The sequence below is a fragment of the Juglans regia genome, chromosome 14, assembly GCF_001411555.2.
Source record: "Juglans regia cultivar Chandler chromosome 14, Walnut 2.0, whole genome shotgun sequence".
In the NCBI taxonomy this organism is placed as follows: Eukaryota; Viridiplantae; Streptophyta; class Magnoliopsida; order Fagales; family Juglandaceae; genus Juglans; species Juglans regia.
Genome location: NC_049914.1, coordinates 24123677 through 24264366, shown reverse-complemented (window position 1 = coordinate 24264366; position 140690 = coordinate 24123677). Strand labels below are relative to the sequence as shown.

The window sequence follows — 140690 nt, the reverse complement described above, 5'->3', positions numbered from 1 at the left end:
AACTCATCAAAATTTGTCAACTTGTAATTATAGTTCTAGAAAATTTAGAAGACAAATCAATTTTCATGATTGTGGAATGAGTAGTGCTACATACAGATTTCTCGTGCAATTCTATATAATAAAAAATAAAAAATAAAAATAAAAATCTCAACATAAGAATTAGATTTTCTCAATTTCAAAAGTTTTGTACGCTCCAAATCATTTCAAAGATGTGTTGAATATGTCCAAAAAAATATATATTTTTAATATAATTTGCAATATCGGAATAGAAGTACGACCCTAGGAAAAGGATAATAAAGAAAAAGAAAACATGCATGCCACGTGGTTTCTCAAGAGTCACGCCGGGTTTAGGAAAAGAACATGGGAATGCATAAAATCCAAATTAGCGCTGTGGTGTGTGGCCTTGGTTACCACAAGAGAGGGTGTGGTTGACAGTCCATTATCACTTTATCCTTCACACTGCTTTCCCAACCTCAAACCTCCAATTCCCTTTAAACTACTTAAAATGTTTTCATATTGTTTCTCTCTCTGTTTAAATTATATGACGCCCCTCTATTTTCCTTATCTCCATACCCATTTACTTCCACTAGTCCTTAACTCCATACAATTAATACCCCCATCCATTAAGGAGGAGGAAAAGGCCTTGATTATGCACTGTAATGCTTATTTTCCCCTAAAGAAAAATGTGTTTAGAATAATCTACAACTCCTTTTTTTTAAAAAAATTTGTTTACTACTAATTATCACATTCAGTAATTAGTTAAGAGTGAGGATAGACACTTTTCATACTCTGATATAACAAAGTTTGATTTGTAAAAATATATTTTTAAATCTTATATAAAATGTGAGAACCAGTTTGCAAATATAATTTTTCATTTCTAATACAACCATCTCCATGGATGATGGTATATAATAGAGAGAAAAGAAAATATATATGGAAGTTGTGGGTTCATTTATAATATATCATCTCTTTTTTGTCAGGTTCCTTTGTCTTGTGCATATAAGAGCTAAAAGAAAATAAATGAAATTAATGGGAAATTCTTGAAAAGACAAAAAAGGAGTGAAGTAAAATTATGAGGTGCAAATCCCATGCAGACTCGAGGGTCTGTATGTCACTCGCAGGATCTTAGCCGCAAGATGGGGTCATTCGGGGTGCTCTTATCTGCCACGCAGAAGCAAGTAGGGTCCACGGACAGTGTTGATTGGCTCTCCCGCGCTATTATAAGAACAAAATTTCTCTTTGACGCTTGCCTTATTGTAAGGTTCAGAGTATCCCTCTTAGCCTTTTCTGCAAAACTTAGATAGAGTGAGTCTGAGAGAGGGAGAGAAAGAAAGCAGGCATACGGATTTGGTGCAATCTTACAGGTAATCCCACTTGTTCTTCTACACAAAGTATATTTGTCTGATATATGGGTTTTGTTATATATGTATATATGTTTCTGTTCTTACATGTTCATGTGTATATGTGTATTACGGTCTTAGTTTTTTTATAGTTTTTGGGATCAACAATATTTATAAGTACCTACCTGGGAGTCTCTGTGTGTCTTTCCTCTGTCCGTCTGAAATTTAATGGTTCTACTGACCCCAAAATATGTCTAAGAGAAAAGGAAACAAAGAAAAACTTTGTTACGTTTTTCCCACCTTTTGTCTTATTGAGGAAGTTGGGGGAGCATCAAATAGAGGGCCGGCAAAACATGTTTCTGAGGAAATTGGACATTTTTAATTTCATCAGGGTTTTTCCAATAAAAAGCTGTTTTTTACTCTTTTTTTCTTTGGTATATTGAAATGGAGAAGTTAAGAGCAGATTAAGGGCTGGTGAATTTTGAACTGTGGTCCTTCAGTTAATTTTTTTAACGATCATCTATTTTGGTTTTTAGTTCTATCTATTCGTTTATGATTATCGATTATCTTGAAGTGGATTTTTTGGAGGTTTCAGTTGAAAGGCTGTGAAACTAAACAAAGAGTTCCGTTAATACTTTCCATTTATTCTATTCAATGGAAACCACTTTCATAAAATGGCTTGCCCTTACTACGTATATTGCTACAAAACTAATGTCTTTCCGAAGTCTATAAAATTATCCTTTTTTTCTTATTAAGTAAACAATAAAATTATCTTTACTAAAATCCTATTATTTTTTCCATTTTTTTGTTACCATTAACCACTAACCAGCTTTGAATGCTGGACGTAGATACAATCCTTATTTTACAAGTGTAATATTATGGCAATTATCGTCTCTTCATATTGGTTGAATCTAATATCTTTTAAGGGGGAACGTTAAATTGGTTGTAAAGATTGGTGATAAGTGATCCTATAATATTTAGAGATATTTAGTTTTTAATCTCCCACTGCAGTCTTGAATTCAAATAGCTTAATTAATAAGAGGTGATGAAGGAAAACTAAAGAGGCCTCTGTAATGCTACAATTATACTCTTTTGTGTGTGTATGTGCCTGCGTGCGTGCATGTGTCTCACTTGTGTATTTTTGGTACTGCCTACGTACTCCTTTGACCATTCAGGAATAAAAGGTCTATTGTCACCATGTTTCAAGTCCAGGGTTATTTTTGTAGGAACACTGTTATGTTGGAGTTTTATTAGCTTGTTTGGATATGAAGATTTCTTGAGATTTTTGTAATTGTTGAGTAAACAAAAATTCACGACTATAATTAACTTTTTGTCTCCATGTGTTTTTTTCCCCCAAGTAAGCAAAAAGTCAGGCAGCTGTCCTACATCTGGGTCACCAAATGTATATTTTTCCAGATGCTTAGGAAAGAGTAATCAACTTCTCTTCTACTTCAAGATTTTTCAGTCTTTCTTCAAATAGTCACAAAGACTCAAAAGAGTCCTACATCTGATATTGATTTACCATTTCATCCCCCTACTTGTATCCTAATATTATGAGGTTTGTGCCTTTCTTCTTCTTAAATCCGTATATTACTCCTGACACCAATTATAATTCCATAACTATGAATAACAAGGACCATTTCGATTCTTAACATTACTTATTCACAACTAATTCAACAATTGAATAGACCATTTTCATTTCCTTCAGTTGAGTTTTACATAGATGAGGTATTTGGCATAAAAAATTCCTATTCATGTAATTGATTGCATGTTTTGGGACTTCAGGAAAAGGCATAATGGAAGGCTATATAAGATTAATTTGTTAGGTTGGTTTTTGCAGTTGAAGTGTTTTGGCGCTGGAAAGCGTGAGGAATTTTTGAGATCTCAATACCACATTGAAGTTTCAGGAGGGGAAAGATGGACTATGTGTATGGACCAGGGAGGAACCATCTCTTTGTTCCGGGGCCAGTCAATATTCCGGAACCCGTCATTAGGGCCATGAATAGAAATAATGAGGATTACCGCTCTCCAGCTGTCCCTGCATTGACAAAAACTCTGCTTGAGGATGTGAAGAAAATTTTCAAGACTACTAGTGGGACTCCATTTCTTATCCCCACCACAGGTAATGTGTTCATTGACGTCCTTAAAGATTTTATTTTTTCATGCACAGGGTTTTCTTGCAAAGATTTCATGTTCATTGAAGTGCATTCCTTAATCAGCATGAAGATTGAGTTTCTATTTTCAGATTGGCTTACTTTTCTAATGCATTAAACATGACCATATCTCAAAAGAAGGAAACGTGTATCATTTCATTTGATTTAAATTCATTTTGAGTGACGACAGGTTTGCAATTATAAAATTGGCTATCTTGATTGTTTACATCATTCCTAGAGGTAACCTAATTCTTAAAATAACTTGTTTAATTTCCTCACATTCTATTTGTTCTGGTTTCAAGGATGAAAGGTACTGTCTATGTGCTTTTCTAAAATACCAAATCCATACTTTTAATTCTGTAATATTCCCAGAAAATTGTCGGTGGTGATTTCAAGCTCACTCAATTCATGCCAGGGTTGGAATACTAGTCGCAATTTTATGAGTTTTGATTACTGTGTGTCTGTATATAAGTGTAAATAATGATGCTGTTTTTTGTTCAGGTACTGGTGCATGGGAGAGTGCACTTACTAACACGTTATCTCCAGGAGATCGAATTGTATCTTTCCTCATTGGTCAATTCAGTCTGCTGTGGATAGATCAGCAGCAGCGCCTTAACTTCAATGTTGATGTCATAGAAAGTGACTGGGGCCAAGGAGCCAACCTTGATATTCTGGCATCAAAACTTGCAGCAGATACTGCACACACCATAAAGGCAATTTGCATTGTTCACAATGAGACAGCAACGGGAGTTACTAATAACTTGGCAAAAGTGAGGAAAATCCTTGGTAAGTGTATCATCTAATGAATTTTTTGTGATAAAGATTATTTGTAAAGATTGCTGCCTTTGCATATGGAGTTATGAACACGTGAACCTGCTTAATCAGCCAAACTGAAAGCATCATTGTGTGATAATTTTGTTTTGGCATGGTATCATTCATTGTTCAAACCCAAACCAAAATGAATATTTTAGAAAGGTTAAATAACCTATATTCTGTTGGAACACTTTTGGTGACTGATAAGCGTTTTCTTCTGTCAAGTATGCAAACTCTTTTAGTGGATACTTGCTTGAGAAGAGTAGACATATTTTGATGCATTATGTTTTTTTAAGATCATTCAATCATCAGGTAATTTTGTTCGCATGGATGTTTCTCTGTGTGGGTGTGTCTGGCTGCACATTTCATGGACGATAGGAGCATATTAACCAGAGCCCTTTCCTTATCATAAACTAGCCATGAGGTTGCACGTTTGTCCAAATTCTAGGGTATAGAATTGCCTGTATGTCCAGATCCCTTCCTACAATCTGTACGCAAAGTATAAATACTTAATTGGGTTGCATCACCTTTTCAATTAAATCTTTATATAGAGATATTTCATACAATTTACTTGTCACTTTACAACTTTAATACCTTAATCCCTTATCTCCTGATTTTCTCCTTTATAAGATGGTTCTTATGTTCTCTGTGGAACTCTCAGATGACTACAGGCATCCGGCCCTCTTCCTTGTTGATGGAGTGTCTTCAATAGGTGCTCTCGATTACCGAATGGATGAATGGGGTATAGATGTTTCATTAACTGGATCTCAGAAAGCTCTCTCTCTTCCCACTGGGATTGGTTTTGTGTGTGCAAGCCCCAAAGCTCTAGAGGCATCTAAAACTGCAAAATCAGTTAGAGTTTTCTTTGACTGGAAGGACTACTTGAAGTTCTACAACATGGGAACATTTTGGCCATACACCCCTTCAATCCAGCTGTTGTATGGACTCAGAGCAGCTCTAGATCTCATATTTGAGGAAGGACTTGACAATGTGATTGCAAGGCATAGCCGTCTGGGCAAAGCAACAAGGTGAGGCATATTTTGAATCTTTATCAGTTCTGCAACTAAGTGATAATTTGAGAATCTCACTTCCTATGTGATGGTTGACTTGCAAGGAAAACATTGTGATGTATATCTTCCATATGTTTTTTTTAATATGAATTCTGATTGGTCCTTCTAAACTAAAAATGCAGACTTGCTGTGGAGGCTTGGGGCTTGAAGAACTGCACCCAAAAGGAGGAATGGTTCAGTGACACAGTGACTGCAGTTGTAGTTCCTCCCTATATTGATAGTTCGGAAATTGTTAGAAGGGGATGGAAGAGATACAATTTAAGCTTAGGTCTGGGCCTGAACAAAGTAGCTGGGAAGGTTTTTAGAATAGGGCATCTTGGAAATCTGAATGAGGTATTTTAATTTTCTAATCTTGTTGTTTTCACAGCCCTAATCTCAGTTTCTTTCTGTCTCTAAATATTTTTCTTTTTTGGAAAAGTTCCATCCTAAATAATCAGAAATTACATTTCATAACACATATTTGCTTCATGAATTTCCCTGGCTTTATCTGGTGCTCTTTTTCCATTTTTTCAGTTGCAATTATTGGGTTGTCTTGCTGGTGTGGAGATGATACTCAAGGATGTGGGCTACCCGGTTAAGCTAGGTAGTGGAGTAGCTGCAGCTTGTGCATACTTGCAGAACAACATCCCACTCATCCCTTCCAGGATTTGAGTCCAAATAATCACTTCTTCTTCCGTGGCTTCCTTCAGCTGATCTCCTTGTATAAAATGTATAATTTCCTCTACTTGCACTCTTTTGAGGCTCACCACGTTCCCTATTTAATGCACAATGCATCTTGCATTGTCCTGTATTTGGACACATCTTTAAGTTCAATCATGTTTTCTACTTTTATGTTCCGAACATGAGATTCATTATAAACTCACTTGGCTAAAAATATAACGTTTATCAAGCCTGCTAAAAGATTAGAAAATGTCTTTCAAGGATATTGATACAAACTAAACAGCTAAATATTAAAAAAAATGATATTTACAGTTTTAGAATATATACTCCCTTAAAAAAAAAAAAGTGGGTACATCTGGAACTCACTTGAAAAAATAATTTATTAATTTATTAAAGTAGGAGTAAAAATTAAGGCACTGCTTAAACAAGATCTACCACTCATTAAATTTCTGCAATATGGCTTTACCAGCTGCTGAGAGTAAATGATGAATCACTTCATGCTAACATCAATACAATGATTCCTGTGCAGAAAATCTAATCATCGCTTGTGCTAGTTTTTCTTTTTATCTCCTTCAAATCACAGCTTCCAAGAATTCAAGAAGTAAAAAGGCAAGATGGATGTATTTTACATAACCTTTAAAAGGAAATAGAGCTTTGTTTCATAGAAAAGTTACAACTCTTCCACGGGGATTACAAGGAAACTTCAATAAAGTTCGGCAGAAAAAAAGATAGATACCATACAAATATAGAGTTGGGTTTTTTTTCCCAAAGTTATGTCACTCTGATTTTACTTCCATCATATATTGTTCATCAACCATTCATTAGATCCTATACTTTAGCAAATATACAAAAGTAAATTCACAAAATGACATGGTTTGATGAGGTATATCAGATTATAAAATTACTTTTATCGTAAAATAGATCTAACTGATCATATGAAGTCACGTCACTTTGTGAGTTTACTTTTGTATAATCTATTTATTTTCGTAGCACTTCTCTTTTTTAAATAATGAATAAAATGATTGATGATCAATAAGGTTTAACTCTGGTGGATATCAGACACAATTAACGAATATAATATCCAGTAGAGCACCTAATTTGGGGGCATGCCACTGATCATTATCCACCTTCTAATTTGGCATCCTAGGATGAGCATGCCACGCAACACATCCACTAAATTAATTTACTTTTAGCTGCACCATAGTTTGTTGTTGCCTCGTTTTCTTTACTTCTATTTTTTCTCTTTCCCCAAAACTAGAATCGGATAAGGTTGTTTCCTTCCACAACATCCTCTATATATAGAAGAAATAATACTGCAAGTGTTTTCAATGGAAATTTTCCCACATCAGTTTCATTTCTCAAGAGCAATGTTTATAGAAGACTACAATTCTATCTAAGGAAAATATACAGACTTAATGGCTAAGATATACAATGGTTACAAAAATCAATTATAGAAAGTGTATGCATGATTTACGGGTAGGCTCTAAATACAGAAAATATCTACAAAGATTTCGGCTAGCTGAGATGTCCATAATCTGTGTCACCTTCCTTAATACTATCAACATAGAAGCTTGGTCCTACTAAAACCGTGTTCTAGTACCATGGACTTTGTTCTAACAGACAAGAGTCTCCTCTCTCTCTTACAAAAGCCACCAAACTGTTTGCACCCTTTATATATAACTTTTCCCACTCTTTTGATCTTTTCTGCCTCTCCCTCATAACCCAAGTCAATGGATTCCAACCAAGAAGATCATTTTGATCGTCTTCCAGATGCAATTCTCCTCCTCATCTGCAATAAACTCCTTGACGCCAAGACTCTAATCAGATGCCTCTCAGTCTCGAAGCGTTTTGCTTCTCTTATTCCTCAAATTGACACTGTTTTTCTTCCCCTCCCTCGTGTTGTGCCTGATCCAAAACCCAGGGGGGGCTTACCCAAAAAAGTTTTCAAGGTTTTTGGGCAGAATTTGGTCACAAAACTCGTTCGATTTCTTCACCATATCATTTCTGCTAGACACGCTACAAACTTCAAGCCTAACCATTTCTTATACCATTCCCCTTTTGGAGTTTTGAAAAACTTCAATGGGGTAAAGGCTTTGCATTTAGAGCTACCTTGTATTGGCTGTGACATGGAATTTGACGGTGGTGAACATTCATTAAGATTGCTCAAGTGGAAAGCTGAATTTGGTGAGGAGCTCAAGAGTTGCGTAATCCTTGGGGCAACATCTTTTGAAAGGAAGAAACTTTCATCAACAAACAGTACTGGAAACGAAGTACGTGATCAAGAAGAACAAGAACAAGAATGTTTTCAACCATATTTAGGCGAAGAAGTGCTAAAGTCACGAATAATGTCGACAATATCTTGCTTGGTATCTGCGTCCGTGAGGCACTACTTGTTGAAAGAGATTGTTGCAAAGTGCCGCACGCTTCAAAGCGTTGTTGTTACGGATGCAAGTAAGCAAGGGAAGCTTTGTATGGCGAAAGAACAGATCGTTGAGCTGAGGAATATTATTACTATGAACTCGATGGGGACGTCGTCGGAGAGGACTCCAATACCAAATTCGTGCATGAAGCTATGGTACGAGCCTGTAATGGAGTTTCCGGCATCGGGGATTGTCATGAAAGGAGTGACAGTTGCGCTGATCAGGCCTGTTAATGGAGGGGTGACTAGGGGAGAAGGAAAAAGTGATGGTGATTTGTTGGTGGGTGATTTGGATGGAGAGGAGGATCATGAAGATAAGGCTGTTTTTGGTGAAGCTGTGGGAGAGATGGTGAAGAGGAAGACCAAGTTTGTAATGGAATTGAGTTCCTTTTGAGTTGTAAATGCAGGAGTTTTGTGGCCATACGCACTACGCAGCCCTTTCATTCCACTTTATTCTCATGTTGCATTACTTATCATCAATTATTAGGTTAACTTTTTGCTTTTCCATAGCGAGAAAAACACTTTGATAAATAGTATTTCTAGTTTTCATAAATTCAGCATATGAACTCTTCAAGAACTCTGGTTTATATCCAATGGCCATAATTTAAACATATGTATATATCGTGTCCTACCTTCTTGCTATTAAAATAAATGTACTACTAATTCTTTTACTAACACCTCATTTGTACCCAATCTAAGTTGTTTTAATATCATTTCAAACCAACGCATGCTTTTAAGCTGTTTTAGCAACAGATGTCCTGAAAAAATAAACTCACAGACTAACATTGTTTGATGTGGTATATTAGATTGCAAAATTACTTTTATTGTCGGAAAGTAAATCCATATATCATATGAAATTATGAGTTTGTGAGTTTACTTTTGTAGGCTGTAACAATTCTCGATAATTAAACTTCAACCAATAATCACTTAAATTCCACCAAATGTGTATAATAACAGGTATGGTGGACTGAACTTTCAGTGGCATTAATCATCTCAAGAAACGAAACTACGGTGTCTCTACTACATACATTCGCCAATATACACAACTTAAAGGAGAAATTTGCACAATACACGGGGAAAAAAAAAAGCTTCAAAGAAAAGATTGCAAAGATGAGAAAATAAAAATAAAAGTTGGAAGTTTATGAAACTCCTTGGAAGGAAAGTCTGTCACGAAGCGTATCGAAAATTGATGAAGCGGCTGCATTCTGTGCCAAGGTCAATTTCAATCTACCAAGCAATTCACCATCTTTCGCCTGCGATGCAGCATCAGCAGCTTCCTTGGCCATGCCAATCCGAGCATAAGACTGTTTCATATTAAACAAGAGCTTAAGGTAAGAGTGTTGTGTGCAAAACAGAGAGTGAGCAATAATTGGTTTGGCCAGAGGTATATCACTACATTATTGAATTCATTGCAGGTTTATTTACCTCAGCTCTTTCTCGAGGATCTGTGAGTTTGGGGATATATTTTAGAGCTTCGCCTTTTTCATCTGCCTCAATGCAGGCCTCCACAAATGGACGGTAGCCTGTTTGCAGCGAAGAACAATTAGGTAATTGATTCATGAAGTATGTCATGAAAGAACATACAAAAGATCTACACCTACTTTTCATCTTTTAAATGGAAAATAAATATGCTTTTGAATTCTGTTTTTGGCAATTTGTGTCTATAAAACATTTTCAATGCCCCATTTCTACCAAAAAAAAAAAATTACAAAAGCTCAAGACCAAGAAATAATATGTATATGATGTGAAAACAATCTGAATCCATTAGATTTCATAATATGAAAACAATATTGGGATATAGTGGGTTCTCTCCCACTAAAATTTGCACGTGACCATGGATGGTAGATCATTTATTGTTGGACCATGATACTGTGCCGCCCAGCACTTACCGCTGGGCGTGACCTCTGGGAGTTCTGCCTTTTTTTAAAAAAAAAAAGAAAATTAAACATTCCTTAAAAATTAAAAAAATACACAAATTCATTATACTAACTTTTTTAAACATTTAAAAAAATGCACAAACGGTCAAACCCAGAGAGCAAACTAGCATTTTCCTTTATTTATTACAGTAGCAGACATTTAATAAGACTCAAACTGATTTTAAATAGTAAATATTTAAAGTTGTCCGATGTTTTGTTGATTGTTTGAGTTGAGCTATCAGATACAAACATTCAGATACTCCCGAATCAGAATAACACATAATTGGAAGCAAAACTTAATAATTGTTGCCATCTACACCAAAATATTCTTTGAATGTAAACGACAATATAAATCTACAACGTAATCATTATAAAGGCAGCAAGACTTTAAATGTGTTTTCTTCTTCTTTTTTTTATAAGTACACGAAATGTGTTTTCCTCTTTACCTTGCTTTCCTTTTTTTTTTATAACAGTATTGTTGTTTACCTTGCTTTCTAAAACTAAATTAGGAGTTGGAAACCTTACCAATTGGCGGTCTCTTCTCCTTTGAGAACTTTTCCAGTGCATCCCAATCTCTGATCGTGGCCAAAGCAAAGATCTTAAGCCAATACCATCTCTTCTCAGAAACCTGAGACAAGTAACAACATCAGTAACGTTCAAAATTTTTTTTTTTTTTATAAGTAATCGATATTATATAAATAGAGATAGGCAATAACCCAAGTACACAAGATGATATAACATCAGTAACGTTCAAATTGCATCTAGTACACCACATAGATGGCATGTAAACAACTAAAAATGTTGACAATTGCTTGATCTCGTCGCACCCAATATCTCAGCTTCATTGCTTTAGAAAAACATGGAATTAGGCATAAGAGAAACACTTTTTCGCTTTTACCCTAGGAGGCATTAGAGGAACTTTACAGACCTTGAATTCTGTTTTCACTTTCATTGCAGCTCGATGATTTCCCAATACAATACACGTGCGAATTGTGTCACTAATGCTTGAATCAACAAAAATGGCCTGCTTTGTAGTCACCTCCAACTCATGTTGTATTCTAGAAAAATAGGAAGTAATCAGAATTAAGAATAATTTCATTTTGCATAATAGTTTTTTCATACATCAAGTAGTGGTGTAAAATGTAAATAACCAAGTCTAAACCCCAAGTGATTATTTGCATACATTTATTGTAGTATGACCTCATAAAGAACTATAGCATGCTTTGTCTTAAAGCCTGATACAACCAAGGGCAGGTTTACAGTAATAATTATTTTATGCATCTAGTGGTGCGAATAAAAAATGTTATTCTTTTCTCACCTTAACAATTTTGCATGCTCTTCAGCAGCCTTTGACTCAAAGGTATGTTCCTTCGTTTCTGAGAAAAGATTGTGGGCCTTCTCAGTAAGTTTTATGCGTGGACCATGGAGTGGAGATCCTTTGCTAGCCATGGGATTCTTTCCTAGTTCCCATGATTCTTTCCATATCAGAAAAGCAACCTCCTTCGAAACCAGAAAACATTATAATCAAAATTAATGTTCCAACAAACAGAGATTACCATCAGAAAATTTAGGCACCGTTTGGATACAGAAACGGTTTCATCACATCTTATCATTACAACTTTTCCAAATTTCCACACAAAATATAATAAACAATTCAACTTTTTCAAATCCCAAAAAAATAATAATATTAAAAAATAATATTCTAAAAATATTTTATTCAACTTTTAACTTTCATCTAAAACCATCTAATCTCATCTCACTATCCAAACGGAGCCTTAATATGTTAAGTCAAATACTAAATAAAACTAAGAAATCAAATGGATGGAAGGAAGGAAGCGAAAATAACGTGATCTCAAGTAAAACCAGGAGGTATATGACAATGACGGCTACATAGAGCATTCCTCCCATTTTTTTTTTTTTTTTTTTCTGATGGCACACTCATCCTGTCATACCTATTAATATATTTTAGAATTTTGTAACGGGAAGACCTAAATCCAATACTCAAAGCCATTTCTGACACCAAACTCTGTTTTTATGGTAATCACAAAAAGAGGATACAATAACTGACCTAAGGATTCCAACTCTCTACACGACCTTTCAAATACAGATATACTCTCTAAAGAACTTAATACATATGTGTGTCTGTGTAGATCAAATATCAATCACCAATCTCAAAGAATTTAAGCATACTTGGAGTTGTCCAGTTGATAGGAAGAAGTCCTTCAGGAATTCATGCTTATAACACCTGAAACAATGAACATTGTGAGCATTCATGCACAAGCACAAAACACCACATTCAATGATGTAACACAAGCAAAAGAAAAGAGAAGAACACGTCTCTTTAAATCCTTGAACACACAATGAAAAAGAGCACAGAAGAAAACTCCTTTTACTAAAACCATCTCAATTATTCAGTGATTCAATGATGAAATTTGTTTCACTATATGCCATCAATCTCAATCTTATGGTAAAAGACCAAAATCCTTGAGTTCTTAGAAAAACTGAAAACACACGAAACTAAAGTCACGAGGAAAACCAAAAAATTAAGAAATACTTATCCTGCATCAGAAACATGTGCACAAAACAGACAACATGCAACGAGATCCCTTGAAAGCAAACAATTTATTTTGACTACGGTAAAAGTGCATATTAAAAAATCCATACTAAGTTGCAGCCCACATGCCTCACACCACATCAGGAGAGGCCATGCACTCAACTACCCTAGACGACACATCTGCACATACTTTTAGTAATTTTCAGGGCACAACAGTAAGCGCACTCTTAAGCTAAAATCTGCTTATTCTTCCACCACATGCGTATTCTGCAAAATCAGCGATTAACTAACTCATGCTGTAAGGTTTACGGAACACACATGTTTGTATTCTCTGATTGAACAAAAGATGAACAAAGCATAATTCCAATATTTTCATTTCGTTTCACCTTTTTTTAAATATGGTATTTTGCATCGTATTCATTGTCATCTTCTCCCCCTCCCTTTCTAGTCAATATTAATGTCCTTATTGCCCCCCCTCCTCCCCCCCATTAGTAAAAATATTTTCTTTTTTTCCATCAGCTCAAAAACCTGTCGCCAATCTTTTCTACTGAACTAAAAAGTCCAATTTCTTGAAAGTGGTTAATGATAATATCCTTGAATAAGTAAGACTAACATAATTTTCTATTTTAACGTTTGAGTTCAAAGGCAAATTAATTCATAAAGATCAAATATAAAGTTCTGCAATGCCTTAAAATACCCCGCCCCCCAACGCCAGTGCTGAGGGGTGTCTTCTCTCTATGGTGGTCTTTGTTAACAATCCTGTTACCATATGCAGCTCAACTGTTTCCTACAGTTGAGACTTGAGAATTTAAATCTAAAAGCAGGTATAAACGTTCTCTTAAATCAAAAAGCCACATAAAAACTCGTTGCATGTTATATCTTCATTTTTCCACAAATATATTTTAAGAATTCATTTTCTCTGAAAAGTGTTTTAGACCCCCCACGATGGCCTTTCTTCGTGTGCATTTCCAAGAATTTATGTCACTAGATCATGTGCATTACTTTTCCAAGATGTGTTCAGAAAGTTCACCCTGCATGCAGCTCTAGGCAACCTTTAATGCCTAATGTGTCAAGACTCTAATAACCATAATCTTTTCACTCACATTTGCAAACTAAAGTACCTAGAAAAGACAACTTCCAAGGAAGAAATCAGAGCTAGTACCAGTCGGTAATGTTAGTATCACTCGGCATTTGGCCAGCACACTTGGGTGTAAGGTTGCTTCTCTTCCTATGTCATATTTGGGATTGCCATTGAGGGCTGCCTCTTAGGCTTTATCTGTTTGGGACTCTGTTATTGAAAAGATAGAATGAAGATTGGCAAGATGGAAGAAAGTGTACTTGTCAAAAGGAGGCCGGGTGACTCTTATTAAGAGTATTCTTTCTAACTTACCAACTTATTTTGTCTTTATTTCCAGCAAACGTGGCGGCACGGATTGAAAAACTCTATCGAGACTTTTTATGGAGTGGGATGGGGGATGAATTCAAGTTTCATTTAGTCAGCTGGGATAAGGTGTGTAGGCCAATTCCCTCTGGTGGTTTGGGGATAAAAAACTTGGGAACGTTTAATCGGGCCTTACTCAGAAAATGGCTTTGGAGATATAACATTGAACAGGAAGCTCTTTGGAAAATGGTGGTTGATTGCAAACATGGTAGTGGTTGGGGGGGTTGGTGTACTAAAAAGGGGAATGGGAGCTATGGTGTGGGGGTTTAAAAGCATATAAGAAGAGGGTGAGGGTTGTTCTCTCGCCATACTAAACTGGTGATGGGGGAGGGTGCTCACATAAAATTTTGGCGAGATATTTAGTGCGGGGAGGAGGCCCTAATGGATTCTTTCCCATCCATATTCTGAGTGGCATGCGACCGAGAAGCTTTAATGGCGGATCTTATAGTTCGATCAGGGAACCAAGTCCAATGGAATGTCACTTTTAATTAAGGCAGCTCAAGATTGGGAACTAGACAGTTTTGAGACTTTTTTCAGACTCGTTTATTCTGTGAGACTGAATGGACTGTGAGCTGACAAACTATGGTGGAAACCTGCGGGTAAGGGCGTTTTCTCGGTTAGTTCCTTCTATAAGGCCCTTACTGCTCTTCCAAATAAGCATTTCCCTTGGAGAAGATTGTGGAGGAAAGACACCCCCCAAAGCTCTCTTCTTCACTTGGACAGTGGCTTTGGGTAAGATATTGACAATTGATAATCTGCGAAAGCGCAGGGTAATTATTTCAGATTGGTGTTATATGTGCAAGAAAGCTGGCGAGATAGTGAATCATCCTTTGTTACACTGTAAGACAGCGAGAGCCATGTGAGTGAAGTGTTCAGTCGATTAGAGTTAAGCTGGGTGATGCCGTTTTCAGTGGCAGAGTTATTGGCCAGCTGGACTGGTGCTCCATAAATCAAAGCCGTATGGAAGATGGTACCTATATGCATTATGTGGTGCCTATGGTGTGAACGTAATGAGCGGACTTTCGAAGATAAGGAGCGGACGCTAGAGGAGCTTAAATCTTTATTTTTCCGTACCTTATTTCTTTAGGCTCTAGCTGTTGATTTTAATGGCCTAAATTTTCAGGATTTTCTTGTTTCCACTGTAACGACCTAGATAGGCCTAATCCTTTGTATACCATCTTGTGTACTTGGGCTTTGCCTATCCTTTATTAATACTATTGTTTACTAATCAAAAAATATATATAACTTTTGATAACTAAAATAAAAATATACACTAAATCAGAAAATAGTTTATACATACCGTGCATAAATTATAAATAAATCCCGTGCCAAGGTTTTGGCCTGTATCATTCCAAAAAACTCCAATGGTTGCCTCTGCATCAAATAGAAGAGCCCATCAATAGCATCTAGTATATGACTACAAATAGAACTTTTTGTTTCTGTTGAAGTGTTACCTTTTGCAAGATATGGAACAGAACAAGATAAACTAGGTCAGTATCACCACTTTCAGTTGCCTTAATCAAAGCTGTATCTTCTTCTCCTATGCTTAAAAGAAGAGGGACCTGAAGTGAAAAAATCATACTAAGAAACTTCCATAAAATGCCGCAGCACTTTTTCCTTTCTTTTTTTTTCCTTTGTTGGGGGAGGGGGTATTCAAAACATAGCAGATTTTTTAGTCAATGAGAGAGGGAGATCTTTCCCCACAAGTGCACTTCAATCAAATGAAAGAAAAGGAAAGAGAATAAAAACCTGTTTTGAGGAACGTGGTTCATGTTCAACAAGCATAGCAGCTAATTTCCGGCGGCCATTCTTATCAGCATGGGCAGCAACTGCAGCATAGGATATTCCTTTGCATAATTTCAACTGCAACTCAAAAGGACATGATATAAGATGTTTACATGGAATGAAATGAACATAAATCACATAAAGTTTTGGAGTAATTGACAACCTTATCCAGTAAGATTTCGAGGAGAGTGGCATCAGGGATTGCTAATGAAGCAGTTATCTTTGAACATGCCCAGTGCATTATCACCACCTCCTACAACAAACCAAATTAGGAAAAAAAGGATTTAACACATACATGGACTTATGCCTTTTCAATTCTCAGATATAAGGCAGCAACCATATGGAGGTTAAAAAATCAATAGCTGACAAAATAATAATGGGACACCAGCAAATATGACAGTCAATAGTCAGGAACAGATCCAACAAAGCATCAAGAACATGGACATATACAAATATATTCAAATGCTATCTCATTATATACATTGGCACTGCATAGAAAAGATTATCATTTTCAGGCATATGAATCAGGATATGAACATCCAATCAGTAACCTCAATATTTCATCTCGTGAATATTTTGTCAGATTTTTTTTTCTTGGTTTTCAGAAAGAGCTTTTGTAGTTAAAGGTGGCAGATGAGTTTAAAAAGATGGAACAGACATTTTAAGCTCGTGCTGTTAATTCAGTAGCTTCGTCTGGATATAGTACAGTTCTTGTCACAGCCTGCTGAATGTTCCAAAGAATAAAAGAAAGAGGTTAATCTCAGAAGTTTTTTTCCTTAGAACATCTTCAATATCACTACCTCAAGTACCTTCTTTTCCCCTAAAAATTTGTCTCGGCTACTTTACTGATCTCAAAGTAGAACTTCGTTCAAGTAAAGTACAACTTTAGAATAAAACATATTTTTTATAAAATTCTGTAAAGAAGTGTATAGTTAACACTAGAAGCTTATCAATAACTGTCCAAACCAAAACTCCTGTGCAAATTTACAAACAATTTACTTAGATATTTATTTAGGTCTCCACTGCTTTCAAACTACACTTTTATGACCACGGTAGATGGACATCAATTTCAGCAGAGAAATCAATGGTTAAAAGGTATTCTCTTGTATGCTTGTGTACTTGAGTTTCTTCTCATAGCAATAAAATTACATATTATTTATCAAAAATTAAAAAAGAGTATTCAATGGTTAAAAGTATGGACTTAAAGGTTCAACAATAATTCCACAGATTCATGTCTCTAAGTTGTTAATTAACTGTCATAGTTCTTAATACATATTCACAATCAGCCCATCTCTCTTACATCTGACTTCATCTTACATCCGTGCCCATGTCACTCTTTGTAACGCCCCAATGGAAGGCTCAAACCAAACCACATGACCTATACTCCAAAAGGACTAGTTAATGATGCAACTGGAGTCCCATTGGAACCTTATAAAGAACAAGAACTTCTCCTTCCCAAGCAATGTGGGATCTCATAAATCACCTACTCTTATCCATATCATATGGGGTATCACAATCTACCCCCCTTAAATTCCCAACATCCACGTCAGGTCTGTCCATTGTAGGTGGTACGGCTCAAGTCCCACATTTCTTGTTGGGATAGACTCTGATACCATTTGTAATGCCCCAATGGAAGGTCCAAGACACATGACCTATACTCCAAAAGGATTAGTCAATGATGCAATTGGAGCCCCATTGGAACCTTATAAAGAGCAAGAACTTCTTCTTCCCAAGCAATGTGGGATCTCATACATCACCTACCATTATCCATATCATATGGAATATCACACTCTTCATCTCTCAAAGAGCATCTTCACCCGCTAGCAAGCACTACTGCCCACGCCCCTCCCCAACAAAAATTAAAAAAATAAAATTTGCTCTTCACCATGATTAGTAAAAGAATAAGTTAAGATCTTTGATTCACTACTTTTCAGATGGATCTTATAGAATTGCTAATAATTTCATGCTTCAATTTGACATTACCACAATTTCACAAGTTTCCAGTGCACTACATCATATCATACAGATCTTAATATATAAAAGCAACAGTGCAAATTTATCATATTTATAAAGTCTATTTGAATATATTAACTTACTTGATTCATTCCAAGGTAATCTGATATCCTCAGGGCAAGAAGGTGTTGGTGTGCATTAATCAAACGACCAATCAGAACAGACGGTGTAAGTAGCTGGGGCAGCAAATTATTCAGTGTTAAAATCAACAAAATGGCATAAAAGTTCAATGCTGAAATTGTAAACAAAAATCAGTAAATTTTGAAAACCTTATATTGCTGGATACTGAGAGGAATGCCAATCTCAGGGCTGCGCACAGCATTTAAGACTCGCAAAGTTTTACACATTTCTTGAATACGGTCACGGTGAAAATTGCTGCCAAAGCCAACTGGATATCATTACCGAGAGCAAAAAAATCAGAAAAAAATATGTTTGTTCTTTCAAGACTTTAAAAACATGCCATTAACAGAGTAAGAATTACTTTTTAATAGGTAAAAGGAATTATTTCATCTTAATTGCATAAAATACAGGCAACCGAGACCATGATATGCTCAAAACTAGTAAAATATCACCAAATACGGACTTCACACATCCGTTTCTAATAAAATTACTTCTTACTTATAAAACAAAAATACAGACTTCACAGAGAATAAACTCAGGCAACAACATTAAGTATGTGAGAAGCCATTCAAAAGACCATGTGTTCGCATGCTACCTAGGTCACCTCCACGTTAAGAACCACAAACTCAACAAAGCCATAAATCCCAACTACTTGGAGGAACAAGAAGGGAAAATATGACAAAATCTCTCTATTTCATCTCCTATGGATATATATATATATGCACACACATCCACCCCCGACCCCCCAAGAAAAGAAATGTAACGGAATCCACGTAAACCAGTTGAGACAGAATTCTGTATGAAACTTGGTTTGTATCTACCAGCCTTCCGCTACTCCATAAACCAGTTGAAACACAGCACTCACATGAATCCAAATATATAAAAAGAATCCGTGTAAACCAGTTTAGACAGGAGTCTGTACAAAACATAGTCTTATATGTCCCAGCCTTCAGATACTCACTTCTTGACTTCCTCTTCCCCCCAATATTTTCTCACCCCAATTGTGCAGTAAATTTGGATCACTGAAACTGTTTGTTTCAATGTTGACTGAGATGCAAAATGAGAGCAAGAGTGCAAGAGAAGAACTTTACATTTCCATATGACCCAACGACAATGAGGCCAAAAAAAATACCGTGAAGCAATTAATGTTGATCTTTTTTTTTTTTGATAAGTAATAAATTATTTCATTGATAAAGAAAGTAGGCATAGCCCAGGTACACTGGAAGTATATATGTGAATACACCTATTTAAGAACTAGAAACAGTTATTAATGTTGATCTTAAACTTTGTACTTAAGAATGACAATGGAGAGGTCTGAGACAGGCATGCATTTCCAACCAAACTGTCGCATGGTTAGAAATCACACAGCTGAACCTGCCCCAAACGTGATTTTAGTTTTAGCTATATCCTGAGGACCTGATCTGATCCCACAATTTTTTTTTTTTTTTTTATAAGTTCTGATGCCACAAATATATATATTTATATATATATCCCCATCCAGCCATGTCTAAGCATGGATTCCCCAATAACTAAAGCTGAAACATATGTATTCTGTAACAAGATACAATAGTATGAGCAAGGTAGTCAACTAATGATGTCCAGTGCTAACATCTAAAACTGTTCTCATTTGGAATGCCACTGCATCAGCAAACCAAACACACCTGCAAAAGGCTTGGCCATAGCTGGCAGCTCTTAGCAGTGTCCTTTGTCGTGAAACATCAAATTCGTGACCAGCTGCATCAACACATGCTTCAACAGCCTCTGACAAGGAGGATCTTATCAATCTCAAGTTTTCATCTGCCTGGCAAACAATACTTTGTTAGACACACCAAAATATAATAAACCCCTACGTGCTTATGTGGTTCTACTTACAAAAAAAAAGTGCTTGTCTAGTTCTTTTTCTACACTGTTTTACAAGACCAATAAAAATAAAAAGGACAAAAGAATGAGTAAAACTTCGGTGCATGAATGTTAAATACTCAATCAATTGACACATTGCTTTTGTAAATTACATATGTAGTAGGTTTGAAAGAGGCACCAACAGGTAAACCATTCATAACAGTGTCCAACAGCAAGCAATTAAGAAAAATTGGTCTAACTTGGTATATTTAAAAATCTCATATTTTATTGATACGAATGAAGTAGGCGAAGCCCATATACACAGGAAGTATACAAAAGAGCACCTAAATACATTCCAGGAACCATAAATTAAAAACAGAAAGTCATGAACACTAGTTCCATTAAGCATAATGGCTGCTGAAATTTTTTCTTACATATAGCAGCAATATTATGTCCAACAGCCCATCTTTTTGGTATTGACAAATTATATGTGATCCATTTCATTTTCTTTATTTATTTATTTATTTATTATAAGTAAAAATTTTATTCATCAAATGCAATAGGAAAAGTCCATGTACACATGATGTATCCAAAGAAATGCCTAAATACATTCTAATACTAGAAAAACGAGGACAAAAACTCAAAGACAGCCCCTCCATTAAGTACAATAGCTGAACCAACTAAACAAGAAACACATAAAAAATTTCCAGAGTTCTTCTACATTGCATTCCCTATTATTAAAACACCTCACATTCATTTCCAACTAAATGCACCACATAATGCACAAAGGAATCATCTTCCATGCAGCTGCCACTTGGGAGCAAGTATGAATTCTAGTCCAACATGCAAGTAAATCTACCACTGATTTTGGCATAACCCAGGTCAGTCCGGATCTTCTAAACACACCATCCCATAACACTTTAGTCACATCACAATGTAGAAGTAGATGATCCACTGATTCTGCAGCTTTCTTGCACATGAAGCACCACTCCATAACAATCATTCCACGCTTTCTTTTATTTTTTGACAACTTTTTTTTTTTATCAGTGTATTTTTTGACAACTCAAAAATAAAAGGAAGACCTTAGATGTTTATTTTTCCATTCCTTATGTCTTGGGGCCATGCTATTGTTTTCAATGGGGCCAATTTTCATGATTTCCTTGTATTCATCTCTTGTTCTTCTTTGATGTATACTTCCTATGTGCATGGACGTTTCCTAGTTTTAGCCTTACTAAAACTTTATTTTACTTATCAAAAAATAAAAGGAAGACAAATCTTTGCTTTCGAATGAAGAGGCGAATGAATAAAGAAACATAGTAACCAAGCAAATGAAATCACACAAAATAAATGTAAAATGAAGTTAGCCATTATGTTTGCCTATTGAAAACGTTGGGGAGAGAGAGAGAGAGAGAGAGAAGCCTGCCTTGGCACTGCGCCTGTCAAAATGATCCAAAGCATCATACAGTAAAGCAGCAGGCGATGTACTCCCAATCTTAAAGATGGATACAGTGGAATTAGGCACCAGTTGTAGAAATTCTATACTTGAGTTAGACAATATCCTCACTCCATCACACTCGGGGATAAGAACTATTGGTTCATCATACAGGTAGCGCACCGGTTCGTCAGAAGGACCCACCATCAGAAGCATATCATCCCAATACAGTAGCACACTGTCTAAACCACACCATGCTAGCTGCTCAGGAGGAAGAGCTGACTGTACCCACGAAAACAAGATAAATAAAGATTTCAAATAAGCTACACAATCGTTGTTTAAAAGATGACGCCACGAACCTCGCATTCGTATTCAAAGATCTTCTCGAACCTCGTAGAGTACACCGCCATTCGGCCATCGTGCGTAAATGACGCGACGAACCTCCCGTCCCCTGAGACCACCATCTTCTGAAGCGGTCCATCGCCGGGTGGCAATGGCAACGGCTGTACCTCGTCCTCCTCCACCATCACCACCCCATCGCCAATCGCCAAAAGAACCTCTACGTTCCCGGACATGGTGTACTGGGGCTCGATCACGGCGACGCAATGCGGCAGCTCCTCGATCCCCTCCGGTGCCGGGTCCGCAAGCCTCAATGGCCTCGGGCTTTTGCTCTTAAAATCAGCAATGGAAAAGACCTTGCAAGCGTCCGTCACGCAGACGACACCGTTTCCCCAGAAAACGCACTCGACCACGTTCTCGTCCAGGTACTCTTGCCCTAGGATCGAGAAGTTGGGCTCAAGGGGCTCAGCGTGGGCGGTGTAGCGGTAAACGGTGCCGTCTTGGACGATGCAGACGAGGGTTTGGTCGTCGGTCCAAGAGAGGCCGATCAGTCGGCCTCCGGGGTTCTTCCAGATGGTGTCGGAGAGTGGGACACCGGCGGAGTTGAAGATGCGGAGCTTGCGGAGGGCAGACTCGGCGTAGAGCTGGACGATCTTGGAGTCGTCCCGGATGAGGGCGATGGGCCCTCCGAAGGGAGCGCAGGCGACCTTATTACGACTAAGGTCGATGTGCTTCCACCGCAACGGGTGGTAGAGATCAGGTTTGCGGTAATAGCGATCGCCGAGGAGCTGCCACTCAGCGGCCACCGAGACGTTCGCCATTTGTAGGAAAGGAAAGGGGGATCGAAAATATTAGGGTGAAGGCTTGATGGGAGAGCTTCGATTCATGGATTGGGTTTCTCAGTTCTCTGGCTTCCTTCTTCCTTCTTTTTGAGGTGTTTTAACCTTTAGAGAGGTGAAATTCAGTTCGGACTGGACTTCTGATCATATTTGGAATCGAAAAATTGAGCCGAGAAAAAAATAATAATAATTTTTTAATAATACATTTTGGGTACTGCTACATCTCCGGGAGATGGAGCCCGAAAGTGTCCCGAATAGGTAAAAAAAAAAAATTAATTTTTTATTTCTTTTATTTTAAATATTTTTTTAATCATTATAAATATTTTTAAAAAAATTAAAAAATTTACAATATAATTAAAAATATTTTTTAATCATTCTAAAAATAAAAAAAAATCTCATTCGAGACATGTTTTGGGTTTCGAATTTGAAACCCAAAGTATTTCTCATACATTTTACTCTTTTTTTAAATAATTGTACAGCATTTATGCCGACTGTATTATTAATGAGACGTCGTCCACCGCTTCCAGCTGAGCTACCGATACGTAAATTGAGTTTTTATATATTATATATATATATTTTTAATATTTTTAAATATTTAAAAAATAAATAAAGATATTATAATATTATTAAAAAATATTTTTTTAATTATTAAATAAAAAATAGCTGTAAAATAGAATGATGAGAATAACATTTTCCATTATTAATTTATTAATATACAATAGTTCTGTCTTGTTTTGTTTTGTATTTTACCCTGTCCCCTAGTTTATATTATCATTTTATCCAGAGAGTTTTCATCAGTTAATTGCAAGGAAATAATGATACACAACTATCACGTAATTTTTTTATAATTTTTAAAGAGAAATTTTATTCATCAATTACTATTCATTCCTACATTCTATTCTTACAATTCTTTCATAGAATCTGAAAATATTTTTTATAAAAAGTAGAGTGTAAAATAATAAATAGTGACGGATAAAAAAACTTTATTTTTTAATATCCCGTGTATATAATGCCTCTATATTCTTATAAAATGTGATTTGAAAGTTATTTTCATTGTATTTGAAAGTTATCTTCAGTGTTATTCTTATATAATTTTTTCTTCGTTAATAAAGTAATACTAAAAACACTGAATATTTTAGTTCAAATAATTAAGTAAAATGGATTAGTTATCTCAGACTCGAGATAAAATTATTCCAGACTTAGTTAGATTTCTTGGACATACTATTTACCAAGGAACCATCACACCCACTAGTAGAACTATAAAATTTGCTAATAAGTTTCTTAATGAAAATAAAGATAAACAATAATTACAAAGATTTATAGAAAACCTTAATTATGTATATGATTTTTACTAATATTTTAGACCATTATATAAACCATTATTTCAAAGATTAAAAACAAATCTACCTCTTTAGAAAGAAAAGCATACAAATATTATAAAAATAAACTGCGTTGTTTAGGGACTGTCTTCTTCTTATGTTTAATGGGGGAATTTTAAGGTTTGGTTTGGTTTTACATATCAAACTATCACGTTTAATCTCATCTTGTATGATTATTACAATTTTTTCAAACTTTTGCATAAAATATAATAAACAAATTAATTTTTTTTAAATCTCAAAACAAAATTATATTAAAATATCATATTATAACAATATTTTATTCAACTTTCAACTTTTATCTCATCTTATATGTGTGAAATCATTCAATTTTAGCAGAATGTTGGAATCATGCTCAAAAGAATTACAACACTATTAAAAAAAGAAATTCTAGCCATTTTATTGTGCATTTATAAATTTCAAAATGATTTATTAAATCAAAAGATGTACTTTGAATTGATTTATTTGCTAGATGACAAGTTGTATTAAGTATTTTCGATTTTGATATTGAATATATTAAAGGATAACCTAATTCTCTTTCTAATTTTCTCTTTTGAGAATCTTTACAAGGAAAATAATATTGTCTTCGAAACTACAAGTAAAATCTAAATATTCATATGTTATACCATCATCTCCCGCTATCCTTTGTCATGTTTTTCTGCAACTCTAAGACCTTATACAATATTATGATCATTGCCATCAGTATGACCCTTATAATCAATTCTCATCATTATCCTCTACAAATCCTTCTTCTAAATTATATACATATTCTAAGGAAGTTTCTCCTTCCTCGACCTCTTCTCAAATATGAGTATCGGGACATATAATAATATATAGAATAATAAGTATAGAGATATAAAGATAAATGATGGTAAAAAGGAAAGGTGCATAGCAAATAAGATAATAAATTGTAAACAAAATCATTATTAAACTAAACATATTTACAATGAGTTTAATCCTTTAGAGTACTACCAATGAAAGACGTGGGGAAGAAGATATTACAAAGAGTAATCCTACGTATAGTCTTTATTTTAAAGACTACATTGTAAGTCTAGTTAACTTTATCTTTAAATTTTTTTAAAATTATAATAATATATTTATCAAAATGATATTTTTTCTATTTAATAAAGGGTTTGCACATGTAATCCTCATTTAGGGACTGTAAATAGAAATTCTCAATTCAAAATGTCCAGATCAAATAAGTCTTGAGCATCTAGGAGTAATTTATTTATCAAAGAGGAGAAGCTTGTGAAGGGGAGGCTTGATGGGCGAGAGAGACCTGTTGAGCTAGAGATAATTGGGTTTGGTGATAATGGCTTGATGACAGACTTTCTTCATCAATACTATAAAAAACTGGTGATATAGCTTCTATAATTTCTTTAATTCCAATTTTGCATGTTATTGAAATTAATTTGGTTTCAAAGCCAAGTTTATTAAGAATATTATATTATATTATCTCTTTTATTGATTCCATATATTATCTTTTCATACTGATTCGTTGCCATCTTATTGTTATCATGGACCCCTTCGATCTGCATAGGTTATCCCGCCTATATATATGTTTAAAGGAGATTATTTCTAATATAGGAGAACAAATAATTTAAATCAAGAATGATAATCTTTAAAATAATATTATTACTTTTGAGGTTAAAGAGATCAAAATCAATTTATTCATGAGATAAGCTTAAAAAAATAATAATATTTTACTAAATAAGTAAAATAGATGTTCACAACTTGGATAATAATCATGTCAATATAATTCTCTATGGAGTATATGTTTTGATCTAGGTGTGCTATGATGAAGTTTAGAAAAGTATATGCTGTGAAGAAACATAAATCTTATTGCAATCGTAGAAAAAATCTTACACACATATTACAGACTCTTAGAAGGAAATATATACAAGAATAGAGAAAGCTATTCTAGAAAAATTGCTGAAAATATGCTAAGACTGTTACAAGAATTTTGGCCGTGATTTGCACAGCTGTTACAGAGTATTTACAGCATAAATATTTCCTAAATCAAAGTGCATGATCTTGTGCTTGATTTGCTTGATTTTGATCTTGTGCTTGATTTGAGTAGTCCTCCTTTATATGCTACATAACCAACACCCCAAAGAAGAGGGATCATAATGTTTTGGAAAGGATGAGATTCCCATAAATCAATCCAAAACAATAAAACGAGTTTTGCTATTCATCATCTCTACACGCCACACGTCACACTTAATTTTATTTTATTTAGTTTTATTATTCTTAAACTAATTTAATTCTTCTACTCATCATCCATACACCATATATTTGATAAGAAAAAAAAATTGTGGTGTATGGTCAGGATGATGAATAGAATTCTAACAATATTTTAGAATATTTGTGAATAGTAATGAAATAGTTTGTGAATAATAGTGAAATAATTTATGAATAATAGTGAATAATAGTAAAATAATTTGAGAAGATCTAAGAATATTTAAAAATAATTGTGTTTCCAAACAGACCCTTAAATTTGTTTGGGAGTAATGAAAGCAACAAATCTAGAGATTGATAGCAGTGATGGTCCTATTAAGTTTAAGTGCTTACATGTTCTTAACCTAAAGTCTTGAAAGGTCAATTTTTAAGACAATGGATTGTTATGAGTAATCCATCTATAAAAAGACTATCTCAAAGTAATTGTTATTAAATTTCTTTCTATATAGTAGGATGTAATCGGAGGTGATTTTCCTACCTATAATAGAATCCAATCTATACTAAAAGCATGTGGTTTAATTGACATAATCTACATCTTCAAAAGGAACGTATGGAGTTCGAAACCCCCCTCTTCTAAATGTATAAAAAAATAGAATCCAATCTATTAGAAATTGAACAAGACGAGTTTAAACAAAAAATATCTCAATCATCATTGAGTTACACACTTCGTATTATGGGAAGTGTTGATTTGTTCTCTCAAACATATCGTTCAAAATTATCGTTAGTGTATTTATATTTTTTTTAAATATTAAAAAAATTATTCAAATATAAATACACTAACAAAAACTTTAAACGATCCACTTGAAAGGATAATATAACATTTTTTCTAGTATTATTTAGTTGCCACGTCAAAAATATCGAAGTAATGCCAAAAGGTAAGAAACTAATAATACCACGATAGCAACAATAGAGCTTTGGATTGGTAATTGGCCCATTTGGCATGTTCCTAAGATGCTTCTTCTGTGGTTCCTATTGGCCGAAGCAATACATTACTTGTAACAAACACAACACGTATTAAAAATACAATATATTTATTATTTAAATGTCATGCCAATAACGTTTTTGTTTGTATTCTCTTAACTACAAAAAGGTCACAATAAAGAACAAACACATTTATGATTTGGATGACTTCATAAGCCATAAAAAATCATCTATATTTTATTAAAAAATATTATTATTTATTTTATTATTATTCTAATATTTTAAATAATTTAATAAATCAATTAGAAAAATAAATAGATACTTAAAAATATAAATTAGTGTGATTAAGACAAAAATAATGTAAAATGAATACAATATTTTTTATTAAATTAATTTTAAAATACACTTTTAATATCTTAAAAGCATAGAATCATTTTCTATTTCGAATAATGGTGCACTTACAATTTTTTTTACAGTTATTTTATAATTTATTTTTAGACAATTAATAAAATCATATTTTATTAAAAATGAATTATTATATATAAAATTATGAATTATTATATATAAAATTATAAAATAATTATAAAATAGTTGTAAAGTTATATTTTTCATTTGGATAATAATTGTTAATTGAAACCGATAATAATTGTTAATTGAAACCGATTTAGAGAAAGAGAAACAGCTACGAAGTGCTCGCAAACAAAATTAAGTTGTTGTGCCAAAAAACAAAACAAAAAGAAGAGGTAGATTTAGTTGTAGGCATGGCATCATAGGCTCATAGCCGTCACCCGAATGACTTCTCAAAAACACAGCATAGTCACTCTTGCGAACGAGGATGATCCGAAAAAGTTTGTGGTCGGGAGGTTTCGATGAAGAGAAGTAAAAGATCCAAGAGAGAGATTCAACATGGATTTCTCCGAAGACAATACGAAAGGCTTTGTTTTGGCTTTGCTGTCAAGTGGGTTCATAGGGGCAAGCTTCATCATCAAGAAGAAAGGCCTTAGAAGAGCAGCCGCAACTTCTGGTGTCAGAGCGGGTGAATTTCTCTTCCTGCATTCTTTTTTGGTATTAATTTTGGTTTTTCTTTAATGGGCTTCTCTTGAATGTTTAGGTGTTGGTGGGTATTCTTATCTCTTGGAACCTCTGTGGTGGCTGGGAATGATCACGAGTAAGTTTTTAATTTTTGTTCCCTATATTTTCTAAGCAAAATGGGTTTAATTTGTTGTGATCTTTGCTTAGGTCATGCAAACTGTTGTCTTAGTATAACGGATTATACAAACTATATGTGTATTTCCTATGTGCATACTGTGCTCCATTTTGTGAATTGTAATTTCATTTTTCTTTCTGCTTTTTGGTAGCACGAGGTGTTCAATTTGATGGGCTGCTTCTAAATAGCAATTGCCGTTATTAATCACGGGTCATACTACAGATATTGTGAACTTCTATTGGAATTTGGTGTTGTTCTCACTTTCTGCAGAATCTCTCTTGTTATATGATTTCTGAAACAGTGATTGTTGGAGAGGTTGCAAACTTTGTTGCATATGCATTTGCCCCTGCAGTTCTTGTTACTCCTCTTGGCGCGTTAAGTATTATTGTCAGGTTAGTTTTTGGCTTGCTTTGAGTTTCTTTCTTAGCTAATTATGTGTTCTTCTAGTGTCATATAATGAGGTTGCTTTGTTCTGGTAATGACTCGGATTGTATGGTGTAGTGCTGTTTTGGCTCACTTTATCTTGAACGAGAAGTTACACAAGCTTGGAATTTTGGGCTGCGTGATGTGTATTGTGGGATCCGTCATAATTGTTATCCATGCACCACAGGAGCATCCCATTACGTCTGTTCAGGAAATATGGAGCATGGCAACTCAACCAGGTAAGAGTTTACCCTCATTTTTGTGTCTTGTTTTGCATATATCACTTCAATATACTTAAACATGACCACTCTGTTTCAGCCTTTCTGCTTTACATGGCCTCTGTGACTGTATTGGTTTTCATTCTGGTCATCCATTTTGCACCACAATGTGGGCACACGAACGTGTTAGTTTTCACCGGCATCTGTTCTTTGATGGGCTCTCTCTCGGTACATCATTTCAACTATCAGTTGCTTATTTTTTTTCCTTACAGAGTACTGTAACGTTAGATGCACTCTCTCTCTCTCTCTCTCTCTCTCTCTCACATTAATAGTTTTACAATCGTTTCAAACAATGCTATTGATTATTGAACTTCTATAGACTTGCACAAAGATCAATTAGTTCTTTTTCTAAACATATTTAACAAGATTCAATCCTATCAGAATGGAAGTTTGAAATCCTACCTTATTTGAAATGATGGTGCCTCATATCAATATTCTAGCAGAAACGTTGGGGTGTGAAGTGGGTTCTTTGCCTATGAAATATTTGGGCCTTCCTTTGGGGGCCACTTTCAAAGCTAGAGGTATTTGGGAAGGTATTATAGAAAGAGTGGAGAAACGGTTGGCTGGGTGGAAACGATTGTATCTATCAAAGGGAGGGCGACTTACATTGATCACTAGTACTTTATCTAATCTCCCAACTTATTTTCTATCTTTATTCCCACTGCCAGCAGGGGTGGCGCATCGTATCGAGAAGTTATTCCGGGCTTTCTTGTGGGGAGGTATAGGGGAAGAAACTAAATTCCACCTAGTGCAATGGAATAAAGTTTGTTCCCCAATTTCGAGCGGTGGTTTGGGATTGCGCAATTTAAGGACTTTCAACAAAGCTCTCTTGGGGAAGTGGCTATGGAGGTATCAAGAAGAATGGGAGTCTTTGTGGAAGGAAGTTGTAGACTCGAGACATGGAGGTGCTTGGGGGGGTTGGAGCACTAATGAAGTGAGGGGGGGGCATGGTGTGGGTTTGTGGAAATATATAAGGGGGGGATGGCAATGCTTTAAAAATAATACTAGATGTGTGGTCGGACAGGGCACACGCATCAAGTTTTGGCAGGATATTTGGTGTGGAGAGCAGACTTTGGAGAGAGCATTCCCAGCACTCTATAACATTGTGGTTAATAGGGAGGCTTCAATAGCGGATTTATTTGTGTTGGCCCAAGATTCGTATCAGTGGAATATCTTATTCACTCGGGCCAATCATGATTGGGAGATGAACATGGTTTCTGAATTTTTTAGCTTGATATATTCTTCAGAAAGGTTAATGGCTCAGGATGACAGGTTACAATGGAGATGTAAGGACAATAAGAAGTTCTCAGTCAAAACTTATTATAAAATTCTGACGTCGCAAGGTAATGTACATTTCCCGTGGAAAAGTGTTTGGAGGTCGCGAGTTCCTTCCAAAGTAGCGTTCTTTGTGTGGACTGCTGCATTAGGAAAAATTCTAACCACGGATAATTTAAGGAAGAGGGGTCTCATTGTGATGGATTGGTGTTATTTGTGCAAAAACCATGGTGAATCAGTGGACCATCTTTTATTGCATTGTGAGGTGACGAGAGAGTTGTGGAATGGGATATTTAGTAGAGTTGATGTAGCGTGGGTTATGCCTGCAAAGGTGGTTGACCTACTTGCTTGCTGGAAGGGTTTAGAAGGTTGTTCTCAGGTTGCAGCAGCTTGGAAAATGATCCCGTTATGGATAATGTGGTGTGTTTGGATGGAAAGGAATGCGCGATGTTTTGAAGATAGGGAGCGAACAAAGGAGGAGCTACATAATTTTTTCCTGCACACTTTACTTTTATGGTTTTCAGCTATTGTTCTTAATGGAATTAGTGTACAGGAGTTCTTAGCCACAACTTAGTGTATTAAGAATGTATTTAGGTGTTTTCTATGGTATACTTCCTGTGTACATAGGCTATGCCTATCTTCATTCATATTAATGAGAATTAAATTTTACTGATAAAAAAAAAAAAAAAAGTTCCTTCTTCTAGTTTTAGTATTGACTTTAAGTTTGTCTCAACTCTGGAGGTCTGGTGGAGTAATTTATTTATTTATTTGATAAGTATAAATCATTAATATATTTATTATTTATTAGATAAGCCATCATTTGTTTTGTTTTGGATAGGCTTCTGGGAAGTTCCACTTAGCTCTCCAATTCATAATTTATACACCACGGATAAGTTCATTTTTTTTAGCTTTTGAAGCCCCCATCTTCTTTGGTCATTTCTTCTTCTAAAATTGGATTGCAAGACTTACACATGCAGTCTTTTTTTCTTCTTCCTGTGAGTGTAATCACCTATAATTGCGCAGGTGATGAGTGTTAAAGCCCTTGGAACTTCACTAAAGTTAACTTTCGAGGGAAAGAATCAGTTAATATATCCAGAGACATGGTTTTTCATGTTGGTTGTGGCTACATGTGTCATCACCCAGATGATTTACCTCAATAAGGTCAGTATGGGATGGTGTTGTCAGTGTTTAATTCAAGCTAGCATAATTTTAAGTTTTGAATCTACGGAATTCCTGGCACACTAAATATTGGATAAAAGTTTCCCTTTTTATTGCTTTGATTTTTTTTTTCCTTTCTTGCTCTTTTTCCCTCCATGTTTGCTTCTTATTTAACTAATGAAAAGCCTTCAAGAACATGTGCATACTTGTCTATCGCAATTTCGATATGCTTCTTGATATGTGGTCTTGACAAAGTTCTGTGAGCAATTTATAGTCCACAATCTTTTGCTTTTCTTCCTACATTAATTAGGTACAGTTGACTGCCTTGGATCTTCCAAAGTGATCGGATGACTTAAGCTTACTCCAATTAATTTAGGCATATTGAAACAAACTAAAAAGTATGCCAGAATCTGATGTGTGGAATTACTAATATTCCCTTTCCCATGAAGTTATTCATGGGAGAAGTATGTGGGATATACCCGTATCTGACAATTTTGTTTGCAGGTTCTGAGCATTAATAAAATGGTATCTATTTTGATGGATATAAGGCATTATACTTAGTAGTTGCAGTTATTGTCCCATGGTAATCAAGTTTCACCATACAAAAATAAATTAAGTTTCTAGTTCCAATTTTCTGTGTCTAGCTTTCCATCACTTCACAAGAGAGAAAATTAAGTTTTTCCCTGTAACTATCCAAGGAAAGCTCAAGTCACATATTAGTTTATAATTCAAAAGAACTAGTCAATGTGACCATTGGAGTCCCTTAAGATTATTATAAACTGCAAAACTTATCACTCACAAAACAATGTGGATCCCATTTACCACCTTCCTTTTTTTCATTATAAATCAAAGTATTTTTTTTTTTTTTTTTCAAACGTCTACCTCCTAGAAGTCAATCCCATAATAGATATTAGTCAAATTGTGTGGCCAACTATATCTTTTCTCATTGCCTTTGTGCCAGCCTCACGTGACTCACTAAGGTAGTTGGGGATAGCAGCTTGCAGATGTAATTTTACGAAGGAACTTTCTCTAAGGAGGTAAAATGAACTGGGGGATGTCACCAAGTGTTAGAAATAGCTCGGAGTGTTTTATACTGCCCAATAAATTACTTGATGCACTGGCCAAGATTTCTCAGGAATGTATAAAAACTCCTAGAAACAGAAAAGCATGTTACAGGCTACAAAGTTCCTTGAAATTTTCATCTGAAATGTCAGTAGAAGAAATAATCATGTGATTGCCGTGCATCTCCTTCCCCTTTTTTATTATTGGATTTGTTGAGCTTGAGTTGAACCTAATGGTACTTCTAGATCATACAGACGGTTTCCTCGTGAGTAATTGATAATGCATTTCTGAAATATGTCGGGGTAATGGCGCATGTAAAAGGAAATATGTCAAAACTCAAGAGTTTCTGGATGTTTCTTGATGCCTACAAAGTTGTAAATTTTTAGTCTAAAATATCTGCTCTAACAACTTTACTCTGATGTTTTAGGCGCTCGACACATTTAACACAGCCGTTGTCTCCCCCATATACTACGTGATGTTCACAACACTTGCAATCCTAGCCAGCGTAATTATGTTTAAGGTATTGTCAAGTCAGTACTGATTTTTGGGATTGGATGTTCTCACTTTACTAGTTTTAGCTTCATTTTCAAGTTGGCTTTATTAAGCAGAGCAAGCAACATTGCAAAACTATTTCTTGAGGCATGAACTCAGTATGCACAAAATGGATTTTAAAACTGATCAAAGACGACCTTTAATGCAGCATACCACTTTGTTAAGTGCTGCAGACAAATCTTGGCTTCTGCGTAACAATTTCTGGAATTGCTGTGAGCTTCTGCCAAACCCAGTTTGTTTGTGGGAGTGGAGAAATATTTGTTCTTTGTTGATTGGGGCTGGAAAGGGTTAGAAATGACACCTGCAGAAGAGGATATGATATCCAGCAGTATCTTGTTAAATATTACACCTATTGGCCATGTCCACACCTTCATTGTAAATCCTAAGTTTGAAGGGTCAGTGCATCTGAAATAGACAGTTGGAGAAACGTTTGCTCCCATTTAGCTTACTTGACAATTTAAAGTAGTAGCTGTACCTAGTTTACTAGAATCCTATAACCAAACCTTAGAACCCGACTCTTGCCCTTGTTTTGGGTAAAAACTGTTTCATGAGCCTGGCATTCCTTGAAAGCAGATACCTGGTGAACAAAAGACTTCTCTCATTCTATCGCTATGATCACCTGTATATGTAGTTGGCCTTTTTCTTTTGCACTCGTATCATATTTTAACCTTAAATACTGCTTGATAAATGCATTGTATGGTGAAACTTACGGTCTCAGGATTGGGATGGCCAAAGTGGAGGAACCATAGTATCAGAAATATGTGGCTTTATTGTTGTGCTCTCTGGAACAATCTTATTGCATTCGACCAAAGACTTTGAGAGAAGCTCATCTTTTAGAGGTGTGTAATAAATTCACTTGTACCCTTTTCTTCTCATCCACTCACTTCTGTTTCAGATCAACATATCAAGCCTTGATTTATTGTTAAATTAACGACAGGTAACTTCGCACCTGTGTCCCCCTCATTGTCTACCCGACTCTGCAGCGGAAATGGGGAATTACTGAAGTATGAAGAGGAAGAAGTAACACCTCCTGAGGAAGTTTGCTTAAGAAGACAAGAAGTGTATTAGATTGTCCCATTCAGAGGATACCATTGCATTACTTCAAATCAACAGGCAAGGCACAACTGAAATTTGAACAGCTTTGAGAAAGATGCCCATCGGGTGACTCTCCACTTCCAGTTCTGGTCATAACATCCCATACAATGGTGGAAGAATTTCAGAACGTATTCAGGTGGTTGTTTTCTTGAGCATCATCCGGATTTCATTGTTTTTTTCATATTTTTATGTCTGGTTTGGAGGAATGCGTCTAAGGTGCATGGCTGTACAGTTTGTCCAAGATTACCAGTTTCTTCATGCGTGGTTTGTTCACTTGTCAAATAAGGAAAAGGGCTTTCAGTTAAGCAAGATTGAATCCCTCCAGACTCAAGAACCTGAGTTCCAGCAAGGAAGGCAGAAATCTTATATTTGCCTTGGTGAGCTTCTGGGTAGCACGAGTGATCTCTGATTTGATTTTAATTTTAATTTTCTGGGAATGTTTGTGACTCAAGAAGAAGGATATACTTGTAGGGTATTTTTACAATCAGCTGTAGCCTTTCATAGTGATTGCTGCAGAGCGGTAGATTTTTAGAGTGGAACTGAATGATGATGCTTTGTCTACTACATTTCTTACTGTTAGGGTGAACACAAAAAATATAGAGTAATATTTTCTTTCATTCTTTGTACAAATTAAATTGGCAATCTAGTAAAAATAATCTTACAAAAATAATAAAGAAAATCAAGCAAGATAACAAGAGATTTTTACATGGAAAATTCTCCAATGTGAATGGAAAATCACAAAACCTAGTCCAGTTATAACAAGAGATTTTAAAATATTGATATATTTTTTTATTTTTTAAAATATTTAAATATATTAAAAAAATATGAATAGAGAAAAAAAAAAAAAAAAGTTACATCGGAAACACTGAGCGGTTGAGCAATCAGTTCCAGTCAAAACGAAGCTCTAACCGTAAGAAAAAACATATTGAAGTTTCATCAAAACCGGACTAGGAATGATTCCTCGAAACTATTATGTAAGAGCATTCTCATTGGATTAGCTAAAAGTTAAATTCAATGAGAATTTAGCTATTAGGTGGATAAATTGCTCACATTGAATTAGCTATATTCCAAATATTTGGAATACAGCTACAGTAATATCCAAACTAATTTTTAAATTTGGAAGACACTATTCATTCATCAAATCCTTTTTATATTATTTCTTTCTCTTTCCTTTTAATATTAATTATTTCTCTCTCCATTTTAAATGACAATTAAAAAAATATAATTAGAATACAATTACAAATTAATATATAATATTATAAATAGTAAAATATGAAAAAATAAAATAAATTCATAATTAAAAAATTTTTAAAATTATTAATTACTCATTACTATATAATGAATAAATAGATAATTCAATTTGGAGATTTGATGTGAATAGTCAAAATTAAATTCATCTTATATTATTTTATTGTCATATAATGAAAAAATGGCTATTCCAATATAGAGATTTATATAAATGGAATAGCTAAAAGTTAAATTCATCTTACATTCATAAAAAATGTACTTTAATTTAGCTATTCCAATGAGAGTGCTCTAAGTGTGAGAATAAGTAAAAGATAAATTCTAGGAAAATGCTACATGCCCAGCTGGGAGCTCCCGCTGGGCATGTACATTTTTTAATCTATATTTTTTTCGTTATTTTTATATAAATATTTTTTAATAATTTTAAAAAATAAAATAAAAATTATAATATTATTAAAAAATACTTTCTTAATCACGAAATAGAATAAAAAATCATATTTATTCTACTTCGTGATTAATGAAGTATTTTTTAATATTTTTTTTTACTTTCTGATTAAGAAAGTATTTTTTAATGATATTTTAAATTTATTTTATTTTTCAAAAGTGTAAAAAAAATCTATATAAAAAATAAATTAAAAAAATATACATAGAAAAATACATGATAAGCCCAATGGAAGCCACAACGAGACTGTAGCATGTCTATTTTAAATATTTAAAAAAAATCATAATATTATTAAAAAATATTTTCTTAATCATGAAGTAAAATAAAAAATTATAAAAAAATATTTTTTATAATTTTTTATTTTATTTCATAATTAAGAAAGTATTTTTTAATATATATATTTTTTTCTTTCTGATTAAAAAAGTATTTTCTTAATAATATTTTAAATTTATTTTATTTTTTAAAATATTTTAAAATATTAAAAAATTTATATAAAAAAATATTTAAATAAAATACCTATAAAATAATCTACAGCTCCCAGCGGGGTTGTAGCATCATCCTAAATTCTAACTCTACGTACGGGCGACAACTCCCTCCGTTTTTTTTTTTGCTTTTTTTTCTCTTACTTTGATACGCGATACGCACTTATAAAACACGAAGGACAATGCTAGCCGCCGAGCATGTACCATTTGGGTATGCCCCAATGCATTTGAATTTTTGTAAATATTTTTTATTATCATTAATTATTAAAAACAATTAAAATATCCGAGCAGTATCGAAAGTATCATTTTCCAAAACACAAATCCTAACCTTAAAAATTATCAAATTGCCACCAACACGTACCACATGGGGAAACAAGCTGGAGTGCCATCTTCAGATGTTCTCTTTCCTCACACCTTTCTCTCCATCTCCTCCATCTTTGCTCTGCTTGCATTTCTGAATATGACAGGGTAGATAACAGAAAGGAAACGAAATATGTCCAATTCCAGAGTATCTGGACTCTGGTTGTTTTTTAATGCCAGCAGGCTGCAAAGTTGCCATTTTTTAGACCCGATTTGAGTTGTCAATTCATCTTATTATTATTTATTATTATTTAATAATTTTAACTCATAAATTTTATTACTATTCATAATCCATCTCATTACTACTCACAACTCATCTTCAAACTTAAACAGATAAGTTTGGATCTCAAACTCATCTCAACTCATCATTACAATTTTTTCAAATCTCAATATAAAATATAATAAACAATTCAACTTTTTCAAATCTCAAAATAATAATAATATTAAAAAATAATATTTTAATAATATTTTATTATCTCAACTCAACTCACTTTAACATTTAAACACAACTTAAACCTTATCATAAACATCCATTTTAGAGATAAGACAGATACCAATGACATGACATCAGTCACAGGTGCCTCCTCCTTAGCCTAACAGGCAAACCGCCCCTCATCTTAAGTAGTAAAGATAGCATGTAAGGCGGGTTCATCATCTTATCTGCACTCCCACCTCCATCAATGGCCACGATTTCAAACTCATACATCAAAGCCGCCGCAACAGACTTCATCTGCACGTAAGCCATCTCCTTCCCCAAACAAATCCTGGGCCCTCCGTGAAACACAGGGAATCTGAACTGATCCAACGGCATGAAAGCTCCATCCTCTCCCAACCACCTCTCAGGCCTATACTCCCTACACTGCTCTCCCCACACCTTATCCATCCTCCCCATTGCATAAGCCGAGTAATCGGCGAACCACCCCTTCCCGACGTGCGTCCCATCTGGCAAGACATCATCGGCCACCGTTAATCTCGAATTGATCGGTACAGGTGGGAACAATCTCATGGATTCCGTTAGAGCTGCGTGTAGGTAATGCATCTTCTTCAGCTCCTCGTAGCTGAATATTCCCGACCGTTTTTCCGGCACCGACGACAACTCTTCGTGTATTAAACTAGCGCAGCGAGGGTGGCCGGATATCAACCAGAAGAACCATGTCAAGGCCGTGGATGTTGTGTCTCTCCCGGCTAGTATGAAGCTTATGATTATGTCTCTCAAGAACTTCCTCTTGTGTACTTCATCTTGAAACTCCACATTCAAGGTCGAGAACATGAATCTTGATAACAGATCTTGACATTTACGTGTTACTTCTCCTTGTTCTTTGGACCGAATGATTTCCATGGCGTATTGGTCGATCACTTTTATGGCTTCTCTGTATCTTTTTTCCGAGCCTATATTGAGAAATCTTCCCAGCTTCCACAGTAAAGGCAACGGTGACAGAAACCTTGAGGAGCTAATCTCCACGGCATAATCAAAAGCTTTGACAAACTTGGAGCTTGGGAGGTTTTGATATATGTTGTCGGAAGTCAAGCACTCGGGGTTCACACCGAATGCGACCTGACATATGTTATCGAAAGTGAATCGTTGTAACACGTCTTGGAGATCGATGGCTCTGTTCTCCTCGCAGGCTGCAGAGAGGTAAGGAATGAGGCGGTCCGAGATTTCTGATGCAACGGTGTCGGAGATGAAGCGTTTGAGTGATGTGGTGTTGAACTCATGGCTGGCAATCTTGCGCTGGAGAGTCCAGAGATGCGCATCGACTTTGAAGATGCCATCGCCGAGGAGCTCGGTGAGGACGTCGTGGAAGCGAGAGCCTTTGATGTAGTTTGGGAAGTTGGAGTGGAGGAGGTGCTCGACGTTGGTGGGGTTGGCCGTGCAGATTCCATGGGAGAGGTCGAGGAAGGTGCGAGCTCGGAGGGTGGATGATGGGGTTTGGGAGAGCATATCGGCGACCCAGTCGTGGAAGCGATGGCGATTGCGGAGAAGGCCGGGTAGGTTTCCAATAATAGGGTAAGACTGTGGGCATGGTGTGCTAGTTTTAGAGGGAAACAACGTAGAAATGGAGAGGAAGCGGAAGATGAAGAGGAAGAGTGGGATAAAGAGGCACAGCAATAAGGCCAAGGAGGAAACAGAATCAGTAATCATGTCGAGATTCAGCATAGTTTCCTGTTTTTTGAGGATCAGAAAGTTTCTGCTCTAAATTTCGGTACTAGTGCTTCATTTCTACGCGCAGCGAAGATCGAGAAGTAGTCAATGGATTCCAATAATTGAGGCAGCTTTGACGTTGAGACACAGAAACAGTGCGAGATATAGGAGATGAAAATGGCGTCACAAGAGAGAGAAGAGTTCGTGTGATTGGCCAATTTAGCTCCAAAAATGAAATTTTAAAACCCTGGTTTGTTCAGGAAGACGAGCTGGTCGGAGGAGAGAAAATGTAACAAGTGATGGAGTTTGTTTGGATAAGAGGAAACGGAGAGAAAAATGATCTATTTCCAAGAAAGAGAGGAAACTAGATGCTGCTTTATTTATCTGACTGGGCCTTGAGCCTTAGATGGGCCTTATCTTCATAACTCCTGGTACCTGCATATCCCAATATAAATATATCACATGAGATTTAACAAAAAAGGCAAATGCTGATAATATTGGAAAGCAAGGCGAATAGAATATATATAGAGATTCACTACACACCAGTCTATACTCTTTACACACTTTACGTAGCATCACTTTTTTCTTTTTCTTTTTTTTAACCTAGAATGTTAAGTGTGCTGCGGCTGTAGCGCACAGTAGGCTGTTGTAAATATTTTCTGATATATATATATATATTCTGTGGGCAGCATATCTAAGCTGTAGACTCCAAATCAATGCTATTCTCAGAATAAGGCAGTCAACCCAAAGCCGGAGAAGGGGAAAAAAAATTCAATTCCTCTTCTGGCTGGTGGCACCTATAAATAGCATTTATCGGAGACTAATTGCGAGCTACCACGTAGGTGTTCTTCAGTAAATTGTGTAAGAAGCATAATAGGGATCACTCTGCTCTCTCCCATTCCTGCTCGAGGTCTAGACTGAGTCTCTCTCTCTTTGTACTCGATCTCGATCTCTCTCCTTCCTTCTTCGAACACCATAACAGATTTTCAGAATATCTCTCTCCCCTTCAGTCTCTCTCCTTCCCTCTCTCTCATGAAAACTAAACCATTCTTCAGAATCTCTCTCTTTCTCTCCTTCCCTCTCTCCCCTTCGATCTCCCTCACGAAAACCCTAAGACAAAGTTCAGAATCTCTTTCTCTCTCTCTCTCTCTCTCTCTTATTCCCTCTTAGGAAGTCCTTCAATCTCTCTCATTCCCTCTCCCTCACGAAATCGAGAACCCAGAATTAAGATCCCGAAAATCGGAGGATCTCAGGTACCAATTTCTCTAATCCCTAATTTTTTTTAATTCAGAATTTTTTATAATCCCTAATTTCTAATGACCAGTGTTTTTTATTTTTTGTTGTAGGGTTTTTGGCTTTGATTTCTCATTGTCCACAAGTTGTAAGGAGAGAGACGGAGATGGAGTGAAGGATCCTCGACAGGTAGCATGAGGGAGGGTTTTCGCCCTTCGGAGAGAGAGAGAGAGAGTGAGAGAGTAGAGAGTAACCTTCAAAATCAGAGATTATAAGAGATTGAGGTTCCATCGAGAGAGGAACTTACCTACAGGTTTTTGCCTTTCGGGATCAAGAGAGAGAAAGTGCGAAAGAGCAAAGAGAAAGGGAGTGTTTTACGTTTCTGAAGTGTTTACTTTTTGCTTCAGAGAGGGATGGAGGGGTTATCACTGTTTTCAATTTCGTACCGGCTGCTGGGCCAGTACAAGTACCATATACATTTCGTATCGACCCAAATACCGGTCGTACTAGCCTCAATTTCGACCTGTACGGCCGATATTTCTGCCTTCAAATTTTTTTTTTTAAACTACAAGCTTATGTTTTGACTCTCAATTTAGACTAGACTATTTATAATTTATATATATGTATTTATATATAATTTATTAATATATAAAATATTATTTTGGAATATAATTTTAGAATATATATTTATATATATATAATTTATTCATATATCGACTATGCTGAAACGGTATCGATATCGAAATATTTTGTTACAGCGCCTTGACCGGTACGACTTCCAGTACGGTATTCAAAACATTGGAGATTATTCTCTGTTTGCGCACCTCTACCGCAACTTCATATACTGCACACAGAAAGTTTTCTCAAAAAAATTCTACTTAGAAATTGAATCTAAGTTTCATAGTATGTTAAGGGACTATCTAATGGCCATATTATACATCACCTAACTTCTTCTTTTTTTCACAGTACGCGAAAGCCTTCATTTTGAAAGATCATATCCAAAGTGGAAGAAAGAAAGCTTCAAATTTTATTTAGTACGCAGGATGAAGAGTAGTCAACCGTGAGTTTACGCAATCACATGAGTTTAAGTTTAAGATAAGTACTTCTATCAAAAAAAAAAAAAAGTTAAAAGATAAGTACCTTGTACCTAATAGCCTCATACGTACCATGCACAGCACCTGCATAATCATCAGACATGATTAGAAAAAAATGGTGTCAGAATTATAAATCAGGACTTGCTACATGTCAAAGACTAATGAAACATATATACACGAAGAACCGATAATAAATTGAAATTATTTCCTTCTGGCTTGCAAACTTATTCATTTTCAGCGATTTCCCGAGCTTCCATGATCTCAAGGAAAATAAACATATAAATATTCTCGGATCATCATCAAGAAACTCTTAACATAAATAGTTTGATAAACAATGTCTCCATAAAAGATACTAATGGTCGTGCTGTTTATTATTCACCATAAGAGGGATGCATTCAAGGATAATTTTCTCTTCTTCTTTTCAGTTTTTTCTTTCAACACAACTTGTAGTCAGGCGTAAACTTTTTCTGGATCATCTGATCTCTATTCCAGATCAATATTAAGTATAAAAAATAAAATTTTTAGATAAGAAATAACGAGTCATCCGTAAAATTATAGAAGTAGTGAAGTGGGTAATGACGGGTACGTTTGGGTAGTGAGAAGTATTGAGAAGTGTTGAAAATATTTATGAATAGTAGTGAAAAAGTAATAAAAAAATAATAATAAAATATTAAATAATAATAAAAAATAAGTAAAAAATAATGAATAGTAAAAAATAAATAAAAAATAATAGTGAAAATACTTCAAATATTCTCACTTGCCAAACATACCCCAGAGAGCTGGCTTCCAAATGGATGGAGACACCTTTAGGTTTTAGCATTTTCAACGCCAGAGGCTAGTGCTAGAAAAACCCCGAGCAAAACCGAGACCCAAAAAAAAAAAAAAAAAAAGGGAGAACAAGTAGGCAACCAAAGAACTGGGTTTTAGGGGAGTGGGGTGGGGGAGCATTACCGACGGCGCCACCAACTGTAACTCCGGCGGTCACGCTAGCCAAGCAACTGTCCCTTGCCATCGACAGTTGAAAATTGAAATGAACTGTCTGTCGCTCTACAGTTTACTTTTGCTTGTCAAAATGCTCGTAAAGAGAGTAGAAAAATAAGCCAAGAAAAGAAGAAGAGTTAAAATAATAATATATATGTTTCCGTTGCCGGGAATCGAACCCGGGTCTCCTGGGTGAAAGCCAGATATCCTAACCGCTGGACGACAACGGATTGTTTTGCGAGTTTATTTAATTTAAAGTCCTAATTTTCTGGGAAGTAATTCAAGGACTTCACGCACAGAAAAGGACGGTTGCTGAGAATTGAGAATCCGCCCAATGGATTGTTAGGCACTGGGGAAATTGAGCTTGAAGATGGAAACTAGATGGATGAATGACTTTTTCATTTCTCTCTCTTTGATCATTTTATGTAAACCTATTAAACTGATTGTTTCACTAGAATGATATGATACAAATGTGATTTAACAAAAAATTGTGATGGCATAACAATTTTTATCTTCTGCAGCTTTATAAGAAGATGATCACAACAACAAGAATAGAAGCTTGTGTGGCAAATTTAATGAATCTATATGAATGCACTGCACAACTCAACATATAGTAACATACTTATTCCCAATTTCGTTTCGATTCCTATCCTTTCCTTTGATGATTCTTGTTTCTTCAAATGCTTGTTTGTTCCTGTATCACCTCTGGGATAAATCTATGAGTGTTTTCTTTGATGGCAAAGGAATAGTATTCCCGGGAATAAGCACAAGATGCTTCAGCATAGATCACATGAACAATGGATATTACTGTCCCTACAAGAGTTGGATTAGATAAAGCTGTTCAAGAACCGGCTATCAGCTGAAGAAGTGTGTTTCCTCCTGTCGTGCTTTAATCAGGGGGTAGAGTTAATGTGAACCAAGAGTTACATACACATCCTATCCCTCTTAAAGATCTTGATGCTCCATCGGATCCTCTGATCAGGAATTTTCACATTTCTGTCTCCTTGGTCAAAAACGGATGAGGTGCTTCTATTAGTACATTATTTGACTAAACTATTATATGGCAACAACTCATCTTTCCCCATGTGACTGGTAAGATCCACGAGGCATTCATACACCATCTCAGATTGTGGGTGTGATTTATCACCAACAAAGAAAGGTTGGATCCTATTGTTAATCTCAATCCAGCTACACCCAGGGTTCTTCTTCAATCCCAGCTCTTTTACCTTTGATCTCAGCTTGCGCATCTCCTCCCACTTTCCGGCGGAGGCATACATATTTGATAAAATGATAAAAGTTGATGGATCGTCAGGATCTTTCTCGATAAGTAATCTTGAAATTTCTAAACCCAATTCTAAGTTTCTGTGCAAATGGCATGCAGAAAATAGCGTGCTTAACAACCCAACATCCTCCATAACTTCTGGGTTTCTTTGGAGAATCCCATAAGCCTCACGCAGTCTTCCAGCACGTCCTAGAAGATCAACCAAGCAGGAGTAGTGTTCAATTCCGGGTTTAATACCATACTCGATGATCATTTGATTGAAATAATAGCAACCTTCACCAACCAATCCAGCATGGCTACATGCAGATAAAACTGCAAGGAAAGTAACCATGTCTGGTTCTGCATTGGACTGCTGCATTTCACGAAAAAGCTTCAAAGCTTCTAAAGCTTGACCATGAGACCCATAAGCTGCGATCATTGACGTCCATGACACAGTATCCCTCTCTGGCAATTGATGAAAAACATCAAGTGCTCCATCCACAGCACCACATTTAGCATACATGTCAAGGAGAGCCCCCATGACTACTTCATTTGTCTCCAACTTAGTCTCAATGACATAGCTGTGAATCTCCTTACCCTGCTCCAACGCTCCTAGATGGGAACAAGCTGATAAAACACTAGTATATGTAATGGCATCTGGTCTGACACCAGACTTTTTCATGTCAGCAAAGATGCCAAGAGCATTGAAATAATTGCCTACGGTCACATATCCAGAAATCATAACATTCCAAGAAACTGTATTTGTCTTGGACATCTTTTCAAAAACATTTTCAGCTGACATAACACTTCCACATTTGAAGTATAAATCGATTAAGGAGCTTTCAGTAAAGAAATCAACCTCTATTCTATTTCTTACTATATATCCATGTATGAGTTTTCCATGTTGAAGCTGGGCAGATCTCGAACAAGCCAATAATATGCTGGTTAGAGTAGTTGAAGTAGGTTTAATTCTGTCCTTATTCATTCTTCCAAAAAGCTCAATGCATGATCTGCTGTCACCTGTTAAACTGTATCCTGAAATCATGGAGTTCCATGCGACCACAGTCTTTCTTGGGATATGCTCAAAAACCTCAATAGCCATGACTAAACAACCACATTTTCCATACATGTCCACAAGGGCAGAGCTGGTGAAATCATCCAACACAAACGCTTTTCTCATCAGCTCCATGTGAATCTTCTTCCCTCTTTCCAAATCTAAAAGCCTTGCACACGACGAAATGACAGTTGTGAGTGTTACCGAGTTAGGCTCAAACCCAGAATCCCTCATTCTTTCAAATAATTCCAATGCTTTTTTAGCTTGCCCATCTTGATAATAACAAGAAATCACGGTATTCCAGCAAGCCACATCCTTGTCAGGCATTTCATCGAATAGCTGTATAGCATAATTAAAAGCATTGCACTTTGCATACATGCTTACAAGAGAACTGGCCACAAATACATCGATTAGACAACCAGTTTTTATCACATGGGTATGTATCCTCTTCCCACAACCAACCCTACCTAATCCACCACAGGCCTTGAGAACACTTGGGTAACTGTAACCACTGGGTTTCAAATATTGGTGATGCAATAAACTCTCATACAGTTCAAGAACTTCAATGAACATGAAGTTTTTGGCGTAAGCAGCCATGAGGCCATTCCACAAAGAGATGTCTAAAGGGTTATCAATGGTTCGGAAAACAAGCTTTGCAGAATCATACAATTGGCATGAAAAGTAGCAGTCGATGAGGTTTTTGCAAATAGCGATGTTGTTCTGTAAGCCTAGAGAGACTATCTTCTGGTGGATGAGCTTGGCGTGCTTGAGCGACTTAGAACTTACGCATGCTCTCAATAGAGAACATAGCTTTATGGTGTCCATTACGTAACAAATATGAGCATGTAGCAGCTATAAGATGGATAGAAATCATAGAGCCATCTCTCTCACACAGAGAGAGAGAGAGAGAGAGAGAGAGAGAGATTTACGTGAAACAAATGCTGGGGGATATAATGAACTGAATCACATTATAAATTATCTTAAAAGAATAGATCCTGCTCTGAAAAAGTTAAAAAAAATATATTGTGGATCCAATTTTTTTTTATAAAATACTAGTTTATACACGTGAGACTTTTACTTAGAAAAATCAATCTCATCAACCATTATTCACTACCTCATATCTCACACCCTATGAAAAACACAACCACATCCTATAAAAAATAAAAAAATCTACTTACAACCGGTTTGAAGAACTGGCGCGGAACTGTGTCCTACGTAGCACAAAACGACATTGTTTGCATTTTGAGGATGAGAATTATTTTTCCTGCATATTTCGCATTTTCACATTCACGTTCTCCCGCTTGATCCAGACCATCTTCCCCATTCCCATTGTATTCCTTCGCTTTGGTTCGGTCAGTCGAAACGAGTATAGGTATCAATTTGGAACCACGGATAGATTGTAGCTTCTCTTGTATAGCTAGCTGGTTTACATGCCTATTGTGGAAATTCAATGCAGAATTTGCATTAATTATGTTTTTCTGATCGGAGCAAACTCGTTAATTTGCAAACTGTTGACCTTAGAAGTTCTAGGTTATCATTTAGACACATTTTCCTCATTATCGATTCTTACAACGGATATGTTGAAAAGTAAGGAAACCACGCAAGCATTTCAACGAATTTGAATTCCATATAATTTACTTTTTCTTTTCTTTCAAGTAATCGTAAGAGGAAAATAAAAGGGAAAAATGAGACCGGTAATATTTGTTGTAATATTTGTTTACTTTGTGTTTCATTTGCTGTAATATTTGTGAGATGAAAAGAATTGATTTTGTTAGGGTCGCTTAGCCTCATTTTGATCATGCTGGACCCCCAACTCCACCCTGCAATCTACTATGCCCTCAGATTTTACAAGTTTATATCCAACAAGAATTTCTAAATGTAACGCCCCGGTCCCGTAGAGATCAAAGAGTTATTCCTTATAACTTAAAAACTCATAATTCATCAATATATTTATAGAATCTAAAATATAAAGTCATCAGAATACTACAAAATCTCTTAATAAAATCTGCCACTTCTCAGAAATCTTATATGAGTAATTCCACTATACTTAAATAATCATTTCATCGATACTCCATAATCTTGATCCTTAGCTGGACTATTCAAAATCATCTGAAAAATATATGGAGATAAGGGGTGAGTTATCAACAACTCAGTAAGCAGATGACATATACTAGTGTGTAAAAATAAGCATTTTCACAGAGTTCAGAATGCAGAAACAAAACATTTTAGTATCAATATGCAAATCTCAAAAATACATATTATCAGAAAATCAGAACGACTTTTCAAACATTTTATATTCAGAAACCAATTTTTCATATTCAAAGACTCTTTTGGCACAACATGACTGAACATTTTCATCTTATCATATCATATCAGAGCATCATATCAGAACAGAGACCATGTTTAACCCCCGTGATAGGGTTGTGCATCCTGCGGAAAGCCAAGCAGAATATAAATCACCATGTTACCAAAACGATTGCACTCAGAACAGAAAACCACTATTATATCCCTTGGCGGGCTAGAGGTCACTATTGTATCTCATGACAGGATCAGATGTCACTATTGTATCCCGTGACAGAGCCACATATCAGAGCAAAACAGAATCAGAATCACCATATCACAATTAGAATCATAGTCAGAACAGAATCAGGAAGTCATGCCAAAGGTTTTTCAAATGCCACATCATATCAAAACAGAGTACTGATATTCAGATCATTTCACATTTTCCAAAACAGATTCAGAACATTTTCACGTCACATGATAAATTTATCAAATTTTCACATTCACTCATTTTTCTTAGTTCAATAACAGAATGCCAAAAATAAACTCATGTCTACACCAGTTATAACAAAAAATACTTTATTCTTAAACAGAATCTCATGAGTAATGCAGAACAAATATCTGAGATTGTTTTCAGATTTCTTTTCATAACAAAATATGCACATTTTCCAAGATGGACCTCAGTTCATTTTATTTTATGCAAAATCTAGCATAGAAACCCCGCTTACCTGGATTTCTTAGCCCCTTTCAGAATTTTCCTAAACAATGTCGAACAATTAACAATCGCCACCTATAAAATAATCAAGTAATTCCCGTAAATCTTCAATCAACCACTTATTTTGATATTTAAACTTAAAATACTAAAAGAACCTATTTTAAATCCATAAAACCTAAAATTCTCATAATTCCTAAAATATCATCATTTTCTAAAACCATCAATATCCACTTAATTCCTCTCACTATTATACTCTAAGTCATTTCTAAATTGCATAATAATATAATACTCAATACAACTATGCCATAAAAATACATCTCTAGTTTAAAAAAAATCTCTTAACATAATTATAACAAAACTGTTTAAAAGTTAGGAAGTAAAAATTTCATTTAATAAAAATAGACTAATTAGTTTCTCTTTAAAGATCTCTAAATAAACTTTTGCACTTACTATGTACTTCTTAAAATATAGATATTATCACTAATAATATCTCAAATATTTCTCTATTTCCATTATAAAATCTTGTATTTAAAACAAAACCTACTAATATATATAAACCGAATCATGATAAACCTATAATTAGTCTGATGATAAGGGTATTATAGGGATTAAACAAAACACATAAGGACCCTTTTGGAAATGACAGGTTCAAATAAATCACAGTATAAAATCGTATGGGGGGACCATACTCACCGAGCGATGGAGGGCACGAAGGCGGCAAGCTGGGCGGTTGTTTGCTGTGGTGGGGGCAGCGGCAGGACACTGGTTAGAGAGAGAGACCAACTAAGAGAGAGAGAGAGAGGAGCATTACGTAGAAAGAGAGAGAGAGAGAGACGGAGGGAGAATGAAGCTCACCGTGAGCCTAAGGTGGCGCACGGCAGACCAAAGGGTTAGGTGGAGGTTGACAGTGGTGAGCTCGATGGCTGGGCAGTGATGTTGCTTGAGGCTGAGGCTGACGGTGTGGGCGGTGGCGGTGGCTTAAGGGCTGTGGGTTGGTTGAGTCAAGATTGCTCTGTTTCGAGTATTAAAAACAGGGGTCCTTCGGTGGTAATGAAGCAGCGTCTTCCGTCGTGCAGGGGGCTTGCCGTGTGGGTTGCGGTGTGGAAGAGCTTCGGTGGTGGTTGTGAGGTTTGGGAAAGGTGGCTCCGTGCGGTGGACAAACGCAGGCTTGGGCTTTCGTGGAGTGGCTCTCAGTGGGTGGGTCTCTTGTCGTGATCTGAGTACTCGTGGTCGAGTTCGACCTGTGCTGGCCGTGGGTGGTGCACTGCAGAAGTGCACGGTGCGGGGCGGAGGTCGGTGTAGTTGTTGACGGCAGTGTGGAGTGCAGCTATGCATGGGTTGCTGCGGCAACTTCTCTTGAGAGAAAAACATGCATTTATAGAGTTGATTAAAACCCTAAATGCGGAAAGAAAGGAAGGTAACCGTGCATGTGAGACGTGCATGGCATCAAACATGGAATGTCAAGTGGTTCCTAGCTTCATGGGCTTGGTTGAAAGCTCACGGGTTGGGCTGGGAACCAAAATGGGTTGGGCTCAAAAGAACAATAAATACACTTAAACAAGCCCAGTCCGAAAATAGAAGGGTCTAACAAAAGAAAAAGGCACAATAAATATAATTTTAAGAGCCAAATAAAAAAAAACACTACAATTTAAAATTAATAAAATAAAATAATTAAAGTCCAACAATAAAATTATTCATTAAGGCAAAAAGTAACTTTAAATGCAAACAATAATTAATATCAAGAAAGTACATCAAAATCAATTTCACAACTTAAAAAATATAATATAAATGCAATGAGAAATCCGATAAATTTAAAACAAGAGAACTAATATTTAATTAAATTAAAAAAAATCCTTCATTTAAAAAAAATACACTAAAATGCATGGTATTACACTAAAGGTGTGCATCAGAACAATAGGGCTCTTCCACTTGCAAATACAAACAAATAGAAGAGATTTTCCCTAACAAATTGTACCACCAACACAAGGTGGACAAACACTACTAGTCCATGGTGTAGTAATTCATCTATCCTTACATCAGTAAAAATTCTCTAGTTCCCCCTATGAACCTACCCAAGGAATCTCATTCAAAGATGCTCATAAAAAAACTGTGCACCATCATCATCAATCATTGGGTGATATGGTGTGTTGGGTTCAGTGATTTTCTGTCTCACAGGCTTATTTGCTTCAATACCCTCCAAATTAGCTGCTTCCCTCACACGGCCCCTGTTATCCAAATGGGAAGAAATGCTAAGATATTAGTATATATTGAAATTAAAATTCATCATATAGAGCAGTTAAAACTCAATAACAAAGAATTCATAATACTATACAAAAATAGAAGGGCACAAACCGAATATCCCATTGGAAAACGTGGAAAAATAGAAGAGCACAAACCGAATATCCTACTGGAAAACGTGGAAAGTAAAACTAGAAAGCACAAACCCCAAAAAAGATCTTGCATCCACAGTACCAATTAGTCCTATGGGCCATAGGCTATGGCTGCTGAATCCAGATAACTATGGTAGTGCACTTTGGGATGTTAAGCTGATTTTTGAAATAGAAAATGCAAAATTTTCTTCTAATAAATTAAACAAAATTGCAATAACACTTGTTCATGCTTTGCTTCTACAACTTTCAGACACAGTCTATGGTTGTAAGGAAATAACTCTTCCACTTTGATCTCTTTATATTTTAAGACAAACCCAAATACACAATCTCACCCACCAAAACCATGTATCGGGTAATCCAAGAAAACTCTTGTGCAGAATTGAAGCATGGATGTCTGAGTCTACAGCTCATACCAAGCCTGCCTTTTGGCCGGATCCTAACAAGTTATAATTTATCTATCTCTTTTCATGAATTTGTTTTTAATGATTTTTCAGAGTTTTCATAAATTTAGTTTTTTTAAATATTTTTCCTCTAAAATAATGAGTATCTGTAGCATCTATAGAATTCATATTGTAACATCCACTTCATCCCTATCATCATTTAAAATAATTCTAATCACTGAACACCCTCACTTCTGAAGATATAATCATATGATGATAATCAACTTCTTGATTGATTATTATCTCCAAAATTCTATATCTAAAGGTGACACAAAATCCTTTCTTACCATATTTTAAGAAAAAAAATCATTAACAACTTTTGATAAAATCTAAAGAGAATGTGTAAATTACTTCATTTTGCTGATGTCCTCAAATGGTAAACAGCAGTACAACCACCTACTTCCCCTGAAAAAAAAAATTCAAAATCACTAGTGAAATTCTTAACAGTAAACACCAATGGTATTGATTATAATGGGGTATCTACAGAAATATGAGAAATGAGAAATAAAATTTTAAGTATTAATGAGTGGAAGTGACACACAAAAGAGATTATCAAATCATTTACAAAAAGGAGAAATCACAAGCAGAAACGCAAGAAGAAGCAATGAATATAAGAAATCTCATGATATCCACCTTCCAAGTAGCCCATCAACATAAAATATTTAAGTAAGGAATAGGATCACATAGAAGCAAAAATGAATATTTTCACTGAAATTTATCCTACGAAAAATGATTCTTATCATAAATCTTGTTATTGTATCTGAATCCAACACACCATTTCCTTAAAGTACTCGGTCAACATTCAAAGGTAAAGAGGATTCTAAAAAAAAAGAAGCAGATACAAACACGAGCATATCTAATATTGCAAAATATTTAAAAAAACCTTCTACGAAAATAGTAGCAAGTCGACGAAACCTAAGTATGAATTTTACAAAACTCAAATACAATTAATTGAACTGCGAAATCCAACAAAGACCAAATTCACAGGCTAAAACCCAGTAACCTATCAATTAAAAAGAACAGAAAAAAAATCCATGGAGCCACAGATCAACAGCGTATTAAAGTGTCAAACACAACATTGAAAATATTGAAAACATAAATCTCTACATCCAAGAAGAGATGGATACCTTACACTCCATTTTGATTACTGGAGAAAACATGGGGTAAACTCAATGTTATATTATGGAAGAAATCCATATTTTCTTAGGGTTTTGGAGAATCAAATAGATAATAGAATATATAAATTTAAGGAGTAAAAAACGTTAAAATCAAGACTAACAAGTTAAACCTGTTAGAGAGTGAAATTTTGCGAGTGAGTTGTTCGAACTTTGAAGAGTGAAAAGGAGAGAGAGAGAAGAGAGAGCACTTTCTAGTGGGAGAAAATGACAGTGGAGTTACCTACAAAGCTGAGCAAAGGGCAACGAGACAGAAGGAAGAGCGAACGTGGGTAGAGGAGGTTCAGGCAAAAAATCGAAGGAGGCTCTCGAAGAAGGATGAGGGCTGAGAGCCTGAGGTGGGGTTTGAAGACGAAGGCGCCTGGGTGGGGAACTGAGGATGACAGGAAAAGAGGGAAAAAAATGATGAAATTTCAATTTCAATTTCCCTCCCTTCTGCATATTTCTTTCATACGTTTTCCTCTTCTTTTTTTTTTTTAAATAAAATATCAACTGACGTTGCAGTGCCACGTCAACTAGTTCCGCACTGACGGTTGTATATAAAAAAATTAATAAAAAAATATCTCCACATTAAAAAAAAAATTATAAATATGAAGTGTAAAATGAATAGTGACTAATATATAATATTTCTCTTATTATTTTAGATTTGTGACGATTTTTATGAAAAAAGTCAAGTGAGTTAATAAAAATGTTGTACTATGGATAAAAAATATATATATTTCCAAGGCCGTCCATTGCCACAAAATGCTCTACTAATTTGAAATTGTCACATAAATTAGTATAAAAAGAGTGTTTTAACTTCTTTTTTTACAACAATAATAAATTTAAAAGTAAGCAATGACGGACTAATAAAGTAGCATAACTCTTACAAGTTTTTATAAATAAAAAATAATAATAATAATAATGCAATTTCTCCTGTAACAATAAGCCGAGAAGACGAATGGAAAGATGCATTTGCCCCTAAATGGTAGGTAACTGCTGCCTTCAGTACGAGCCTGATGAATTTATAGACTGACAGAAATTATCAGCAGATACATTTTGCTTATGGAATTTACATGGTATCCACAACTACAAGAGCCAGCAACCTACTACGAATTTACATTTCTCATCACTCTCAACCCCCACACAAGCCACATATAGGGAAAAAAATGGAAGGTAAAGATCTCAAAAGGAAAAAAAAAAAAAAAAAAATTTATGCGAAAATACAAAAACAAATCAAACCCTTTATACCAAACCTTGCTTCCCTAGAACTTGTATAGCAGATGGAAGCCACATCTAATCAATTAGTATCAACCTCCCAGTAAGTGAAGCTGTATTGTGGAAAAGATCATTTCATTTACAGATGATCATTCCCATATGTCAATTAGCCAAGTCCTCGCTTCCCACGCCAACACTTGACCTGTCAATCATGCGTACATTGTATTGTTCATATACTCTCGCCCTGTTCTCTGCCCACCACTGTTCTGCCTCTTTCTCACTAAATCGCTTCCGACTGCATTCACCATTTAAAGAACATTTCACATTTTATCCAGGTGGAAGATCAGGATAAGATTTTTTTTTTTTTCTACTATATAACTAAGATCATGATATGGTTAATTCTTAAACTCGATTAAGGGGTGCATAAGAAATTCTACATCTCCTCAGTACCCAAGGGGGCAAAGACAACGAGCTCTGGGTTTTCAGATGTAAGGCAAAGTAAAAAACCCCCCCACAAAACTAAGTATTAAAACAATAACCGCCCTTTTAAATGGAAAGAAAACTGGGCTGCAGGTGATGTACCTGAAGCGAACTCGCTTAAGATCCTTGGCACCTCCTGGAAGAGATGTAAGTGTAATATATACACCGGGCTCGTCTTGCTCGACATCAGTATCAAGACTAGATTCAGATTCCTTTATTCTGCTTCCATTTCTAGTCATTGGATCTGAATGGGATTGTTTGTTGTGGCCTAAACTACGGTTACTGTTGGTGCTTGATCCGTTAGAAAGTAACTGGCTGTTTGATCCATTTGGGTCTTGTTCTTGGAATGTCGCTTGACCATTCATTTGGCCAATAGAAACATTAGAAACATCAATGGAAGCAGGACTGGAGCCAAAAGAAGCAAGAGAAGATGATTTGATGCTCCGAGCAGCTCCCAAAGGCAGCCTTTCAGCCATGTCCTTCAACTGTTCAGCACAAGAAAGACAAAAAAATGTTTCAGCATAAAAGCTCAAGTAAAAGTGACTCCTTAAGATTAATGTTAGTTGTCTGTGAAATACGATCATATAACCTACTTATTAAAAAAAAAATACAATCATATAACCTACATCATCTTTTGGACGACGAATTTTTTGTATATTGTCATTTTCCTCCTACAAGTGATTTATGAGCTCTGAAGTCACTGTTCTGGAAATTAACCCCTAAGACTCCTGCGACAAACTCCTAGCACTGTTTATTAGTTTTTGTGTGCAGAAGTACTGGAGAATCAGTCAACCATCTAGTGCTTCACTGTGGAATCGCTTGTGCTTTGTGGAATCTTGCACTTAGTCTATTTGGAGTGGATTGTGTAATGCCTCCAAGAGTGGTGGATCTCCTTGAGTGTTGGAAAGGACAGTTTGGAAACCATCATTGGGTTTTATCGAAATTGACTCCATTTTGCTTAATGTGTTGTATTTGGAGAGAAAGATATGGTTGGAGCTTTGAAGATTGTGAGAAATCAATGGGAGGGATTAAAGCTTTTCCATTAAAATCTTATCTTTGGGTGGCGAATCAAATTTGTGAATCTGTTACTAGTTTTCAGGATTTCTTCTTTTTCCTTTTCCTTTTTAGGTGCAGCATCTCTTGCGTTCTTCCAGTGTACTTGAATTACACCAATTTTTTAGTTTGAATAATTATTACTTTTTTTGATAGGTAGTTTGAATAATTTTTTTGATAAGTAATAGGTAGTTTGAATAATTATTACAAATGAATAAAAGTCTAAAACTTTAATCTCTATCAAGGATCATAAAGCATTAAGGTTCCATCTGCATCCAATGAAAACATGAGTTCAAAACCAACCCACGTATCGATTAAATGTCTCTATAAAAGAGAAGAGAAGACTCAATTTTTAAGTACGCTAGAAACATATAAAGCCTACTTACGGAGCTAGCACCACAGAGTTTTCAGGAAATGCTAACTGTTTAACAGTATAAGCCTCTATTGACCTCACAGCAAAAACAAGTTACAAAGCAGAAATCCAGCAATACCTTAACATCATTAATGAAAAGCATATTATACCTTGAGCAGGATGGTATGACTAATTACAGCTCAATATGCTGTGGAGCTTAACCAAGTGGTACAGACAGAAAATGGAGGCATTGGTGGATCACAACATGTTAGAGAAAAAATAGTAGTGGCAAATTATTTATAGCCAAAGTGAATGTGTCTGAATAAAACGTTAAAATGCACCTCAATAGAGCCTCATAAGAACCAAGGCCACAAATTATTTTGGCCAAGTTTATGGTCTAAAACCTTGGAGAAACAAGCACATTGTATCCTATCTGCTCTGGCTTAGTTCTCTAAATGCTCCAGTACCTAAATATCTATAAATATACAATTAACATCATAACCATATAACTATAGTTGTTTACTTCATTGCAATTGTACCTTCTTTTTTTATGGATGCATATAAATTACATGTAATGATAGGAGTCTTTGCGCTTGTCTGCATGCATATGTTCTTCCAGCTTTAACTTCAGGAGTTCTTTAACCTCTTTGTACTTTCTAGTTAGTGTATCCATTGTGTACACTGTTTACTTGAGACTCACACTTAATAAAACCATCTAAACTGTCCCAGCCACTTCCCGCAAGGTGGGGTCATTGGGTTGGTTTGGGCCGGAGCATGGGAAACAAAAGAAAAAACAAGTCTCCTTCTTCCCCATGGTCTGTGAAGGCATAAACAAAGTACTTAAACAAGGAAACCACAAAGCAATAGTATCGTTTCCAGTTATGACGACATAATGGAATAAAAAGGGAAAATGTTGCAAGTAATCTTATCTTCTTTTCCTTTTCCAAAAGAATCCCTTTTAAGTTCATGCTGAAACCAGACTTACAGAAAACAGACTCCATCCAAATCCTTCAAGGGGGAAAAACATGAGAAGAAAAAATTTCTTTCCCATTGCCATGCAGAACATAAATGGTAGATTTCATTGACATGGTAATCCAAAAAACTACAAACATTATCACACTAATGCATGTAAAAATCCATCTTACCTGGGCAGTAAGTGACTTAATGACTTCCTTTGCTGCTTTACATTTTGCAGTTTCCTCCCCTGCAATTGCCATTGCTTCCTTTAGCTGTTTAGTTGTTCTTTCAAGCTCAACTTCTTGAAGTTGAGCTTTTCGAGTGAGACTGTCCACCTGCAAGATAAAGATAGGTTAGGAATAATGAACAAACATACAACTGAGCAGGAATAGCTTGTCAAGAACAAACATACAAAAGAGAAATTTAAAGTTAAATAAAGGATAGTTTTTTTGTTTTATATGTAAGCATATAGTTGTGATGTTTAGCTTGCATTAGTAGTCAGCTAACCATCACAATTAAAACTTTATGCTTGCATATAAAATAAATCAATGCTTGCTAAAAGCTTAAAACCAGTTCTTCAGGAAAATGGTCACTTTAATCACAATTTCAGAAAGTATTTGACTTTGTATGATTTGAATTATCTAACTTTGTCATGAACTCTAGTACTCATGCGCTGTGATGTCGTTTGAACACTTGTATGAAATATTGTAGCTTCAACTCCTTGTCCGATAACATGGAAAGAAATAAACAAACACTTGTTGACATTTTATCATGTATTCACATAGGCACACACCACACACATTGCCCTTGTAGCCAAGCAGTGCCCCTTTACTATGGACTAGCTCTTTGGTTTGACCCAAGGAGGAAAAGAATATGAGATGGAGATGGCTATACCCAGTGTGCAGCCCACATAGAAGACACAACAATGATGATACACTGGAAGATTAAAATCTTCAAAAGGAACATATGAACTACTTTTATTAGGTAACTGCATTTCATTGACAAGTTTAGAGGTCCTCTATTTTCTTTCACAATTTCATCATTTACTATTTAGTTCATTGATCTCAAGAAATAGAGAGGGGCAAGTCTGGGAAATTCCAACGCATCTTGCTCAGTAGTGTTCTCCTTCTAGATAGGTGTATTTCTTGTGTACTACTTGGACTCTGCCTTTTGCACCTTTTAATGAAGTCTTTTTACTTTAAAAAAATCTTGGTCAACAGTGCTGAGGGATGGAGGGAAGAATCATATCAATCATCAAACTTGCATGCAATATACAAACATTTATATGCCATGCTATTAACTTCATCATATTGGAGTTGCTTCCATTTTCAAATTAACTATAGATGACAACATCTTGACCTAAATCCACCCCAAAAAACCTTACGTATGCCCTGGCACTACAAGTCACACGTAAACAAGTCAATAACTGCAATATGACACTCATTTTCCTACAACTAACTTGCATTTTATGCTTGCCCACAAACTTCACATCATGAATGACAGCTTTATGCTTGCCCACATTTTTCACATCATGAATGACAGCTAAGTTATAGAATATATATCAACTTGACAACATAAGTGCCTAATGTCGCACAGCACTCATTCTCTACTTTCAAGTTTCAAAACCAAAAAGGAGATAGATGTTTTTGTCATGGTGCTTTCTCTAATCTGCCACCTGCCAGTGCAATACCCATTCTCACTATATGAAAAAATGTGGGTGAAATAAAAGGTAGATACTGCACGTAAATGAGCAAATTAACTTGTGATTAAAAAGCAGGGAGAAGCATATACCTGTGTCCTTAATTTAACAACCTCCTGGCTGAGACTATCATTCGTTCTTTTTGTATCATCAACAACAATCTTTGGTGAGGTAAGTCCTCCCAGGGTAGGGGTTGGTGTTGTTGATCGAGGTGGGCTGGGCCGCCTTGATATTGGGGATGTTGCCCGTGAAACAATTCTTGATCCAGGAACAGAAGCTGAGAAAAACTTCTTTGATGACCCAAAAACTGGATTAAAAGATTTAGAAATATTAAGTGCTCCCCACTGGGAGCCTCCATTTGGAACAGGCGAGACCCGACTGCTGTTAAATTCTAGTTTCTTATTTTTTTTAGAAGATCGGGTTTCCACTTGCTTCAAGGACTCAATTGAAGAAAATCTAGCAAGTTGTACACGAGATCTGGAATCCAACTTGTCATCTTTCTCAAAGAACTCGAGTGACCCTTGATTGATACTTCCTCTTCTGCTCACAGAAGAATGGGATGAACCGTCACTTTCAATAGCTTTCCTTAGTTTACTGAAACAATTATCACAGACACGATAAGGTTTGTTGGGATTTGGTGCCATAGAAGCCTTAAGAGACTTCTTACTGCTACATGAATGACAAAAAACAAGTCCACAATTATAACAATTGTGACGTTTTCTTTTAAAATTAAATGGCAGTCGGCAGCCAGAACACATAGACTGGTCAACACCAGAGACCCACTTGTGAAGGCATATAGCTGCTGTAAAATTAATACCACAGGCAATACTTTTGACTTGTTTATCTCTCAGAGCTTCTACTAACGTTGGGGAGTTTCTATCATCTGTATCCCCATGACCTAAACGACCATTTGCTCCCTTGCCCCAAGTATAGACTTCAGTTCTTGAAGTTAAAACCACAATATGATAAGCACCGCAAGCTATCTCCTCCACAAAACTCTTGGAGAGCTTTCCTTCAACACGAGTAGGGAGTTTCCCATCAGCCTGGGGATTCCCCAACTGGCCATAAACAGGACTGCCCATTGTGTAGACATGGCCAGAGGTTGTAAGGGCAACCGTTAGACTATATCCACAGGCAACTCTACAAAAGTTGGGTTCAACAAGAGCAGCAACACAGGTGGGCACAAGTTTGGCTTCCTTATTACCATGCCCAAGACGACCTTTGTCCCCGTCTCCCCAAGTAAACAGCTTTCCTGAAGAGCAATTGCTGGAACTTGAATTCCCAACCATGACTTCTACAACTGCAGCAGTATGCCAAACACCACAAGCTGCTCGGACTGTGCGGAGCCCCTTGAGGGATTCCACTTCCCTTGGTATTGAAATGCTTTTCCGATCTCCATGGCCCAGAACACCAAATGTGCCATCTCCAAAAGTAAACAATTGCCCAGCAGAGGTTACGACAGCTGTGTGCCAGGGTCCACAAGAGAGAGATGACACATGTATGCCCTCCAAGGGCCCATTTACTTTCTTCGGGACCCAGTGACTCACTTCATTTCCATGCCCAAGAAGACCAAAATTGAAAGTCCCATCACCCCACGTGTACAAATCACCAGCAAGTGTTACAGCACACGTATGGTACTCACCACAAGCTACAAGCTCAATGTTAGTACTACTAAGGGCATCGATTAGCTTTGGATGCAAAACATCAGAGTCTACTCCATGCCCAAGTCTGCCTCCAGATTCCTCTCCCCAGGAGAAAATCTCTCCTTGTTTGGTTACTAAGGCAGCATGCTGTCCACCGCAGGCAATGTTCTGGATATCAAGTACTACTGCAGACTCTAAGGCTTTTGGCAACAAAGAATCCATTTTCATACCAAAACCACTCCCAGCTCTATGAATTCCACCACCCAGAACACCATCCCCTATTCCTTCCCCCCAAATAAAAACATCCCCCAGGGCATCACCATCATCGTGACCAGAACCTTGGCTTGATGAGCTAACAGCACTTGATAGACTAACTCTGAAAGCATCCATCGCCATTGCCTTCATGTGACCCTGTACGCTATCAGATCCTCCTGATGACAAAGAATGGACTGAAGCACTAGCAGAATCTGAAGGCAAGAAACCCCTGGGAGGAACAGCATACAATATGACATCCGATAATGCTTTATCTAGACCATTCTTGGGGGGACTTTCATATGGACTATGAAGGCGAAGGTGATCTCCACTATCCTGAATCAAGCAATCGAGCATAAGAAGCTTCTTGTAAGTTATATTTTTAACTCAATGGGAAGAGAGTTGGAAACAAGATAACCATACCTTCTGCATGCTTTCATTACTACCAAAAGGAGAATTCAAAGGAGAACTTCTTCGTGTGCATGTTCTAGGACTATTTGCTTCAGAAGGGATTCCATCACTCCTTGATTCTGTTCTCCATTTACGGTGATGGAAACGTGAAATTAGTGCTTTTAAACCACCAAACCATGCCTCAGATTCATCTTTATCCTTGCAAATCTGTTTCAGAAGGATCAGACCACCAAATTACAAAGCACCTCAACACTAAAACCACTAACCAGACAGATATGGCTTAGAGAACCACAGCCACAAGATGTAAGTTGCAACCGATAACAATAATAGTGCAAGGAGACGACTAAATAAACAAATCTTACTAAATCTAGCGATCTGTCATTATATATGAGCGAAAATGACTGATACTCCTTCTCAGGCCGTGGATACCTTTGAAAGATTGGCTGGAAAAAATTATAACATGATTAATTAGTAGAGTAGAAAAACTTAATGACCAAGTATGAAGCCACTAAAATTGGTTAAAGGCAAGAAACGTGCACGGCACGCACAAACAAGTCAGTGACCTGCTGCTCATAAGAAAGCATCAGTATCTCCAATGCCAATAAATTTTACTGAGAATCAGAAGGGAGAAAAAAAGATGACCAATAATACAAGTGAACAAATTTAGCATCCAGACACGGCAAAACATCCTAGTTAAAGTTTTTCTTAGCAAGAGACAGAACTCTATCAGTAGCCATGAGCCTGCAATTTGTTTACAGATTCAAGATCCAAGGCAAAGAAACCTTTCAGAGACAGATAAGATAGTGACTGAATAATAAAAGTTCAACCAAAAATAAAAGAGGCGAGATTCCCAATTTAAATAGAAACTTGTTTAATAAGATAAACTAATTGTTAAATAGAGATTATATTTATAAATAAGTGTTGGGTGTTAAATTGGATGTGGTTAATTCCAAGTTCCGCTCATGCGAGGTCAGGACTATAATTACAATGATTTGCACACTAAACTATCATATATTGATCAAACAATAAACAATGTAAGTTGTCATAGTCCGACAAATGATTTTCACGCACCAGAAAAGGGATGAAGAAAAATGAGATGAATTATTAGATGAAAGATGTCTATCTCTTGTCACATAATATTACATATCATCTACACATCAAAGACACTTACAGTGCGTTGTCCAGAAATAATTCTAGACACGTGGCTTAGCTTAAGGTGCTTCTCCTCTTTCCCTGAGTACCATATCAGAACAGACTCATCCTGAAAGCAATAAAAATCAAACATTTAACTTTTGCTAGCAAAACTAAAAGCTCTGTTGCATGCGAATATAACACGTCTTATGGAGCTACCTACTTTCTTCCTTATGGAGCTACCTACTTTCTTCGGGGGAAGGGATACAAACAACAAGTGCATGGGAAACTTTATTTCTCAAGGACTAAGTAAGCATTTATGAACTGTACTCATAGAAAATAGCTATTTGTTCCAATTCCATCCATTTGGGCGGAGCATTGAAGGAAAAATAACAAGTCATAACCCATAAGAGAATGGGATATATTACGACTCAAATTATATTCAATTTGAGTGTTTGGTTGGCATGTATTTAGCTAGTAATGCCTACTTATTGTACTTTGGAAATGGCATTTGGTTTGACAATAAATAAAACAGTCATCCTTTTTATTTTTTTATCTTTCGGCAGGAACAAATACAACTGAATGGATTCTCTCCAAATTTATCTGTGTCTGCATGCTGTATCACAAAAGAAATATGAATATATTTCTGTAAAATGAAAAACACAAAAGGACTATTAAAAAGGGAGGTTTTGTAATTTTATAAAAACTTAGGGACAATTTAGTAATTTTTACAAATAGAATGTATGGAAATTATTTTTTTATTGGTAATAAAAAACGAAATATAATAAATAAATATATAAATATATAAGAGAGAGGGCATGTGTCACTCCTTTCTTATCCCAATTTCCTTCATCATGAGGAAATCGGAGCATAGATATGTTAAAAAAGTATGAAAAAACAAATAAATAAAGAAGGGAAAACTTAGGGCATCTCTGGATAATGAAAATTTTGAGAAGTTTTAAAAAGGAAAAATGTTGACCTTTATAATAAATGTTCACTACATAGTTGTTAAGTTTTGGATTTTGATGTCATGAGATTTTGAGGATATTGTTTAGTTTCAATTTTTTAAACTCTTTTACAAATTGTATTGTGATTAAATAAAATTTATGATTTTGAGGTTTCAATGTTTATGGACCACTTATTACCTGGTTCTATGTAATGTCATAATGTAGCATTCCTAACCCTATGAGAAGGTAATGTTACAGTTATACACCAAGTTAGTATGATTGTACAATGTTTGGATTGGTTGTTCCACACATAGAGAGAGGGAGACATCATATGCAGTGCTTATTTGCAGGATAATTACATTGTTATCTGATACCTGAAAATAGAACTATCTCTCCCACACCCTTCCCGCCAAAGTAAAAGGACTCACAATATTTTTGGAACTAAATAGTTAACTATAACTACAACAGACCAAGAAATACAGATACTAAAAGAATTGTAATACCACTTACCTGTCTAGAAGCTTGATAATGTTCATGAAAGATACTAAGGGCTCGTTTGGACACTTTGAAGATTTGAAATTGAAAGTGTTTTGTGTTTGAGTGATGTTTGGAAAAGAAATTATGAGAAGTTTTGAGAATATCTGATCATACCTCGATACCCAAACAAGCCCGAAATCCCACATAAGAAAGATTAGGAACATGAGTTGTTTATATTTCTCCCTCTTCTAAACTAGGTGTCTCTCTTGTATACTTCCCGTGTACTTGGCTTTCCCTAGTTTCTATTAATAAAATTTTTCTTACTTATAGAAAAAAGTTGAGTTCCAATGACATAATGATTAGATTTGAATAAAAATGATAAACTAGTGGAAGGAGGTGGGAATGCACAAGCATACTTGCCAATATATAAAAGATAACCATGGAATGCAGACTGGAGTGTAGAAGATTGCATAAAAATGACTGAAAAAATGGGGTTAAGCTTACATTGGAAAGCCGGAATGGACAAAACTTGGGCTTCCCCCTTCTTCCATACTTGAGCAAGTATGCCCCTTTCTTAAGAGTAGTAATGGCCTGCCATAAATATCACCCAAGAACCTAACTTAAGCATGTTCAGCTCATTTGGAAGCAGGCAATAACACAAGCCGATTATCAAGAGGAGAACATAAAGAAGTAAGAAAAAAAATAACAAGCATGCTATTCAGAGTTATAAATAAGTAATGCCTAGTAACACCCACAAACAAGATTCCGAAATAAATTCTGACACAGTAAGTCCCATTCGAAAAGCCTATCTGCTCTGTTATCCCACTTGATCAGTGAGGTAGCACCTACTTGCACTCTGAGTCTAAGTGACTGGAATAGACTAGACTTGACATTTTACAAGGGCATAAAGCAGAAAATCCCTTGCAGAAAGATACATATAACATAGTTGACCTCCCCTCCCACTCCTCCAGGAGTCTAGATTGAGATCTACTCAAAGATTGGCAAAAAGGCAATGTGGATTTTAGAGTTGATGCTCGTATCTCCTTTTTCTCTCAGTTTATTTACAAAAAACTTGACATTTCTTGCCACATTATAATACTCTTGCATAGATAGAGAGTTCTTATAAAGGCATTTGACCTATCTTTTCGATAAGTAGGTACTGGCCTATTTCATTCATATCAATAAAATTTACCTCTTACTTATAAAAAAAAAGTAGGTATCGGGCCTAACCTTGCAAATTATATCATGTATAAAGATGATATATCCAATTCAATGATCAACTGTGATAAGTCAACTTCCTTAACTTCTTACTTATCAAAAATAAATAAATAAATCAACTTCCTGAACATTTCAGAGATGCTGTACAAGATTTTAGATATCGATTTGTTTCATATCAGTCTTTTTTATAAATTTCTTGTTAAAGATCAGTTATAAGTAACCCATAAGTATAATATTAATCCATAGAATTATATTTAAGTGAGCATTATGTGGTTCAGCCGTAAACTTTCTGAGGGACAACATTCGTCTATGAACCAGTACAGAAAAGAGGGCAGGTTTCGTAAAGATTGTCTTTTGACTTACAAGCTATCCACTACCAGTATTTAGGACTAGCGCTGAAGGGGGGAAGTGGATAACATGCAAGTCAAAACAAAATCTGACTCTCTTGGTGTAACCCCAAGAGGCCTGGGATGAAATCCCACCAACACAAGGGAACAAAAATTTAAAGCATGGGAGAGGGTGACCTACCCACATTTGCTCATAGGCCCATGGGGCCTCAATGGAGCCAAATAAAAAGAAAAAGAAAAGAAAATTCTCCTGTTTAGTCCGACTCCCTCCCGTCACAGATGCATATCACAAAGAGCAAACTACATCCCGACATTGGATGGTTGGCCAATGGTGAAAAAGAACATTGCTGACCAACAATTTAAGGTCGAAAGTCATCCTACCATTCTTGTATATGTCCCGTGTACTTGGCTTCACCTTTTTTTAATAAAATTCGTATTTACCAATAAAAAATAAAAAAAAAATAAAGTCATCCTACCATGAAAAAAAAAATCATCTTTCAGTTCATTCCAACGACTTGAAATTTGAAAATTCATCGGTAACAAGTACATTAAGTCTGTGAAAACAACTTAGTCTAAAGCCACCCCTAAATTTCCATCATGGACAACCCAACTCCACAAATAATTGCACCATCATTATTAACGTCGCGTAGATTCATATCCAGAATGCAACCTAAATAGCATCACGTAGAACCAAACAAAAATTAACACTTAGCACAAGCTATGAAATAGAATTCACAGTGTTTGGTATCTCATTGTAAGCTCAAAATCAGCCGATTCTTGAATGTATAACATTGAACCAAAGGAATAAACTAAAATATCCAAGAAACGAAGAAATACCTGCTCGACATCCCTTTCAACGGGACCAGCCCTGCTAAGATCCGAAGCCATCCTATCCGTCCGCGATATCACGCAAAAACGAAAACCTAAACGCCACCACCAGTCTTTGACTCACCCATTCTCAAAACCAAATCCTTCCATTCAGCAATTTCATTTAACCACGCCTTCCCTTTCCAACTCACCCCCAAATTCACACTCTCACTCAGCCCTAAAAGCCGCATCGAGCCTCGTAGCAAGCATTCATACGCACTCAGTTCCGCCCCAGTTCCATCAGTTACGGTTTCCGTAACTAGCTGCACTGATAGTACCGTACCATCCGATGTTTCGAATTGAGTACGGGTCGTGCAGTGAGGACTGCAAAGTAAAATTTAGTGTGCAAGAAGAGCAGTTGTTTAATTATGGGAAGAGAATCAATCGAAGCAGTTGGTGATCGAGAGGTCGCGGAGCTCGAGGTGTGTCCGCGTATGTGTGTGCGTGTGGGGGTCGAGAAAGTACGGGAAAGAGTGGGAAAATCTAGGAAACTATGATCTGATCGATGCTCTCAGGATCAGGAGCAGAAGAGAGGAATCATGAAAGTAGAAAAATGCTGCTGTAGTATTAGCAACAGGAGAAAGAAAGAAAATGAAAAAAACAAATGGAAGGGCGTAGGATAACGCCCATCATATATATCTAAATTTTCCAAGTTGACACTTCCTTCTTTTCTCGGGAAAGTTTTTTCCTTTTATTTTTCTTCTTTATTTCTTTACTTCCGTGTTTGGATGGAGGGAAAATGTGAAAGAAAGAGTGGGATGAAAAAAATAATAATAATTATAATGCTATAGTTCTTTGGTTTCTTTGGGTTAAATGTCAAGCTGTCAACAACTAAGGCAGAGAGGGGACAATGCCGCGAAGACTTTGACCGTTAATTTGGGGAAGAATCACCAAGTCTAAGAGGAATCAAAATACTCACATGCCAAACCCAAAACAAAAAAAAAAAAATAGCTGGATGGTTTTTCTATCCTCCTTTTCTCTTAGATTTTTTGCCTCTCTTGGTGGTGGAGATTAATCGCAAATGCGACTATAGTGACGAGTGAGGATCACAATTGGATGGGGTGGATCAAATTTGAAAAATTCGAAGATACCAAATCTAATTATCAGGCGCGTGTAACTATTAAAAGCTTTGAAGTTCGGTGACACGTAGAATTCACATAAAAACAAAGCGACCCATAAACCTCACACACCAACTCAATCACTTTGCGGCAATTCTATAGAAAGTTGGAAACCTACTAAGAGTTAATTATTTCAACAACAAAACTATTTTCTAAGTAAACTCCGATTTTCTATGCATGCTAAGTCCACACATGCCCTAGGCACATATTAATCATTTGTCAAGTTGTAGGGAAAACAGGGAGTATAAATCCGTGCAGCAACGTATGGAAAAATAAATAAATTTTATTCATCAGTCACTATTTAGTCATACATCTCATACTTACATTTTTTTTCTTCATATGGAATAGTGAGAGAATAGTGATTAATGAAAATAATTTTTTTAAAATATATATATATATCTTAAGATTAAGAAATAGAATGGAATTTTTCAATTGGATTGTAATGAGACATGATACGTTCAAATTATCAAAAGTTTACAATATCAACCACAAGTAGTAGGAGACAAGATGAAATATTTGGGAATCGAATCCCTTCCCCCTAACTCCAAATGCCTTAAAAAAAAAAAAAAAAACGAGCATAATTGTGACTTGTACAAAGGAAAACGGGTGGTGAGAAAGGTAAAAAACAAAAGTAGAGGCAAAATGGGTGGAGTTCACAATAGGTGCATGATGCCCTTAACAAGGGCACTAGGCTTTTTTCCACCCTTGTTGATTAAGGTGCACTTTATAGAAAAGTGGGTTAGCCACAAGTCAGAAAATTCTGTCGACTTTTTGTCAAAGTGGTCCTAAAACTTTTCTATCTCTTTTTAGTGGAGTGATGTACTTATCAGTGCAAGCAACACCACCCACATCATCCTCTATACCACATGAGAAAGGCCAAACCCCCTTTTTCACATCTCAAATTGAAGCTTACCCTTCATGATCCACCAATGCAAATTCAAACCAAACTACCTTTGAGCTCATGTGCCATTGCTTTGGCAATATGGGGAAGACATCCCTCGTTCTTTCCCTATTTGCAATTTGCAGCCTACCTCTTGTTGATTGTTAAGCTAGTGGCTTGAGTTTAGTCTTTCGAGTTTAGACTTATAATCCCGATCATTTTCGATTTTGCTGTCCCTGTATATTTTTTTAGAGATTTGACTAGACTGTTGCTCGATTTGTCTTGTGGAAGATTATGTCGATCTCTCGCATTCATCTTTGCATCACAAGCCTTTCTAAGTCCATCTATATAGATATCTCAATAAGTAAGATGATATTATAGTCACACACAAATAAATAGTGGTGTTTTCTAATTGCCTATGAAATTTTCTTTTAACTTAAGAAAACAAAGCAAAACCTTTCAAGGATCTTTCTTTGAGATGTATAATTTTATAAATTCCAAAGGGAGTGTGAGAAACAATTACTTCGAGGTTTTTGGCAATAATATTTTAAAATTTTTTTATAACTCTTTTCACAATAATATTTTAAATAAAAGACAGTTAAGTAAAGTTTGAAATTCAAATCAATAAAATTTATATTTTTCTAATTAAATTCTGCTACTTGCAAGTTTGATACGGCAATACATCACTTACGATGGGAAAAAAAAATTTTAAAAATCATTATCATTATTTTCGCCATGGATTTCATGGGCTTAGCTTGGCTTATAGTAGTAGAAGCAGCATTGCTTTTAGACTTTTGGATTCGATCTACCATGGAGGCATTGAGTTGGGGTTTTGGGTTGACTGCGGCCCATGTCTTGCTACAGTGGATGCTCATATCCTTGGCTGGCGAGCCTCGTTTTGCTTGTGCATGGCCCAGCTTATGAATCATTTGGTAGTCTTATGCACTGTACCACACATGATTATTTCTCACATACTGATTTTTTTTAAAACACCCTATATCCTAAACAGTTCTTCTACGTACAACCGCCAGTTGCAATCGTAGGGGAATCGGCACTTGCCATGTCAGTAAATATATTAAAAAAATAAAAAAACAACACAGAGGAAAGGAAAAAAAAGAAATCTTGGTTTTGGAAGATAAAATATTGATTCTGGAAGATAAACACTCAAGATCATTTTGTCTGTATCTTCCCAGCAATGACTGTCCTTTAGAGCGTTATTTTCAATATTAGCCACACTTACAATATCATTTTGCTTGGAACTGGTCAACAATGGCCGTCCTTTGAAAAGTCATTTCCTTTTCTCTCCCTTCCGCCATTTTTTGAATTTCTTTAACAACTCTTACTATACGATAACATGGGCTTTTTTTTTTTGTCTTTCTGCTCGATCTCTTTCTTTGACCCTATCACTCCCAAGTTGGCTTGGGTTTTCATCAGATATATACTAGTTAATTACAGAGAATAGGGCGCTGGATTTTGGCCATTTCTTGTTGCTGTATTTGAAAGTTCCTTTGTGTCCAAAAATCAACCAGGGCCTCGTAAGTGTCAGGAAATGGGGGGAATTGTTGTATTTTTACTGTCCAAACTCATTTTTACAGAGCATTTCGAGTGAAAAGAAGAAGACCACTGACTGAAAAATGCCCAATCCCATTTCGACTGCAGAGCATTTAGATTGGAAAGAAGAAACTGACCATTCTACTCCTTTTTCCTCTTCCAATCCCATGTGGTTGCGCTTCGACGAGGATTTTTTATTCCTCTTTTTCATGAATTTTTCTAGATTTCTATTCCTCTTTTTTTCTTCCATTTGCTAATTTGTCCTCTAATTCTTGGGTATGAGCTGTTGTCCGCTTTGTGGGTTCTAGAGAACGAAAGAGCTTTGTTGTTTCGTGCTGCTACTCAGACTTGAAGCTCTCTAGCGGATGTTCAGGTTGCCCAGCGACGTAATCAAGGAGTCCCTCTCCAGCCTTGTTGTCGCCATGGACGTCTGTGCCCTTTATGAAAGTCTGCCCTAAGAAGATCACAGCGAAGAGGAAGAGTGCGGAGGAGAAAAAGAGGGGCCAAAAGTAAGCCAAGATGGTGATGAAAATGGGTGCTACGAGGACAATGGTGAGAGTGAGAGTGAGAGTGAGAGCAAAGATGATGGGGAACTTGTGCTTGAGAAGCTTTTCCGGGATCTCCATGGCTTCTTGGGTTTGGCAGAGAGGGCGAGAGAAAGAAGAGAGGTGTGTTGGAGTGGAGAAGACGAAGGGAAGGAAAGGGGTTGGCTTCGCGGAGATGCCCAACGGTGAGTGCGTTTTGAGTTATCTAATGAAACGGGACGTTTCATCTCCACGTGGGCTACTGTTTCTCAAAGATTCCCCAAGACGGTTTTGAGTTATCTAAAGTTTGTCATTCTATCCTAAATTGCAACTCAGACCTCTAAAATTTCAAACCTAAATTCATTGTCGGACTACCACTAGCCACCACTTTGGCCATGCCTTGGGGTGGTGGCTACCACCCCGAAAGAATGACAAACTATCAAACCAATAACTTCGACCGCTATCCTTAGAGTAGTTGGAAAATCATCCCGATGCGGGGGTAGCTACTATCCACGGTGAATTATTTTTAAAAAAATGAACTCAATTATTAGGTATGTAAACCTCGATGTAGATTTGGATATTCGGCTATATCAAAATTCGCATCCGGGTTTATAATGCAATCCAATTATCTGCTTGGATTAACCATGTTACAATATAGGTGAGTAATCGGTTGTAAAAATTCAAATATTAAGTTACTCATATTGTAACTGAATATCTAAATTTATTAAAAAAAATCATTTTAAAGAAGAGGGCTATAAACATAAAAGGACGTCATTTTGAAATTGCGTGGTTTCATTTATAAAGTAAATTATTTTTAAAATATAAAATATGGTTACATGTACTAAGTATTAACCCGGTACCTGCATCCGAATAGAGGTGAGAACGAAATTCGGACATTGGCCAGAATGAACCCGATTTTCCAGATTCTAGACCGAACCAAAATAAAAACCGACCGGGATGCACAACTCTATCAATTATCCTAAAGTGACCAAGAACGGGAGTAAAGTTAGCAATTGATTGGAAGTTCCGATTGTAAAACTTGTTGCGTCCATGAAACGGGAAAAAATTAATAAATAAATAAATGAAACTCACAGGAAATTAGAAAAAGAAAAAAAAAAAAAAACACTTGTATAAACTATAGAGCTGCACTACTGTGCCGCTTGCAGCTTACTGTGCAAGTGACTGTTAATGTAAAAGTAATATTTTTTTTATTCATATTTTTTTTAAATATTTTTAAAAAATATAACAATATAATAAAAATTACTTTTTTAATCATTAAGTAAAAAAAAAAAAAATTCACTGAACGATCAAATGGAGCAGAAACTATTGGGCGGCATAGTAGTTTTTTTCTAAACTAGAAACCCTTGTATAAATTCATATTCCTTTACCCCTACTTTGAACTAAAATTACACTTGACATTCCTGATAAAAATGAATGATAGATGTAATGTATTAATAATTATTCATTCTAGTATTTAATATATATGAGTTTTTTATAAGGTACATGAGTGTTTTTTATAAAATAAAAAAATATTTTTTATAAGACATGTAGTAATATAAATAGTGATTGAAGATAAGAATTTTTAACGAGATATTCACAAGAAACATTCATGATTTTTTGTTGGTTTGTGATGAATGTTAGACCGGACATCTTGCCCTGTTGACTGTCCTGTAAACGCTTGCTTGAAAAAAGAAACACGTTTTCTTTTACTCGTAGAACGCAGGCCACCAATATTGATCATTCAAAAGCCGTGTGTCCGAGACGATGCTGCTACTGCTGCCGCCCACCTTCCCTCCAATTCCCTCGTGGCTTCTCCACCATTAGATCTCTCATACTCGCTGCACGGCGCTGGGCCAAATTGCACTCTGACACCGACTTTATAGAGTCCAGAACTCAAACATACATAAGATGTCTTTTCCTAAGAAACAAAACGAGCTCCGTATTTCATTCAAGTTTGTGTCTGCATCTTTCTCCTTGCCGGTATTGCGAAGAATCGTGCCCTCAGATTCACCATGATTGATGAGCTTCAGATAGCTACGTTGAGGGCTGAACTGCTCGACAGGCTGAGCAACTGGGGTAAATACTCGACTTACGATGGTTCGTACGACCCCCGGACGTTCACAGGGAAGTTGGATACGTTGGAGCTGCAACGCATAAGGTTGGACACCATGACGGCGGAGTTAGCCTTGTGGCGGGCGCGCGAAACGAAGCGCGAATTCCAGACGGTGCTGAGGGAGGTTGAGTTCGAGGTGATGCGAAGACTGGGGAGGATCTTGGCGAAGACGGTGGACCCGGCATTTGCAGGGACGGAGGAGGTGGTGGTGGAGGAAAATGGGATGGTCTGTGGGGTTTGTCAAGAAGAAATGCAGGAAGGGGATGAAGGAAGAATGCTTGGGTGCATGCACGAGTTTCATACCGATTGTATAGTGAGGTGGCTTAGGAGTAAGGCAACATGTCCTTTGTGTAGATACCAGATGCAGCTCAAAGAGTTTGAGCTGAACATATGAAAGAAGATCATGAAAGTGAATCCAATTTATAAATTTTCCTTTTTTATCTTCTTTTTTATTTCCTGAATAAATGCTATCATTTGTACTAAATTTTGTTGTTCTCGGTCATATGACACATTTTAAATAGTTTTAAATAGTTTTATACGTCAACAACTTAAATAGACAATCATTTAAAAATATGAGTGGCTCTACAGCAACCGCTCGGAGCTCCCGCTAGTTTATTTAAGTTTTTTTTTTGCCTTTTTTTACACTTTTAAATATTCTTTTTGTAAAAAATTTACAACATTATTAAAAAAATACTTAAATCATTAAATAAACAAATAAAAAAATAAAAACCCAGCAGTAGCCCCGAGAGCTACCAGCAAAAGAGCTAGAGCAGCGTTTTTCCTAAAAATATACTGCATCAGCCAGATGCGGCAAATTCTTAATAACACCCCAGACAGAATATACAATGCAGCATTAAAATCAACAACAATACAAGGTATTGAGTTCTGAAAGGTGAGAACTTCCAGAAAGCTTAACAATGGCATTGGTTCAAACTTGAAGCCTGAAGGGCACTGAATACACAGATACCTGCCGCGCCAATCCTTTTCCTCCCTTTTGTTGTTTACTAAAACAGATCAAAGACAATAAAGCAAGGAGAGCATGAAATTCAAAGACAGTAAAGCAAAGCGAACAGGATAGGCATTTCCAAGCAGAAGAAGCATAGCTTGTGAGGGGTTTTAAAAAGCTTACCAAGATACAAAGCATTAACATGCTAAAATTATCACATATCTGGAGAAAACCTGTGATAATGACTCTGTTCCAATATTTACGGTTCATGTAACAATTGTATCGGTAAAATATCCCCGGTTGTTCGGGAACTGCTGCCAATTAGCGAGGGAGAGGGGAAAAAAAAATAACAGAACGAGGTAGGCTAATTCCAGTGATTAACAAATCAAAACAAGTCTAGGGCAGAAAGCACTGCCATGGTTTTTGTTTTCCATGCCTTGATCCTTTGCAGATCCAGGCATATGAATCTTACAGCCAAGCGTTCATTACCAACATTTTCCTCTGTGAAGCAGTAAAATTCAAATGAAAATTAAAAAAAGGAATTCTTTCTACACATATAAACAGGTGAGCACTGCAACTGCAAAAGAAATTGCTAGCCAGTGAACTGAGATTTTGTTGCTGATGATGATAATGGTAAGTGGTGCTTCCCTTGTAACTACAAAGAAGTGATTCTGCATTGGACTGTACATGCCCATCGCTTTGAGAACATTAAAGCTTTCTACCATCCATCAACTACTGGCTCCTATTCCAGGGAAGAGCTGGTTTCTGCAGTTTCATCCTCGCTAAAGCTAGACGGGATCTCCATGACAGATCTAGATGATATTTACAACGTAATAAAAAATAATAAGCTCTGGAGTCACAAAATTGAAAAGGGAAAGAAAAACAGAAGTTTGAAAGACTGTACTATGTGCTCTTCAATTACTCAAAAGGACAACAGAAAAGTTTAGGAACAAAGAAGAATTTAAACTCGATTGAAAAAAAAAAAAAAAAAGCACAACTAATCTTTGAGTGGGTAGTCATTTTTCTAGGATTGAGTTAGGTGTTCAATCTCATGCATCCACTCGTGCGCAAACTTCCATTAAGTAGAAAATCAACATCCTAATCACAAACATACCTTTCCTAAGCGAATCAACACCTTTCATTCTCAGTATTCCATCTCTACTGAAAAAGATAGACATATGATAGAATACTAGAATAAGCCTCTCAAGATTTCAGAACTTACAAGTCAGAATTTCATAAATACACAATTTTAGGCTAGATGTTATGAGAGCTTTGCACTTCCAAAAGACTTCAGTTAATAGATTCAGATTCCACATTCAAACCCACTCTAAACAAACAGATTTAGAAGAGGCCTCCCTTGAAACGGAAGGAAAATCCCTCAAACTTTCCATTCCAACGTATTAACTATTAAGTTTGCAGTTAAGCGCTGGCATTCGAAGGTAGTACCATCCTCCCCCATTCACCCCAATGCTATAAAAACCTTTCTTTGATTAGTTCTCGATGTCTGAAATCAATTCACACATCATTACAGTAACAAGCACTAATGTCATTGCACCAAGAAAGCAAAACAAAGAACCAGTATAAAGTTATAAATAATAAGCAGGATAGGATTGTAAAAAACAGACTACCTTCCTGTCAACCACATCTACACAGTGAATTCAAAACTAAATTGCTTTTGATAAATAGAATAAGAACTGGAACATCCTTTTTCTTTCTATGATATGGGGTATAGAAAAATTCTTCCAATGCCTTGGCCCTTGATCAATAAATTAATAGCCAAAGAAAACCAAAAAATTTTAAATCATGATGCTAATTGACATGAGGAAGAAGAATGTACAAATGTGCATGGCACTTGGGCTTTGGCTCAAGGAGCAAGGGAAGGGTTGCAATGGGTTATCAGTTCACATCTTATCAGGCACACACGCATATGCAAATCCATAAATACATAAGGAAGCAGGCATGCTAATACAGAGGCAGAGCATAGCAATTATAAGTAGAAATTTATACCAACCCTTTGCTCCGATGTTTCCATGTCGGCATTCCGGTGAATGATGCTTTTTTCACATAGCCTGTTTTCGGAAGATCAGGTCTGACTCGTTTTGCAACCTTCAATATTAAATGGGGCATCAATAGCAAGGAAAAACACTGCATGGCATGCACCCATGCATGTACATATGTACTGGTGTACATACACAGAATATTTCCAAAACAAGTATTTATTAATGTATCGTGATATCATTCAAAATTGGCCAAAGCTAAAACTCACCATCATTTCCTTTGTTGGATGCATCTTTAAGTTAACTTGGTTTCCATATTCTTTAATACCCTTGAGTTTTCCATTGACTTTCTCCTTCTGCACATGTGCACATAAACATTAGAATATCAAGCAAAGAAAATAAAAGAGCTTCTAAATAATATAGCAAATTACTAGTAAAGTCTAAACTGAAAAGTAGACCTTTTTCATCCTCATAGATAACCCCCTCTCTTCTGTATCTGTATCCACTGATTCGCAGGGCTTACGAATCAATATCGAAGGCTTCAATTTGACTTTTTCACTCATATGGATGATGTTGGGGCTGACATTATCATAATCATGCAACTCACTTGCAATTTTCCCATCATAATGAGTGTGACGATTAGCAATGGCATCAGTCCTCATCCCTTCAACATCATGCTTACCGCTCATTCTTTGATTCCTCTTATTGCTGTAAACAGTGGTTTCTCCTGCAGAATCTTCATACAGATCAGAGAAAGAGTTCTGCTTACAGAAAGGTTTTGTATGGTTGAGAACAGTTGAATTCTGTTTGAATTGGGGATGAGATATCTTGTCCTGATTGTCAGAGCCATGCATGCTGCCACAATTTTCCCTTTCAATATATAAATCCTGTGAACCCATATTGGAATTGTACATCTCATATCTCTGAAAGGGAAGGGGAAAGGGAAAAATATTATCACAGAAGACAATAAAATTATTCTAAAAGAAAACACGAATATAAGCAGCATGCAGAGTGGAACTCCCACTGAAATTGATGCAAAACTTTCACAGGGAGTTTATTTGAATTCCATGATTTTGAGTATGAAAGAGTAATTGGCTTCAGTAAAGCAAATATGAGGTGCAGGTGTGAGCTCTGATGTTGAGAGCTTTCAAACACCTAAACTGATAATATAGCCACCACTAATAACTGTTGCTCGGTTCAATGCCATAAAACCAGAAAAGACTTGCTCAGCACAGATCTTATTTATTTATTATTTCTTCACCCACAAGAGGGATCCATTAAATGTTGGAGTTCACCCGGAAAGATGAAGTGTTAAGAATAGGAAAGTGAAGCTGTTAGAAGATGCACATGCTGTTGGTGCTGTAGTAGTGGCAAAGGTCATAGTGAAGAAGGTGCAGTAGGTAGTGGTAAAATGGGGGTTAGTGGCAGTGGACGATTACACTACAAGAAATGCAGTCGCAGGGATGAATGTAAGGTTAGTTGTGTGGTGGTAAAGAAGGAGATAAGCCTTAAATTAATTGTTGCTTTCTTCCATAAGATAAATTACTTGGATCTCTCCAAACCAATAGGTCAGCAGGTTCAGAATGCAATTCAAATACATACGTCAATATTCAGTACTGAAAGTATTTGGCACTTGAAATCTATGAGAAACACTATGGTTACGCTGTGTAACAAGCTTTCACACTTTTTAGAACTCAATTTATGCCAGCAAATACCAATATATATACAACTTCCGGTATAAACTGGGATCCTCAAGTAAATCACCCTCCTCTTTGCGAAGCTTGACATTCAATTCCATGGGAGTATCAACCGAAGTGGCCTCCTGTAGGCTAGCTGTAGCCACCAGGTCACTAGCATACTTATGTTGATTGAGTGAAATACCAGATGAACTACGATGCACCTCAAGACCAAGAAAATATGTGAGAGACCCAAGGTCTTTCATATGAAATGACTCAGAGAGATGAGTCTTGAGCTGCCAAGTAAAATAGAGTCGGAACCAGTAATCACAATATCGTCAACATATACCAAAAGAACAACAATACCCACATCTGATTTCCGAAGAAACAATGAAGTGTCATACTTGCTCTGCTTGAATGAGAATTGTAATAAAGCGGTTCGAAATTTATCAAACCAGGCCCTTGGAGCTTGTTTGAGACCTTAAAGAGAGCGACGAAGCTTACACACATGCGAAGTCGAAGGAGTACTCAGTCCCGGTGGTGGTTTCATATAAATACACTCTTTAAGATCCCCATGAAGAAAAGCATTCTTGACATCCATCTGATGTAGTGGCCAATCATTAGAAGCAAGAGCTAGAATCGTACGAACAGTAGTCATCTTAGCCACAGGAGCAAAGGTCTCTTCATAATTGACACCATATTCCTGATTATTCCCAAGAGCAACAAGTCGAGCTTTGTAACGATCCAAACTTCCATCAGATCGAACCTTGACTGAGTAAACCCATTTGCAACCTAGAGGAGCAATTGTTGGAGGGCATGGCTCAATGTCCCAGGTATGATTGGCCTCTAGAGCGGCAATTTCTTCCTGCATAGCTTGTTGCCAACAGTCATGCTTGGCAGCTTGTGAGTAGCATGTGGGAATATCAAAATTGGATAAAGCAGCAGTAAGAGCTGAAATAGAGGTCCCAGAAGGAAAACCATACCTATCCGGAGGTACAGACACTCGAGGAGAGCGTCGTACCAAGGGCTCTGGAGGTGCTGCAACTGACTGGTTCTGGAGCATGTTAGGATCAGATATCGGGTGAGCCATGGGAAGAGACTGTGGGCGAGAGCGTCTTGTATACACAATACCTGGTTTAAAGCGAGAGCGGACAGGAGGAAGATTTGAGAGTTGCTGCTCAAAGGAGGGGAGGACCACAGTGGAAGAAGAGGGCACAGATGACACAGGAAAGAAATGTTGATTTTCAAAGAAAATAACATTCCTAGAAATGCGTGTGCGATGTAAATTAGGATCATAGCAAACAAATCCTTTTTGACACACATTATATCCCAAGAATGCACATCTAACAGATTGAGCAGATAATTTATGTCGCTCATGAGGAGGTAAATGAACAAAGCATACACAACCAAATGTACGAAGATTATCATAATTAGGTTGCTTATCAAACAAGCGGAAATAAGGAGACTCCATGTGTAAGACTTGGGAAGGTAAACGATTAATCAAATGAGTAGCAGTTTTCAGAGCCTCGACCCAGAACATGGATGGAACAGAGGATTCTAACAAGAGGGTACGTACCATGTCAAGAAGAGTGCGATTTTTGCGTTCGGCTACTCCATTCTGTTGGGGAGTAGCGGGACATGAACGTTGATGAATAATACCTTTAGAGGCCAAGAAAGCCTGAAACTCATTAGACAAATATTCACCACCAGAATCTGTGCGTAATGTCTTAATAGTCGCAGAAAATTGATTGTCAACATATGCTAAAAACTCAGTGAAAGTACGAAAAACCTCAGATTTGGAATGAAGGAAATAAACCCAAGTAAATCTGCTATGATCATCAATGAAAGTCACATAGTATTTAAATTTCTCATGTGAACTAACGGGGGAAGGTCCCCAAACATCACTATGAACAAGATCAAAGCAGTGAGAAGCTCGACTAGCATGCAAAGGAAAAGGAAGAGTTTTGCTTTTACCAAGTTTACAAGAATCACACTCAAGAGATAAAGACAAACGTTCTTTATTACCAAGAAAATCAGAGTTCAATACATGAGATAAAATCTGAGTATTAGGATGGCCTAAACGACGATGCCACACCATACTTAGATTAGGAACATTATTACAAGCAAAAGACGTAATAGAAGAAACTGAAGAAAGTGCTGGAACAGGTAAAAATAGTGGAAACAAACGCCCCACTTTAGGTCCCTTCACGATCGGCTCCCCCGTTACCTGGTCCTGCACAACACAACCATCACCAGAAAATTTAACAGCGCAATTGTTATCCACTAATTGACCAACAGAAATAAGATTCGTGGAAAGTTGAGGAGCAAGAAACACATCAGTAAATGTCGAAGAGGCATCTCCGACAGCAGCTATGGGCAAAGAACTACCATTGGCAGTTTGAATAGCAGATTGACCAGCATAAGGTCGAACATGACACAGAGCAGTGGGCGTATTTGTCATATGATTAGAAGCTCCCGAGTCTACGTACCAGAGTTTAGTAGAATTTTTACCTTGAAACCCCATCGCAGACAATGCTGAAATTAGCATCTGTTGCACCATTTCAGGAGTGCAATAAGTTGCTGCAGGAGATGCAAGATCAGAGGAAACACCTGAGGAAGAGTCATGTACTGCAGAAGGCGCTGAGGGAGAAACAGACACAGAAGTCTGAAATGCGTGAGCCTGACGATTCTGGGGACGGATACGACATTCTTTGATAATATGTCCATTTTTCTTACAATAAGAACAATATTTTTTAGGACAATTGGCAGCAATATGCCCATAGGCCTTGCAGCAGAAACACTGCAAATTTTTAGAAGTCATAGGTGATCCGTGTCCTTGGGCAGCATAAGCCACAGTCGCTGTACCAGAACTACCATGAGATTGCTCCAGAATAGCTTGAGTACTAAGATGTTGTTCCTCGCGAAGTAACTCACCAAAACAAATATCCAGCGAAGGAACAGGAGATCTGTTCAGTAGAGAAGAGCAAACAGATTCATATTCCGAGCGTAGTTTCATAAGAAACTGATCACGCCGGCTAGTCTCATGAAGCTTCTGAATAGTGGAAAGTGCAGCAACAGGAACATCCGCGATAACCAAATCAGTATATTCATTCCAAAGAGTCAAGAATGCCGAGTAGTAGTCTTGGATGGAAAGACTACCATGTTGAAACATGGCAATCGCATGTTCCAACTGAAAGCGACGAGCATCATTGTCTTGATGATAAACTTTCTTCAGGTAATTCCACATGGATTGAGCGGAGCGATGAGCCCGCAAGTTAGTGACAATATGTGGCTCCACCGAACTAAGAAGCCAATACATGATCCGAGCATCAAGTACATCCCAAGAAGGCGAAGACGCGACATCTTTGGAGTTTTCAGGATTGGATGTTTGTGCAACATCCGTGCCATCAATATGGCCCCAAAGGTCTTTTCCCTTGAGGAAAAGTTCAAATTGAAAAGCCCAAGTAGAATAATTTTTGCCTGTAAATTTGACACATATAGGTGCAGAATCCATTGCAAAAAAATGGAACTCGAGACGAAAAGAAATTCCAGAATAAACTTAAGGAACCCAAAAAAATGAGTTTCTGCCGACAAATGTGATAAGGCAAAAAAATAATAATACGAAGACCAAAAAAAATAATTGTGCCGAAATCACCCACTCAGAAACGTAAATAAGAACGCAGGAACAGAAGCCCAGACCTTAAACAGAGCTGCCGAAACACACCACTCCAGAAGAAGAGCGTGTCGATGGAGGAAGGAGATGCCGAGAGAGCCCAAAACCGAGACAGAACCTGCCGAGAAAGGCTACCCCAGAAGCAGAGTGCCGAAAAATACGAAGCTCGTACGTCTGTCGATACACGAGAAATCGAAGATGCCGAGAGGACGATGCCGACACACGAAACCGAGACAAATCGAAGATGCCGAGAGGGACTGCCAAGACACAGACCACGCCGACACACGTAACCGAGACAGAAGACGATGCACGCGGGCAACAACGAAACCGAGAGAGAAAAAAAATCAACCGGCTCTTGATACCATGTCAAGATAAGGTAAAATGCGATGTATGAATGGCCGAATCAATTGGCCTTTGAGTGATCTGTATATTATATAGAAACTTTACAAGAGAACTATACATGGGAAGAAACTAATTATTGAGTGATTCTAGCATTCTTAGCCTTATAAGGAAACTATATTCTGTACAAGCCTAAGTAACGGAAGTAAAGATGAGATAAGGAAAGAAGAATAGAAGGAAACTATATTAATGATGGACAGTGCTGTCCATTGACAATATAAAATTTAATTTTTGTTCTTTCTTTAAACCATCATTCACTATGCTGGCAACTATTTAAAGAATCAAGACAAACGACCAGCTTCCTTCTTCAAAGTATTGGTTTGCAGCTAGAGTGGCAGAAACTTATCCCCACTTCACATCGAACCAAGCACTCTTGCTGTTCGTGAGCTCTTGGCAATAGAAAACAAAATCCAGCCATGCCTCTTGCTACTATATCAAAAGGTTCAGGTGGTGCTTAGCTGAACCAATCCAGTGCTCCAAATCCCATACAATTACAAAATCATTAAGTTTGGCTTGAACTGCTAGACTCAACCAATGCGCATGAACTTGCATTTTATCTACTGATTATGTACATGGTATTTCCTAAACTGAATGCATCACTCATAGCCAGACTCCTAATCTCCACTCCTCCCCAACCAAATAATAGATGAAAATAATAATAATAATAATAACTATAGAGTGTGTTGAATTTGGGGTAAGTCGTAATAAAAACAATGATATATGGAGGTATGTGGAAATCGGTGATTAATTGTAAATATGGAGGTATGTGGTGTGTGTGTGTGTGTGTGGGGGGGAGAGGCGCACTAGAGAGAGATAAGTGAGGCTAATGGGGTGGGAGTTTGGAAGCACATTAGACGAGGGTGGGGGGTTTTTAATCATCATACAAGACTTGTGTTGGGAGATGGTTCTAGAATAAAATTCTAGAGCGACCTATGGTGTGGGAATAATGCCCTAAAGGACTCATTCACTTCATTTTCCCGGGTTACATGCGAGAGCTTCAATGCCTGGTCTTATGGCAATATCTGGGGATCAAGTCCAATGGAACATCAACTTCACTAGGGCAGCCCAAGATTGAGAAGTTGGCAGATTTGAAGACTTCTTTAGTCTCTTGTATTCCATGAAACCGAGCACTCAAGGAGCTTACACATTGTGGTGGATACCCGCACGCAAAGGTACATTCTCGGTTTACTCGTTCTATAGGTTTCTCACACAGCCGCAGAACAATCAGTTTCCATGGAGAAGGTCCAAGGATTTGGCAAAATAAGGCGCCTCCCAAAGCGGCATTCTTTTCTTGGACAGCTTCTCTGGGTAAGATTTTGACGACGGATAACTTGCGGAAACGCAAGGTGATCATAGTAGATTGATGTTGCATGTGTAAGAAAAATGGCGAGATTGTGGATCATCTCTTACTGCATTGTGAGCTGGCTAGAGCATTATGGGATGAAGTATTTTGCAGATTAGGGCTAGCTTGGGTAATGCCCGCCACAGTTTGCTGCGTTGTTGGCCAGCTGGACAAACATAGGAGGTATTCCACAAATCAAAGCTGCATGGAAGATGGTTCCTATCTGTATTTTGTGGTGCTTGTGGCAGGAGCAAAATGACCGGACGTTCAAAGACAAGGAGCGCACAATAGAGAAACTTAGATCTCTTTTTATTAGGACTTTATTTCTATGGGCTATAGCTATAGATTTTAATGGCCTTGATGTTCATGATTTTCTTGTTTCCATTGCTTCTTCCTAGATAGGTGTTACCTCTCATATACCATCTTGTGTACTTGGGCTATACTTATTCTTATCAATACAATCGTTTACTAATAAAAAAATCATTAATATATATATATATATATATCTCACAAATTTCAGGAATTCATAATGAAAGTAAATGCTAAACAGTTCATAAATTATATTCTCTATTAAAATTACAGTTGCATGAAAGGCACCGATACCTAGAGCCATTATAGACAATCTTCTCTGCCAAAACCTTAATATAACATCAAAAAAAAATCCACCAAAGCTTATCAGAGGACAAAATTTCAGAGTACAAGGAAATTAAGAAATCAAATATGTGTGCTTTCTCTAGAGACCCAAGTTTTAATTTGCTAAATTCAAGACCTGTGCTATTGGACATGTTAAACTCAAGATGCCAAGAAAATTTCCATCAAATAACTGGCAGCAAATGCCAATATAGACAGAAATATTACTCATGTGTCATCCACATGCAAAAATATACTAAAGGAAAACATCTAAAAAAACAAAAGAAAAAGGGATGGGGAGGATCCCCTCCACCACCCTGTACAATGGAGTAGAGGATGCACCATGGCACAGGCGGTGCCAGAGTGCCTCCACTGTGGAATGGCCTCCAATGCGCTTCCATCCATTCCTTCATTGAAAATTATGAAATACTCAAATTAAAAACTCAGATCTCAAAGTCAAAAAGTGGGAAGTGTACAGGTCCTTGATTTCTTAATTTCTCAAAAATATAACATGGACTTTACAACTTGACATATATATTCATCCAGTTTGTTCCTTGTCATGATGAGTTATTTTAACACATTGATAAAATCTTCCATTCCAGTCCTTTGTCTCCCCCTACCACACTCATCATGCAAAAAATAAAGATTACAAAGCAGATTTCAACTTACTAAATCTGTCTAATACAGAACAAGAAAGAATCCGAAAGTCTACTTACATTGCTGAGACTGGGTTGCCTTTCCGGTCCAGAGATATCTGGAGAATGGGGAAGGGAAGGATTCCCAACATAGTAAGGTTCTGCAGAAACACATAAAATGAGACACAAGGCTCCGACCCTCTGGAGAAAGAAGTTTTCCAGTGAATATTAAGAAAAGGAGCTATCTCTGTGATTTAAACCAAAGGAAACACATAGAAAGTAAGGTTCATATAGATATGCATGTTCATCTTTCTCATCAATGACAAAATTCCAACCCCATAATTTGAGAATTTAGTTTCATATAGATATGCATGTTCATCTTTATCATCAATGACAAAATTCCAACCCCATAATTTTAGAATTTAGTCAATGATACTCAAATTATCAATAACAACCTCTTCCCACTACCTCTTCCACCTTCATCATCATCTTTCTCTCTCTCGCGTGGGGGGAGGAACCTTGGTACATAAAACCTTTAAAAAAAAAAGTAAAAGGGGAGAAGATGCAAAGATGCAGCAGCCGAGTAAAAGAATGCATCATGGCATTACCAATGAAAATGTGAATACTTCAGAATAGGTACTACTATTTGCATGAAGGAAATTATGCTTATCCAATTATCATTTTCCCAGAGACAAAAATATATGTCGTTGTAAATAAAAAATAAAAAAAAAGGAGACACTTTTCACACACAAAAATGATGATAAATAAAAGAGCAACTAAAAAAATTAAGCAGCAAGATCTAACCAACAACAACAAGAAATTCAACTCTGGCAGGATCAGCTGCATATAACTTAAACTAGATGCTGTTGTTCTCAGGAGGAAATACATGTTACAACTTACCACGGATGGTATTCCTAATTGGAGACTCAAATGCACCGGGAGGAAGTGGTTGAAATTCCACACCAAGCAGCGGACCATCCTCTCGATAATGACGCCCCAATTGTCTCTTAACAGCAGTAACAGCAGCATTTTCAATTTCACCCTTCACTTTCAAGTATCCTGATGGCTTATATCCAATCACTTTTTCACTAGTAGCATTTATGGGTGCAATGACTCCATTATGTGTTAGGTATCTAGAATTTTCCCTATCATCTGGATCCTCAGTTTGGCAAAACAACCTGTCTTGTGAAGATGAGCTACTTTCTGAAGACGTATTATCTGTGCCACTGACAGTTCCTGTATAATGAGTAGCATGCTCATAGGTGAGGTCTGCAGCTGGAAAATCATTGCGATAGAGCCTTCGGCTTTCAACTTCCCTTGGATCAATGTGCCTATAATCACCATGTTTTGTGCTGCCACATGAATCTTGTACAAGTCCACTGCCACGATCCTGAATAACAGCACCTGAATGATCTTGTCGTCCACTAGGACAAGCTTCATCTCTGAACAGTTTTTTGTCTTTTAACCTTCTGTGACAAAACCATCCAGATATTTGCTTTTCTGTCAATCCTATCTGCTCTGAAAGTTGGGACTTCATTTCTTCCGTTGGGTATTTGTGATCTAAGAGAAGTTCAAGAAATTTTCCTTTAGAAAAGTACATGATTGGCACTTAACCGGAAGCCTGAGATAAGATATGAAAAGTGAAGTTGCATACCATCATAGAATTTTTCCAAAGCCATAACTTGGGCAGGTGTCTTGAGCCTTCTTTTCCTATCTTTATCCATAGATGATTTATTCTCTTCAGAGTGCACTCCACTTGATTCTGAGCATGAATGGAAAAGTAATAAAGGAACCTTAGTAATGATAACAATGGCCACGATATTTATCAGGAAATATTGTTTCTCTATCAGCCACTTGGTTAAATTAAAATGGTAATACTAGAAACTACACCACTATCACACCATTGTTTTTTTTTTTTATTGGCACTAGGTGTCCAAGAACAGCGTCCCGACTAATCCCGGGGTGCACAGGCGGCAAAGAGTTTTTTGCAAGTGTACCTCGGGTAATTCAAGGAAAAAATCCCCCGGTCCGATGGCCCCTAGAGACTGTTTGCACCTAAGGAGATTTGAAGCTTGGACATGAGGGGAGCATACCCCCAACCCCAAGGCCTTTACCACTTGAGCCAACCCCTACGGGTTCACTATCACACCATTTTGATCATGGCAATTTAATTTGTCTCCAGGAAAATGAAGGGATAAATGTAACAAATTCTCTCAGTTCCTAAGGCAAATAGAAAGTCAATGATATGCCTGGTTGGCCTTGCTCCCCCACCACCCACCTCTCTCTCCCACTCTCTTCTCTTCAGGGTCAATAAGTCCTCTGGATTAATGAAATACAGAAGTTATTCAAGGAAACTTGATAAAGTTTCTGCAATGTCCAATAGAACGAGACATAAGTGCTCTGGCTTAATGAAATATACAAGATTTTTCGGAAACATGATGGACTCTGTGCAATGTCAAATAAAATGATTTCAGCAACAAGAAAATAACATTGTCAGAGTTTCTCCCCTTTGCTCCCAAATAAATATGTGAAGTTCGAGGACCAGTAAATAAAAGGTTCTGTCAAAACCATCTGGTCCTAATGCCAAATGCTCAATCTGTATACTAAAATGCAAGCATAGGCATATTCACACTTCATGATATTTGAGGAATTTTCTATCATGGTGCTTGCTTACATAATTTATATTCTATCCTGTCATTTTTTCTATACTGCCATTATACCTTAAATCTTGAACTTGCATAATTATGTTTGCTTTCCTAGCTGTAGATTATATAGGTCACACTTAGCTCACTCTTCCATAACTCAACTAGTACCCAGGTTTCTCATTTGTGAACAAGGTTTCCTAATCCCATACAGGTTTTCAATATTATCATTCCAAACAATACAAAGTACTGATGATTTAATCATATCACCGAATTTAACACTTAAAACTTGTGACAAGACTGCATATACTGCTTTCGTGAAATGATTTAATTGAAGCTAACTGAACGCATCAAGCAGATGCCAAAAGTAAAAAATCATCACTTTCAGGTACATTCGACTTATACTTTACAAACAATTAAGTGGGAAGGAAAATACCCATTTTAAACATAACTAAACAAGCTTCATTAAGACCAAAGCAGTCCCAAAAGAAGTAAATTGCAACCCCAATATTAATCAGTAATTTTACTCGGGTTTTTAATCATCAAGCTCAAATGTAAATACAGTTATCATTGCCATTGTAAAGAAAATTTGGGGAAAACGAATAAGAAAAACTAATGCCCAAATTGATTCGAGAAAATGCAGGAAACAAAAGACACGAAAATCCTGAGAATCAAAACTCTCCATCAATAGGGGCTCGAGAGGACAGAAGGGAAAGCAAACAACAATTCCCAAATTCACGTCCTGGGCATTACCTTCACCATTACAACAGTTTATCTGTTCATGCAAAGAGTTCAATGTCCTAAAACTCAATTTAAAATTCTAACGCAAGAAACCCAAAGCAATTCGCACGAACCGATCAGAAAATGAGAACCCAAAACGCTGATATGAATTGAGAATGTGAAAATACAACAAACTACCTTCCATGTTGAGTGAAATCCTGGTGATTCTTTCAATCTTGATGGAAGTACCGGATTCCGTTGGCTCGAAAAGCAAAACCCATTAGCCCAACAAGCTTGAAGCCAGAGAAAATGCGAATTTTTTTTTTACATCCAATCAATTTCCTAATGGAAACGAAAGAGTTTCTGGTACAAGGTGGGAAGGCAGAGGGAATTCCTTGTTCCCATATGCTATGCTGGTTCCAATAAAAAATTTCAAATTTAATTAATATATTTATTTATTTTACTTTTTGGGTTATGTTTTTTGTTTGGAATTTTTAGCTTATTCATTTTGGGGTCTTAATTATTTTCTTTTTGTTTTCTACTTTGTCCTTTTACTTCTGTTCCAATATATATTTGAGCATATCTAATTTGGTGTAGTGGATATCCATATATTTAGAACAGTTTATCATTCTGTCCTAAACAATCAGATAATTTTTTTTTTTTTTATACATCGAGAGATTTCAAATCCAAGACTTCTATTTTAAAAGTTTGAGATTTATCTCAATCAAACCATAAGTTTTTGGCATAAAATCAGATCATTTAAACATTCATGGTTAGACATCATCAAATTCTTATTTCAATTTGAGAGTTTTAAATTTTTAAAAAATAAATATAAAATTCAAACACTTACTTTATTTTTCAAATATGCGAATCAATTCAATTTTGTACTTCTCAGACATAGATAAGATTACTAATAGAAGGAGCTTAATTTATTCATCGAGGATTTCAATATTGATAAAGAGTTAGTGTTACATTTATTTATATTTTTACTTATATTTTTATTTACAACACTTATTTTGTTAGTTTATTTTTAATTCAAATTTTGTGATTTTTTCTCTATCAATAATTGATATGTGGAGAAGCAATCTTTTTTTTAGATATATTTAGCAATTTCCATTTATAAATACATGAAGGTAAGTAAATGTTACTAATGATATAAATATTTGAGTTGTTGTTTACCCGATGGGTTTGTAAGCATGCCGACCAATTACGTTAGATTGTTTTTATTTTTCTCTAAATTAAGTTTGAGGATATAAAAATAAAGATATAATTTATATAAATTTTAAATAGATAAATCTCATATAAATATTTATGAAAAGATAGACTCTACTTTAAAAAGTATAAAAGAAATTATTTTTTTTATAAATAGTTTGCGTGAGACTTCTCTATTTGAGATTTGCATATTACTCTATAATTTGAGTAATGCTATATACTACATTCTTATCATATTTTAATCATACTAAGTGGTATGTAGCATATTTATCGCTATTAAATGATAAATAAATATGTAATAAATGATTATTTAATAGTGATAAATGTGCTACATTATACTTAGTGTGATAAAAGTGAGATAATAATATAGTATATAGAATTTTCATTTTCAATGAATTGATATATGACAATTTTTTAAAAGAAAATTCTATAAATCACACCACCATCCTATTTTCGTCCTACTTTATGAGATGTGATATATATATATCACTATTAGATAATTCTTAATTGGATAATTTTTTAATATTTAATAGTGATAAACGTGTCACATTTTATTCAAATAATAATGTGATATATAACATTACTCAAATTTTGTCCTAATAATTCTTATTGGGCATGTAAGTCAGTATTTACTTGCTCAAACTTTGTTAGGGATTCTAATTGTTGTACATGTCTTCTTATAATTTTAAAAATATTTTATTAAGTCATTCTGTTTTTCATTAAAAATTCTAAAAACACACTTGCAAAATGGTATTAAAATTAAAAGTCAGTTAACTAGAAGCCAACACGTGGCTCCAAAGTGTCCAATGTTACACCAACAATCTAATTAAAAAAAATAATAATTAAAAGAGTTTTTAAAAATCTATTTTTTAAAATCCCAAAAATTTAAGAATATAACAGAAAAATAACAACATTACAAAATTGTAAATTAGGGAAATTAGAAAAATATACTTTAAATAGAAGAAGTAAAGTTTTAAAATGATTAAATATAAAAATTATATTTTTCTTAAATTCTGTTGTTTATTTTATTTTTTTAACTTTTTAGCTTATTTCCTTTGAGTAATCTGTATAAAAGATGTAGAAGAAAATAAAATAGGATTTGGTCATAAAATTAGGGGAAATAAAATGTGAGACGAAAATTTACTGTATCACATCTTATCTATCTAGAAACACCTGAACAGAAAAAAGAAAAAAGCCCAGGCCCACCACATTTAAACGACAGCGTTTAAGCCCACGCCTTTTCTTCTTCTTCTTCTCTGATTCTTTCTTTCCCAGTGTGTGCGTGTGTGATATTATCCGAGTGAGTCCCAATTTTTTCGCTCTTTTCTCCGTTCCATCAGATTTCCACCGCAAGCTTCCACAGAATCACACAAAACAGCGTGCGATTTTGGCAATGGCCTGCCAAGCTTAACTCTAACTCGGATCAACGACTTCGTTCCAAGAAGAAGAAATCGAAAAGTCCACTTCATTTTTCTCATCACTGCACAGAGAGAGAAAGAGAGAAGAGACTAAAGCAGCTGCTAGCATGGTTTCTTTCGTTTTTCTCAGTGCGTCGTCTAGCATGTTTTTTTTCATTCGGTGAAGACCTTGGACGGAGGAGAGGTGTGTTTCGTCCATCTGTGGCCCATGGGGCTCCTGGGGTTTCTCTGTTAACAGTGCGTTCGCTAGCATGCTCTGTTCCTAGGATTTCTTTGTAGTTCTTTTCTTCCGATTCCCTACGGCTTCTTTCTTGCACGCACCGAAAATCCCATCCCGTGGGTGATTGCCTACGGCTCCAACGCAAGGTGAGGAGAAAAAACAGACTCCATCTCTTTTCATCTCTCTCTCTCTCTGTTGCTTTCCTTTTCACAGGTGTAATTTGCTTTCTAAATCTGTAGAAATCCGAGAGGTATTTTTTATTTCGTTTGTGATTGTGTTGATTTTTGTCAAAGTCCGAGAGTCCCAGGAACCCTAGTCGCATCGCCACCCTCCTGAAGCATCTGAGGAATTTTTTTTTTTTTTGTGAATTTGGATTTTTTGTTTCTGTTTGGAAATTTTTACTCATACCAGCCTATTTTTCGGTAATCATATGAGGAATTGTTTTGTGAATTTGGATTTTTGGTTTGTGATTGGGTTTGTGGAATTGTCTGGAAGGATTTTCTTACTCACATCCTGCAATGACAGAAAAAAAACGGAGATTATTTACAGTTTTGGTATTATCACTTGACGATCCATTTTGTGCTGTAGCTTGTTTGAGTAATCTGTAGAAAAGATGTAGAAGAAAACAAAATGGGATTTGGTCATAAAATCAGGGCTAAAATGGGAAATAATATGTGAGACAAAAATTTACAGTTCACTCAGATAGAAGCTTTTATATATAGAAGATAGAAGATATATAGAAAAGTGTGTGTGCGCGGGGGTATTGAATTGGCTTGCATTCTGATCATACTTTTTTTTTAACAGAAGCTCAAGTTCGTGAGACTTGTTAAATTACTTTCTTTTAAGTCTAGTCTACATTTATTTCTCCATTTTTTTTATGTGACTCATGTATGTGCTCTGATTCTAATTCCCAAAAGCAGTCATAGACTCAATGTTTAGTAGAGAATAGAAAGTTAAATATTGTCATACGGTTCTGGTTTGCTTGTTCATTGTTAGTTCAACTAATAAACCATGCATATTTATAAAGTGTTTGAAATTTTATGTAGGGTTCTGATTCTTGTTTATATATATATATAATTCCATGTTTACTAGTGTTACATGATTTTATATATGATACTCATTCATCTATTTTCATCTCTTTTCATATTTGATCAACTCCTTCCTGCAACCCTGTTTTGCTTTAAGTCCTCCTCTTATGCTTTTTCTCTCTGTTTAATTCTAGTTGCGTGTCATAACTAGTACTAGTACTACTGTTTCCCATAAGCTGAAAATTGCTCTATTCTGTGTGAAATTTTGGCAGTCTATATCAACTAAAACTTTTCCTCTCTTTGTTTGCAACTTTGCAGCAGTGAGATGAGCAAAAGCAACCCAGGCAACTCTTCCACATTCAAATGGCCACTCAACGGCTACTTTCCCCAAGACCCACTCTCAGAGTCACATTCTTCTTCACAAAACCACCATTCCATGACCAAGCTCATTCTCACGGACTTCACTCCCACTCTTCTCCACCAAATCCTGATCCTAACCATGGCCTCAGAGCCCTTCAAACCCAGGACCAATCAGATTCAATTCCTCCTCTATCAGATTCTTTCTTGGTTGAGAAGACGCTGTTCTGTTTAAAGCAAGGTAATTCCAATTCATTGCGCAATTATCTATTTCTGTTAAACCCTTTACTTGTGGTTGAAGTTCTTTACCGGTGTCGTGGAAATTTGCTTCTGGGTCAGAGATTCATTGACTCAATTTTGTTGAATTGTCCAAATTTTAAGCATTCGTCGCAATCTTTGAGTGCAATGGCTCACATTTTGGTAAGTAGCCGGAGGCTTTCAGATGCGCAGTCTTTGGTTCTTAGAATGGTACGGAAGAGTGGAGTATTGCGGGTTGAGGTTGTTGAATCGTTGGCTTTGGTGTGTGACCGATTGGGGTCCAATTCATCGGTTTTTGATTTGTTGATTAGGACCTATGTACAAGCTAGGAAGTTAAGGGAAGGGTCTGAGGCATTTCGTTTGTTGAGAAGTAAAGGGTTTCCTGTTTCTATCAATGCCTGCAATAGTCTTCTTGGTGGGCTTGTGAAGGTAGGGTGGGTTGATTTGGCATGGGAGGTATATGGGGAAGTTGTTAGGAGTGGGATTGGTTTGAATGTTTATACACTAAATATTATGGTTAATGCGTTATGTAAAGATGGGAAAATTGATAGTGTCGACTTGTTCTTGTCGGACATGAAAGAGAAGGGGGTTTTTCCAGATATTGTGACGTATAATACACTAATCAATGCATATTGTCTTGAAGGGCTAATAGATGAAGCTTTTGACGTAATGCACTCAATGTCGGATAAGGGGTTAAAACCAGGCATTTTCACTTATAATGCCATCATAAATGGTTTATGTAAGAACAGAAAGTACGGAAGAGCAAAGGAAGTATTGGAGGAGATGTTGCGTAACGGGTTGTGTCCTGATACTGCTACGTATAACACACTACTTGCGGAGAGTTGCAGAAAGGATAATATTTCGGAAGCTGAAGAGATTTTTAATGAAATGCTGCACCGTGGTGTCGTTCCTGATTTATTTAGCTTTAGTTCACTTATTGGGGTTTTTATGAGGAATGGGCATCTTGATAAGGCATTATTGCATTTCGGAAATATGAAGAAAGCTAGCTTGGTTCCAGATAATGTCATCTATACGATTCTTATAGATGGGTATTGCAGAAACGGCACAATGTCAGAGGCATTGAAGATGCGGGATGAAATGCTTGAGCGGGGTTGTGTTATGGATGTGGTTACATACAACACCATTTTGAATGGATTGTGCAGGGAGAAGATGCTGGCTGATGCAAATGAGCTCTTCAACGAGATGGTAGAAAGGGGTGTCTTTCCTGATTTCTACACTTTCACCACTCTCATTCATGGGTATTGCAAGGTTGGGAATATGAATAAAGCACTTGGCTTGTTTGAGACAATGACGCAGAGGAATCTCAAGCCTGACATAGTGACGTACAATACATTAATTGATGGGTTTTGCAAAGTAGGTGAAATGGAGAAAGCTGAGGAGTTATGGGATGATATGATCTCTAGAGGGATTTCTCCCAATCACATTTCCTATGGCATTCTCATTAATGGATTTTGTAGTATGGGGCATGTATCTGAGGCTTTCAGGTTGTGGGATGAGATGGTTGAAAAAGGTATCAAACCTTCTCTAGTTACATGCAACACTGTTGTAAAGGGCTATTGCCGGTCAGGTAATGCATTGAAGGCAGATGACTTCTTGAGCAAGATGATGTCAAAAGGAGTTGTTCCTGATGGCATTACTTATAACACTCTTATCAATGGTTACGTAAAAGAAGAGAATATGGACAAAGCTTTTGTTTTGATAAACAAGATGGAGAGACAAGGACTATTGCCAGACATTATTACATATAATGTAATTTTGAATGGGTTTTGTAGAGAAGGTAGAATGAAAGGGGCCGAACTAATATTGCGGAAGATGATTGAGAAAGGCATAAATCCTGATAGATCCACCTACACCTCATTGATAAATGGACATGTGAGCCAGGACAACCTGAAGGCGGCATTTCAGTTCCATGATGAAATGTTACAAAGGGGATATGTTCCAGATGATAAATTCTAACTATTTAGCTGTTTTAGTAGTGGCAAACTGTGTTCATTTGGCTGCATGGCAGATTTATACTGAAGACTGAAGGTGGGATTTATTATCGTTTTGCGTTCTTCATTCTTACATGCAATATAGAATGCTGAGCTATATAACTGCAGTCTTGTGATTATCTTACTCTTCTGTTTGTGTAACAGTACAAGAAGTGCTCAAAGAGTATAAGAAAGCAGAGATTGGTGTTCATGGAAATGGGCATAGTTTAATTGCTTGTGATTAAGGGGACGCTACTTCTATCCTGGATGAGCCTTGTGATTAATTTGGACAGGGGGTTTTGAATTAACGAAGTTTATACATTTAAATTTGTCCTATAGGGGACTTTGAATCAAGGAATCCTGGTCTAGAGAGTTTAATGGCTCCGATTTGCACTGGGTCACAACAAGGTCCTTCATGCCACATTCTACATCCACCATTCAGCACGTTTTAGACTTGAATTTGACTTTTGCATGGGTGTGATTTATATATTAGCACCTACGCCTTAAGGTTTCTGAACTGTTCAAAGATATTGGAAAGCATGTTATCAGAATTGTTATGGGATGGGGGGCTGAGCAAAAGCAAAGGAGGCTAGCCAGCCATTTCTTTATGATCTAAAGCTTAAGCACACAGGTCTATAGTCAGGACCTTGAGTTTCTATACTCAATCCATCTCAACTCTAAACCGAACAACATTTGACTGCTTGCATGAAAACTTTGCGTCATCTTGCAGCAATTTAACCCCCTTATACCAAAAAATGTTTTCCCGTGATGGTTTAAATATCTGCTGTAACCCTCCTCCTCCACTCTGATTTGGAACCTACTCGCAAAGATATATGAATGTGTGTAACATATCACAGGTGAGGCGGGTTTACTTCGGCCAGGTAGCGACAACGGACAAGAGATGTGTTGGAACAGCCGGGGATTGTGGTCCATTAACAAGGAATCAAAGCTTTGGCAGGACTGTTCACGCCGTTGGAAGCCTGTGGAATTCGTTGCCCAAAGAAACTGCAGGGTGCAAGCAACTAATTGGTCTGAGATAAACTCAAGTGGTGGAATCCACCGTTTGTCTTTTATTTATCTCTATGAATTGTACACCTTTTCCAATCGTATGAAAAAGCTAAAGCTTCATTGTTTTTGTTTATCTCGTAATATGGGTTGCAGCAATTGTGCAACGACGTCGGCCCATGGGATTACATCATTAATTGGGCTTTGGTTGGAAAGGGCTTCACTTGGAAGCCAGATTTTATATATGTCTCAGCATCATTTTTCTTCTTATATATGTCTAAATTTATTTTGGATGATTCTTATATATATATATATATATATATATATATATTGTCTTCCTTATAAACATGTTTTTTTAGGGATTTATATTCATCTCTCCATTTGTAAGATTATTTTTTTAACAAAAAAGAAAAAAAAAAAAATCCTTCTATATGATGTATGAACCCAAACCACGTACGGATTGAATTTGAATTAGTGTAGTTTAAAATGAGAGAATAATTCATATATGGCAAAGTTGAATTAGTACTTTACATTAATATATTTTACTCCAATTAAGTTGACAAAGTATATATATATGTCGATAAGTAACGTGCAACACCTTGCAGCTTTTTAACAATCTCGCATTGATCATGATCTCTACATGATTTAAATTACATTAACTATATATGTCAACTTTGACCTAATACACAAATTTGACCTTCACTACTTAACGTTTCGGCTTTATATATACAATTTTGCATGAAGCTCAAATTAGATGGTTCAATTTCTCATCAAGCAATTAAGTTGAATATTAAAAGCAAACCACACCGTTCATCATGAATAATCGTGCATGAAATAACAACTATATGTGCGCGCGCACGCAACGAAGGCTCTCCAACCCAGAACGTCGACGTTGGATTTCTACGGCTCTTCCAAGGACTAGTATATATATACGTACGCCGCAAGGTGTTGCAGTAAAATAAGACGCAGCTCATGATCATAGAGAATGCGATCGAGCTGCATGCGTACGTACGTAGTTGTTATCACTGCAAATTGCTTTCTGTGACTGAATCAAACTGCATGTTTTTCTGATTAACATATATATACATATATTGCACGATTCAAGTTAAAGGAGGAGCAGTACATGATGTGATTTAGATCATTAATGCTTGAAGAATTGGTCTGCATACGTCTCTATCTCAGCTAGCTACCTAGCTAGCTAGAATATCAGATGGTTTTTTGGTCTGCAATCTTAAGAAAGAAGGCAGACAGAAAGACAGACAGACGTGTAACCATTGCTAGCTAGCTAGCTAGGATATTATATATATATGCATATATGTAATCACTGCAGGATAACTATATATGGTCTGAAAAAGATGATAATGATATAAATAAATAATATGTAGGTGGAGATTAAGAAATCGTGTCATCAATATTTCCCATGTCATTGATTTTAACGTTATAACTAAATAAATAATAATAATAATAATAATAATTAAGAGCTTATTAATTGTTGAATCTTATTGAAAGTAACCTGTTTGTTGTTAGTGCGCTGTTTAAAGAAGTTCAGATCAGATTTAAGAGTTGTTTTGGCACTTGTTCTATCTCTCATGTGCACAGGAGAATATGGCAGCGGATCAGCTTGCTAGCGATGCTTGGAGGGTTGATAATATAGAAATGTGATGGCATTGTATTAATTAAGCCAGACTTTCTTTCTCAAGCCATATGATTCGATAAATGTAATTATTATCTTGAATGAAAATGATTGTATTTTCTTTTTATCAAAATAACAATAATAATAATAATTAAGAGCTAATTAAAACTGTAAGCTTGGACGGAGATCATAGCCATAGTCAATAACCTTGCGGGTATTATTATCACAAACAGTACTCAAACTGCATTAATAATGCTAATATTGGATTATATATTGACTTCATGCAGAGGGTTAATTAACTAATGGATTCAAGGCATTAAAATTAAAATAAAAAATAAAACTAATGCTCATACACACATAATAATTAATTATTAATAGGCCGGAAGTATTGAGATTTTTATTTTCATCTTATTTTTACTACGTAGTACTTACGTACCTTTAGTCAATGTTTTTTGTTTGAATTCGTATATATCCATTCATATGTTAATTTTAGTCAGCCTTTGACTGGTCAAAAGAACAACGTCCGTGATGCATGCATCATGAGTTGTAATTGATAGCTGTACGTAACGATCACATGCTGATCATCATCTGCTACCTCATGCTAATTGCAGTCACAAACAAATTAGAACTCGATCCTGGCCGACAAAACGAAGTACCGAACAAAAGACAAAAAAAAGTAAGCTTAATTTGTTGAACTCTCCAAGATCTTTTCAAACTTTCTTTTTATCTCATTCACATATATAACAACTCTTCATTTAAATGGTTGATATATAAACATTTTTTATTGAAGATATATATATATATATATATATATATATATATATATATATATAGCACGCAATATTTAAACATATCGATTGAGCTAATTAAGACTTACCAATCATTTTTCTTATACTAGTAAGCCTTCTCGATTAATAATATAAAATATTAGATTGAACTTATTCGATTATATTTGAAGAGAAATGTTAACTAAATTCACAAAAAGATTTCACAAAAGTGAAGCTTATATATAGGATCCTATATATGTTACCTTGGGTTATTATATATATTAGCATGTTTTCGAAATATTAATGTGAACGGAAAATTAAGTAGTGATGGTCATGACCATGGAAATTATATAAATATATATATATATATATATATATATAGTGGATGCAAATTAATACATTCATGTGTGCTGTATATGACTAATTCAAATTGTTCAATCGTTTTCATGATGCACATAGGACATGTGAGTCGACACTTGAGCAAGTGATCATTTACAAATACGTATCTTGCAAAATTAATGTTACGGCTCGCACAACATTAATACGTATCTTCTTTTTGATTCGTTTCGTATTGTTGTGCGAAATTAGATTATACATGATTTTGTTTTTTAGGAAGAGCCATATGAGATGAAAATTATTCTCATATTCGGATATATAGCTCTCTATCATACATTTTTGTTGGATCTAAGATGTATATGTTGGAAAATCGATTTAACTTTATTAACCTCCATGATTCTGTATATATATATCAGCTTATTTTAAGAGCAATGCTACGTACTGTATTTTTAATTTAAGCCGAACTTGCTTTAATTTAATTTAACAAGGTTGACATGATCATATATATATAAAATCTAATTAAATTTTGAATTTTGAAGAATTTATAGTATTTTTAATTAAAGCCGAGCGCATTTCTCGCCGATCTCATGGAAAATGAAAACCACGAACAATTAGAATTATATCTTGCAATTAATGGAAATATTAAAAAAAAAAAAAATCAAACGATAAGAACGTCATATATGATGAGTTTCGTCTCGATCATGATCATGATCAATTAAGTTGTATAAACTTTGGAATGGTCTCCGGCATTGTCTACAATATTCTACGTTCAATTTCACGTCTCGAAATCAATTAATTAGATGATGATCATGGAATACTATAAATTATAAAATGGTCAATAATCCGGCTGTTAGTTATTATATAACATTAAGAAAATAAGGCACGAATTAGTCTATAGCTAGCTAGCTGCTTTCATATATAATATTATATATCAGCCAAAAGTTCAAAAAAATAAATGGAGACACGCAGTATCATTATTTTCTAGGTACCCTTTTTTTTTCACTTAATTAATCCACTATTAGGTTTACTTTTTATACCCACAATAAGCATATATATATATATATATATGTGCATTATATACCTAATTAATTAACTACATGCGCGCATTAAGCAATATTCAAAGTCACAAGAGATTAGAAACTTTGGAAATTTACATCCAAATTAATGAACAAATTATTAAAATAAAAATGATCATGATAGTACGTTATACTGTACTCATGTACTGTCTTGCTTGATGCAAAGAAAACAACGATCAATCATGCATGGCGAATATACAGTTTGTTGTTGGAGTCATGTACTTGCAGAGGATCGAATTAAGGTCCTATAATATATATATATATATATATATATATATATATATTTATATATATATAAATTCATCTTGTCAAGATAGGTCTTCGAATTGAAAAAAGGATCCATCACTACATAATTGAGCTCAGCTGCCAAGCCTGCCATATTAATTGGAGAAAGTGATCACACAGAGAGAGAGAGAGAGAGAGCGAGAGAGCTAACATATCATGTATATATGAAAGTTATGATCTCGTCGGAAAATAGTATATATGGCCATAATAATTAGAAGTCTACTCATATATATGATCTCGATCCCTAGATATATACATGGCCATGATGCAGATTGAAGTCTAACTAGCTAGCCTGTTTGGTCAAATGCATGCATGATGGAAACAATTGCATGCATGCTGGCCGTGACAATTAGCTGGGGGCTGGGCCGAAGTAATGAATATATGTGCAAGAGGTGTATGTAAGGTATTAAATGGGAGTGGTTGAGTACGTACAATGCACTTTTTGGTTTATTTTGTGTTCAAAGGTCCACATGAATTTGAGTCAATCATGTACAGATGATCATCAATGTTCAGGGCCGTCAACTTTGTCACACTGATCATCGATCTCTTACTTGTAGATCATACATATATATATGTCCATCATTAAAGGCGTACGTGGATATATATATATATATATATACACACACATTTACATATATGCAGTTATATATAGGCTGTGCATAAAGGGCTGGCATCCGATCCGTCCGCAAGACCCGATTTGTCCAACTCGAACAAAGACGGATTCATCGAGTCAAAATTTAACATCGGGTTTTAAATAATGCAATCCGTTGAAACCAATCAACACCAGTAAAAGCTAAATTTCAACAGAGTTACATACAAAGTAGCATACCTGCCATACATATTTGAGAAAAAAGAAAAAGCTAAATTTTTTAACAACAATTACTTTGTTTCTATTCAACAGAAATTTTGAACCGCATCATACTATAGTGAAAGAGATGAAATCCTGAAAACCCACCTACACAAAAAAAAAAAAATCCCTTCACGACAGACCTTGCGTCTACAACCAAAAAAATCCTTCCAGCAACCCACTTCGCCGCAACCTTGAGTTTTGACCAAGTTGAAAAAAATTAAAAAAAGGGTGAAAATGTTCAGTCGACTGAAATCCTTAAGGGGCAGTTTGAAGATATAAAAATGGTGAAACTTTTGTATAAATGAAAAGCAAAGCAAAGGGAGATGGAGATCTTTTCGCATCCTACGACAACCGTAATTTTTTCTTTGCGCATCTTATATTTTCGAAGCCTCATTGCGCTACACAAAGCCGAGCCCCAAGAAGGCTTACTTCCCTCGACTGTCCTCGATCTTGAGGACGAAGTAGCGTGACGAGTTGAGGACACTCTTGACGATGCTCTTGCAGTGGGCCTTGCAGGAAACGATCCGAAGGCAACCCGACCAGATCTTATAGATGGCCACCTCTCAGACCACCAAAAGGGTCTCCTCCTGCAGCTAGTTAAATGACATAGTTTCTAATGTAGGTGATTTTCACTTTTGGGGGAAGAATGAAGCATGAGAAATGAAGGGAGATTTGGGGGCAAAAGGTGAGAAGGAAGAAGGTTTATCATAGAGAGAGAGAGAGAGAGAGAGGTGGGTTTGTTACGTAACAGAACGATTCTATACTTGAACCGAACCGAACCGACCCGACTTATTTGGGTCGGGTCAAGTCAAGTTCCCGCCTTTATGTTGTCGGGTCGACTCAGGTCTAAATCTGTATTTTTTTGATCGGGTTGCAGCCTAGTTACAAAGTACGTACTTTAGTTGAGAAACGAAATTAATACCGATTTACTAATCAGTAATCACTAGATCATGATTTTTATTCTATTATGTACCAAGCTAGGTGTGTAGAACATATATACCATCCACACGATCATTTCAATAGTGATTACATTTGATTTGTAAGATTCAAATTTTAATATTTATCTTTAAATTAAATTATGTTACCTAAATTATATGCAGCTAGAGTATAATGAAGAGGTCTAAAAATAACAATATTCTTTCATTATATATATATATATATATAAACAAAAATAAAAATTAGTGAGCATGCAATTAATATTAATATTGCATGCATGATATATGATGAAATAAATAAAACATAATTTTGATCATTAGATTAAAGCTGCCTCAATATTATTGTTGCATTATATGAAAAAAAAAATAAAAAAATAAAAACTCATAATTCTGGTCACATACGTACGTAAACCTCAAAATATGCCCTAAAGTGGCATGAGAAAACTAGATGGTGATGATCAGCCTGTCGCTTAAACGTTGGTCAGCAGCCCTGCCTGCCAACTTATAGTAGATGGTGAATAGGAGGAATCTAGGAGGCAGATAGCTAGCTAGCTCACTGCAGATAATTGAAAGCCAATATTATTCATTCAGATTCACGCCACACGCCACTCGCCACTAGCTAAGGAGTGCATGAATCCAACCAATTATACGCATGAGTTGACTCGTAGTAATATATATATATATATATATATATATATATATAAATATATATCATGATCATGAGCTAGCTCATCATCTTCTTATAGCGAGTACTCCCGTGTCGACGTTAAAAGGAATTAAACCTACTGGAGCCGGCATGTCTGACCTGACCACCGACCCTCTCCAAACCGACTAAACAACAAGCCTCGACTTTTTCCAAGTCAATCCTCTCCCCGCAGGTTCCTTCTTTTCTCTATATAAAACCCCCCATCTTTCTTCCATCTTCCCTACGCAGCAATCCAATACCTTCTCGATCTCTCTCTCTCTCTCGCGTAATTGATGGGAAATGCAGTGTCTCCATGTTTCCAAGGAAACCCTAGCTCCTCCGTGAAGCTAATATTCTGGGGAGGAACCACTAGAATCCTCACCGGATCAAAACATATTGCCGGAGAGATCATGTTCGAGTTCCCCGACAAAATGGTTTGCCATTCAGACTCATTCTTTATCGGCCACCCTGTCCCTGCCTTGGGCATAGAAGACGGACTCTTGCGTGGCCAAACCTACTTTGTTCTTCCCATCGATCGCTTTGCATGCGATGTCATCTCGGCCTCTTCTCTTGCAGCCTTCGGTTCAAGCCCTAAAAATTCACCCATCAATTTCGGGGACTGCGCCCAGCCGTTCCAGTACACAAAGGGAGCCGATGGAAGGGGTTTAATCAAGGTCGTGCCGGAGTTCATAACAAGGCTTATAACAACATCAGGAAATAATAGGGAAATTAATGGATCTTGCTGTAGTACCCTTTGTAGCACGCCTGAGTTGCAGAAGCACTACGAACAGCTTGTTGTGTCAAAGGAACAACTTTGGTCACCTAAGCTTGAAACCATATCAGAGTACAAGGTTAGGTTCTCACCCTGCAGATTTATAGGGTTGGAGTTGAAACAGAAAGAGAAAGTAATTAAGGGGTAATTAACTTCTATGATATGGTAGCTAGCTAGGTTTTTTTGTCCTCTTTTAGTGCTGGAAGAATCAATCAATATATACATATGTAATACATGATCATGCAGCATGCATGATAGATCATTTGTTTTAGATCAGTTTTTTGTTGTAAATTGTATAAATTAATGATGTCATGCGCGCTAATTGTTGAACTCTGGTCTCTTCAATCATACAGTACAATTAGATTTTCCTCTCTTGATCCGTCACCAAACATGCATGCAGTTTTCTTAGTTTCTGTATACTTTGTGCAACTCTTTAGTAAAATTGGGAGTGAAATACCTTCTGGATCCTAGAGACGGCCATTTAGTTAATATATATTCATGTCTAGAGATCAGTACTAGTGCAGTAGAACCTGATTCAGAACAAAGAGTCAGATTAAGATATATATTAATGTCTGCAGCTTCTAATTAAAAATCAAAGTTTGTTCATGTTGTTGAATAATCATGAATCTTTTTTATGGGAAATACATACATACATACATAATATATATATATATATATATATATATATATTTCTCCCGTACTAGTCAGGCCAGTCGATTATATAGCTTATAAATTATTCCCGAGTTAATTGATCATCATGACCCCTAAAATACATTTAATGATCAATCTTATCTTTCTGATCCATGCGCGCAGTATCAATATCACTAGTCCATGCCAGTTTGATAACCCGGTAGTATCACGATGATCAGTATTAGTAGTACTACTACATCCCGCTGTTTAAATTCATCTCTTTAATTATATGAGAACTTCTAATTAATTATTAGCATCTGAATACCATGTCAATCATGAGTAGTTGTCCGAAACAATATGTGATTTATCATGACTGGTTCTAGTCTGAATAACCACCTTTTTTAGATCTTGCATGCATGATCATTAAGTGCATATTAGAATACAAACAGATCATGAATATATATATATACATACTAGGAAACGGCCCAGGTGCGTTAGCCCCGGGGTGCATCTGATATAATGATTTAAATAAATAAAAAAATAAAAAAGTCAATAGCTTATAATTTGTTTGAGAAAAGAAAATATAAGGTTAAAGAAAGACAAAAAATCAAGATTAAAAAAAAAATCTAAACTTCAGCAAAGTATGAGAATTGGTCTGCATCAATATTGGATTATCTATTTACTCTTTATATACTAATAAAATATTATTAATTTTTTATTTTAAAAAAATTGAAACAAAAAGAAAGGAAAATGAGTACACTCATGTCAGAACAAAAAAGACATAAAAAAGAGACGTCAATTCATTTGCGCATTAAGGGCCTTTTGGTAAAATATGGTCTTTATTAAATTTTACAAGAGAGCTACACGTCAATGATCAAGGATCTTAAGGAATTTTTGGTAAAACATGCTCCTTCATTAAATTCTACAAGTGAACTACACGTCAAATGGTCAAGGGTTTTAAGTGTTTTTTGGTAAAACAGGATTTAACGGAACAATAAGAAAAGTTAATAGAAAAACAAGAAAATTTATTATTTACAGTTAGATATATAGCCACTTATTATAATAAAGTAGATATATAATTAATTAATAGTGATTAATTAACCTTGCGTTAGAAGTAAGTCCTGAATTCAGACTTCGTGATTCTAATTTAATTTTAACTTGATCGTTTCAATTAAGCGTTTGAGATAAATCTTGATGATTTAGAAAGTACAAATGCAAATAGTTTTCAATAACAGCATTAATGTGCAAGAAATTCAGTTTGAAATTGGGCTTTGATCATGGCGATCGATGAATGACATTCATGAAAACCTGATCCATTCCCACCTAGCCGCCTGTCATTGAAAAACCTTGCATTCGGCTGCAAGCCAACATGAAAGTGATGGTACGAATTTACAGCCTAATTAATATTCTTGTTTTATCTTAATGGTTTCTGGCCTTCTTCGCTGCATCCTATTTATTTCTGTGAGAGTATGTGGACATTTAATTTGCGGCCACCAGCTTATAGCTAATAGGTCAAATTAAGCTTGCTCGTGATCTCATAAACAACCAAAAACAGGAAAACGTACATGTTTTATTTCAAATTAGACTTTTCCATTCAAGCTTGAGATATTAAGGTTGCGTTTGGTTTATTGAACAAGTTTATTTTAGATTTAGATATCTTCTAATATCTAAATATTTAACTCTAGAGTTTAACTCTAAAATCACTAAACTCATCCTAACTTAAAACCTCTTTACATGTGAGATCCACAACCTTTTTCAACTCAACACATTTTTACATACGAGATCCACAACCTTTTTTAACTTCCCATAAATACATTTAAATTCAACTTAACATCCAAACACATCTAAACTTATCTTAGGTGGACCCCACAAAACCCACTTCACCGTCTCAACTCACTATTATTAAAAAAGAATTCAACTTAGCTGAATATTCAAATGCAACCTAACTCTCAAATCTTGGGTTATGACATCTCTAATCAGAAATCCCAATTAAATGAGAACTATTTATGTCCATGATTAAACTTGCCTATGAATTACGGCCTCCTCTAATGCTTTTGAGGGTGATGGGAGGCCTCAAACTCGGCTACTCTAGATATGTGAGGCTATCTCAACCGTTCGTGCATATTCTGGTCGCTTCGCTCCAACTAGGGATCATATTCAATGTTCAAGGGTAGACAACTCGCTCTTAAAGCCTGATTTGTTTTCACAAATCAGCTCATCTTATCTCATACTATCTAATCATTACAACTTTTTCAAAATCTCACACAAAATACAATAAACAATTCAACTTTTTCAAATTTCAAGAACAAAAATAATATTATAATAATATTTTATTTAAATTTTAACTTTCATATCTTCTGTGTAACCAAATGAGGCCTTAAACTCTATAGTATTTGCATCCAATTGTCTCATTAACCCCATAAGAAAGAGGACTTGTAGTACAAGAAAAAGAGGTTTTTGTCGTGATCCTAAATCACTAGAAAAAGCTTGAAAATAGCCACAAATAAGTATTTTCGGAAAATTTTTTGTGTCACTGGATGCCCTTCTTAAAGTTCCCAAAAAACATTTTTGCAGGGATCTTTAACTGTTGTCGGAAATAATTACTTTTTGTGGCGGTTTTTCTCGATGGAAATAGGTGTTGAACAAAGTTGGAAAAAGTGTGTCAAACCACGGTTAACAATGTCGGGAATACCCTTTTCGCGATTTTTCTCGTGGGAAATATTATTTCCAGTAATTGATTTGTGCGGGAAAAGGTTATTAGTGGCACAGTTTATTGTGGAAAATAGATATTTGTGGTGGAAATAGGTCACCAGAAAAATCTTTTAAAGATTTAAAAAAACAATTGTAAAATACGACCACATATATACAACTCTCTCATTAATCCAAATACAACCTCCAAACCACAAAATCAGTGGTATGTATTTATACTTATACTTGTGCATCTAGAATGTAGATACCTACAAGCATGCACTAGTTCTAAACATGCAATGAGTTGTATGTACTTGTAGTTGGCAAATAAACATGCAACTAATTCAGCTAACTTGTTCACCAATACAAGCATATAAATTACTATAAAGCTCTACCTAAGAAGAGATCATCTAAAGAGAGTTAAGTACAGTACTAGTGTATGAAAGAAAGGGACTCGTTGGCAACCAACAAAAGTTCATAAAACTCCCTAATACATGAGGTTGACTATTTGTAGATATATCAAACGCCTCAAATGTTTATAATGTTTCAGACTCACCTTCTGTTGAAAATGAAACCAAAGAGGTGAGAAAACATGTATAGATTTATGAAATAGACGCAATAGTAAAATACTGACCAGTCCATAAGGTGTTTTAGACATCCCATGTATTGATAGTGATGGGGATGGGTCAGTAGGCTAGAAGTAGTGTTAGAGCAAAAACTAGTTTTAGAGACCTTCACTACTAAAGATGTAACTATTTTTCTCTTGCATATTATTTAGGGAGTAACATTCATAAAGCATAAAAGACTAACATTAGAAAGTCTGGCATGGAAAAGCAAAAAAGACAGGATAGTACAGGTTTTTTCATGAATTAAATGCATTTCACATATTACTAGACTTGATTCAACTAAAAGAACTAATAAATTCAATTTTATGACCAAATATTGGAACCATAGAGATAAGCTTTTCCAATGCTTTTACTACCTAAAGCAGTCAAGTTTTCTAGAATGAGGAAATAATTGTTCTAAAGTATCAATCTGTCAAAGTTGGCTTATGGCCCACTTACTTGGGCTAAAAGGCATTGTAGTTGTTCAATTGCTGAAAAATTTTGAACTGGCCTTTAGAGTGAATAAGCCAAAGAGATTAGATATGTATGAATTTTTTTCCTTCAATGGTGATTTGGTAGTGTCAAGATTGCTAACAAAGTGCTCATAAAGACCCATTCCAAAAACCAGCATCACAGTTCCCAAAACATAGACATCTACAAGTGCAATGTAGTAGTAATTAGTGATTTGAGTACACTAACAGAGAACAAGGGCAAATGACCTATCATGAAGGGATTTATGGAGATCAAGTCCCCATACCCCAAACCTTGCTTGTCCACAAGTTCTAGTGGAAGGTCAGTAATTTTACGAGTTCCATCTATTTAACACCATAAGCTTCTCTTTCACAAAACCAACAAAGAAATCACAAAGTTATAAGCTGTGATTAAAACTCTTCTTGACAAAACAAACTTCTCCTCATGTTAAAAACTATAACTAAGAAAGTTAAAAAAAAAATAGAATTTGATAAAACCTTTCTTTATTCTACAATTCTAATCAAGATTAAAACTCTTCCTGAAAGCATGGATAATTAGCTGTAAAAAAATTGAATAATTAGGTTTTCCAATAACCTTTTCTGCAGAGCAGAAAAAGTCCTATAGGAATCCTATATAAGGTATGCTCAATACATCGCATACGATGTTTCCATCCATTCTCAACCTAACAAGTTCAATTTTTTGAAAATTTAGTAGTTGTAAAACCAAAGAAAGCAAAACCTAACATAGGAGCAAACATTCAAGAGATTACATTGGGATGGTAATATGCAGATAACATTCCAATGATCCATATATTCTGATCAAGTCCAGATCTGAAATGCCATTCATGCAGACACGGGAGATCTGGTTTTGCAGGATCGATATACCCTGTCATCAGAAGCAACTGTTAAGCATGCGCGGATAGAAAGGAAAAAGGTGAAAATAAGGGGAAGAAGCAAATAGTAGGAAGAACAATTTCATAACCAGAGTATGTAATAATAACAACAGAAAAAATTACAAGAAATTTATTTGGACTAGAGAAATAGGATCAAGAGAGTATTTTTTCTTGATAAGTTAGCAAAATAAGTTAGCAAAAACATAAGCAAGATTGAGGGAGAATTTTGAAAATGAAAGCCACCTATAAAAAAAAGTGAAAAATGAAGTCAATATGTTGACTTGGAAACAAATTCTAGCATTCAGCAATTGAGTTCCATCGCTTTCAAATTGCAGGATTTTTTATAAGGTGTGGCCAATAAAAGAGGGATGAAAAGTATTTTGGTAGCTAAGAAAAACTGAAATAAGCCATTAGATCCAAATCCTTGAAGTGGTACAACAAAGGATATGAACAAATAAGGTCAACTAGTCATAAGTTAGAGGTTTTGGGAAAGAAAATGTCAATTCAACCATATTTTCTTCCGGATTTTTCATATATGGTAAGTTCTCATGTATTCATTCAAAGAAGAATATATACATATATACTTTGTCTATGACTTAAAAAAATTAATGATCCCAACAAGGGAGAAACTAACTGGAGACAAAAAAAAAAAACTCTTTATATGTTGTGGTCCTTAATTATTTTCCTAATTATACCACTCATTTTCTACCTATCAAAAAAAGTTATACCACTCATTTTCTAGCATCAGAGATTCAAAGGTAGTCTCTCTTCCAAGTTACAAGCTGTGCCAATGTATCTTTAGACATAAATTTGAATAATCGTTCGGTAGCTCAAAAGATAAACATAGCAACTATATTAAAAAATAACGGACATTGTCTAAATATAAATGAAAGCATGGAATCCATCGTCGTGACATTGTGAGCTAGAAAGTAAAACATCAATTACAAATTAACCACAACCAGAATCACTATTCAACACAGTTTGAGTAATGAAACAATAATTGTTTTGGACACTTCACTAAAAATCAGAACTCTTATTTCTAACCCCATAAGATATAGTCAAATTATACAACATGAGACAATAGAGAACATTAGGAAGTAAAAATAGGAATGATCAAAACTTGGAATGCTACCTGGTGCTGATGTAAAAACTAGAATATGAGCATTAAACCAATTGCATCGTAATCACTTGAAAGTATTGAATTGAAGTGTTCATCAATGATAGCAAATGGACCTTATAATCTCAAAGAGCAAGCAAAGAATCACTAATCTATCCAATTGTCTTTGGGCACAAAAAAAAAAAAATACACAATTCACAGTTTAAATTGCTCGTGAATCAACTTGTACTCGTATGAAGCTTCAAAATATCTAGAGGCAGAAAAATGCCCAAGTATATGAGAATGATGCTTTATTCGGAGGAAAATGTATAATATAATTTGAGTTCTAAACATAATGATCAAAATCTAATACAAGTCATCCCATAGACTATCATATTTTTTTTATATATATGTTGAATAAAACTTTTAAGAAGCACCGAAACTCCATTGATATCAATTGTGTCTAGAAACATTTAATGCAGGAATATGTATCAAAGTTACCTGCAAAAATTTCATAAAATATGGATTCCCACTACACAAATTTTAGTTTTTGCAACCAAATTTTTTCCCACGGCATATGAGTTTGATGCAAAAATGCATTGAAGGCCATTTATACGACAACTACAATTGTGATGCGATAAGTTACCTTTTGTGACAAAAATTAAGTCGGCTCAAATATTTTGATTGAGAATGCCATTTTCCAGTGGTTTTGGTTTTTTACGACAATCCCAAATCACTGCAATAAAATCTGCTACTTTCCATTTAGTTGCATTGAAGTTTTTCACCGTAAAAAATTGGTAATTATATATATTTCCTTTTTTCTTCTCGCCCAATTTTATAGCCTGGCATCTTTGTCTAACGCACACAATGCTGAATGCTGCCCCTTCCCACGCCATATTGTCACCTCATCAGAGACGCTAATAACTCTCTCTCTCTCTCTCTCTCTCTCTCTCTCTCTCTCCATTTGCAGGAAAAATCAAACGACTTCGGTCTATTTGACCATTTCTCTGACTTCATCTCAGATTTTCTCTGGCCACAATCGCGCCGCCACAAGAAGGTATATATGGAAATGTCTATATGAATGCCACTCATCTGTCGTGATTTTCCCTTCTCCCTGTATAGGGTCTATCTCACCCCCCTCTCTCGGTATCTATTGCCCTGCCTCTATCATCATCACATGATTTGTTTTGTATAATATTGTGTTGTGTTTCGTTGAGTTATAGAATTAGATGAATAAACAAATTTGTCCTATTTGATTTGTAAATTTAGTAATCAATAAGCTAATATACTTCATGGATCCATGAGTTACCCTCTTTGTTAGATTTTGTTATTTGAAATCCTGGAGCATTTGACTACTAATATGCAAAATTAGTGCGCGAAAGTTCACTTAAACCAATTGTATTGACATGCGGTTTAGTTACCTTCAACCTTACATTAAGAAAGATTAAGTCATTTGAAGAACAACAGGTTTGAGTACTTGTTTCGCATATGTAAATTTAGATATTAGTGCTGGCTTTAGTGATTATTGTTTCTCAGATAAAATTGGTTGGTCTTGGAATTTTGGGTAAATATGCTCCCCAAGGTTTAGCTTTCTCAACTTATGTTGTGACCTGAAGGCAAGAACCAATGTTGAGAAAATTCAGGAATTGAAGCACTTTATTTCTTTATGGTTCATTCACAACTATATATTACATTTTTTATAATCTTGTAAACGATGAACAAATTCAATAAGACCACATAAAGAAAACATGCATACATATGGTTATTCGGCTTGAACCAACTAGGTGGCATGAAACTAGTGAACTTTACTATTTATACATTGTAACCCAAATTAGCTTTAACATTGGGAGTTATCATGAAGAAACTGAGAGCTGATTTATGTTCCTAATTTACAAGCATTTTGATCCAACAAAATGCCTATATTCAGCAAAAATGACCCTTCCATATTGGACTTTATGAAATCATCTCCTATTAAACGAGTATACATCATTCACACCGTATACAAAGCATATAAAGTTTATTCTATATGCTTAAAAAACAAACTCAGAGTTAGTAATGATTAAGGGAGGGTTTTGACACTACATCTTAAAATGTGTCTTTTTTGTTATCTGAACCAATCCATGTTTCTTAGATCAGACGTTTATGATAATAAAATATAGTGTTCAAAATTTTATTTTTTTTATATGGACAAAACTTGGATGCACCTCACCGATAGGTTTAGGTCAACAGAATATGCCGAAGGAGTTAGACAGTTCCTCAAAATGGCACGAGCTCATGCCCAAGGAAACAACAGTGTAAAGTGTTCATGCTGTAGATGTAGTAATAATTTCTTCCTATCTATAAGCGAGGTAGAACGACATTTATTTATTTATGGGTATAGATGTAAATTACACTGATTGGATATTTCGTGGGGAGCAAGAACCCATGAATTTCAGGGGTGAGGACGAAGACGATATTGAAGATGATGACGATAGCTATATTGATGACATCGACGATATATTGGGTGACATTCATGCCGCAACCACTGTTGGCGTTGATGAAGACATGAGTGGACATCAAGTGGAAACCAGCATGGTTGAACCCCAACCAACCACTTTTGAGAAGTTGGAAGATGCTCGACGTTCACTTTACAATGGTTACAAAGCATTTTCTAAACTATCATTCGTTGTGAAGTTGCACCACATCAAAACAGTTGGCAGATGGAGTATAAAGTCCTTTGACATGCTTTTTAAACTACTAAGAACTGCTTTTCCTGAATCACTCTTGCCAGAATCTTTCAATGAGGCACAATCACTATAGCGAGTGTTGAGATTTAAATACATTAAAATTCATGCTTATCCAAACGGTTGCATACTATTTTGAAAGGAAAATAGCAACAAGCAAGAGTGCCTTAAGTGCAAAGCCTCTAGGTGGTTGTACTCCACATCTTCTAAATGACCAGTGCCCCAAAAGGTAGTGCGATATTTTTCACTAAAGTCAAGGTTGCAGAGACTATATATATCCAAGAAAACTGTAATATCCATGAGGTGGCATCAATCCTGAAAGGGTACAGGATCAAAGCACTTTGCGGCATCCTGCCAACTTTAAGGTGTGGACCAAATTTGACAAAGAGCATCCTTAGTTTGCTAAAGATGCTCGAAATGTGAGGCTTGGTCTTGCTAGTGATGAATTCAACTCATTCAATAATATGAGCAAACCCTACTGCATATGACCAGTGATTCTAGTTCCATATAACTTGCTTCTGTGGTTATGTATGAAAGATTCATTTTTCATGTTGTCTACACTAATTCCTAGGCCTAAATTGCCTGGGAATGAAATTGATGTTTATTTACGTCTTTTAGTTGATGAACTACATGATTTGTTGGAAAATGAGGTTGATACCTACGATGCCATGGTTGACGAACGATTTCGGTTACATGCAACTTTATAGTAGACTATTAATAATTTTTCCGTATACGGTAATTTTTCTGGTTGGAGCACGAAAGGGAAGTTAGTATGCCCTTATTGCAATGGATACAAAATCTTTATGGTTGAGACATGGGCAAAAACATTGTTACATGGGTCATCGCCGCTTTCTACCAATAGGTCACATCTTTTTTAATGGTAAAAAAGATCATCGGATGTCACCTACGCAGCTTTTGAGAGAATCTATACTGCACCAATTAAATAGCATTGGTCATATAGATTTTGGCAAAGCTAGTAAAAGGAGAAGGCGCACCCTTGAGGAGTTAAATTGGACAAAACATAGTATCTTCTTTGATCTACCTTATTGGTCATTTTTGAAATTTAGGCATAATCTCGACGTGATGCAAATCGAGATGAACATTTGTGACAATGTGTTAGGTACATTGATGAATATTCCAGGTGAAACAAAAGATGGTATCAATGCCCGTAAGGACTTGGCCAAACTCGTTATAAGAAAATAGTTACATTTGACAGAACATGGTGATCGAGTTACTATCCCTCCGACATGTTTCATGTTTCATGGACATAAGAGGAAAGAGTTTTGTGCATGGCTTAAAAGTGTAAAATTTATGATGGTTTTGCATCTAACATTGCGACATGTGTTAATGTTTGTGACTGAAAAATATCTAGTATGAAAAGTCATGATGTTCACATATTCATGCAAAGGCTACTGCCAGCGGCAATCAGAAGGTACTTAAGACATGATATACGTTTGGCATTGATGGGACTTAGCATATTTTTCAGGAAATTATGTGCACGGACATGTAAGAAAGAAGTTGTGAAACGTCTTGAGACTGACATCGTCCTCATTCTTTGCCAGATGGAAACAATATTTCCACCAAACTACTTTGATATAATGGTCCACTTGGCTGTCCATTTGTCCCAATAGTTCTACCTTGTAAGACCTATTCAATACAAGTGGATATATCCGTTCAAGAGGTATTTGAGAAAATTTAAGCGGTACGTGAAAAACAAAGCCCGCCCAGAAGAATCTGTTGCCGTGGAATATATTTATGTAGAATGCTTGACATTCGCGTCAATGTATCTGCATGATGTACCAACTAGCTTCACTCGAAACGAACGAAACATTGATGTTAGTGTACAAACATCCGAAATATCTACATTCTCAATTTTTACTCAGAAAGTGCACCCACTCGGTAATTTAGTACCTATCCAATTAGAGAAGAAATTATTGAAAATTGCCAGATGGTACACCATCAACAACTACACTGAGATTATCTAATACTTTGAGTAAGAACCCATTCAACCATGGGCTTCTACTTCCCCGTGAGGGTTAAAAGTTACATTAATTCTTTCGAATCACTTAGCCATAAAACCATTTTTTTAATTCTTGTAGGGAGCACTACAACATCTTGAAGGAGCATAGCATATCTGATCTGGAAAGGAAGCATGAAGTTGAATTTCCATCGTGGCTCAAGAAACGTGTAAGTTAAATTGATCATTATATCTACCCGACCTTATTTCCATTAACAATATGTTTTAATCATTGGCATTGTCTTCCTTGTCTTGTGGTCATCAATTTATATTCAAGCATTGCGGGCTAGGGATCCTGATAATGTATTTGACGATCTTTATGTAATAGCTTGTGGGCTTGACCCTTGGGTAGGTTCATATTCTAGGTGTATAATGAATAGAATACGGTTACATACAAAGCATTAGGAAATAAACCGTAAGAAACAAAATAACGGTGTCTTCGTTAGAAGTGAACACCAATCCAATATGATTGATTTCTATAGTGTGCTGAATGACATATTGGAGGTAAGGTACATGGGATGGCGGCGTGTATGGTTATTTAGTTGCGATTAGTTTGACGTTGGCGATGCTACTCGAGGGATTAGGATGGGTGAGAATGTTACAAGTGTCAATATGTCCAAAATTTGGTATAAGGATGACCTGTTTGCATTGGCTTGCCAAGTTTCGCATGTATTTTTCCTAAAAGACACAAAACTATCTGGTTCTTGGTATGTCGTGCAAAAGATCACATATCAAAATGTCTATGACGTTCCACAATTGCATTTAGATGATGATGGGGATGACTCTAGCGAGGCCAATGTCATCCGGGAAGAACAATCTTCTGATGTTTATTGAGATGTGGACATCACAGTCAGAATCAGATTCCGGTGATACCATGTTAGACGAATTTAGTGAGGACGACCAAGTTGGTGACACTGATATATAGACCAATGATGACACCAGTTCTATGGATGACACTAATTGAGGATGTGATTCAAACTAAGGTCTTAAGTTTGCGTCACCATATTCTTATTCATAGAGGTTCCATTTGAGTATGCATCTTGGGTGTACCTACTTTGTAATAATTATTGTATGATTCTCATATATTTCTTGATGAAATATGCATGTACTGCTTTGGCATCTTTTCTCATATTCTGACTTTTTATATGAAATTCTCAAACTCCGACTTTCCATAAACGAAAATAATTATTTATAGTGACAAGAACAATCAATACCTTAATTCTCAGACCTATTGAGCTTCTCATCTTATGTTTTTTTTAGATTATTTTGATGTCTGTGATAACCAAACATTTTGAGTAATTTCAGTTGTGTTTGAAACAAAGTATATTAGCTGTGTTTCAGAGCAAGTATATTGGCTATGTTTGAGGAAACGTGTAAGAAAGCATTTTTGGGATCCAATTATACGATGTGTATTGGAAGCAACTAGGGATAGATTGTTTGTGTCTTTCAGTTTTTAGTTAGTTATTGTAATGATATCGCTTTGTATTTTGATTTTGGCAGGAGCTAACAAGGGCTAATGTGTAATCTCATCTATTCAAGGTACATAAGTACCAATTCTAAAACAACAAAGTACTTAGCCTTATTGTTTTTTATGCTAAGGAACCCACGTGTACTAGCTAGAGTATATGATTCTCAAGCATTTCAAAGTAACCCCAGTAAGGAAGGAACTTTCAGTTGAGGAATGTCTTCCAGGAAAGTGTGGTGGAACCAAAGAGCCTTTAATAATTTGAGATAAATCTTCTTTACAACTTTTATGTTAAAGCTCAATGATTTTTGGTTCATATGAGTATGGTGGCCATCGACCCATGCCTTGTGTTAATTTGAGTCCCATTTTAGCCTTTGATTACTCAGTCCCAATTCCAAACTTGAGACATGGTTATTTATGGAAAGGATGTCACTGAAATATGGTTATGCATTGTTTGGAGGATTTTTGACATGGTTGTTTATGGTCAAATGATAGAATAAGATTACATGGGTTTTTTAATGTTGTTTAAAAATGTTGTTGTAGTACAATACTGATTCCTTTGTGCACAACACGCAGTCAATGGAGTGACTATGACTCTGTGATATGTGTCATATCATATATGAAAGTAAATAGAAATGTAGAGTAGACATGATGTCTAGACATGACTCTGTGATATGTGCCATATCATATAACAAGAAAATCACTTGTTATAATCATATTAAAAGGCTCTCCATCTTTTGTAACATCTAAACTTTATTTTTAGTTGCCAAGAAATAAAAGAATAATTAGATATTTATGAAGAAATAGCTTGTATAACATTGGGCCAAACACAAAAAAGGCATGGCTTGGTTGAAGTTTTTTTAGTTTCTATATAGGGAAAGAGGAAAGGGTACAAATAATAATTAACAGCTCAGCAAGCTAGTATGTTATGAAAAAAAATGTGATTTGATTTGGTGTCTAACTTGTTTTCAGCTACCTCCTAACTTGAGCTGAGGTGAATTTATCTTTTAGGAAAGTATTAAAAACAGCCCTAATTATATCTTTTCATGGAGTTGGTATTTTGAAATGATGTTTTTGATTTATATGTGTTTGGATGTAAAAACAGTTCCCTTGTGCATTATATGTGGAGTAGTATGATGCTACCACATTCTAAGTTGTCATGCATACAGATAAAAAATAAAACCAATTTTTTTTTAACCCTTAATGCAAAAAAATTTTAGTTATCGCTAAGAGGTTTCTATGAAGGGTGATGTATTTGGCTGGGAGGACTTATGATGTTGAGGGCTTTGATAGTTGAATAAAACATAACTTCTATATGTGTGAGTTGCACACATTTTCTTTGCCCCTGGTTACACAAGATTTATTAACGCCTTGAATAATTTGATTTGTAACTGAACAGATGGACAAGGTTGTTGGTGATGTGTTGAAGATGATAAATTTGGGTGATGGTCGCAGATGGTTGAAGAAGATGAGTTGCAGAAAGTCATGACAAATATCCTGGGGAGTATCATGTTGCCATTGGATGAGTTGTAACATCTCATCAGTAACTACAACTTCAATATCTACCAAAACCTTTAACTATAAGCATTTCAAACTAAATAATAATATTAGAATAGAAAGTTATCTGTAGGTTTGGTCAATGAATACTATTTACCATTTGTTTTGTATAGTGTAAATTGAGTGTGTTAATTGCCATGTAATGCTTTAAACATGTTGACATTGAAGTGGAGCTATGAAATGTCAACGGGAATCCACAAATTAACAATTAATGATCACAAATTAACTTTATCAAAGATAGATAATCGGAGACGTTTTTTGGCTTTCAAAAAAAAGTACGTGTATTCATATTAAGCTTAAATTGGTTTCCGGAAAAAATATAGTATATTCAAAGATAAATAATCAAAGATAATCGAAGTTATCAATAACTTAAATTGATAGTGTATTCATATTAAGCTTTAATATGGAAATCATATTAAAAGCCATAAGAATACGTTCTAAAGAGTTAGGAAAAAAAGTTATGGGTTAAAAGGCACGGTTGGCATGATCTACAAGATTCTCAGACTTGATGTTTACATGATGGGTTCCTAGAAAAGTCATAGGAGGGAAAATAAACCCTACTTGGCGGGATGGGAAATATGGTAAAGGGCAAATGAGTAATCTCATGATCTCAATCACAGTAGAAAATTATTTTCAAAGGCTACAATAGATCAATTACTTATGCCATTTGCCTTTTATTGTAGGAACCCACACTAGTGTTCATTTTCATATCTATCTCAAACGGTGGAGTAGGGACATTCATTTGCTAGCTCATCAGCTAATAAACCAAGTACTTATGGATTTTTTATCCAAGGTCAGAGGGGATGGTAATGCTGCTGCCTCCAATGTTTGAACTATAAATCTTGGAAGGTCCATGTAAACCTAAGCTTCTAAACTCTGTAAGGGGTTTCCTACACTCAAGCAACCCAGTAGTTTGAACAACTAGAGTTATCTTTCAAAAGTCCCTGGTGAAATTCATGGGGGTGAGGAATCGAAGTAAATCTTTGTACTAAGTTTCAAATTTCTATAAACATGCATGGGTTATCACCCAAGGAGATGTACGTCGGTTTTGAGAGACATAAAAATCTGAAAGGAGATGTACCACACGTGAGGTCCGAAGGCCCAGGTTGCACCACACTTTCCTTCTTCTTTGTGTTTACATAAAGGTATTGGATCACACAGCTATACGTTTCCTTTCAAGCATTAGTAAATCTATTGAACCTATGTGAAAGCAAAGAAAATGAGAGAAATGAGCGTCCCCTGTCGATTGTTACTTTATCAATAACATTAGAAGTAAATAGAAAATCCTTAGCCATGATTGGCTTGTAAATTGGGTTCAAGCAATTTCATTAGCTTTACTATGCTGTTGATAATATCCTTTCATGCAATGTTTTATCGATCTACATTTTGACCCCTGATTTATTTTATTGGAATTGTTGGTATGTAGATCTTAGTTTGTTGTCTTTGTATCACAAAAATTTATCAGTATCATGACAGTACTAAATGGTGGCTTGCTATTTTCATGGTTTATCAAATTTTTAGGACCTTATTACATGTTGCTCTACTTATCACAAAATAATCCCAAGAATGAGAACAAGTCTTTACTCACTTCTTCATGAAAATGTCTAATTTTGTCCATGGTAATAAAATTGTTGGTCCACTTATTCAAGCATGTCAGTCTCATGCTTCAAGTATATTTTTTAACATAAACACCATAGCGTATAATTCTCTACATTGATATAGATGCAATGATTTTATGACTACAGCAAAGTACAGTATCACAGAAAGTGGTTTCTCTGCCAAGATAGATATGGTGTGAAGTATAAGAGGATGAGTACATGGACGAGGGGGAGGGGGAGGATTTAGGGGGATTTTAGTGCACATGCCAATTATTCAAGATGCATAATCACCACCAAGTAATGGTCCAACACTAAAAGACGATATTGACTCCTCATTATACGACTCAACCCAACCACTCGATGTGGTATTTGAAATTGAGCTTCTAGAACAGTTGGATTGTACAAGTAGATGATTTTTTGTAAAAATACAAGATTTTATTGAGGTCTTATAACGTAGCAGATCATTATTGTCGCATATACATTTCTTAATAATATGGTGTGGCCATACGTACTTGTTTTTTACACATATATAGTATTGACAATTTGTGGCTTTATTTTGGTCATTTTAGTGTCTATGAGTAAGAAACAAGGTCGTAGACCGGCAAAGATTACCAAATTTGACATGCTACGACAAATGAGACCAATCTCGTTGCTGATCAAAGATGGGGACACTAAGGTGTCATGCTAGAATGCAAGCATATTCAATGGACGGGTGACATGGATCATCAAGCATTATGCCAACATGGGTTACCAATGTCGAAATGAAGTGCCAGAAGCTGAACATGAGGAGTTGTGTAGTCATGTCCGAGTAAGGAAGATTGAGTATCATGCAGTGTGGGCTGTAATGTGTTTTATTTTATATAATTATCTCATATATACATTAATGTTTTTTTGTCTACATGTGTAGGCTGACTTTATCATAGAATGGGAAAAAAAAAATCATTGGAAGACTGTTACAGAAAAACCACATAAGAGGTTCAAGTCTTTCCAATATGACTTATGCAAAATCTACATTGGGTATGAGAGTCATAAAGTTATTCTAGCAAGAGGGACCGATTTGGTGGATCAAGCGGTGTGGATAAATTAATGGATGCGCTAGTGTTATAAGGGATGTCAATCATTTAGAGCTATACACATGTCAAATGAAGAAGAGCTGGCAACCAAGCATGGGCTCGATTGCACTGAGGTGGAGGGCTGCAGTTTTTTTTGTTATGCATTTGTAGTTCTATAAAAGGGCCCATGTGGTCCATTCTGAGTGTGAGATCAATATAGTTGACAATAGACACAGGAGAGAAAAGAGAGATACACGTGAGATAGGCTTTCATTCATAAGGGTGTTTGAGAGAGTGTGATCTTGTAAATCCAAGAAGATTGTATTTCACCTTCATCAATAAAGAAAATGCTCGTAGGTGTTCCTGCCATGGATGTAGATCATTAGGATCGAACTACGTAATATCTTGTGTGTTCTTTACTTTTTTTTATTACTTACAAGTTTCTTGGCAATCTTGGCTAGAGACAATTTCTGATCTGGTATAAGGCAACAATAGAGAATTGCAACAAGTGGCATAAGAGCCAAGTTCAATGGGGACTGTCAAGTTCGGTGTTGAGAAATTTATTAGAAAAAATGATTTTGGGTTATGGAAGGTTAAGATGAGAGCACTTATGGTTCAACAGGGACTTTGAGATGCACTTCTTGGTGAAAAGAACTTGACTTCTTTATCGAACAAGGAAAAATTTGAGGTCTTGCAGAAGGCTCACAACACCATAATCCTTTCTCTTGGTGATAAAGTCTTGAGAGAAGTTGCCAAGGAAGAGACAGCAACAGGAGTTTGGCTAAAACTGAAAAATTTGTACATGACCAAATCCTTGGCAAATCGACTCCACAAGAAAACTAGGCTCTACACTTTCAAGATGGCTTCAGGTATGTCTATGGAAGAACATCTTGATGAGTTTAACAAGATCATCTTGGATCTTGCAAACATAGACATAAACATAGACGATGAGGATTAGACTATTCTACTACTAAATTCTTTTGATACTTCATATGTTAATCTTAAAGAAACTATGATGTATGGTAGATAAAGTTTAACATTGGATGAAGTATAATCTGTTCTGCACTCGAGGGAATTACAAAATAAGGCATATATTAAAACTAAAACTAGAGAAGGTTTGATAGTTAGAGGCAGACCAGATAAACAAAATCACAGAGGAAAGAATAACAAAGTAAGATCAAAATCAGAGGGGAATCAATTAAAATGTTTTATTTGTCACAGAGGAACACTTTAAGAGTGATTGTCAAAAAAGGAAATAAAAAGTGGTGCATAAACCTAAAGAGGAGGGGAATGCAGCTGTTGTATTGAATGGTTTTGACAATTCTGAAGTCTTGAATGTCATAGAGGTGGATTCAAGGAATGAATGGATCCTAGATTCAAGAAGTTCATTCCATTTGTGCCCATCTAGATCATGGTTTGAGATCTTCACAGAACTGGATGAAGGGCATGTAATCCTTGGAAATAAAAAATCTTGCAAGATTCTGGGAATTTGGTCAATAAGAATGAAAATGCATGATGGTATGGAAAGACTACTAAAGGAAGTAAGATACATACTTGAGCTGAAGATGAATTTAATCTCACTAGGAATGCTAGACCAATATGGATGCACTTTCAAATCAGAATCTGGGATTTTAAAGGTTACCAAGAGATCTCTAACAGTGATGAAGGGAGCAATTAAAAATGGGTTCTAGACACTGGTAGGCAAGACAGTCATTGGGGAGACATCTCCTGTTCAAAACAAAAGGGAAGATAACAAATGGTTAGCAGGTTTATGAGCAATCTAAGAAAACCACATTGGCATGCTATCAAATGAGTATTTCAAATGGGAAGAGTGCCACTCGCAGTTTTTTGTGACACACTAGACCATCACAAAAGTGTTTAAATTTGTGATGCCATATAATTTTTTGCAATGAAATATTAGTCCTGGAAGATAACAACTTTTAGCGGCAATTTATTTTTATTTATGGTGCAAAAACGTGGCTGTTAATGAAATATTTTCCCTACCGTACCATAGTTTTTGCGACACATTATATGTACTTATTGCGGCAACCGATACAGATGCGAAAATAACCATTTTTTGCAATGACGAGTACGTCTGCTGTTTAAAACTTTTTCTGATAGATTTGTATCGACCATATAGCAGCGAAATGTGTTGGACGGAAATAATCATTAGTAGCGAATTATTAGGTTTTTGCAGTGTTAGTTTTCGCCGTGAAAATGGCTCTCTGTTGTTGTGTCCTCACCAAAGAATATCACGACAGAAATGATATATGTAGAAGATAGCAAAATATAAATTGCTTATCACCAAAGGATTATAATTCATTATCATTTAGAAAAAAATCATAATGAACGAACTCAAACAGCTTGAGTCATTATTGCTCTTGGTCTTCTCCATACTTGAGTCCACAGTACTCAGAAGTAGTAATATCCATAAGCAACTTGTGCAAACTCCTGAAGAGAACCTCGTAAGGATACTTGCTGGAATTGGCTTCGGCTATATGTGGCAGTAAAGCAGGTTCATCAATTTCCTGATAATTTCAGACCATGGCATTAGCAAGCAATTAAAGGCACAGTGTCTACCACAACTCTCTAAGATTCATTTATAAAAAATATGGAGCATGCTTTGACTGGCAAATGCAATACTAATAAGCATTTTTTTTAATTCATACAATTCAATTTAATAAAAAAGTGATGAAACTTAAATACACACGATGCGTGTAAGAATGATTCCCTTGATATTTAGTACGCAAAATTAAATTCATAGGAATATTGATGTATACGTGAAATAATACATTGGAAGCAACTAATTAATGTTAATCTACACCAATCAAATCACTATATGTTACTATATCCAACTGTAGACTCTCCAGGGCCAGAATATAAGCACAAAATTTTCAGGTTATCAACTTGAAGTTGGTCAAATCTTTAGGAGTGGTTTAGATTCATAGATGAGTTAAGATGGTTTGTGAATAGTAAAATAAAATTTGAATTATTTATTATATTTTATATAAAAATTTGAAAAAATCAAATTATTTATTATATTTTATATTGAAATTTAAAAAAATTGTAATGATTAGTTGAAATGAGTTAAAATAAATTAAGGTGAGTTTTAAATACAAACGAGGCATAATCTACAAATGCAAACTTGGGCTACTTATGAGCTTGGGCTTGGACCCTCAACTTATGATCATGGGTGAGCCCAAATTGAAGCAAACTAGAAATTGTAACCCAAATTGAAGCAAGCTAGCTAGAAACAGATCGAGTTCGCAAGAAATATTACAATCTTCAAGAGGAAATAAAAACTAAAGGAGGCATATATATATACTTGATACATTAGTTTTTGTATCTTGAATTTTAAAATTAATTCGATAATGTCATATATAGCACAGATGGGTTGTTGCCTGTTGGGTTTCTGGAAACAAAACATGAAACAATTGTGTCAATAATTTAGAGGCATAGGTAGGGTGTGCAGCCTACATGCTACATCACCCAATTCAAGAACTTTTTATTTCTTTTGGAGAGGAGGGTGGTTTTGGATTTTTGTGTATAAAAGTAACACAATTAAATGGGGATGATGGCTGGGGGGGTCCTTTTAAGCTGACCACAGATAGGTAGCAGGTGTAAGAGAGCAGAATAATATAGGCAGGCCATAGATACAGATCAGGCAGTAGGGTGGCTGACCCAATGGCTTTTACAAGCTGGGGACCTCTCTAATAGTCTTATAAGCAATTAATACTTGAGTGTTGTCTTCTTTTACTTTGCTTCGACGATTTTAATGCCTGCCTTTTGCATGCTTCAACCCTCCAAACAAAGGACATGTGACTCTCCTAGCTACAGCCCAAATCCCCATATCATTTCACATCTAAAACACTTCGTACGCCTTTATCTTTTTCCTGTTTTCAATGAATTTTTATTGTTTCTCTAGAGACACGTACGTAGCAGCATGTTTTCTTTCTCATATGAATAACTCTCTCTCTCTCTCTCTCTCTCTCTGTAGAGACGCGTCCTCATCATTCATCAGTTTCTTCCATAAATCAAGAGGAGATGGAGATGGTTTGTGGGACGATAATAATTATAGGTCGTATCTACAAGTCGATGGCCAGATGTCACTATACCATGAGAGATGGTACATCGAGAGAGACGATTTTATTACCAATGTTATACACACACTTCAACCTTATTTTTATCTAATATAATATAAAAAAATTTCAATTTTATTTACAGCTGCTGCGCGTGAGACTCACACACCAATCAAAAGGGTGTGCCGTTTCTAGATGATGGCTTGGTCGTTTAAGTATATTAGTACGACGCGTGTCGTGTCCCTCAGAGATGCCGGAATGCTGTAAACTGGATGTTTTCCTACTAGAAGAAGAGAATAAAATTTTTGTAACCCTTAAAACGGTACACAAATTTGAAGTGATTAGGGAGAAAATGTCAAAGATAGAAGAAGAAACCTGCCTTTAAAAAAAAAAAATAATAATAATGATATTTATAACAGTACTGGTCCAGTATTTAAGTGTCGCATAATAATTTAAAAAAAATATGAATTTGTTGATAATAATTTTTTTTAAAAATAATTATACAGTATTTACTCTAAGATTATATATAATATTATTATTAAAAATAAAAAATAAAAACAAAAACAAACAAATAAATAAATAAAGTGGATGGATCAGATGCTACACAACCCAACCTTGCTTTTAAAATGTCAACTGCTTGCTGAGTCTTGTGGCCCATCATTTCCCTCTCTACTGTTAGCCCTAGAGCTACGTCTTCAACCCCTACCACAGAAAAGGACATGACCCCTCCATCTTCCCCTTGGTGGGCTTAGGCTTAGACCCAGTACCCCAAAAAAAACTCAAAAATAAATAATAATAACCAAAACCCAAAAATAGAAAATTAATATACATTGAAGGATACGTGGCAAGCCACAATACACTAAAAATTGTAGTAAAAACGAAAGAAAAAGAAAAAGAAAAATGGAGTGTGAGGACTTTAAGGAGAATGTAGGGGCCCCATTCCCATTCCTTTAGAAGCTGCAGATTTCCCAGATCTGGAACGACCGTCCGTGACAAAAACCTCCTATTGGGAATCGCCCACAAGGATGAAGCCACGCGTACAACACCCAAACCCCCCAAAAACGCGCCTTATATTCCCACTCCTGGTGGGTCCAATGGAGAAAACGACAGGCGAGTGACTTAAGGAAAAAGCCAAGTGTAGGTGGGGGTGGGAAAAATCAATCGCGGGTTTTATTGAGAAGATTGAGGTGGGTGGGCTCGAGGCGGCCTCGGCATGTGCGTTACCTATAGCCACAGACACAGAGAGAGAGAGAGAGAGAGAGAGAGAGAAACTAGACCTGCGCTGCGCTGTAATACAATACAATATTGAATTTGAGGCAGAGCAGCGGCATCATTTACTTACACCATTCTTCTCCCCTACAGCAATTGCATTACACGCTCCTGCCCTTCTCCACAATAGCACGAGCGCCGCTTTTTCTTTTTGATTTTTGGAAAAAAGAGTTGGGAAGTAAGCGAGCGTGGATGTGTTGAGTGTTGGGGATAGGACTTAGGAGAGATCAATAGTACTCAGTGTTACTGTAGTTTATGCAGTGATTCATAATGTTTACCTCTGAGTTGTCTCCACTTTCCCACTCGATTTACCTTTATACTGTTCTCTTGCCTTTGGTTTTTCTCTCTTTCTTTTCTTTTGCCCTTGCCTGCTCTGCCTCGGTAAAGTCATCCCGGCCCCATATCGCCAATAATGCTAGCTGCTGCCCTCTGTGCAGTATCTCTCTGCTTTGCTTTGCTTTGCTTTGCTTTCCTTTCCAATATTGCATGCAGTAGCATCTCTTTACATATATAACATATGATCATCTCCATCTCTCTGACCATGTCTGTCCTAGCTTATCTTCTATGCATGGCACAGGAAGCTAGGTCATTTATGCATGAAATATCCATATATATCTCATCTGGGTTGATCTGGATTTTAGCTCCACATTAATCAAAACCCTATTATTGCATGGATGCTACTCATTAATTCATATATAGGAGTACTAAACCCATCATCTGCATGACAACATACACGCTTCTTGACTATCATCATATATTCATTCAGAATGTAAAGTTTGACAACCAATGCAGATGCATGACAACCTTAACAAATTAATGTCTCTTTTGACTTATTGATCACATCATCATGATTACATATATTCAAAAAATACATTTAAAGATTGATCACATCGTTCATTCTGATCCTTGGGTTTTCTTAGCTCTCTCCATGACCGTTTGAGATACAGTACTGAATGATATAAAATGAAGATGGTATTTATACCAATATTTATGATGAATAATAATAACAATAATAAAACCCTTGCTAATAAAATAATAATAATAATAATAAAAACGTTTAAACAAATCTCGTTCACTAATCATTAACATAGGATCCCACTTAAGGTAACAACACTGAGTATAATAATAATATACCTTTTTAAATGTGTCATTGAAAGCAAGATTTTAGGGTTGTATGCATTCCCTCGACACAAAATCTTTAATAAATTACTCGATTTAAATAATGCCAGAGACAACATTGCAAGTAGGACTAGGATTTGATGTTTGTTGAGTTGTCACAGAGATTCTGTCCATAGCATATATATATATATAGTTATATATTATATATGTATATAGTTTGTCTGATCCATCCCTCAGATTGATATACGGAGAATGGGATCAGCTGGGTGGAAAAAGTGCTTGTCATATTGCCTCAATGCCCGGCTTAAGACATTCGAACAACAAATTGTGCGAGTCTGATCGTGCAGGACTAAAGTACCCATATTCATATATGTGTGTGTATATGCATGCAGGATGCTTCATGCATGCTTGCAATATTTGGTTAATTTCTTCCAAATCCGCTGTAGGAAAACCGGATGACGATGTGAATAGTATATATATATAACCCTAATGGTTGTAGAAACATATCTTGTCCATTCAAAATCTCTATCTCGAACACAATCATTTTGGTTTATGCGACACTTTTTTTTTATAATAAACATTCCATTAATAAATTATAATAAACATTCCATTAATAAAGAAAGAGATTACAGACATTTATCAAGTCAAAGAACAATAAAGTATGGAATACAATTCCACTGTTGAGAAGTCACACACAGTTTATGAATAAACTCATTATGGACTTTATAAAGAATTAACTTATTCCTCCTATAGTCTTATTAGGTCTTTTATGAAGAGAAATGAGTATTTTTATATGGTATCAAATCAGGTTAATCTATGACTGATGATGGGCACTTGCGATCTACCTATGATGATGGTACCGAAAATACCGACCCACACGTGAAGGGACATGTTAAGAAATCCTACACAGCTTAAGAATAAATTCATCCTGAACTTTATAATGAGTTACTTAATTCCTCCTATTAAGTCTTTTATAGAAAGAAATGAGTATTTTTATACCCACTATATTCTAATACCATCTACATATTTCGCATAACAAGCTAATCTATATATGGGCTGCCATACTTCATTCTCTATGAACATAAATAAAATTACATTCGACAAAATGTGAAGAAAGTCACTTGACCTCTTTATATAACAGCCCCAATATCGACCCTTCTATAGAATTCTGCTGCTGCAATGCTTCCACTACTATCAAACAATCAGATTCGACTTAGATATGTGAGATGTCCATGCTTGCACATAATTGGAGACCACAAAATATAGCAGTTAGCTCTGTGCCTTCAGCCTCCTCGAACTCATTCTCGATCTTGCTAGCTGCCATAAGCACATTTCATTGATCATCTCTCAGAATGCACCAGATTTACATAACTCAGCAAAAACAGCCACATCGGCATTAAGTTTATGTGACACTTTCTGGGTTTGCAACAAAGTATACATCCTAGCTAGGGTATTATTGATGTTACCATTAAATTAAAAACAAAATCTTGGGTTTTTTAAGGAAGAAATATGCATGCATGTCTTGATAATTATATATGTATTTCAATAAGAAAGTTTGCATTTTCTCGATTATGATCGAAGTTAGTAATAATAATAATAAAATCAATTTTCGTAATTAATATGATAGAAGAATTAATTCGTTCCATATGATTATTAAGAATTAAAATAGAGAAATAATTTTAGTTTGAAAAGAAAGGAAGAATAGATATGGAAATGACATGAGGGTGACATGCATGCCGACAAAACTATGGTGGTCGGTGATAAATTAATAGAAAGAACCTCTTTGCACGTGATTGAAACTTTCTGCTTATCAGAAACAAATTATATGCAAGCAACCAATATATAAAAATAAAAATAATAATCAATTAACTTTAAAAAAAAAGTTTGTGATAAAAAGAGAGAAAAAGAAAAAGAAAAAGAAATAATAGAGAAGGGATAATAAAAGTGTAAGAGAGTGTAAGGACCACGGCACGGACAGGGGCAGGCACGGAGCTCAAGAAAAAGGCTTGGCCCCCCATATTCTTAATATTATTATTAATAATAATAATCGCATTAAATAATGAATATCGAGAAAAGAGTGTGCAAAAACAACTAAACCTAAATCAACGGAGGTGGCGTGTTGTCTCCAACAGTCCGTACGATTAACTAGGTCGGTCCCACCCCCCACCTCCCACATTTCTACATTTGATTCTAGGGTGCCTCTACAGTAAGGATGGTAAAAAATTCTTGACCTCCGACCTTCGTTGAGTTTCGACCGAGCTCTCTCTCGAGCTGTGTAAAATTTGGAGTCGGAGTTAGAGTTTTTTGAATTTTAATAATCGGTATCAGAGTCTAAATTTAAAATTTTGATCATTTTTAAAAAAAATATATGATTAAAACGACATCGTTCCATTTTAAGAGAAATAACATCATTTCGATTGGCCTTCATTGTTTTATCTTGATGAGATAAGTAAGCGACGTCGTTCCTTCCATTTCGTGAAGGAATTAGGTCCAAAATGCAGGATTGTTTGCTTCCCACCTCAATTTCTAATGGTATAATTTTGATTGTTGCAAAACTTTGCTCTAATGTATTATAACTTGGTCCTTATCATCTCATCAAAATATTTAAATACTATAAATATTAATATTTTATAATTTTAAAGTTTTAATTTTTTTTATCTAATTATTATAAATTTTTTAAATTTCTAAAGAAAAAAAAGAAAATAATAACATGCCCCATAGTTTTGCCTCCTCATTTGACCGCTTATATATTTGATTTTTTTTAAACTTTTTTTCTTAATGGTTAAAGAAGTGGGTATTAATATATATATATTTTTTTATTTTTATTTTTTAGAAATATTTAAAGATGTTTAAAAAAATGTGAAAAACAAAAACAAAATGGGCAATTTAGACTAGGGGGCCCACTGGACGGCATAGTAGCATACTAGCAGTGTCTAAAAACAATTTAACATTTTTTCTCTAATTTCTCAAATCTTATAAAATATTTTAATTTAAATTATCTCACTATTATTCATAAATTATTTCAACTCACTGCTCAAACCAAGACTAAAAAGGAAAAGAAACTTGTAAGCTCTGAAAATTACCAATTAATATATGGATACATTATTTAAATAATATATTTTTGAATAAGCGTATTAACAAGGGAACAAATAATTGACGTGAAAGATTATTACATTAATGATTAAAAAAATATTATAAGGGTTTTGGGTTTCACTCTAAAATTTAACTTTCATTCTTTCAAGAGCAAAAAACCCTTGCCAAGAAGAGAAAGATGCCAAAAACCCTAATAAATCATGGGGTTACATGATGATTTGATCTCAAACAAGTTTCACATGAACTCCAAAAATGGCCACCAACCTGTGATCACGTGCCACTACTTGCTACAAGATTATGCTGTGCTTGAACCCCATCTAATTAAGGGCATTATTGTGTTATTGCATATAGACGAGAGAAGAAGTCTAGGGCTCCATGGAGGATGAAATTGAGAACCTTTTTGTTTTAAGGGCATTACTCTTCTCGAGTACCATGCATGCATCACATAGCGAAAGTACTAGGGTAGAATCTTAGGGATGAGCAAAAATTTGCAAATTTGACTTTGACAAAATGAGTCAGAATTTGATTTTTTTTTTAAAATTTTTTAAACGGAGTTGGAGGTGCCGTTGGACTAACTTTGACTTTTCCTTTGAATTCGACCCCAACTTCGACTGTGTATCTGACTCCTATATTGTACATATGTTATAAAAATATTTATTTATTTATATATTTATCAAATATACTAGTATATTTATATAACTATATAATTTGAACTTATATAATTAAATTCAAAAAAATATAGTAGTATGAGCTAATTATTATAAAATAATTTACTTATATTATAATATAAATAAACTAATAATAGTTTAGTGTGTTAATAACACTTACTAACCAAATATCTAAACATCATAGTATTATTAACTTACATAACCAAATATAGAAATAAGTTAGACACTAATATTAAAATAAATCTAGTATAATAAGTTAATAATACTTAGTAATAATTTATTAAAGTATAATAATATGTAATTAGACACTAGAAAGTCCAATATATAATTAAGTTAGAAATAAGTTAGACATTAGAAACAAATCTAGTATAGAAATAAGTTAATAACACAAAATATTATAATATAATAACATGTAATTAGACACTAGAAAGAATATGTAATACTATAGTATAATAACATATAATTAGATATATATCTATAAGTCTAGTATAAAAATAATTTAGATATTAGTATAGAAGTAAACCAGCAGGATTAGTTTTAGTTTTTAATTTTTGGAAAAATTAAAATTTGAAAACCCACAAATTTTTTTTTTTAAAATAAGCTGCATATGAAGTTAAAAAAAAATCCAAATCTGATTCTGTTTTAACAATTCGGAGTGGGAGTTGGATCGGATGCTACACAAGTCAGATTGTTCATATAGTAGAGCTAGCTTGGCAACTTGATGGGCAGCATTATTCCCATCTGTTGAAGTATAAATCTTCCAGCTTGCTCTTTCTCGAAAAATTGTTTTTAATGTCCTCAATGATTTGGCCATACCATGACCAATTAGCTTTTGGTACTCTTTGAATATCCTTGATGACAGACAGAGCATCACCTTCAAATATTACATGACTTAATCCAATTTTCGAATAGAGAATCATAACCCTCCATAGAGCATTTAATTCTGCTATAACTAGATGAGAAACAAAGAGCTGAGGCATACATGCACAGTATTGCAATTAGATCTCCTTCCCAGTTTCTGATAACAACTCATCCACCCATCTTGCAAATTTTCCCATCTAGAGCTGCTGCATCCACCCATTACCTGGTTTTTGCCATTTGTTGGATCTGTTTATTAATGTGCAGCTTGATGTGTCAGATTGCAAACAACATATTGATCATATATATTATATTTTTTATTAGGTTAAAAAATGAAACAGCAAAACAGTGTGTCAAATTGATAACTCAGTGTGCTATAGTTTTTAAAAATAAATACAATGAAAATAATAATAATGTATTACTATTTCCCTTCATGTATAGAGGAAAATTGATGCCCAAAAGTCCTACAATGAATGAATCAGAACTGGAGTCTGGAATATGTTCTCTGATGTTGACAACGAAACACGCCTCTCGTTGTTTTCTTTGTGGAACGGTGCGCTTTAATCATCAATTCACTTTCTATCATATCTTTCTTTTCCAGTTTTTAATATATTTACAATTTATTTGAAAATGTGATTTTGATAGAAAGCAACAGGTAACTAATGGATATATACTATCACATTACACCAATAATATATAGCATAACCAAGTATAAGATCATGGATAAGAATCATCATGCATGTCTTTCTTTCCTTCTTTTTTACTCCACTATGATATTCTTTTTAACCAAAATAATTAGTATTTGCAATATATCGAGTATTTTAAATATTTTCTGTTTCAACTAAAATATAGCTTGCATTTGCAGTCTAAAGGGAAAAGTAGAGATGAACTATATATATATATATATATATATATATATATATGAAATAACACCTACTTTTATACCAACAAAATTATATTAGCTAGGTATATATATTTGCTTGGCTTAATTTTGGATGTCTCTTTCATGGAAGGCAGTGCATCCCATTAATTTTCATCTTTTCTTTTAGGACATGGAAGGAGTACTGACCTCTTAGTTTTCATACAATCCCTCCATAGATTTTTTTTTGTGAGTGTGAAAAAAGGAGGGGGGAAAAGATGAGGAATTTTGTCAAAGACTTGGTTTTTTGAAATGATTAAAAAGATGTAAATTCTGAGAAAACCTAATCAATCTGATCAAATTGATTGAAAGTTGTTTGAATTTAGTCAGTTTGCAATGATCGGAATATTGTATGAGTATAGAAATAAAGAAAGTTAATGTTGTCAGTTCAGCTCTCAGTGGAGAAGCCTGCTCAATATCTATTTAGTTGATGACGCCATATACATGCTTGTGATTTGTCTAGTGGCCAAAATCAAGTATGGATTTGAATTGGGAGACTAGATGAGCTAGCCAAAACTATGTTCGGCCGTAATCAAGGGATCAACTCACAAACAGAGCTAGATACAGCCCTCATATATAGGCATATCAACACCCTCTATTCAGTTGTTAGAAATAGTTGAAAACCAACAACATGGGTTAATGTCTAACCCTAAAAGCGATATAAGACAACGAAGAGGGGGGAGAAAGTTGTCTTAGCACTTCTACGATCAATCTTGCATTGATAAGTAAAGTTGTTATGGAAGAGGAATGATATCAAAACATGCTCCCCAAAACTAAATAAACTTGATATCAAAACATCCTAAACTCCCTTCATCATGATATTGGTAGGGTGAAGAAAACGAGGTGAACGAGTGAAGATTTGTCAAACACTTTTTTCAGTTGAAATGATTCAAATTAAGAGTATAAATTTCTAAAAAATATAATCACAAACTAGTCATTTAGATAGAAAGTTAGTTAAATTAATTTTTAACGGTCAAATAATTGTATGAGTATAGAAATAAAGAAAAATAATGTTGTCGGTTTAACTTTCGGTGAGCGTGTTAAAAATTAAATCAATATCGATTCGACTATGACATCATTTATACTTTTGAGACTTGTATAGTGGTCAAAATTTGAGTATGAATTTGGACTTAGATACTACGTGATGTTACCTATAAATGCTAGAAATGCAAGTTATAACATACTAAAATTATGGTTTAGTCGCAATGATCATTTCGAGCAGTTTCGAGAATAAACACATCAACTGGAACAAACATTAACATGGGGCCAATAATTTCTTGCCCTACATGAAGTGGGAGAAGATCAAACAAAAAATTGCCTGCAACAGTACTTGTAGAACAAACCTTGCATATATAGATGAGTAAAGTTGTTCAGAAAGAGCAAAGATATCAACACAAACTCTTCAAAAGTAAATAAAAAATAAAAATAAAAAAAAAAAAGTGTATAGATATATAGGCATACGTATGCATGTAGCTCTATTTTCCACGAGCTCCCCAGCTTTAAGGAAAGAAAAGAAAATTCATGCATATTATTCCCACGTCCCTTATTTTCAAATGGCATCTTAAATCAAAACTAAAATAAACTAAATCAACATTAATCATATGATAAGTTAATGGAGAACAGAAAACAAAAACAATATAATATTCTGAAAAAGTATTAGCCTGAGGCTGAGGAGGGGGCATGGTGATTAATATAATATAATATATATATATATATATATATAAAAGTTATATATTGGTTTCCAAGTGGGAAGAAGTAGATAAGAGGTAATAATAATGAATAATTCAGGGCATTTGTCTTAGGCTGGTTACTGTGCGATGGTCAACGATGAGTGGGGATTGGACGGTGATGAGAATTTATTGACATAATGGAGTTAACGTGTGATGTGACGAGGGCGAATGCGATAGCTAGCTAGGCAAGCTGGCTTCCTTTTATCACTGTCAACATCTACATATATGCCTGTTTTTTTTTTTTTGGCCTACTGTTTTAGCTAGCCCTACCTCCAAAGTAAACTTCTGCACGAGTTTGCTTTCGTCTTTTCTGCCTTCCCTCTTTTTTCTTTCAAAAATAATAAAAATAAAAATAAAAAAACTCCCTATATATGTATATATATATATAATATGATCATCACAACAAAAGAAAATTAAATCTGTAAATAAATGCATCAAAACCAGTTTATATATATGATAACTCTCTCATTTTAATCTGAATATTCTGCAGAGACAGTAACAGTAGTTTCATTATATTTTTGGTTTATCCGATCGACTACCCAGATCGAATGACAGTCGATCATTAATCTATATATGAAACGCCAAAAAAGGAAACGATAAGGCTGTATGCATGATGTACTATAATTGGTCATAAAATCTGGAATTTTAGTCGAGTTTTGTAAAAGTGGATCGATCAAGCTCAATAGTCAATAACATACAGGATGCAGGAGTACTGCTAGCTTGCTAGCTAGCTAGCTAGCTTAACTTTCTTCTGTCTGTCGGGTAATGATAATTGATATATACGTTCTCGCTTAACCGCATAAGCTTTTCCTTAATTAATCTCTCTTGATCACTTTGTTCCAAATTTAAAAGCTGCTGCATGCTCAAACTTTCTGCCACTTAATTCAATAATAATGATCTTTACAAGCTTAGTTAAATGCTTCTCACATGCCCCGCCCAGTGCTGTTCATCCATATTATATATATGCTCTTTTGACTGCGTAATTTCTTAGTTATCTCGAGGAATAACGTGAGAATAATAATAATAACCCACCAACTTTTTATATATATTTTTTAAGCTATCCATTTAATCTTTTAATGCAAGTAATTACACTGCACTCATAAAGTGAAAAAAAGTAATGATATGAGATAATGACTTAAGTACTAGGCTTTCCTTTTTCTGAGAATGATTAGGCTAACTAGACATTCTTATTTCTTGTTAAAAGTTAATGTTTCTTTTAGTAATTCGACTTCGGAAACATATATATATATATATATATATATATCTCGATCTACTAACATACAAAGAAGCAAAACCATGAACTTGGTAGTTAGGCCGGGCGATGACTTCCTCTCTTAATTAGCCCTAAAGTACGTATATATCCTTTTCCTGTACATCGACTACTGGAGTAGAGTTTGTCATGCCTTTTTGTGGGGGGTTGTTTCTCTGTAGGGTTACAGGGTTTGGCTTGATCGGGTTCAGAAATAACACGCATCTGATTTTTGTCATCGTAGACACTGACAGCAGCGATGATGCTGGTAAAGGATATTTAGTGGGTATCAACAAGCTGTAGATTACTGTGGCCAAATGCCATGGTATTAGAACCATAACACAGAATTAAACAGCAGATAGAAGTAATTGTTTTGTTTTTTTTTTTAGCTAAATTGAGCCTTCGATCTTTTTAATTTCTTCCTGGAAAGGCCAGAGAAGAAAATGATTCCTTATGAGTTCAATCATATTTGTAAAAGAACATGAGCAAAACTATAATTTTCACAAGCCAAGCTATACAACACTTTTAAGCTAGCTAGTTAGGGAAGAAGGTAATTATTGAGTGGTTTCCATATATAGATACATTTAAACATGGGACAGAAGATGATCAAGAGCTTTCCAAATCTACCAACACTTTGCAAAAAGATCATAGCTAGGGAGAGAGAGAGAGAGAGATTAGCTAGGCCGGGGGTTGTTTTACGTGGGCGTGCTTTGAAAAAGCGAACTTCCACACACGCTTACGAGCTAGAGCAGTAGCTAGGTGCATGTGTCTTTCCCTTTAGTCATTAGGAATAAGAAGAAGAGGCCAGGGGAGGGGGAGGAATTAATATTTTGAATGAATGAATGAACGAACTTTGGTACAAGTGTCGTCCAACCTCGAAAGAGATTCGTGGCCCCTAAGTGCAAGCAAAGGGCCAAAGTGATTCAAAGGAGGAAAAAAAAAAAAAAAAAAAAGGTGGCGAAAGAGCTTTTTCTTTCTCTTTCATGTGTGCTCGAACCTTCAAAATACTTCGCCAAAATTCCCAACCAGAGATCCGATCCACATGCTTCGAGTGATCAACATCTCTATCAATATAGTTAGACATGACAAAAACAAGCGAATAATTGTGATCATGAATCTGATCGATCTGTCGAGTCTTCATTCGTTTTTGTTTCTGCTCGATTCGTGTAGGAATTGATACTCAAACAACGTACAACTCACGACAAGTGATCTTCGTATTACGGATCAGCTTTTTATCACATCAAATTGATATCGATCCCTTAATTCGTCTGTGAGTTGTTCAAAATTTGAAAAAAGAATTAATGTCATGTTACACAAAATTCAATGACTCTCCAATGATACTGTTCTGATGAACACCAAACAGTACTACTCTCTATATATACATACCAATCGCATCAAAATCGAGGAGTACATTAATTTATCAAAGCCGAAAGCTGATAAACCATTTATTTTGAAGAGAGAGATCGAAGGATTATATATATATATATATATATTTAATTCAATTCATGGCCGTAAACTTTTGTTATAAAATTAATGTTACATCAGGATCACCTGATCATTTCGAGTACAGCGCCTAGCTGGAAGAATGAAAGAACGGAAAAAGGAAGACTTCTCGAAGGAAAAACATAGAGCACTCTTCGATCATAAATATATTCATGAAATATTATATTTATCACTGAGAATATTCATGTCTATGTGTTGAACAGTAAAATTTTATAAAATATAAAATATATGGAGTGGAAGTAATTGGAACTAACCTAATAGTCAAAATCTCATGTTTTCTATCTAGTAAATCATGTGATGCAGCATCTCAAAGCTTCCACAATTTTCTAAGGTTTGTTTGTTTGTGAATATAAATATTCACAGATATTTTCAGATTACTTGATCATTATTATTTATAAATAATTTACTATTATTTATAACTGTTCATTATTACTTTACAAATACTGTTTAAAGATTATCTGAGATACGTACTCTTAACGTCTAAACGAAAACTAAGGAAAAAATATTGCTCTCATGCAAAAGGCTAAATTTTAAAAAAAAAAAGATATATAGGACTGTTTGATAACACAAGTGCTGCTCTTAGATATCCTTAGACTTGTACTTTACAACTATTTATAAATAATTTATTATTATTTACAAATTATTCATTATTATTTTTATTATTATTTATAAATTATTTCACTACATACTATTTAAAGATTATTTGAAGTACTTGTAGAAATTGCCTATGATGAAGGTGGTTGTAGTTTGGGGCAATAATGAATTAGACTTTTCAACTTGTACGTCTATATATGAAGACCGATGGACTACCGCGCGGACTCTGGCCTTTGAAAGCATGAATGGGATACATAGATACACTCTACGACATATTTTGGTTCTTGTAAGTTGTAACGGATAAAACTGTCACAAAAAATAAACATACAATAACAAATATTTTTTTGTAATGATTTAAAATCTTCATCACGACCGTCATGTAAAAGGTATCATAAAAAGTCTTTTGTGATGCTTTATAATTCAACCGTCACAAAAAGTATTTTTTGTGATGGTTAGAAGTCTTTCGTGAGATGTAATATTCGAACGTAATATTTTTTTGTGACAATTAAAATTTATCATAGAACATAACGTTCAAATGTTAATTGTAAGTCTTTCGTGAGATATAACGTTCGAACGTGATATTTTTTTGCGACGGTTAAAATCTATCACAGAAAGTAACGTTCGCATGTAAAAATCGACGTGCAAATGTTAACCCAACTGAGCATGCAGTGAATTGAAATCTATACAATCTCGAACCATGCATGCAGTGAATTGAAGTGCTCTCTCTCTATGCAACACGAGTTGAAAGCAAATGGGATGAATTGCCTTCAACCCGTGCGTTCTAAATATGCCCCAGACTTGTCTAGGGCATATTTATTTATTTTTTCAATTTTTTTTTACTTAAGTCACTGCAATAGATCTACTTAAGAAGAATGACATCATATTAAGTTCTCATGCAAGTTATTGTAGTGACATTTTAAATGAAAAGTCGTTACATAAAAAAAGCGGACTATTCGAATGTTAACTCTATATGTTCGAACGTTTCGTGAAATTTTGGATTCCCAATGAAAGAACCGCCTAATTTTTAACATAACGTCACGTTCGCATGTACATATGTTGACGTACAAAAGTTAATAATCTCCACAACCAGCATAGATCATGCGGATTAAGTTTGAACGTCCACTCAAAAACGTTCAAACGTTATGTTTATGACGCTGTCAGGCTAGGTTTCCTAGAATTCATGTAGGAAAGATCACACCAATAATTTCATTCACCTTCGTATATATGATTTAACGTTTGAACATAAGGCAATGATGTTAGAACGTTAAGTTGTACACGTTCGAACATGAATGGAATTAAGTTCCACATATATTGTCTAATAATTAACGCGAGAATGTCCCGCCAAATTTTTGAACACGTTTGAACGAGTATTTAAACCTTTGAACATCACCTCAACACGTCCGAACGTACTGTTATATTGTTTGAACGTGAATCACATATTTATATATTTTTTAAAAATAGTAATTTATATAATATTCTACTTACACACAATATTTAACATAATTATCTAACATAATAATATATATATGATATAGTATAGGGTATGCATTATATATTATATATTTACTAGTATATATAGTAATACTATATAATGTAGCAATGTATAGTATATTATAAGTTAGTAGCTCATAATATATTAGTATACAATACTAGTTTATTATATATACCCGACAATATTTTAATAATACTAGCATAATACTAGTATACACATACACTGTATATTAACAATACTAGAATAGTATATTACTATACTAGTGCATTATGTATTAGTATAACATATATACTTGTACATAGTGTTATTAGTATATCATATATTATTAGCTAATAATATATTAATATATAACATTAGTTGTTAATTATACTTTATTAATATAATAACAATACTAGACTATAGTATATCATTTACTATACTAGTACCAGTTTTTCTAGGTGCAGGCAGTTTCGTGCACCGACCGCGCACCAATTGCCCAGCTGGAAAGTAGAGTTTTCCTTTTACCAATTTCCAAAGACCCCGACCCTTGAAACGAGAAAAATAGAAATAATAATCTTTTTAGTTTTTAACTTGTCGACCATTTTCCTTTCTTTTCTCCTTACTGCTCTCAAACCCCGTATGGATATGAGCATCCTCCTCAAGCCTCGATTTTCTGCGAGAACATTTCTCCAAAATCACATCTTTTGCTGACCTAGGTCGTCGACAGTTTTGGTGCAAACAATAGCTTCCGCCACTTTTTGGCCTTAGTTACTTCACTCTGAAACCGTTCATAGGAACAAACCCGATTGTTTCTTGCGATTTTAATGGCTTCTTGATTACCATAATCAGATTCTAAGAAATGGGTTTTTCCTTTTACACGCGTAACATCGATGTGTGTTTATGATGTAGCTTCATTTTTGTTGCTTCTCTCTCTCTCTCTCTCTCTATATATATATATATATATGCTAGGGAGTGATATATGTTCTATCTAAAGTTTCTGCATTCTGAGAAGATAAATTCCTTATTTGGTCGGCTGAGAATTCGTAGAAAAAGTAAATAAAATATTATTCTTTATTCATAGATATTTCGTTGTTTGAGAATTGAGAAATTGAAGAACTCTACTCCCTTTAGAACAATCGGGGGCAGATTAGGCCACCATTTCATTTTTTGAAAGAACTCTAATTTTCCAAAGAAGTTCGCTACGACCGTCATTTCAGGGAAAATATACGCCGCTAGAGATGGTCCAAGGACTTTCATTTACTAAAAGTGAAACGATAATGATTTACATCATTAAAAAAAAACAAAACAAAACTCCCGCCCAAAACTCAATAAAAGTGAAATGAAAAGGAACCGTTTCATTAAAGGAGAATTACATGTCAGCTGGTCGGTGCGCAAAAATACCTATAAGAAGACTTTTCCATACTAGTACACCATATACTAGTATAACATATATACTTGTACATAGTGTTATTTGTATACAATATATTATTAACTTATAATATATTAGCATATAATATTAGTTGTTAATTATACTATGTTAACATATTAACAATACTAGACTAGTATAATATATACACAATATTAGTGCACAATGTACTAGTATAACATATACACAAACGTTCAAATGTACAAATATAACGTTCGCACGTCTCGAGAATTAAGTGACAAATGTTTGAACGTACAATAGTAACGTTCGGATGGTTGTCTCACTCATTAAGTGACGTTCGAACATCAAGTGTATACAGGCTACTGTCTGAACGCGAAACGACATTACAAATGAAACTGTAACCCAAAATTCATCATGTTCGCAACCGTCACAAATCGCCACCAAATTAGTCGCCGCCGCCGTCAAACACCACCACAAACATCACAAAAGAAGTAGGCATCCCGCTTTAACACTTGGTATTTTTTTTTTTAATGGAGGTTTCGGTTCATATTGAAAAGCAATGGTAGTCGGACTTTCATCTTAACTTTCCGGTCACCACGGGTTTCCAATGGCCAAACGGCTACCGTAGAAACCTTTCTTGAGATGTATACTTCATTTCTACATTGGCTTTTGGCTACTTTCATTGAGTTTGATGTGTGTGAAAATGACTGAGTCGAATAATGACTCAGCCCCATTTATATATCGTAACGTTTGAACGTTAAACCTTTCAAATGAGAAAGACAGCTAACATGTTCGAATGTTAATCAAATAATGTGCGAACATTCTACAGTATGTCCGAACGTAATGAGAGTATGTGTGAATGTGTATTTTATGTTTGAATGTGAATTATTTTACGTTCAAACGTGTTTTCGAAATAATTTAGATTATATTACATAATATGCATCATAGTACTAATATTGCCCAAATTTTTTCTTTCTTTCAGGATATGACTCATCTTCTAACTACTTGGAAACAGAGGAGGGAAGGAACATGTCAAGACACTGCTCGAATCAGGGCTCGAACAGTGATGGCCGAACGAGAGTCCTGATCAATGAGTTCGACGATCTCAGATGGGAGACATCGAGCCTCAGAGACGTGTTCATTACTAAAGGTTGGACCGGTATCTGCACATTAATGGTTTGAGAGTTTTATATGGAATGTGTTTTATGCCTCATGATGCAACTTCGCACATCGTGGCTAGGGGTGTAAACTCAAACCGAAAAACGGGACCGGACCGGACAAAACCGGGTCTGGTCCGGAACCGATTTTTAAAATGTAAAAACCAGCCGGTTCAGGGATTTTTTGGACCGGACCGGACCGGTTGATTAAAAAAAATAAAAAATAATATTTTTAAATATAAGTTTTATACAAAATATTATATATATATTAAATATTAATATATATAAGTTTTTATATATAATGTATAATTATAAATTTTTATGTGAAATTTTATATATAACATATATATTCATATATGAAATAATTTCTTATTATAATTTATAAATTATTACATAAAATGTTAATACTAAATCACTAAAAGTTTATAACTAATGCTAATATATAACTTATAACTATACCAATAGTTTAATATTAATACAATTATATAGTCTAATATATTAATAAAAGTATTAAATAGTTTTTTTTAAATCAATTGTTTTTTTTATAAACAAATTTTTAATGACAAATTGTGAAATTTACATTTTAAAAAAATCAGAAAATCGGACCGGACTGGACCGGAAGTACTGGTTTAGGAGGATAACCGGTGCGTAATCGGTTTTGAAAAATATAAAACCGGTACATACCGGTTCGGTCCTAGATTTTATCCAAAATTGGACCGGATCGGACCGGTTACACCCCTAAGTGTGACTATACGCGGTGTTCAGTTTGGGGTCTCGGTGCATGTCATTGTCGAGCTAATGGAGATCCGTCACGTAGCTGAGACATCGGCTAAAGGAGATGCTCAGCCTAGGGATGTATCCCGAGTATATGCAGATGTAGGCACTTCTATATCATCTACTAACCCAGATGACCGGTTAGAGAGTGAGGATACTGATGAGGAGGATGACGACTAAGATGAGGATTTCTACATCCTCATTGGAGAGACCAAGAGTAGCTTGATAGGAAGATCAACACCAACCAGGTATAGCTCCACCCATTTTTCTGCATGTTGCATCTTATTGTTGCAATAAATGTAGATCATGTAAGTATCCAGGTAATGAAAATGAAAATGCATATATAATGGATCTTCCAGGTAAGTATTCAGTTTCTACTATTTTCAAAGTTACTAACCAATTTTCCTTTGATTCCAAATGATATGAACTCGTGGGAATGAATTCCCTTGAACCCATAGTCAATTAGAAAACTCCACAAGAAAGCCAAAATCAAGTCAATGGATGGAGAACCTAGACCCGATGAGAACTCGTTTCAAGAACTTAGATTATATTAAAATCTAAACCCGTTGAAGAACCTGTCTCAAGAACCCATATTACAAAGGAGGAACGCCACAAAGGTTGTGATTTACCTTTGATAAGTTCAAAAGTTCAATTAACAACAAGAGGAGATAAACTCAACTCACAAAGAACAAATTCATCAAATTTTATAAACTTTTGAACATGAGGCAACAAAGTGTATTTAAACTAAAACCTAATTAAAACCCTAGCCAAAATAAGGCACCATCTTCCAAAAATACCCCTGAGTGAACAGTGCCGCATCTACAGTACGGTGCTACAGTAACTCGGCTACAGTAACCCTAACCCTAATTCAATAAAATAATAACTTTCCCAACATGCCCTTGCATAGGCCCCCTTAAGTGCTTCCCATAATAAATCCAATTATTCTAAACTAATAAAATAGGTCCTTTAAATGAATTAAATAAGTTGAAGGCCTTCAAGTGCCCAAAGCCTTCAAGTCATATTGTTGCCATTTCCATAGCTTATCAAATGAATCAAAACTGAATGTTCATCCTTTAAGCCCTTCAACTTGTATTTGGCTCATCTGGAACTTGTAACATATCTTTAAGACTAGGCCCACCTTTGTTCCCATCAATCCGTTATGAGACAATCATCGTCTCCATAGACAATGTCCCATTTGAAGTCATCATTACCCGGCTATTACTAGCCTAGAGTGTGACACCCCAGGCTAAGGAGTGGCTGATAGAGCAGATTAGCCTCATTGACATGACCACACACCGTCAGAGCATTGGATAGGTGAGGGGGCATACTTGACGTCAGCCTGGCCCTATACCTGATCTTATTCCTCCGACCTAGTCTGGGCACGGTGTTGCTCCCCATATCGGGAGTGGTAGTCAGTCATAGACGGGTACATCTGCAGGGGATGTTCGGCCTGTTGGGCTCGATGTGCACCCTGCTTGAGTTGATGCGATTATCTGAGATCTTACTGCACACATCGACCGACATATTGCGTCAGTAGAACAGAGTGTTACTGATGTTGGCCATCGGTTAGATATCCTAAACAAAAAGGTCAGCACATTGACTAAGAAATTTAATACATTTGTAAACAATGCATTCTGAGTACTTTTCACTTTTATCGTGTTGTTTACATTAGTGTTCCAAATTTTGTACTTTATTTTTATTATATATAA

The 140690-nt window shown here is 35.5% G+C and overlaps 12 protein-coding genes, 1 long non-coding RNA gene and 1 other non-coding gene across 25 annotated transcripts; 6 read left to right on the top strand and 8 right to left on the bottom strand.

Annotated features, from left to right (window-relative positions):
* The first annotated feature begins 1234 nt into the window (after nt 1–1234).
* Nucleotides 1235–6212, top strand: LOC108994646 (serine--glyoxylate aminotransferase). 3 transcript variants are annotated; one of them, XM_035684951.1, is made up of 7 exons: nt 1252–1364; nt 2699–2898; nt 3181–3462; nt 3995–4279; nt 4968–5334; nt 5499–5709; nt 5890–6212. In XM_035684951.1, the coding sequence occupies exons 3-7, from the start codon at nt 3258–3260 to the stop codon at nt 6025–6027; spliced, it is 1206 nt and encodes a 401-aa protein (XP_035540844.1). In that variant the 5' UTR covers nt 1252–1364; nt 2699–2898; nt 3181–3257; the 3' UTR covers nt 6028–6212. The 3 variants fall into 3 exon arrangements, with proteins under 3 accessions (XP_018825482.1, XP_018825483.1, XP_035540844.1); XM_018969937.2 differs by lacking the exon at nt 2699–2898 and having other exon boundaries at nt 1235–1364; XM_018969938.2 differs by lacking the exon at nt 2699–2898 and having other exon boundaries at nt 1251–1364; nt 3167–3462.
* A 1554-nt stretch (nt 6213–7766) lies between these two features.
* LOC108994645 (F-box protein At4g18380-like) lies at nt 7767–8849 on the top strand. Its single transcript, XM_018969936.2, has one exon. It carries the CDS (start codon nt 7767–7769, stop codon nt 8847–8849), a length of 1083 nt encoding a protein of 360 aa, XP_018825481.2.
* Nucleotides 8850–9357: 508 nt separating this feature from the next.
* Nucleotides 9358–22882, bottom strand: LOC108994650 (protein VACUOLELESS1). The gene is made up of 15 exons (XM_018969945.2): nt 21915–22882; nt 21547–21837; nt 19946–20085; nt 18434–18539; nt 18248–18340; nt 16315–16404; nt 16116–16229; nt 15821–15928; nt 15667–15740; nt 12562–12616; nt 11690–11871; nt 11300–11429; nt 10897–10999; nt 9881–9978; nt 9358–9759 (listed from the first exon to the last, which is right to left on the bottom strand). Exons 1-15 carry the CDS (start codon nt 22713–22715, stop codon nt 9595–9597), a joined length of 2550 nt encoding a protein of 849 aa, XP_018825490.1. The 5' UTR covers nt 22716–22882; the 3' UTR covers nt 9358–9594.
* Nucleotides 22883–27976: 5094 nt separating this feature from the next.
* On the top strand, nt 27977–34933 carry LOC108994649 (probable magnesium transporter NIPA6). Of its 3 annotated transcripts, XM_018969942.2 has the most exons (9): nt 27981–28304; nt 28380–28436; nt 28777–28867; nt 28977–29137; nt 29217–29344; nt 31475–31612; nt 33099–33191; nt 33942–34062; nt 34161–34933. In XM_018969942.2, the coding sequence occupies exons 1-9, from the start codon at nt 28175–28177 to the stop codon at nt 34289–34291; spliced, it is 1050 nt and encodes a 349-aa protein (XP_018825487.1). In that variant the 5' UTR covers nt 27981–28174; the 3' UTR covers nt 34292–34933. The 3 variants fall into 3 exon arrangements, with proteins under 3 accessions (XP_018825488.1, XP_018825487.1, XP_018825489.1); XM_018969943.2 differs by lacking the exons at nt 33942–34062; nt 34161–34933 and adding an exon at nt 33372–33935 and having other exon boundaries at nt 27977–28304; XM_018969944.2 differs by lacking the exon at nt 27981–28304 and having other exon boundaries at nt 28746–28867.
* A 2346-nt stretch (nt 34934–37279) lies between these two features.
* LOC108994648 (cytochrome P450 94A1-like) lies at nt 37280–39546 on the bottom strand. The gene has a single exon (XM_035685477.1). The coding sequence runs from the start codon at nt 39003–39005 to the stop codon at nt 37419–37421; it is 1587 nt and encodes a 528-aa protein (XP_035541370.1). The 5' UTR covers nt 39006–39546; the 3' UTR covers nt 37280–37418.
* Nucleotides 39547–42456: 2910 nt separating this feature from the next.
* Nucleotides 42457–42528, bottom strand: TRNAE-UUC. The gene has a single exon. It is a non-coding gene; the product is annotated as a tRNA-Glu (tRNA).
* A 281-nt stretch (nt 42529–42809) lies between these two features.
* On the bottom strand, nt 42810–45481 carry LOC108994604 (pentatricopeptide repeat-containing protein At5g27110). The gene has a single exon (XM_018969881.2). It carries the CDS (start codon nt 45436–45438, stop codon nt 43339–43341), a length of 2100 nt encoding a protein of 699 aa, XP_018825426.1. The 5' UTR covers nt 45439–45481; the 3' UTR covers nt 42810–43338.
* Nucleotides 45482–47646: 2165 nt separating this feature from the next.
* Nucleotides 47647–49103, bottom strand: LOC118344526. The gene is made up of 3 exons (XR_004798340.1): nt 48464–49103; nt 48302–48370; nt 47647–47683 (listed from the first exon to the last, which is right to left on the bottom strand). It is a non-coding gene; the product is annotated as an uncharacterized LOC118344526 (long non-coding RNA).
* A 315-nt stretch (nt 49104–49418) lies between these two features.
* On the bottom strand, nt 49419–52089 carry LOC108994608. Its single transcript, XM_018969884.2, has 3 exons — nt 51837–52089; nt 50790–50843; nt 49419–49833 (listed from the first exon to the last, which is right to left on the bottom strand). Exons 1-3 carry the CDS (start codon nt 52052–52054, stop codon nt 49695–49697), a joined length of 411 nt encoding a protein of 136 aa, XP_018825429.2. The 5' UTR covers nt 52055–52089; the 3' UTR covers nt 49419–49694.
* A 523-nt stretch (nt 52090–52612) lies between these two features.
* On the bottom strand, nt 52613–65392 carry LOC108994631 (PH, RCC1 and FYVE domains-containing protein 1-like). Of its 2 annotated transcripts, XM_018969910.2 has the most exons (9): nt 64615–65392; nt 62717–62803; nt 60829–60918; nt 60020–60100; nt 59670–59864; nt 57444–59582; nt 55841–55987; nt 53393–53775; nt 52613–53105 (listed from the first exon to the last, which is right to left on the bottom strand). In XM_018969910.2, the coding sequence occupies exons 1-9, from the start codon at nt 64663–64665 to the stop codon at nt 52973–52975; spliced, it is 3306 nt and encodes a 1101-aa protein (XP_018825455.1). In that variant the 5' UTR covers nt 64666–65392; the 3' UTR covers nt 52613–52972. The 2 variants fall into 2 exon arrangements, with proteins under 2 accessions (XP_018825455.1, XP_018825456.1); XM_018969911.2 differs by lacking the exon at nt 60020–60100.
* A 5337-nt stretch (nt 65393–70729) lies between these two features.
* On the top strand, nt 70730–71224 carry LOC109016092 (E3 ubiquitin-protein ligase ATL41-like). Its single transcript, XM_018998552.2, has one exon. The coding sequence runs from the start codon at nt 70730–70732 to the stop codon at nt 71222–71224; it is 495 nt and encodes a 164-aa protein (XP_018854097.1).
* A 912-nt stretch (nt 71225–72136) lies between these two features.
* Nucleotides 72137–85914, bottom strand: LOC108994633 (homeobox-DDT domain protein RLT1-like). 4 transcript variants are annotated; one of them, XM_018969916.2, is made up of 8 exons: nt 85689–85914; nt 83783–83890; nt 83029–83688; nt 82210–82289; nt 74232–74696; nt 74043–74129; nt 73788–73882; nt 72137–72588 (listed from the first exon to the last, which is right to left on the bottom strand). In XM_018969916.2, the coding sequence occupies exons 1-8, from the start codon at nt 85693–85695 to the stop codon at nt 72519–72521; spliced, it is 1572 nt and encodes a 523-aa protein (XP_018825461.2). In that variant the 5' UTR covers nt 85696–85914; the 3' UTR covers nt 72137–72518. The 4 variants fall into 4 exon arrangements, with proteins under 4 accessions (XP_018825461.2, XP_018825463.2, XP_018825462.2 ...); XM_018969918.2 differs by having other exon boundaries at nt 73784–73882; nt 85689–85891; XM_018969917.2 differs by having other exon boundaries at nt 74232–74660; nt 85689–85891.
* Nucleotides 85915–87992: 2078 nt separating this feature from the next.
* LOC108994632 (pentatricopeptide repeat-containing protein At5g01110) lies at nt 87993–93249 on the top strand. Of its 4 annotated transcripts, none has more exons than XR_001996742.2 (3): nt 87993–88486; nt 89687–92032; nt 92832–93249. XR_001996742.2 is itself a non-coding variant. In XM_018969912.2 (2 exons), the coding sequence occupies exon 2, from the start codon at nt 89732–89734 to the stop codon at nt 91958–91960; it is 2229 nt and encodes a 742-aa protein (XP_018825457.1). In that variant the 5' UTR covers nt 87993–88486; nt 89687–89731; the 3' UTR covers nt 91961–93249. The 4 variants fall into 4 exon arrangements, 2 of the variants coding, with proteins under 2 accessions (XP_018825457.1, XP_018825459.1); XR_001996741.2 differs by having other exon boundaries at nt 92140–93249; XM_018969912.2 differs by having other exon boundaries at nt 89687–93249.
* Nucleotides 93250–99795: 6546 nt separating this feature from the next.
* Nucleotides 99796–100691, top strand: LOC108994607. The gene has a single exon (XM_018969882.2). The coding sequence runs from the start codon at nt 99840–99842 to the stop codon at nt 100464–100466; it is 627 nt and encodes a 208-aa protein (XP_018825427.2). The 5' UTR covers nt 99796–99839; the 3' UTR covers nt 100467–100691.
* Nucleotides 100692–140690: the final 39999 nt, after the last annotated feature.

Excerpts from the sequence above, each read along its gene's own strand:
- LOC108994646 (XM_018969937.2), top strand. The coding sequence starts at position 3,258 with ATGGACTATGTGTATGGACCAGGGAGGAACCATCTCTTTGTTCCGGGG. Across the intron at positions 5,335-5,498 it reads CGTCTGGGCAAAGCAACAAG|ACTTGCTGTGGAGGCTTGGG; the intron begins GTGAGGCATATT and ends CTAAAAATGCAG. Across the intron at positions 5,710-5,889 it reads ATCTTGGAAATCTGAATGAG|TTGCAATTATTGGGTTGTCT; the intron begins GTATTTTAATTT and ends CCATTTTTTCAG.
- LOC108994645 (XM_018969936.2), top strand. The coding sequence starts at position 7,767 with ATGGATTCCAACCAAGAAGATCATTTTGATCGTCTTCCAGATGCAATT.
- LOC108994650 (XM_018969945.2), bottom strand. The coding sequence starts at position 22,715 with ATGGCGAACGTCTCGGTGGCCGCTGAGTGGCAGCTCCTCGGCGATCGC. Across the intron at positions 15,929-16,115 it reads AACCACGTTCCTCAAAACAG|GTCCCTCTTCTTTTAAGCAT; the intron begins GTTTTTATTCTC and ends TTTTCACTTCAG. Across the intron at positions 11,430-11,689 it reads GAGCATGCAAAATTGTTAAG|AATACAACATGAGTTGGAGG; the intron begins GTGAGAAAAGAA and ends CTATTTTTCTAG.
- LOC108994649 (XM_018969942.2), top strand. The coding sequence starts at position 28,175 with ATGGATTTCTCCGAAGACAATACGAAAGGCTTTGTTTTGGCTTTGCTG. Across the intron at positions 31,613-33,098 it reads AGATGATTTACCTCAATAAG|GCGCTCGACACATTTAACAC; the intron begins GTCAGTATGGGA and ends CTGATGTTTTAG. Across the intron at positions 33,192-33,941 it reads CCAGCGTAATTATGTTTAAG|GATTGGGATGGCCAAAGTGG; the intron begins GTATTGTCAAGT and ends TTACGGTCTCAG.
- LOC108994648 (XM_035685477.1), bottom strand. The coding sequence starts at position 39,005 with ATGCTGAATCTCGACATGATTACTGATTCTGTTTCCTCCTTGGCCTTA.
- LOC108994604 (XM_018969881.2), bottom strand. The coding sequence starts at position 45,438 with ATGGACACCATAAAGCTATGTTCTCTATTGAGAGCATGCGTAAGTTCT.
- LOC108994608 (XM_018969884.2), bottom strand. The coding sequence starts at position 52,054 with ATGCAGAAGGGAGGGAAATTGAAATTGAAATTTCATCATTTTTTTCCC. Across the intron at positions 50,844-51,836 it reads CCCTTTGCTCAGCTTTGTAG|GGGAAGTAGGTGGTTGTACT; the intron begins GTAACTCCACTG and ends TTTTTTTTTCAG. Across the intron at positions 49,834-50,789 it reads GAGGACATCAGCAAAATGAA|GGGCCGTGTGAGGGAAGCAG; the intron begins GTAATTTACACA and ends TTTGGATAACAG.
- LOC108994631 (XM_018969910.2), bottom strand. The coding sequence starts at position 64,665 with ATGGCTTCGGATCTTAGCAGGGCTGGTCCCGTTGAAAGGGATGTCGAG. Across the intron at positions 62,804-64,614 it reads TTGAAAGGGATGTCGAGCAG|GCCATTACTACTCTTAAGAA; the intron begins GTATTTCTTCGT and ends TATTTATGGCAG. Across the intron at positions 53,106-53,392 it reads CTTAAGCGAGTTCGCTTCAG|TCGGAAGCGATTTAGTGAGA; the intron begins GTACATCACCTG and ends TGGTGAATGCAG.
- LOC109016092 (XM_018998552.2), top strand. The coding sequence starts at position 70,730 with ATGATTGATGAGCTTCAGATAGCTACGTTGAGGGCTGAACTGCTCGAC.
- LOC108994633 (XM_018969916.2), bottom strand. Across the intron at positions 74,697-82,209 it reads GGCAACCCAGTCTCAGCAAT|AGATATGAGATGTACAATTC; the intron begins GTAAGTAGACTT and ends CTTCCCTTTCAG. Across the intron at positions 74,130-74,231 it reads TATCTATGAGGATGAAAAAG|AAGGAGAAAGTCAATGGAAA; the intron begins GTCTACTTTTCA and ends GCACATGTGCAG.
- LOC108994632 (XM_018969912.2), top strand. The coding sequence starts at position 89,732 with ATGGCCACTCAACGGCTACTTTCCCCAAGACCCACTCTCAGAGTCACA.
- LOC108994607 (XM_018969882.2), top strand. The coding sequence starts at position 99,840 with ATGGGAAATGCAGTGTCTCCATGTTTCCAAGGAAACCCTAGCTCCTCC.